General features: G+C 47.2%; 1 protein-coding gene and 1 long non-coding RNA gene across 3 annotated transcripts; one reads left to right on the top strand and one right to left on the bottom strand.

Annotated features, from left to right (window-relative positions):
- Positions 1 to 47,488: 47,488 nt before the first annotated feature.
- Positions 47,489 to 96,060, bottom strand: LOC130043455 (uncharacterized). Of its 2 annotated transcripts, none has more exons than XR_008795359.1 (3): positions 95,829 to 96,060; positions 59,378 to 59,493; positions 47,489 to 47,696 (listed from the first exon to the last, which is right to left on the bottom strand). It is a non-coding gene; the product is annotated as an uncharacterized LOC130043455 (long non-coding RNA). The 2 variants fall into 2 exon arrangements; XR_008795358.1 differs by lacking the exon at positions 95,829 to 96,060 and adding an exon at positions 60,215 to 60,343.
- Positions 96,061 to 96,309: 249 nt separating this feature from the next.
- SALL1 (spalt like transcription factor 1) lies at positions 96,310 to 112,048 on the top strand. Its single transcript, XM_056135753.1, has 3 exons — positions 96,310 to 96,848; positions 105,898 to 109,316; positions 110,442 to 112,048. The coding sequence occupies exons 1-3, from the start codon at positions 96,773 to 96,775 to the stop codon at positions 110,880 to 110,882; spliced, it is 3,936 nt and encodes a 1,311-aa protein (XP_055991728.1). The 5' UTR covers positions 96,310 to 96,772; the 3' UTR covers positions 110,883 to 112,048.
- The last annotated feature ends 32,131 nt before the right edge of the window (positions 112,049 to 144,179 follow it).

The raw sequence follows: 144,179 nt of genomic DNA, 5'->3' as shown, positions 1-144,179 counted from the left end.
AAGCCTAGTGCCCTAGTTCCTGGATTCTCTCTCCAGCCCCCAGTGCCTTTTGTTTCTCTGATGTGTGACCATATGGAAACTCCTGTAGCCTCTTAGCACCCAACAGGGCAATTGCCAGCATTAGATCCACAACACATACAGACACAAGCCATAGAGAAGGTCATAATGCTTGCTCAAGGTCACCCAACAGGAAAGTTCAGGAAATAGCCATAAGGTTACTCTATATTTCACAATGAGAGATCAGAGGGCAAATGTCTCTAGCAGGGAGATGAAACATTTAAATCCCCAGTGAGGCTGAGTGCATGGTGCAAGCTATGCCGGCGACTGGGATGGAAAATGGATATGACCAAAAGAAAGATGAAAAAAAAAAGGAAAAAAAAAAGAAGAAAACTAGGTGCATCTTTGGAGCTAAAGTGATAGCACAATAGGTACGGCATTTGCCTTGCATGCAGCTGACCCAGGTTCGGTTCCCATTATCTGATATGTTCCCCCAAGCACTGCCAGGAATAATTCTTCAGTGCATGAGCCAGGAATAATCTCTGAGCATCATCGGTGTGACCCAAAAAGAAAAAAAAAACCAAAAACAAACAAACAAAAAAACCTAGGTGTATCTTCACTTCAATATCACCTGAAAACACTTTACAGAGTTTTCAGAGGGGGATGCAAATCTTTCCATGAATACAATGACAAAGTGACACCAATCTGCCTTGTTTCCTGAACTGGAAAAGGGAAACAAAGCTGAAAGTCTGAATTAATGATCATGAGCCCAATCCCCAGTCTCCAGAGGGGGCAGTTAACAGACTCTTTGAAAGCTTTGAAAGGCTGCTGGCATCTTTGGCCCCACAAACTCTCACAGGTACCTGTGGATTTCAAGAATCCACTCATCTTCTGTGGCAGCTGTGGACAAAGGGAGACCCAGAAAAAGAAAGGCTTTGCATGCCCAGAGCCATAGACAAATCTGAGCCAAACCTGGCTTAAAACCAAGAGTCTTTCCTCCATTCATTCACTAAATTCCTCCGTTCACTCAACAAGTCCTGTGCTGACCACACGCCAAGCACTCTTCTAGATGCTGGAGACAAATAATGAATAAGACTTCATACTTGCCTCATTGGGGTTATAGTTTTGGCAGGAAGAAAAACACTAAACAATGGCCACAAACCAATAGATCCTTTAAATCTCTAATAAAGACTATAAAATTGTCCTGTGTCCCTCTGGTCTTGTGTTTCCCCCATAAACCCAGCAGCTTCCATTTCCTGAATGAACAACAAAAAAAATGTTTTCTGTGGTAGTGGTGGACATCTCTATGAACATCTCTAGGATACAGTCTATATAGTCCTATAACTTTTTATATCGAATGCTTCCTACTTCCATATCCCTAATGAGACTTAGCTGAGGCAAAGTCAAGGGCCCCTGTTATGGAGAGTAGCACCTTTACAGAGCTGGTGCAGGGAGAAGGGTATGGATCCTTTCTACTGAGGTTCTGGTTTCAAGAAGATTTTTCAGTATGATGGGAGGAGGGTAGAATTTGAATCAATTTGAATAAAGACCTCTAATAGTTTAGATGGATGAATACAGTCTTGGAGTGTAAGATAATGTTAGGAGCTGTCTATTAGTCAATTATTAGGATATTGCTATAATAAAAAATGACCTTGAACAGTCGAGTTATACTAATGAAGACAATGGAATAGTAAAGGCATATTACCAGAGATACTAAACTATGTGATCTCCCTACATGGTTTTGGTAATGCCTGTGTTTTTAAGCCAGGCAATAGAGGAAACAACCACAAAAGCAACAACAATAAAAATTTCTGCCTCTTCATGTTGATCCTGGAGTATTAGTAAGGTGTGAAAAGACCTATTTACAGATTTTTGACTCAAAGCTGAGAGGGGTAAAGATCTCCATCCCTAGGGTTGGAGAGATAGTATAGCAGGTCAGGAGCTTGACTGTATAAGGTTAACCTGGGTTTGACTCCCTGGATCCCTATAGGGTCCCGGAGCCCCATGAGAAATAATCCCTGAGCACAGGGCCAGAAATGAGCCCAGAGCACAGCCAGGTCTAACCCAACATTTTGTTTTGGTTTGGTTTGGTGGCTTTCTTGTTGTTTGTTTGTTTGTTTACTATCTTAAGCCCTCATGCTCTCTTTGACCCAGAGAACCAGGATTCAAATGCTGTATACTCACTGGATAGCGGCTTCCTGAGGCAGGGTTTAATTCTGGGCTCTCCTAGCATCTTGCACAGTGTAAGAACTCAGTGGCAGTGTACATTCACTGAGTGATGGAACATTCCGGTGAAACCCAGAATCCTATGCAGGAGTGGGAGGCAGGGTGCTTACCCTTACTCCTTACCCCTATCATGATGCTGTGGACACTGCTGATGACATCTACCACTTCATTCCAGTCATTAAAAAGGGGCTGAGGAACAAAGACTAAGAGAAGGCATGGTTCCACCCTGTGGGGACCTCATTCAGTAGACTGGAAGCTTCTCTGAGGCTTATGCCCACTCTAATTCTCTCACCACTTTGATTGAGTCATTGTCAGATTCCCTGAGTCTTACCAAACAGGAATCAGAAGTCAGTTAATATTTGTTAACCCAAATAAGTTTTATTTCCATTTATTTACTTTCTAGCCTCAGAATTAAATCCCCCCTATTTCAGTAGTTCTCATATTGCAGGGTAGACCAGAAATCCCCTGGAGGTCTTATTAAAACAGATTATTGGACCCTTGTGCGGAGTCAAACTCATAGGTCTGGTGTGGGTGAAATGATTTACATTTCACTTTGTTGTTCTTGGTGCGGGGGTGGGGGGGGAGGAGTGGGGGACTTCCCAAGCAGTACTCAAGGGTCCAGATATGCTGGGATAGGGGGAGAGGGTTCCCCATGATTCCCAACCAACTGGGCCAAGAGCCATAGCACAGCGGGTAGGGCGTTTGCCTTGCAAGTGGCCGACATGGCTGACCCGAGTTCAATTCCTCCGCCCCTCTCAGAGAGCCTGCCAAGCTACCGAGAATATCTCGCCTGCACAGCAAAGCCTGGCAAGCTACCTGTGACGTATTCGTTATGCCAAACACAGTAACAAGTCTCACAATATTACTAAGCCCACTCGAGCAAATCAATGAACAACGGGAGGACAGTGACAGTGACAGTGACAGTGACTACATTTCTAACCCCAGCCCCTCATTTCTAACAAATTTTCAGAAATGCTTACACTGCTAGTCCAGGGAATCCATGTGAAGAACTATCCACCAGCAGAAGCTAAGTTCAAGAAAGCACTGAGGTCAGCACACCCACCCCAAAGGAGCAGAAATCTCTGTTCTGTGTTCTCCTTTCCTTTATTCCCCATCTCACAAGACCTTCCGGGGTCATCAGGGCAAAGGTCAGAGGCTTCATCAGAGTCCAGCAGAGAATCTGGTGGGGTGGACCCACCTGGGGATGGGGAGAGGGGCCTCCTGTTTAGCCAACAAACAGAAGGGGCTAAATCTCCAAACAGACCTGCTTTTTTGAATAAACACGTTGCAGGCCGCCTGTGTAAACATGCATTGTCTACTGGAGGATTAAGAGCAAGCAGGGGCCCTGCTTTTTTTTTTCTTCTTTCCTTCTTTTTTGCCCTTTTTTTTTAAGCACTGAGAAAAGCCATTAAGGGATTAACACCCCGATTTATGAAAATGGAGGATGATAAAGGAACAATGGGGTGACAGCATTGTGTAAACGACATTGATTCATTTCAGAGACAGGACTGTTAACTGGGAGAAATGGAGAAATAAATGGAACAATGAGGAGATGCTTTTACCAGCTTGTCATTAATTAGCCGAGAGTACAATTGTTTTATTGTCCTTTTTGAAAAATACAAAATTGGGAGGAAAATACAAGCACTGAGCAGAGCGATTATTCCATGTCACCGACTGACATCTGCTTTTCCTTTTCTTCTGGAGCTCTCCTCCGGAAGTAGTTTCCCTGGGGAGGGAACAAACTTTTCCCCAGCAAAAGGTTCAGTGGGGCTTGGGGACAAAGTGACACCCCACCCAGTCAGGCTTCCAAGAGAGGTCTCTGAACCTGGTGCCACCTGGCCTTTGGGAGAGAGCGTCAAGGGGGAAGCAGGATGGCCTCTGAACCCAGCTCTCTGATAAGGGACGGTGAGGCTGGCCCAGGACTCCTCCCCACCCTGCTCCAGAGCTCCCACCAGTCCTTCCATTAGGCCAGAGGATGCTCCCTTCCTCATGAGGTGGGACAAGAGATGAAGTCAGGCAACTTGCTTATAAGTGAATGGTCATGGAGAGTGTCATGCTAAGCGAAATGAGCCAGAAAGAGAAGGACAGACATAGAAGGACTGCACTCATTTGTGGAATATAAAATAACATAATATGACACTGACACCCAAGGCCAGGTAGACACAAGGGCCAGGAAGATTGCCCCATAGTTGGAAGCCTGTCTCATGAACTGCGGGAGAAGGCAGCTGGCATAGAAAAGAGATCATTAAGAGAATGATGGTTGGAGGGATTGTTCGGGATGGGAGATGTGTGTGCTGAAAGTAGATAAAGGACCAAACGTGATAACCTCTCAGTAACTGTATTGCAAACCATAATGCCCCAAAGGGGGGGGGGGGGGAGAGAGAGAGAGAGAGAGAGAGAGAGAGAGAGAGAGTATGAGAGTATGCGGGAAATTGTCTGCCATAGAGGCAGGGGGAGGGTTGGGATAGGGGGGAGGGAGGATACTGGGGACATTGGTGTTGGAGAATGTGCACTGGTGGAGGGATGGGTGTTTGATCATTGTATGACTAAAACTCAAACATGTAAGCTTAGTAACTGTATTTCACTGTGATTCAATAAAAAAAAATTAAAACAAATTTTAAAAAAAGAGAGAGAAGCCCTGGGACAGTGAAAAGCTGCTTGAGATAAGGCTGCACCTTCAGAGCCTGTCAGCAGAGGCTTCTGTCACCGGCTGCGGTTAAAGTCAGACTGTTCTGGGTCCAGGGGGCTTTTGCCGGGATGGGCAGCAGTGAGACATTGGGGATGCGCTGAGGCCTGCTGGCTCGCAGGTCGCGGGAGCCCAGAGCGAGGATAGACACAGTGGGTCTGTGCAGCCTACTTTTCCACACCAGCTGCCCATGGCAGGGGGCAGCTTGAGACAGACACCAGGGCCTACCCACCCTCCGATGGAGCATCAGCACTCAGATTCCCTCCTGTCCCTACTCACATGGGCTCCGCTTTGAATGTACCCACATGGCAGTGGGTGAGAGCAACAGACATTCTGTGACACCAATTCAGCACTTTGAAATTTGAATTAACCTTTTTTTTTTTTGTCCAGCAAACAGAGTGTGACAGGAAACTCTGGAGATGTGGGGCAGCAGCAGAAAGTCAGCCCCCCATCAGCCACCCCAAAGGTCAAGACATTAAGCTACTGCACCCTTGTAGAGTCTACTTCCTATGCTCAGCCCCACAGCCCCAACTTATATCAGAGTCAGCACGTTAGAGAAAATAAATCCATGAGATTGTCCACCCGTAGACTCTTGTGTTGGCATTGAGATCACCTGCAAAGTTGGGATCTAAGTAACAGTATTTGGCAGGTCAGTAAAAGCATTTTCCACATAGGAGAGTTTTGGCAAACGATGGCTTTTGCCAGCAACATAGTCTCATTGTTCCTGGAGAAAGATCTGTATGAAAATGTTAGTTGACCGTGGCTATTTCTAGAAAGAGCCCAACAATCCCACAAGGGTTAATGGCACTTCTAAAGCAAAGGAGCTCACAGAAACAGTTTTTTTCTGGCAAGGGAACTGCAAACAGCTTTCTCATTGTTCTCCTCCTCTGTGACTACTGGTCATTGTTCGGCCTTTAATCTGGAAACACTATAGATATAAATATAGCTGTCTTTATCGCATTGTATCTTTACAGGCAGAAATGAAACAATGCATCTTTACATCGCCAAACTTTATACTTATATAAAGATAGCTCTATTTGGGAGGAGGAGTGTGTGTGTGTGTGTGTGTGTGTGTGTGTGTGTGTGTGTGTGTGTGTGAGACATGTCAATGTGGAGCCTCCTAGACTTCACCCCTTCAGAGGCTCATTCATTGTTTCTTGCATGGCAGGCTCTGCTCCAGAGAGCCTCCAGCAACGTGCAAGTAAGACCCCCACCTTCTACCCCATTCCCCCCTGAACAACATTGCTGGGTGTGAAAGCAGAAACTGTACGAACAGAAAAAGGTCACATAATAATCAGTGCTACGAGAAGAATGAAGCAAGAAAAATGAAGAATGAAGAAGAATGAAGCTCGGGGGACAGGGGGCAGCTGGGGAGGCTGGGAACGCCTCACTGAGATGGTGACAGCTTATCAGTGACCTGAGTTGGAAGCATATTGGGGGCAGAGGGTTCCAGGCAGAGGGCAAAGCAACTTCTGAGACCTGGAGGCAGGAAGTCACTTGGGTTTGAAGCGTGGAAAGATTCAAGAAGACTGGAGGAGTGAGCGTAAGTCTGAGACAGGTCCGTTCACAGGGGAAAGGGACCGCTAAGAGGCTGTGAGCTATAGATGACGTGATCTTCACCATGTGCTAATGGGTCACTCTGGCTTCAGCATGTCCCAAAGACCAAAGAATGTGTATATTTAACACTCTCAACTGGACCCCAGAGCTCAAGCACCAATAGGGTCCAAATACATGATAAAGGGACTAAACCATCACAAATGGGGGCAGTGTGGTATATAGGAAACTGACTACAACCCAACATGCAAGCACTCATGTGTCAGCATTCGGAAGAGCTATACACTTACAGCTCATCAGGGACTTAAATGGAAGCTGAGACCTTTAACTCCCATCAGCGACTTAAATGGAAACTGGAGGTTGAAGTGAACGCTGTTGATTTGAAACCTTTTGTAGTTACAGCAAACTTGAAGCCCAGACTCACCAGCAAGACCTGAGTCTCTTATCAAGTCAGGAGCAGGCATACAACACATCTTTCCCTTTGTTATCTGGCTGCCAGGAAACTCTTGGGTAAGCTGCATTTTGAAACATTTCAATTATACTGCATGAAACTCATGGCAAAAATATTTTTCCTTCTTCCATTCCCATAATTTAATATAATTTTAAGTGTCCAATTAAAGACTATGTGCTTTGTATTATAAACAACCTTAAATTATGGTAAATGAGGAATAAATTCTAACAAAAGTAGGCTGTAGGGAACTCACTATTATGATCACATTCTTTTCAGGGAGAGTATTGTGATAACCTACCTTATTCATTGATTATTCTTTGTTTGTAAAGCTGATGTTATCTGTAGGTCTTCCTACACCAACATTTTTCTGTAAATCCCTCCCTTGTGGATTATTGTACTCAAAATGTGGTCCTGTCTTGAACATTCACACTTGCAATACCCACTCAGCCTGTTCACTGCTGAGTTTCTCACTTATTCTCCACAAAGGCACCTCTGGCTCCTGCCACCCATGCAAACCCTTTATATCATTCAACGAAATTGTTTGCATCTCATGTGCCAATTCTGATCTGCATTAACACAAAACACTGTTAAGAAGGAATCTGAGGCCAGGCTCAGGTTACACAGGGAAATGCAGGCTGGTAGATTAAAGATGTCTGCATCATTAGTAATTAGACCTTCTTCTATGGAGCGAGGGGGGACAGGACAGAAGGTGTCCCACTCCCTCTAATAGAATTGCTTGTCAGAGCTCAAGTGAAATCCAGGCCACCAACCAACACTCAATCCTGTCTTCTGAGTCCAACAGTTAACAGCCTTCACTGGTGAGAGTTCTGGATTCAGACTCAGTCTTCCACACAATGCTTATGACATTGCTTTTAAAATGTTGAGCTGCTATCATCAACCTCTTAGGCCTTAGTTGCCCACTTTAAAATAGGGATTATAGTTGCGTCTTATTTCACAGGGAGAGCCCTTGTTTCAATCTGTGGACACGCGAGCACTCAAAAATGTTCTTTTTGCCCTGATCAGCATTCATTTTCAGAGACTCACTCTTGAATCTACCCAGAGTTCTGTCCATTTTCCTTGTTCCGCGTCTCACTAAACCCTCATCCTGTCCCTCCCATCAAGCCAGCCAGTCTCAGAATATGTCACTGCCTTTCTGGGACCCTGTACTGCCCTGGTCATCAGCCCATCAGCGGCCTTTACCTCACTGCTACCTATCCTTGGGTTTCCCACTCTCTCACTACCACAGGGTCAGTCATCTCTCTGGAAACCACACACTGCCCTGTTCCAATTGTGGCTTCCGTGCTGTAGGAAGGACCCGGGCCAATGTGCTGGCAGGAAGACTCCACAGATCCACACTAGCCTGGCAGAATCTGAGACTTCCAGGCTGAGGTTGCACCATCAATAACAAGTCCCCAGAGGCCACTGGCAGGTGACCAGCCTATAAACCTGTGGCTTTGACTGTGGGCTATACTGACCAGGAAGAGCCTCGGGGAATGAAAAGACGTAGGGGCATCAGGTGACCCCAGTTCTAACATCAGGCCCAGCCCAAAGGACCACAGGGCTTGATAGGTGACTGTAGGCCCTATTTGGATCCCAGTCCTCCTTTTTATTTTTTCCAGAGCAGAGTTAACATTTCAGGGCTGAGTCATGCTGACTCTATAGGTCTGAGTTCTTAAAGGTATAAAAACATATGACTGGGGCCAGAGAGATAGTACAGTGGGTAAGGTATTTGCCTTGCATGTGGCCCACCTAGGTTCCAAACCTGTTATCCCATATGGATCCCTGAGCCCTCCAGGAGTGATCTCTGAGTGCAGAGCAAGGAGTAAGCCCAGAGCACTGCCAGGTACAGCCCCCAAACAACTGTCCTCCCGTTGTTCATCGATTTGCTCGAGCGGGCCCACTAACATCTCCATTGTGAGACTTCTTGTTACTGTGTTTGGCATATTGAATACTCTGGGTAGCTTGCCAGGCTCTCCAAGAGGGGCGGAGGAATCGAACCCGGCTCGGCCAGGCTGGTTGCGTGCAAGGCAAACGCCCTACCGCTGTAAAAGCTAATAATGACTGGCTTGTGATAACAGGAAAAGAAGAATGTTTATGACATTGCTTTTAAAATGTTGAAAATGACTAATTTGGGGCTGGGGGCTGGAGTGATAGTACAGGGGGTAGGGCTTTTGACTTTCACACGACCAACCAGGGTTCCAACCCCAGCATCCCATGTGGTCTTCCCTCAAGCACAGCCAGGAGTAATTCCAGAGCACAGAGCCAGAAGTAACACCTGAACATTGCTGGGTGTGACCCAAAAGCAAAAATGAAAGAAAGAAAAAAGAAAAAGATTTGTATTAGTCAATAAAAACCAATAAGGAATTCAGGGAACTGAATATAAGAGTCAGAAAGGCTGATATTTTATTTGAGTGACAGCTCAGCTTGAACACTGGAACCAGATGTCCTGAGTTCAAAGCTTGGCTCTGGGCCACGACACAGTGACTGGCCTCTATTTCCTCATCTGTTGATAACAGTACCTTACCCGCCTGACAGATCTGCTGTGCTTGTTATAACCGCCCCAGGCACACAACAAGAGCTACTGTATTGTAGCTTTTATGAATATCATTTCACCTGGAATCAGATTGCTTATGCAGAAGGTCTTGAAGAAACCTTTGAATTTATATACTTCTAGCAAATCCTCAACAGATGCTCATATTATAAGAATCACTGACTTAGAATGACTCATAATTGTTTTTCATTTAAAAGGGGTGAGTGAGAGGGTCACAAGGTGGTTCTGAGGGCTGACTATGTTTCTGGATGTAGAAATGTACCAGATGAATTTGAGTTGTTCCTAACAACACTATTGAAAGTTCCCAGAGTTATGGTGGTAAATTATTAGGTACTTGTTAAGTAACTCATTTATCGAAGCTTATGAATGTTCTCAGCACTCCTGAACTGCTCAGAGTGCCAGGATCTGGAAAAGAGCTCTCCCATTCCTATCCATAGTGTTCACCATTTTCACACAAGAAAACCATTTTAGGACTAGAGAGATCGTGAAGGGGTTACAGGACAGGTCTTGCATGTAGTTGACCCTGGTTTGATCCCTGACACTACACTGATCACTTGATCACTTGATCACTTGACTTTCCATTAATCATTGATTGCTCAAGCGGGCGCCAGTAACGTCTCCATTTGTCCCTGTCGCGTGCTAATGTGGCCCAATGGCATCTGTTTGTTCTAGGAACACGAAGAGCCTCAAACCGATCGTTCATGGTCCTGATGAAGAAGTCTGACCATCTGGTAGGTGGGCGGCCACGCGGTCTTTTGACATCCCATGGAATCTAGTTGGTAACAGCTCTAGTCCAGCGGTCATCTCTAAATCTCATTATGTGACCAGCCCATCTGATTTTTGATGCCTTGGCAAATGAGACAGCCTCCCTGATTCTTGATCGTCCACGGAGGTCGGAACTCCGGATTCTTTCTCTCATTTGAGTGAAACGTAATATTCCAAGCATAGCTCTTTCAATTCCTCTTTGGGAGACTTGAATACTGTTCTCATCCTGTTTGCATAGGGCCCAGGTCTCTGAGGCATATGTTAATGCAGGAAGAACAGTGGAATCAAAGAGATGTGCCCGGAGCCGGAGGTTCTTCGTCCTTTTAGCTATTTCACTACATTGTTCCCCAATATAGAACTTCTCCAGCTCCATGTAGAGAAGTTCTATAAAGAAGACCACAACTTCTACAAGATCACTGTGAGTGATTTTAATGCCAAGATAGGACCGAGAAGATCAGCTGAAGAACTTCACATCGGGACCCATGGCCTAGAATGGAACGAACAGGGTGAGAGACTGTCTGAGTTCATCATGTCGACCAAGTAACTCACAGTTCCAGAAGGCAGAATCTAAACGTTGGACATGGGAGTCTCCCGGTGGATGATTCCACAACAAAATAGACCACATCATATTCAATCAACGGTTTTGCCTGACCATTGTCGCTGTTGTCCCAAAATTTCTAACGAGATCGGACCACCATCTCCTTCGTGTAAAATTCTACTTCATAGAGCAGGGAGAAAGGGCTGCAAAGTTTAAAAACAGAACTCCCAGAACGACCACCAACTGGGAACTCTTTGGCACTATTGCGGCAACATGGGAAGATGCCATTGTTGACAACATTGACGAGGAATACGATCGACTGGTTCAGCACCTCCATGAATGTGCGAGGAACGCCAAGAGATAGCCACAAAAAAACGTCTGTCTTCGAAAACTCTTCAGCTAATTTGCCAGAGTGGTTTGGTGCATGCCTCAGGCAACCGCAAGCTAATGTCCGAGCTCACAAAGCAGTGCAGAGATGCGATCAAGGAAGACCTCAAAGAGAGAAGAGCAGAAGTACTGGTAGATGCAGCAGAAGCCGGGAAAAGTATTCGTTACACCCGCCTGTCTTTCGCCAACTACAAGACCAAGATGACTGCCCTCCGACGTCCTGATGGATCCATCACATCCTCCAGAACGGCAATGGAGAAGATTATCCATGACTTCTACTCAAATCTCTTTGATAGCCATGTCCACTTGCCGACATACCAAATTCCACAGGATGGATATGTCGTTCCCAACGTTCTCCCTTCCGAAATCCGACACGCCATTTCGTCGGTGAGGAAACAAACAGCACCCGGCCCAGACAAGGTCAGACCTAACACCTGAAGAACCTGCCATCAGTACTCATCAATACACTGGCTCGGCTCTTCACTTGCTACCTGGCTGAATGCAAGGTTCCGTCCCAATGGAAAACCAGCAGGACCGTACTACTGTTCAAGAAGGGAGACATCCATGACATTGGCAACTATCGCCCGATCTGCCTATTGTCTGTCATCTACAAGTTGTTCACTCGAGTCATCCTAAATAGGATTGGCAGAACACTAGATGAAGGACAACCATGCGAGCAAGCCGGGTTCCGCAAAGGATTCAGCACCATCGACCATATCCACACAATAACCAAACTCATTGAGGTTTCTCGGGAGTTCAAGATGCCGCTCTGTTTAACGTTCATTGATTTAAAGAAGGCCTTTGATTCTGTTGAGACGGAAGCGGTCATTGAAGCCCTAGCCAATCAGGGCATTCAAGCCCAATACATCAAGATCCACCGTGAGCTATATTGCGGATTCACTACCAGGATCTCACCATTCTACAAAGAAGTGATCATTGATGTCAAGAGAGGGGTTCGGCAGGGTGATACCATTTCACCGAAACTCTTCAGTGCCACCCTCGAGAACATCATGCGACGACTGGAATGGGAAGGAATGGGAGTGAAGATAGATGGTCGGCAATTACACTACCTCCGCTTTGCTGATGACATTGTTTTAATAATACCAAACATCAGCCAGGCGGCACAAATGCTGGCCGACTTTGACCGTGAGTGTGGAAAGGTAGGACTACAGCTGAATCTTATGAAGACAATGTTTATGAGAAACAGCCTCGTTCCTGATGCCCCATTCGCTCTCAATGGAACGACCATCTCCGAATGCAACAGCTATGTGTACCTAGGTCGAGAAGTCAACATGACAAATGACCTGGCACCCGAGCTGCGCAGGAGGAAGAGAGTGGCTTGGAATGCCTTCAAGAACGTCGAAGAAATAGCTAAGAGGACGAAGAACCTCCGGTTCTGGGCGCATCTCTTTGATTCCACTGTTCTTCCTGCATTAACATATGCCTCAGAGACCTGGGCCCTACGCAAACAAGATGAGAACGCTATTCAGGTCTCCCAAAGAAGAATCGAAAGAGCTATGCTTGGAATATCACGTTTCACTCAAATGAGAGAAAAAATCCGGAGTTCTGACATCCATCGACGATCAAAAATCAGGGACACTGTCTCATTTGCCAAGGTGTCAAAAATCAGATGGGCTGGTCACGTAATGAGATTTAAAGACGACCACTGGACTAGAGCTGTTACTGACTGGATTCCACAGGATGTCAAAAGACTGCGTGGCCGCCCACCTACCAGATGGTCAGACTTCTTCGTCAAGATCATGAACGATTGGTTTGAGGCTCTTCATGTTCTCAGAGCGAACAGATGCCATTGGGCTACACTAGCACGCGACAGAGACAAATGGAGACGTTACTGGCGCCCGCTCAAGCAAATCGACGACTAACGGGAAGTTAAGTGATTAAGTGATTAAGTTCCCCAATATCATCAGGAATAGCTCTGGAGGTCTTGAAACACTGCCAGGGTGGCCCAGATAATTCCCAGCACTGCTAGGCCCAAAAAGCACCTCATCATTGAGCCTTGGCACTGAACCACCAGTCTTGTTGGCCACCAATCATCAGCAGAGGTCTCCGAAATCACCTGAGCACTGCTTAGGAGACCTCACTTGTGCAATATGTGGAACACACACACACACACACACACACACACACACACACACACACACGCTTCAGTTTTGCTTTCCCATGTTAAAAGAGGCTCCAAGATATGAAGAGACTTCTGAGAGGTCATTTGTAAAGGGCACTTTCTGGGATGCCTCAGTATCTCACAACAGCCCCTGTGTCTTCCTTTCAGAATAGCCATTTGGCATTTGAGGTTGACCAGATGTTTTCAGTCCTGGGGACCTTGCTATTCTGACTGGTGTCTTGAGTAGCCCTTCTAAGACTGTTTCTCCTAACCAATAGAACTGCTATGAGAGAGCAACTGAGGCAACATAGTATGATCAGAGGTTGCCAGTGGGATGCATGTGTGAGAGGAAAGAAAAGCCACTCTCAGTAAGGGCAACATGAGAACACACGTGCCCTGTAACATTTGTGTACTGGTTTCTAGTTATCTCCTCAGACCCTTTTGCATACCTGACCTAGATTCCAGGATGCACTGTAGCACTGTCCTCCTATTGTTCAGCAATTTGCTAGAGCGGGCACCAGTAGCATCTCAACAAATTGTGAGACTTGTTGTTACTATTTTTGGCATATCGAATATGTCATGGGGAGCTTGCCAGGCTCTGCCGTGTGGGCGAGATACTCTTAGTAGCTTGCCGGGCTCTCCAAGAGGGGCAGAGGAATTGAACCTGGGTTGGCCTCATGCAAGGCAAATGCCTTACCCACTGTGCTATCGCTCCAGCCCAGATTCCAGGATATATTCACAAAAAGAGAGAAGTTGGGCTTTTATTTTCTGTAAGTGAAAGAAAACTAGCAAACCACTATATATATATATATTTTAATTATATATAATTAAAATATTATTGGCTGTCTTCACCCCTTTTGAAGAGTACAGAGGTTATTCTGACTTTATTTGATACGGGTTTCTTTTCTTTTGATTCGTTTTGTGGGTTTTGTTTGTTTGTTTGGCTATTTCTGTTTGTTTTGTTTGGGGTTTCACACCTCACAGGGCTCAGGGCTTACTTCTGACTTTGTACTCAGGGTTCACTTCTGGCAGGCTCAGGGGAGCATATGGGAATGTCAGGGATTGAACTGGGTCAGCTGAGTGCAAAGCAAGAGTCTGACCCACCGTATTATCGCCACTAGCCCTTCATTCTGACTTTAAGTAGAGCTGATTTGGTAGCTGAAGTAGTATGATCAAGGGTAGAGAGTATCTTCAACACTAACCTTTTGCTTTTTGTGAGATAGATTTCCTCCTCAGGACCCCTAGAGTCGTTCACTTTTTGGGTTCTTTAGTAGTAGTGAACAGCTACAGTAGCTTCTGGAGCTCACAGCTCAGTCATGATTTCCAGAGGAAGAGAGAACCCTTCCAGTTAGGTCTGTACAAGTTCTTGATTCACTCTTATTGGTCCTAAGTAGGCCACATCCCAATCGCTGAACCAATCACTGTGGATAAGGAAATTAAGGGTAATTTTCTTTTTTAATTGAACCAATCAGGACTCTTCCTTGGAGCAAAGTCTATTATTTCCCATTCTGTATCATTGAACATAGCATAAAAAAGGAATTCCTAAAGGACAATCAGGCCTTTGGGGTGGAGACTGGACCAATGCTAGGAAAACAACCAATTATGCCCATGATGTCCTATAGCCTTAAGAAATTCATGTCTTTGTTTAATTTTTCTTAAGTTAATGGGTAACTTTTAACCTAGAAGGGTCTTAGCTAAATGAATCCATGTGATCTTCATCCTTTACTTTCACTAGCTTACACAGAATTACTCTGGAAAGCCCTGGGGGCATTCTTGTCCAGTGCAAATGAACAAAAAGAGAAAGAAATTAATTCTCAGTCATCAGGGGATAGGAGCTTAGTCAGATGAATGTTTTTTCATCTCTACAAAAATTTGAATGTTATTTATTGTGACTAGCAATATGAAAAAGAATGATATCATGTGAAATTATAAAGATTAATCCAAAAATGTTTAAATTAAAATTGTATATATTTTGTAATGCTTCATTAACTTGTAATAGTCTGCCTTAATCAAGATTTTGTTGCCTGATTTATATTGAAGGAATCTTAGCTTGAGCTTGAGTAGCAGTGATCTTTTTAAAGACTATTTTACTTTACTGTATTTCTAATATTTTCACAACATCCAGATGAATACTTGCAGTTAGAAAAACTTTTAAAATCTTACTCAGTGTGAATAACAAAATGTTCAATTATCACAAATGTTTAAGCCACAAATAATACTGCATAATTTGGAGGGATGTAATTTCCTGGGAAGAAAAATCCAGAACCAATAGCCAAGTACCCTTTCAGGAAATGCTGAATCACCAATGTACAGAAAGGCACAAAGGACAAGGTTGCATGGAGAACACAGATGCTAAAACTCAGAGACCAAGAGCAAATTAAGAGAGAGAAACTTTAAAGTGATGATGGTTTAGGATTATCAATGTATTTGTCTCCAAAATATTCAAAGAGTCTTTGAATAGATTTAATTCAAGAATTCTAATTTTAAGAAAATATTGTATCATATTCATTTATTTGCATGTCTTCTTTTTAATGGTTTATGAAATGACCCCCGAACCCTGATAACACACTAAGTTTGACAGAAATAAGTTGGTTGGACTCTAAAAGGTTTAGCTCAGTCACTAGAGAGGACATTATCTGTGGCTTTATCTGAAAAATCAATGCATTTTACACTTTCACAATAATAAATACCATTATATTAAAAACTTTCTGGAGCTCAAACATCCAATTTAACTCATATGCCTAAGAGTCTACAATAAAATATACTAAGCAAACTCAAATATATTACTGTTTTCTGACAGAGTCCAATGCAGATTTGAAAACAATTCAAATCAACACATGCTTAGGGGTATCCAATGATGTATAAGCAACTTTCTGCTTCTTCCCTGCTTCCATCTGGGTGGGATTCATCAGCCAATTTGCCTTAGATATCTGACTGGCTCTAGGAGAAAAAAAAATCAATGCAAGAATTAATGGTAGAACCATGCAAAAAACTTCATCGTGCCTCTTGCAAAGGTTTCTTCTCGTTCATGGCTGATCCTTCCATTACGTCATAATTATCATACAGCTATAGCGTAAATACATAGTTATTTCCATCTCTCCGTCCAGATGGTCGGTTACACGATAATTACAGTATGTTTGTACTTACTGGGTTTAATTGCCAGATAATCAGGAAGAACATGCAAATTGCTAGGTTGTTGTAACACAGTACATTGAACCAAGTAAAACCTGTGTATTGCCTATAAGTAAACAAGCTCTTACATGGGATTGTGCACTGTAACCTGTGACAACAGGAAGGCCTGAGGTTTGTTCGGGGGGCCATTGTGTGGGTTAGCATTACACTTGCTGAGCTTGGATTAATGTCCAGATTATAAGGAAATGTAATGTGAGAGACACTCAGGCTGCCACGCCTGCCACGGGGACAATGGGGAATTGGCCACAGGAGTGTCTGAATGGGGCGCCAGCTCTTGGCTCTGGGAGACCCGCTCTGTTCCGACCTAATGCATTCCAGAGTCACGTGCAGGTTTCTGTTCTCAAACCACCCTTCTACCTGCCCGAGTGCTGGCAGAGGGCAGTGCACACCCGCCCCCAAACAAACCTCTCCTGAGAACACAGGGTGGCTCCTGGCAGAATTCAGAGTCTCCCCGCCCCCTGTGTGCCTCTGTTGTCCCCCAGGTTCAAGTTAAGCATTTTCCATGTTTTGTCCCCTGCAGGGGAGCTGCCCAGATCAGCACAAGCAGAGGTCACGCTCAGACCCTTGGTGTGTATTCTGTGGTCGTCTCACAGGCATATTTTCCCGAGTGATAGCACAGAGGGTAGGGCGTTTTCCTTGTACGTGGCCGCCCCAGGTTCGATTCCTCAGTCCCTCTTGGAGAGCCCGGCAAGCTACCGAGAATATCACATGGCAGAGCTTGGCAAGCTCCCCATGACATATTCAATATGCCAAAAACAGGAACAAAAAGTCTGACAATGGAGACATTACTCGTGCCTGCTGGAGCAAATCCATGAGCAATGGGAGGGCAGTGCTACTACAGTGCACCTTCCCAACTTATAAATCCACATCATTAAAAAATAGTCAATTTCCTTGGGACGAGCCTCATCCATGATAATGAATCTGCTGAAAAACTCTGGTAAGCAGGTTTTGTCACGGAAATCTTCAGGGTCTCATGGAGTCAGGAATGAGTGACCAACCCCATCTCCCTCTTCTTTGGGGAGCCTGGCAGTCACATCCATGAACTGCCTCTGGAGCCATATAAGCTCATTAACGACCATGATCCAGAGACTCACAACAAAATCTCCAAAGAGAGCTACAAGCTGCAGAAATGCCTCCAGACCCCAAAGTCACCATCCAGTTAGAAATTTAACTCCAATTCTATCACCCTTATTTAAAATTCTAGAATTCCTGGAGTGCACGGCCACATCTCATACTCTATACCACTGATATAGCAAGAGTAGCACACCACATTTGATGGAGTGTAAAGTAGAAGAAAACTAATCTCATTCTGATTAAAAAAATATATATCACTGTATCACTGTATCGCTGTCATCCCATTGATCAAATTACTCGAGTGGGCCCCAGTAACATCTCTATTCCTTCCAGCCAGCCCTGAGATTTTAGCAGCCTCTTCTTGCTCATCTTTTCCCAATGATTGGAGGCTCTTTCAGGGTCAGGGGAATGAGACCTATTGTCGTTACTGTATTTGGCATATCAAATATGCCACAGGGAGTTTGCCAGGCTCTGCCCATGCAGTCGGGATACTCTCGGTAGCTTGCAGGGCTCTCTGAGTGGAATAAATGGGCAAGAAGTGTCTTATAATGTGTCTCGAGACCGCAAAGTGACCTCGCAGTCTGGAAAGTGCCTGGAGCGTGACGGTGGTTGGGCAATGGAGGATAGCTGCTGGGGCTGGGTCCCCTGGGGTTGGGAGGGCTCTCACCCACCCCACAGCCTGGCATAAAGTCTGGTGGCATGGTTCTGGGAGTCTCCTTTTATACTCCTGTCTGGGAGGAGCATCCATGAGTTCTGGAGGATGGCCAATGAGGAGATTATCTGGTGCCAGCAGGGTGTGGATTATGGGTGTGATCAATGAGTCAAATATATATATACGTATAATATATAATATATGTATATATAATATATATGTATGAATATGCACACAAAGGTTCAACCTGTAACATGTTAGTAATCTCTTATACAAGAGTTTAATGGCTTCAGGATGAGCTACTACAATCTTCACACACTTTCCTCTAAGAAAATTTTTTGAATCATTTTTAGCAGATTACACATAACAAGCAATACAAAATGAATTTTTTAGGACATGCTTTGGAGGCAGGCTTGGGTGTTGGTGGGAAAATTATAAATAATGGTGGTGGGAAGGTATAACAGCAGTGGGATTGGTGTTGGAATATTGAATGTAATAAATTATTGTGAACAACTTTTTTAAAATGTAAAAATTAAATAAATAAGCCAAATTCATCCCCACTTTCAGAGTGATACCTTTGAACCTCAGTTACCAGTAACTTCCCTCCCTGAAGTGATTGGTTAAAAGACAGGTCATAGACATCAAGCCACTAAAGCCAGAGAAATTTGTCTGGACCCAAAGATTCCCTCTTAAACATGAATGATGAAGTTGAAGCCTCAGGTGCTACTAAAATCTACCTTATAGCCAGAAGGAAGAAGCTGGGTCTTTAAGGCCCCAAGAGAGCCCCATGACTCCCACACTTGCATTTTCCAATTACATCAACAAAGAAAGTCCCTTGGTTGCTTATGTCACTTGGGTTTTCTGTGTTTTACCACTAGAAGCATAGTAACTTTTAAAGTTGCTGTGAACCACGTTCATGACTTGCCACAAAAAAATTTCTCCTAGTGGGCCAGAGTGATAATACAGCAGGTAGGGCATTTGCCTTGCACTCAGCCAACCTGGGTTTGATTCCCAGCATCCCATATGTTCTCCCAAGCACCGCCAGGAGTAATTCCTGAGCTTAGAGTCAAGAATAACTCCTGAGCATCGCTGGGTATTACCCAAAAAACAAACAAACAAACAAATAACAACAAAAAAAAAGAATGAAAATTTCTCCTAGGTTTTATCCATTGAATGCTTGAACCCAAGCCCAAACTTTGTATTCTGACATAGCAACTCTTTTTCCTCCTGAGATATAGCTCTGTGTTAGATATAAGTGATGATGATTTGATGATTTGATAAAAGTACATAATGTGAGGAAGATCTCTGTGATAACTTAGCTCACATTTGTTACTCACAGTTATAATTGGGTGGAGGTTGAGGCAAGGGTCTACATCTGGAAGTGGTCAGAGGCTACTGCCAGCTTGGAAATGGGTGGTTATTTCTGGCAATTCTTGGAGAATTGGTGCTGGGGGATTGAACCTGGGTCTCCTACGTGCATAGCATGTGCTCAGCTCTTTCAACGATGTCTCCACCCCTACAGAGATTTTATGTGCTGAGGATTTTTTAAGATCTATTGCCATAGGAATTTTTGGAATTTGGAAAAAAATCCTCCAAATTCCAGTAGGCGGGGGTCACACCCACCAACTGGCCCCCTGGTGCCGTGTAATCCCATCAGCGGCCAAGACTCAGAGACTATAAAAACCAGCTCCTGGAAGAGAACAGTGCAGTCTCCTGCCCCCGCACCTGGCTGTCCTCGCCAGGGCCCCTTGGAGGGGAGCGGGTTGAGCTTTCCTCCCCACCCCGACCAGGGCTCCGGCAGCCGAAGACCTCCAGGACCAGCCACCACCATGCTGAGACCATTCTCCGCACACGTGAAGGTACTGGCAGAGGGACAAAGCCACGCGGGTTCCCGGGCCGAGATCTCCAAGCCTACTGGGATTGGGGCCGAGCTTCCTCCAGCCAGATCCTCCAAATTCCAGTAGGTGGGGGTCACACCCACCAACTGGCCCCCTGGCACCGTGTAATCCCATCAGCGGCCAAGACTCAGAGACTATAAAAATCAGCTCCCGGAACTGCGTGGCTGCAAATGCGGCCGCGCGACATCTTATTTTGACATCTTATTCCTACTTTGGAAAAACTGGCAGGCTATCGAATGTAGCCTGCCCACAGGGCAGAGTCTGGCAAACTCCCCATGGCATACCAAATATGCCAAATACCAGTAACAATGACGGGTCTCATTCTCCTAAAGAGCCTTGAATATAATCTCAGGGCTAGGATGAAGGAGACGTTACTGGGGCCTGCTCGAGGCAATCAATGAATAACAGGATGATTTGTGATTGTGATTGTGTGATTGCCGTAGGGCCAAAAAGATAGGCCAGGAGATAAGGCAACTTCCTTGCCTGTTGCTGTGTTGATGCTAATCCTGATTTGAATCCCCAGCACTACGTGTGATCCTCTGAGCACTGAGTTAGGAAAGGGCCCTGATTACCAGGTATACAGCATGCCTGCCCCCGAAAAACATACCTCACTCAACCACTCTTAAATGCATTTTTTAAAATACTTAATTATGATTGAGGTAAATAAGTAATCATAGTGTTAATGTTAATGCCTTCGGTGTACAAAAATCACTGCACTTCTGCCACTGGTTAAGTGTCAAAGACCCTCTGCCACCAGCCTATGTCGCTTCTAGTTGACCTCATACAACCAGCAGTGCTGGCTCTAGTCTGCACACCAGGTACAGCATCACCTAGACTTACTTATTCCATAACTAGAAGTTTTCAGTTATTTACCCCTTATGCATTTTGCCCACTCTGAGCCCCTACTCTGTTAACGACCAATTTGTTTTCTGTATCTACACATCAGACTAGAGAGATAGCACAGCAGGTAGGGCGTTTGCCTCGAACGTAGCCGATCCAGGTTTGATTCCTCCGTACTTCTCAAAGAGCCCGCCAACCTACCGAGAGTATCTCGCCCACACAGCAGAGCCTGGCAAGCTCCCCGTGGCATGTTAGATATGCCAAAAAACAGTAACAACAAATCTCACAATGGAGACATTACTGGTGCACGCTCGAGCAAATCAATGAACAAAGGGACAACAGTGATTGTGACAGTGATCACAGTTCGATCACTGTGGGTTGGATTTTTAGGGGTGGAGAGTTGTTCAGATTCTACACATAAGTGGGATCATATACTATTTTCTTTGTTTGCTTGGGTCCACGCCTGGAGGTGCTTAGGCATCATTCCTGGTGAGTCTCAGAGGATCAGATGTGGTGTCAGGGATTGAACCTGGGTTGAACCACGTACAAAGCACTGGATGTATGAGGTCAACTAGAAGGGACATAGGCTGGTGGCAGAGGGTCTTTGCACTTGCACTACTCACTGTACTATTGTTCTGGCCCATTATGTGTTTTGGGCTGGAGCATTAGCACAGCAGTTAGGGGGGTTGCTTTGCACACAGCCAACATGGCCAACCCAAGTTCAATTCCACCACCCCTCTCAGAGAGCTCAGCAAGCTACCGAGAGTATCTTGCCCACACAGCAAAGCCTGGAAAGCTACGTATTCGATATGCCAAACACAGTAACAAGTCTCACAAGGCCAGCTTGAGCAAATCGATGAACAACGGGAGGACAATGACAATATGTGTCTTATGAGTCTGACTTATATCACTTGGCACAATGTTCTCAAAATCCATCCATGTTGTTACAAAATAATTATTTTTCAACAATTATTTTGTAATTATTATTATAAAATTATCATTATATTAATTATTATACTTATATTATAAGTATTATATTATTATATTGTTAAGAATAATTATATGATAATTATTCTTTTTCATCAGATGAATGATATTCCATTGTGTTTGTTGTGTATATATACACATTATATTAATTATTTTTATTTCTAGGCATTGACCATGTGTTGGATATTGTAAATCATTCAGCAATGAGTGTAGGAGTACCTATACCTTTTCAAGTTAGTGTTTTTGTTTCCTGAAAATAAATAGCCAGATTTCTGGGTTGTTTGTTGTGTTTTTAAGTTTATAAGGGAACAACATTTCACAGTGACTGCTTCAATACTTCATCTTATCAATAATGCACAAAAGGCCCCTTTTCTCTACACAACCTCTCATATTTTGACCCTTCTAGTTATGAAGGGCTTTCCCATGAGAAGTTGGATTTACATTTTGCAAATTAGTGGCGACGAGCATTTTCCATGTCTCTTTGGTGGTCTATATATATCTTCTCTGACATGCAGAAAAGTGTCAGCTTAGAGGCCTGGGGATAGCTCAGTGGTGACAAGCCTTGCAAGCAGAAAGCTGCAAGTTGGATCCCCAGTGCCCTCCCACCTGCTTGAGTACAGTTCTGTGGCACTGTTATTGGGGTGTCCAGCAACACCACCAAGCGTGTGACCTCCTCTCTGGCATCCCCCATGAAATGTGAATGAGCCCCACAGCCAAATAAATGCAATAAAAATTACTTAAAAAGAAGGAGGGGAAAGATCTATATGGTTTCTTGGCCAATCTATGGTCAAATTCTTTTTTCTTATTAAGTTGTATGAGTTCTCTATAGACTTTGGACATGATTCCCTTATGATGTATAGGATTAGCAAATATTTCTCCCTTTCCCTGGGTTTGCCTTTACCAGCAGACAGGGGTTGCCTCCTCTAGCCTCTGAGTCCTGGCAAGGAAGTGAGGTGGTCTACATCACTGGAGGTGCTAGGAAGGGGTCCTCTCTGTCCCTGACAGAAGCTGGGAAGAAGGACGCAAAAGCTGCTGGAGTGTGTGACTCAAGGACCCTGATCAGGAGTGGGGGAGGGGTGGGAGTGGGTGAAATCCATGGACACACCCAGGAAAACGATAGAGTGTGACCCCAGAGACAGAGGAAAGGCAGAAGCAGGAGTGGTGAGTTCTAGGCCCAAGGGCAGAGGAGGTGCACCGGGGCTGTGGGGAAGGGGCCGAGCATTTGTTAGCCACTCCAGGCAGGACTAGAGCTGCCAACATTCATGCCACAAATGGGCTCTGCCAGGCGGGCACAAAGGGCACCACTGTTCCCGACATGAAACGAAGATGCCTGTGGTCCTCAGCATCCTATTTCCTGCTGGCATCTCTCAAGCAAAACATGGAGTCAGTAGAGGCAGTAAGACATGGAGGCTGCCAATTTGAAGAAGACTGTAGGAAGGTGTAAGAAGAGAAACCAAGACCAACTGCCTGCCGGAAGTGCCATGAGCCCTAAGGGAGGAAGCTCCCTTATCCAAGGGTCAGCAGGAGGGAAAAAGGCTGACAGCAGAGGCAAAGCACTTTATCCAGGGGCTCATGGCCCACCAGAAGCAGAAAGGAGCCATGACAGCTGGGAGAAGGCACGGAGGGGAAGCAAGGCAGGGCACTTGGTGTGAGGCAGGTCGGGCCCCTGCTTTACTGGCCATGCAGCTGTTTTGAACTCACGGAGGTTTAGGGGCACAGTTTGAACCCTCAGAGTGATAGAAGCAGAGCTCTGCCCAGAGTTCTGCCCACAGCTGGTTTCAGTCAAGGCTCTGAATTCCTTTTCCAGGCCTTCTCTTGGGCACGAAGAGAAAGGAGCCCATGGTGGGGAGAAGCCCAAACCTCTTCCAGCAAGCAGCCCAGTGAGAAGCAGCCCTGGGCTGTCCACGCAACAAAGCCTGCCCTGTGCATGGCTGCTTGGTGTTCTACATGACCTGGAACTGTTTCGGTATGTCTTCTTAACCTTGTTTTCTCTGGAATAGGAAGCTCTGTCCACGTGATATGATTGCAGCAGTGTTTTCCCAGGCAGGGCAGAGCCACCACTCCTAACAAGCCCCCTGCTCCGTGCTGACCCGTGACCATCACCCCCCCATGACCGCAGCAGAACCTTGTTTCCAGGTGCCATAATGCTTCAGAGGGTCACTAACTCAGGATGTTATTCGGGACAAGAAGATGGGTCTGATCTGATGTCTGACCACTAGCCAGAACAACAAGAGGTAGGACGTTGGCTTTTATTTGCATGAGCTGCTCACCCTGACACTTGACCCCTTCCCTGCCCTCCTCATTTCTCTCCTCCCTTCCCCTCTCCTCCCTTCTCCTTCTTCCCCACTTCACCCCTCCCCTCCTTTCCTTTCTCTCCCTTCCTCTTGCCTCTCCTTTCCTTCCTTTCCTTTCCCTTCTCTCCCTTTCCCTTCCTTTTCTTCTCATTCCCTTTCTTTTCTTTCCTTTCTCTGCCCATTCCTCTCCTTTTCCCTCCTCTCCATTCCTTTCTGACAGTCAATTGTAAACTGTGCTGATCAATCTTGGGATTGGGGACAGAGATAGGATAGGATCTAGGGCTGAGCACAACAGGAGAGACCACCCCCTGGGTAGAATGAGGAGTAAGTCTCTGGGCACTACTGGGTAAGGTCCAAAACCTCAATCACCACCACCACCACCCTCTGCCCCCAGAAAAGTTAAACCTTGGGTTAGAAAGTGTTTTTCCTTTATTCCAGTGCTGGGAATCAAATGCAGGGCCTTGCACGCAGAAGGTATCTGCTCTAATTCATCCCAGCCCTATTTTCTTTTCATGCGACTAATCTTCATTCTCATCATGGGAAGCTATGAATACAAATAATAACAGTCTGGTAATCAGAACAATAATTAAGGATTGTTTAAGCATTTAGTTATAACAAGCAATATAAAATAAATTATTTTGTACCTGCCTTAGCAGGCTGGAGTGAGGTGAGTGTTAGGAAAACGGGGACAATGGTGGAAGGAAGGTCACACTGGTGGTGGGACTGGTGTTGGAATGTTGAATGCCTGTAACAAATATATCATGAACAACTTTGTAAACCATGGTGATTAAATGAAGGGAGGAAAGGTATTATTTGGGACCTTAGAGAGCACAGTGGGCAGAGAGCTTAATTTGTACATAGCCACCACATGTTCTATCCCTGGTAGCCCACATGGTCCCCTTGTAGTGATCCCTGAGCACAAAGTCAGGCTAGGCCCTGAGTACCACCAGGTGTGGCCCCCAAACAAAGCAAAATACAAATAAAATTAAAAGAATTATAATGATATTAACCAGATTAATGAAACATCCTGGAAGTGATAGCACAGCAGTAGGGGGTTTGCCTTGCACATAGCAGACCAGACCGACCCGGGTTCAATTCCTCCACCACTCTCGGAGAGCCCAGCAAGCTACCAAGAATATCTTACCTGCACAGCAAAGTCTGGCAAGCTACCCATGACGTATTTGGTTTGGTCAAACACAGTAACAACAAAGTCTCACAATGGAGACATTACTGGGCCCGCTTGAGTAAATCAATGAACAATGGGAGGACAGGGACAGTGACAGTGACAATGAAACATAGCAAAGGTGGCTGCCTCTCATCCAAGTTACAAAGCACCTGGCCCAGGGTTAAGCACTTTTCACTGCAAATCTCACATAATCCTTACCTGTGAGACAGATAATATGACTCACCCTGTTTCACAGATGAGAAACTTGGAATCCAGACAGAAGAGCTAGTGCTATTGGGAGGACTTGGTCTCCAGCCATCCATTTCCAAGGCTTGTAACATACTGGACCCATTCCTTAGGCCTTATCAGGAAAAGGGTCTCTGGTCTACCAGTTCCTTAGAACTCTACACTGCCCATCCTTGGGTACACATCTGTCTCTTCCCCATGCATCTCTAGCGCAGAACTCCCATCTAGAACCATAGCCCTGCGCCAAGAGAGACCCCATCACCTGGGCCAAGTTTTCATTTAAATATGTGCATGTTTGGGGGGCTTAATGATTATTTTCAGTCCGGTTTCCTGCTTATTTGGTTTGGGCTTTGCACGATTAATTAGGAGCCTAAATTAATGAGAAGGGAAACACGTGTCCAGCTGGTCCTCCCAGATGTTCCTGGAAACACGCTCTCCAATTTGCACAGCGTGACAGTGTAAACAGGACTTTGGGGGAGTCTCTCAGAGCTGGTTCAGTACCGAGCACTGCTGGCTGAAAGGAACGGGGGCATGGCCTGGAGGCCAGGAAGAAAGGCTGCCAGGTGCTTGGGAACCCGGTTCCCGTTGGTTCTACAACAGGTGAGACACTGTTGGCCTTCCTCCCCTGCACCTCTGAGAAGGGAGTCTACACTAATAAGAGATAGCAGGAAAAGAAGAGGAGGGAGAAGTCACCTCTGCCCATTAGAGGTGAGGAGGGGGAAAGTTCTCTGCAGTGCTGTGGTGATCCTAGACTCATTGATCCAGTTCCTGTCCTGTGGGCCTTCTGCCTTAATCACAGGAACAGACAGACCCATCTATTGCAGAGACACATGTAACAGAATGTGTCATGTAACATCTCATTCACATGTTACATGTAACATCAGGAGCCATTGGGCTCACCTCATGTGGACCCCCAGGATGGAGTCAAATGCTATCAGAGAGCTCTCCTCCATCTGTGCATCACGCCCAGGAAATGATGAAATGCACTGACATTGAAGTGGACGTTTGCTAGAAAGCTCACAGGTAATCAAGAAATTTTGCATTCTCTCTCTCTCTCTCTCTCTCTCTCTCTCTCTCTCTCTCTCTCTCTCTCTCTCTCTTTCTCTCTCTCTTTCTCTCTCAGTGTATAAAGTGCCTCCTCTTGGCAGGGGCTGGGCATGGGGGTTAGTTGGTGAATGAAATAAGCTTGACTTCTAATGTGAAAGAGTTTATGTTCTGGCTCTTCTAGCTTCCCTATCCCAAAGGAATTAAGGATACTGATAATCAAGAAGCTCTCTGAAGTACATATACAGTATATTTTATCTAGCCTTCAGAAATCATTTTAGTGAAGTTCCAATGAGGATCTAGAGAGAGAGTACAGGAACAAAACATTTTCTTGCATGTGTGCAATTCCAGTTTTATTCCTAACACCACATTTGACTCCCAGAGCACCATCAGGAGTGAACCCAGGTGTGTCCCAAGAAACAAAAATAAATAAGTAAAATTTAAAAAATAAAATAAACCCACAATGAATTATTACTACATACTACAATATAATATATACCTGTTGAAATGGTTTTGCTTAAATGAGACCAGGGAGATAGCACAGGGGGTAGGGTTCTTGCTTATATGGGGCCAACCTGGGTTTGATCTCCAGCCCTGGATATGGTCCCTGAAGTATCAGCAGGAGTGATCACTAATCACAGAGCCATGTGTAAACCCTGAGCACCCCCAGCCGTGACCCACCACACCCCTGAATGGTCCCATCCAAAAACATAAACCTTTGGAATCAGAGAGACAGCACAGGGGTTCAGGCACTTACCTTTCACATATGGTCAACCCTGGTTTGTTCCCTGGCACTCCAAGCATTGCCTGGAGCACACAGCCAAGGCGTAACCCCTGAGAATCACTGAGTGTGATCCCAACCCCACTCACCAAAATAAAAAGTAAGACTTTCTCCTCAAAAATTAAATCTTTGGGAGGTGGGGGGCAGAGAGAGTGCAGTGGGGAGAGCATTTGCTTGAATGTAGCTAATCAGAGTTTGATCCCAGATATCCCACTTGGTCCCCTGAGCACCTCCAGAAGTGATTCCTGAGTGTCGAGTCAGGGGGAGCCCACAAGCATCTTTGGGTATGGCTCAAAAGCAACCAACCAATCAATCAATCAATCAATCAATAAATGTTGTTAGCCTAAAAAATTATAAGCAAAAAATCAGGCAGGGCTGTATAGATAATGTAGTGGGTAAGGCACTTGTCTTGCACATAGCAGACCCAAGTTCAATCCTGGGCACCCCATACAGACCACAAGTGCCTTGAATGATTCCTGAGTGTAGAGCAAGGAGTTAACCCCAAGCATTGCTAGGTGTGCCTCTCCACCCCCAGAGAAATTGGAAACTCTAATCCGTATCGACGTGATGAATTCAGACAGTCTCTCACCCTGTTCGTTCCATTCTAGGCCATGGGTCCCGATGTGAAGTTCTTCAACTGATCTTCTATGTCATATCTTGGCATTAAAATCACCCACAATGATCTTGTAGAAGGTGTGGTCTTCTTTATAGAACTTCTCTAGCTCCATGTAGAACTTCTCGATTTCTCTTTCATCATAATAAGATGTTGGTGTGTAGACAACGAAGATAGAAACTGCAGGCAGTGAGCCACATCTATTCAAATGTAAACGTCCGATTCAGGTTGCTAGGCATTCGAATGAATCAATGCTCTTGGCCAAGTTTGTGTTGACAAGGACACCAACGCCTCCAACACCTCTTTTATCGCATGTTCCGAGGAACAATTCTTCTCCAGTGTTGCAAACGGCATGGTGAGATTCGTGCCTTCTTGTCTCAGTCAGACCAATGATGTCGTACTTGATCATTCGCACTTGTACTATCAGGTCCTCGATGGATGCATCTGATGCTAGCGTACGTGCATTGAAAGTACAGACAATCATTTTTGTCTTCCTTCGCTGTGGCAGCCTAGGTCGGCCTTGAGATTTTGTCGGCCTCTCCTTTCTCATCCTTCTCAGTGCTGCCATGTCGGTGAAGCCTTCAGGGTCAGGTGAATGAGACCAGTTGTAGTTACTGGTTTTGGCATATCGAATACACAACGGATAGCTTGCCAGGCTCTTCCGTGCGGGCGGAGTACTCTCGGTAGCTTGCCAGTCTTTCCGAGAGGGATAGAGGCTTTTGGGGTGACCTCTAATCACCCTTGTAGGTGTTACCATATTTGAACCCTATCAAATACGGTACGACAATTCCAGAAGATGGGTATTTAGTGTCTTATGATGTGCGGCCACGCGGGTCCGGAAAGCGTCCTGGAGTGTGGCGACGGCTGGGTAGTGGAAGTAGTGTTGATAATGGAAGTCGGCCAGTGGGGTGTTTATCTGGGTAGGGTGGGTCTCCTGTGCGCAATTCGATCTCTGGGTGGTTGATGGAAGCAGACAGGGCAGGGTAGGGTGGGGTAACTCACATGGTAACTCACAGTTCCAGAAGGCAGAATCTAAACGATGGACATGGGAGTCTCCCGGTGGACGATTCCACAACGAAATAGACCACATCATATTCAATCGACAGTTTTGCCTGACTGATGTCGCTGTTGTCCCAAAATTTTGAACTGGATGGGACCACCGTCTCCTTCGTGCAAAATTCTACTTCACAGAGCAGGGAGAAAGGGCTGCAAAGTTCAAAAAGAGAACTCCCAGAATGACCACCAACTGGGAACTCTTTGGTACTATTGTGGTAACATGGGAAGATGCCATTGTTGACAACATTGACGAGGAATACGATCGACTGGTTCAGCACCTCCATGAATGTGCGAGGGATGCCAAGAGAGAGATAACCACAAAAAATCGCCTATCTTTGAAAACTCTTGAGCTAATTTGCCAGCGTGGCTTGGCACATGCCTCAGGCAACCGCAAGCTAATGTCCGAGCTCGCAAAGCAGTGCAGAGATGCGATCAAGGAAGACCTCAAAGAGAGAAGAGCAGAAGTACTGGTAGATGCGGCAGAAGCTGGGAAAAGTATTCGTAACGCCCGCCTGTCCTTCTCCAACTACAAGACCAAGATGACTGCCCTCCAACATCCTGATGGATCCATCACATCCTCCAGAATGTCAGTGGAGAAGATTATCCATGACTTCTACTCACATCTCTTCGATAGCCATGTCCACTTGCTGACATACCAAATTCCACAGGATGGATATGTTGTTCCCAACGTTCTCCCTTCCGAAATCCGACATGCCATTTCGTCGGTAAAGAAACAAACAGCACCCGGGCCAGACAAGGTCAGACCTGAACACCTGAAAAACCTGCCAAACCTGCCGTCAGTCCTCATCAATACACTGGCTCGGCTTTTCACTCGCTACCTGTCTGAATGCAAGGTTCCGTCCCAATGGAAAACCAGCAGGACCGTACCAGCAGAGAAAGAATCCGGAGTTCTGACATCCGTCGACAATCAAGAATCAGGGACGCTGTCTCATTTGCCAAGGTGTCGAAAATAAGATGGGCTGGTCACGTAATGAGTTTTAAAGACGACCGCTGGACTAGAGCTATTACTGACTGGATTCCACGGGATGTCAAAAGACCGCGTGGCCGCCCACCTACCAGATGGTCAGACTTCTTCGTCAAGATAATGAACGATCGGTTTGAGGCCCTTCATGTTCCCGGAGCAAAGAGATGCCATTGGGCTACACTAGCACGCGACAGGGACAAATGGAGACGTTACTGGCGCCGGCTCGAGCAAATTGACGACTAACGGGAAGTTAAGTGATTCACTTAAGTGATTAAGTGAATCCGTATCATGGTATAGATGACCTCTCAAAACTTTATGCTGAGGGACATAATACTGACACAGAAGGAGGGGTAAGTATGATTCCACTCTAGGGAGGCCCAGAGCAATCACATTTGTGGAGAGAGAAAATAAAAGAGTGACTACAAAGAGCTTCAGGGAAAGAAGAAAGGGAGTTCAAAGTTGATGGGGACAGGAAGTCGTAAAAAGGTTCTGGAGACGGTAGTGGAAATAGTTGGGCAACATTGTGGATATACTTAATGCCCCAGAACTTTGCGTCAAAACTCCTAGAATTCTTAGTGTTGTGTGTATTTTACCACAACATAAAGAAGCAAAGAAGGTCTCTTGGGTCCTGCTGGACACAGGTATCCTGGCTTAGAGGCTGAAACCCCCTCTCCCCATGCCTTGCTGTTAGATCCTCAAGGAGGGCCTTGTTGCTTGGGTCAGTGCACCTCTTTTGATTCCCCCATACGCGACCTTTCATGGTTTAATGTTCCAGAATCCAATCCAGCCTTATCTCAGGCCTTAGATAGACGCTCATATGTGTTTCCCATAATCACTTGTCCCAGTCAATTGGGATACAAGTCTCTGCAATCTTCTCAGGGATATTGTCTGCTTTCCCTTACTCCCCACCCCCTGGATCGGTATGAGGCGCAAATGAGCATTGCAGGTTGGCACTGCTCTGCTCTTGCCATTTGAAGGGGGCTACTGCCTCTTCAATACCAAGACCATACTGACCTGAGCAAAGGTGCACGGAGCAAGCACAAGGGCCACACATGTTCCCACCATGTTCTCCGTGTGTGTGTGTGTGTGTGTGTGTGTTTGTGTGTGTGTAGGAGGTGGGGAGGGGGGCAGAGGAGTGGTGGGAGGGTTGTATGGGCCATATCTACCACAGTGCACCATGTGGTGCTGGGCATAAACCCCAAGGCCTCACACATGCAAGGCGAGTGCTCTACCAATGAACCATATCCCTGCTCCCACCCAAATCTCTGGATGGGTCTGTGTTGGATTCCTGTAGACCTCTGACTGTTTCCCAAATTCCCATGAGGTCACATAGCGAGTTTGTGGGTAGATTTTTTTTTAATGTCTCCCAGGGGAATGAGAATCTTTTGTGCTTTCTGTTTTGCTACTTTTCCCATATTCCACTCAGCACAAGGTTCTTGTGAACCAGTATTTCCTGAGAACCAACACAGCCTGGGAGGAAACTACCTGAAAGGCAGCCTGGATTGCTGAGAGTTGGCCCTGGTTAGACATCTCAGGACAAAATTTCCAAAACAGAGGGAAATTAGGAAGGCACAGGAAGGATTTATTATTTTTTTCACAGAAAATTGTTTGCTTCATGGACCATTAAAGTATTTTAAAATTGTTTTATTGAGTTATAATTGATTAGATTAATCCATATAGCTAACTGTATAGCTGACAAAGCAGTACAATTGGTAAAGCATACAGTTGATAAAACTGTACACTTAAGTGATCAGCTGACTTTGCCACATGAATACACCTGTGAGAGCATCACCTCCATCAGAATAATGATCATAATGATAATTGTGAGCCAAAGTCTCCTCTGACTGGCTCTTGGAAACCCTTCTCACTTCTTCCCACTCACACCTTGACCTAACCATTCCCAGACAATCATTGGTCTGCTTTCTCTCACAATAGAATGACTTGTTCTTTGTATAACGTCACAGAAATGAAATCAGATGGTCTATATTCCTTCTCTCTTCTTTAACTCAGTATGTGTACTTCAGGACCCTCTACAATGTAGTCTGCATCAGTAATCATTCTTGGTTCTCAGTGAGTGTTGTTCCACTGTAGAGAGATGCCACTATTTTTTCGTCTATTCATCTGTTAATCAACATTTAGTTGTATCTAATTGTGTTAGTTAACTGCAAAAAAAAAAGTGCTACAAAGAACATTTCGGTGCAAGTATTTGAATGGACATGAGCTTTTATTTCTCTTGGGAAAATAAGTAGAAATGAGATCACTGTGCAAAAATAGGAGTATCTGTTTAATTTTTTTATTTGTTTTTTGGGATCACACCCAGTGGTGCTCAGGGGTTATTCCTGGCTCTGTGCTCAGTAATTACTCCTGACCATGCTCAGGGGACCATATGGAAGCCGGAGATCGAACACAGGTTGGCAGCTTGCAAGGCAAATGCCCTACCCACTGTACTATTACCCCAGGCCCCCTGTTGAGTTTTTTAAGAGACTGCCAAATCATTGTTGAAAGTACTTGTACTAGTTTCTGCTCCTACCAACAGTGAATGAGCATCTAATTTCTCTGTATCCTACTAATATTTCATATATTTAACTTTTCCATGTTAGCCATTTTGATCAATGAGTAGTGGTATCTCACTGGGATATTAATTCACATTTTCCAAACACCTAATAGTGTGGAGCATGTATTTTTTATCTTCTTAACTTTAAGAATATGTGCATGCATGACTATATGTGCATGTGGTGTGTGTGTGTGTGTGTGTGTGTGTGTGCACGCGCGCATGTGTATTTGTGCACATGATAAAGTATGGAGGATAGCTCTTTATCAAATGTATAATTTCTAATACTTACACTTATTGTATGGTTAACGTTTTAATTCTCTTAGGAGTGTTCTTTAAAAAGCAGAAAATTTTTATCTTAATGAAATTCAACTTTGTATGTATACCTACATCTGGGCTGGAGCGATAGCACAGTGGGTAGGGCATTTGCCTTGCACATGGCTGACCTGGCCGACCCAGGTTTGATTCCTTCGCCCCTCTCAGATAGCCTGGCAAGCTACCAAGAGTATCTCACCTTCACGGCAAAGCTTAGCAAGCTACCCGTGATAGCCAAGCACAGTAACAAGTATCACAATGGAGACATTACAGGGCCCGCTTGAGCAAATCGATGAACAACAGGAGGACAGTGCTACAGTGCTACTTACAATTTGTTTTAACTTTTGCTCATTTAATATTGAACTATACACCAGAGTTCACTTATTTGCATATGACTGTTCTACACCACTTGTAAAAAAGACTTCTTTCTCTCTAAAATGACTTTTGTGGGACCCAAGAGATAGTATGACAGGTAGGACACTTGGTTTGCATATAGCCAACCTGGGTTCAATCCCTGGCACCCCACATGGTCCTCTATGCCCTGCCAGGAGGGATCTCTGAATTCAGAACCAAGAGTAGGCCCTGAGTACTTCCAGGTGTAACCCCAAACCAAAAAACAAACAAACAAACAAATAAATAAATGATTGTTGTCAAAAATCAGTTGTTATTTATGTGGGTCTTTTTCTGACCTCTTTTTTTCCTATTCCATCCTTTGTTCTATCTTTACAGTGAAACTACACTATCTTGATTGCTACATCTTTTTAAGGGACCTTGAAATCAAGTAATATCAGCTCTCCCATTTTGCTCTTTATAAAGTTGTTTACATTTGTGCTAGGTCCTTTACATTTCCATATGAATTTAAAATCAGCTTGTCAAGTTGTGGTATATATACACAACAGAATACTATGCAGCTCTTTAAAAGGACAAAACTGTGCAATTTTCTGTGACATGGAAGGAACTAGAGTGTGTCATGCTAATTGAAGTCAGTCTACAGAAAGGAATAGACGCAGAATGATCTCTTTCATATGTAGGATTAAGATACACAGTAAGGTGGTAACAAAGGGCCAAAAGCAACAGGAGAGCTGGCTCATAGATCTGAGCTTGCAGAAGGTGGGGGGAGGGCTATGGAAAGGGGGCCTTGGGGACCTTGGGGGTGGGGACGCCAGGTACTCTGATAATGGGTGTGGTGTCATCATTTATGCATGAAACCAACATTAGCAGAATTATAATAAACAACTAAAACAGCATAATACTTTTTAAAATAAAATCAAGCCAGAGCAATAGTATAAAGGTTGGATGCTTGCCTTGCCTTGCACATAGTTGACCAGGGTTCAATCCCCAGACCACATATGGTCCCTTGAAATCACCAGAAGAGATCTCTGAGCATAGACCCAGGAGTAAACCCTGAACACAGCCAACTGGCTCAAAAAAACAAAAAAAAATTTCAATTAAAAATCAAATCAGTTTGTCAATTACCACAAATTAAAAATTTGCTGTAGTTTTGATTGGGATTGCATGAAATCATATCTACAAATCTATAGCTCAACTTTAACAGAATACTGAGGTTTTTTTGACCCATGAATATGGTGTATCTCTCCATTTACTGTTTTAAATTTCTTCCAGTTTTGTAGTTTGCAGCCTAGTGGTCTTTTACATCAGAATTAACCTTGATATATTTTAATCAGAATCCTAAGGTGGTCTACTTTCTTTTTTCTCTTTAACCGAATGGATTGGGAACATGGATATCAGTTGAAAACTATGACATAATCTAAGTAATATGGAGGCTTGAACCAAGACTCTGGCAATGTTAATAGCACTATAGCACTGTCCTCCTGTTGTTCATCTATTTGCTCGAGCGGGCACCAGTAACGTCTTCATTGTGAGACTTGTTGTTACTGTTTTTGGCATATTGAATACATCACGGGGAGCTTGCCAGACTCTGCCTGCGGGCGGGATACTCTCGGTAACTTGCAGGCTCTCCAAGAGGAACAGAGGAATCGAACCCAAGTCGGCTGCGTGCAAGGCAAACTCCCTACCCGCTGTGCTATAGCCTGGGCCTGTGCCTAGCAGTCGACTTAGAACTGGTGCGAACCAGGGGAATCCGACTGCTTAATTAAAACAAAAATATCGGGAAGGCTCATGGCGGGTGTTGATGTGATGTGATTTCTGCCCAATGCTCTAAATGGCAACATTAATAGAAAAACTTAAAAAGTAGGTAATGTGAAATTTAATATAGAGTTGCCATTTTTATAAGTCAAAGGATCTGCCATATCGGCAGCTTCAGCTGGTTCCTTCTATTATTTTAGCAATAAGTCGGGACAGATTGTTTGATTAGATCCAAGGAACTGATGGAAGGAAGGACTCAAGGATGGCCCATTGGAGATTAACTCACACAAACAGATGATGAAGTTCTTTCCTCAAACTGCAAAGACTGGGGGAGAATGAAACCGGGAGGTTGTAGTCTCCCTGACTTTCTTGATCCCCTTTTCGTCTCTTTTTTCCCTTCTCTCCCTCATCTTTTGCTCTTCATGGAACACGATATTACAGGGATACATGTTTACTTTTAAACACGCATTCTTCCCACCCAGCTCCCGGTCTGACATTTTAATGACTTTTGCTGGCTTAGCTTTTCACGGGCAGGCATACAGAATGAACGTATTTTCTGTGCACAGTTTGAGGTTCGTGCATACTCCCTTGATTTTAATACCATAGCAACATGCCCTTAACTTTTTATTTCTCTGAGCTCGGCCTTCATCTGGAAGGGTTCTGGGTCACATTTTCAAGCAATTTGGTGCCGATCATCATGAGGCTCCCGAGTTTATAGAGGGGAGGCTAGGAACACATGCTTGAGTTTATACTCAAATTACTATCCTAAATGACTCCATGGGGGGTTACTTTTAGGGGTCACTGAGAGCCAGAGTGGAATGTTTTTCCTTCTTCACTATAGCCCAAGTCTTGGGGCATGAGCACCATAAATGCAGGTAATGTGTTTTATAGCCAGATTCTCCAGGTTCATTTTCCACCTCTCTCCCCCACCCCCAAAGATACCCATGAAACTCCAGAGCTGGCAGGAGACTCGCTTTGTGCAGCCCCCTTTCTGCAAAGACCAAGAGATTCTAGGAGCCAAGCAACATAGCCGCATGCACTGGAGCTCCTGGAACTTTGCCTCTCTCCACAGCTCTGGCGGATGCCCCTGCCTCCAACAGAATGGTCCCACCTGAGAGGGAATGCTCCCTGTAGTCAGCTCCCCACCTCTGGGGGTGTTAATCAGCGTCCAGACAACCTCTTGTCAATGGTGTGTCAATGGGAGATGCATGCATCTGGCAAGAATTTTGAATGATAAACCTCCCCCAGGTCATTGTACCATTGTGTAGACTTTCTAAGACTGAGCTCTCATGTTGCTTCAACAGATAGTGATGTGCCTGGTACTGGGAATCACTTCCTGAGGATTCAGCAGAAAATGACATGGATGGAAACGCTGGCCTATAGTGGCCTTCAATCTAATGAGAGTGGCAAGAAGGGGCTAGGGAGATAGTGCAGCAGGTAAGGTGCTCACCTTGAGCATGGGAAACCTGGATTTAATCCTTGCATCCCATATGGTCCCCCAAACACACCAGGAGTGATTCCTGTGTTTGGAGTAAGCCCTGAGTGCTACAGACTGTTGCCCAAAATGCACCCTCCCCCGGCACCAAAAATAAAGTGGCAAGAAATAAGTCATTTCCAAATAGGTGATGAGAGAAATTGACTTTCAGGGATTGGGCTGGGACCCTACTGGCATTGACATGGGTTGCCTCACAGATACTTCCTGACCTTGAAAGCCAAACTCCACTTTACAAATTGTGAAATGCAGGCTCCAAACACTTGCATAAATTGTCCAAGCTTGCACAACTGGGGCTTACTGAAGCTAGAGCAGCAGCCCAGACCTGTCAGTCTCTAGGGTCCACACACTTAACTAAAACTCTGCTTAAGATTCTTCCAAGACTACTAGAGCCCAGGCTCTGAGCAGCGCCCTGCCCCCTACTCTCACCTCAGAAAGGGAAACAGCACAGGACCACCCCTCCTCCATTCCCCATTCCCCTCCTGAAACAGATTCGTCCTCCGAGGTTTTCAAATAAAAACCATCTCTGCCCTACAATTAACTGAGAGAGAAAGAAGAAAGAGGAGAAAGAAAAAAAGAAAAAAAGAAAAAAGAGGAAGGAAGGAAGGAAGATAAAAAGAAAAAGAGAAAGAGAGAAAGAGAGAAAGAGAGAGAGAGAAAGAGAGAAAGAAAGAAAGAAAGAAAGAAAGAAAGAAAGAAAGAAAGAAAGAAAGAAAGAAAGGGGGAGGGAGGAAGAAAAAGATAGAAAAAAGAGAAAGAAAGAAAGAAAGAAAGAAAGAAAGAAAGAAAGAAAGAAAAAGAGAGAGAGAGAGGAGGAAGGGAGGGAGGGAGGGAGGGAGGGAGGGAGGGAGGGAGGGACGGGTGGGACGGAGGGAGGGAGGGACGGGTGGGAGGGAAGAAGGAAGGGAGAAAGGAAAGAAGGAAGGGAGGGAGGGAGGGAGGGAGGAAGGAAGGAAGGAAGGAAGGAAGGAAGGAAGGAAGGAAGGAAGGAAGGAAGGAAGGAAGGACAAGAATATATTTTTCCAGAAATGGGAGATCTGACCCTTTTCCGAAAAGCATTTCAAAGGTGATGTGCAGAAAGGATAAAAGAGCACTTATGAAGGACCCACTCCGTGGTTGGCCCTGAAAGGGGGTAGGACAGGGTACCTGGAAGGCCACAGAGATATCCACTTGTCTTGGATAAACATCCAAATCTCATCACAGAGACAAAAGTCGAGTTAAGAGTTGGACCTCAGAGAACTAGGAATGGTCTAAGATACAATGTGGGCGGTTGAGGGGCGGCGGCTGGAATCTCGTCTCACTGTGTGTCTTTGGACAAGTCCCTCAACTCTCCTGTCTCCAGTTCTTCATCCATAAAAGCGCTGTCCAGAAAACCTTCCCACAAGAAAGGAAAGTTCCAGAGCTTCAGTGTCCACTTTTGGGACTTTTGAGCTCTTGAAATATGGTTCATGGGACTGAGAACTGAATTTTCATTGCATGTAATCTCATTATTTCACCTTCAAATCCCCACACAGAGTTAGTGACTACCATCCTTAGTGGGGCACACAGGGAAAATCTGCAGTCCAGAGGATTCATTGCTTTCAAATGATGTGCTGAGAAAGAAACCAAAACGTGTATTTTTCCTCTGGAACTACATTGAAAAAATATATATTTTAGTGGAGGAATGGGTGAGATCAAACCTCTCTTTCTCTACCAACATCCTTTCAGTTTTTAGTGAGGTAACAATTCAAAACAATACAATATTATTGTTTTCTGCCGGTCCTGCTGCTACCCCCTGCCCACTACTAGCCTGTCCTCCACCATTGTCTCCACCTCACCCCTACTACCCTCAATTCAGTTATTTTAAGGAAATTGTGACATAGCACAGCGGTAGGGCGTTTGCCTTGCATGCAGCCAACATGGCAGACCCGAGTTCGATTCCTCCGCCCCTCTCGGAGAGCCCGGCAAGCTACCGAGAGTATCTCGCCCGCATGGCAGAGCCTGGCAAGCTCCCCGTGACGTATTCGATATGCCAAACACAGTAACAAAAAAAGTCTCCAATGGAGACGTTACTGGGCCCGCTCGAGCAAATCAAACAACGGGAGGGCCTTTACCTTTACCTTTACCTGTGACATTCTTGGATTCTGGAGACAGAATCCCAATTTGGGCATATCTTGTGATGAAAGCTAAGACAGACTCCTTAACATCTCAGCATCTCTGGGTTCCTTCATGTCTGGAATGGGGACAGCAATAGACTCAAGAGGAGGATCGAGAGTGAAACACGAAAAGAATCATGGTGCTCTCAGAGCTTAGCCTCAGCCCTGGTAAATGCTTAACATGTGTAGGGTTTTATAGATATTGACACGATGTTCTTTTTCTTACTGGAATTTGGCTGGAGCCTCAAGCATCACACACCCAGGCCCCAGCGACTCCTTTATCAGGAAAGCATCAAGAACCTCAAACACTCTTGTTGTTCTTTTCGTTTGGGGACCACATCCAGACACTCTCAAGGAACTTTGGGGTGGTGGGGGTTCAGCCTGGGTCTCCCATATGCAATCCACGCCCAGCCCTTTGAGCCATCTCCCCAACCCTGAAAGTCAACTTATCAACTTCAACTTCTTGATCTTTATTGAATAGATGAGGTGCAATGCGCACCTGGAGTCTCTGAGGTTCTGAGTGCGGAGTATGTCCTGCTCTGGAATTAATGTGCAAGTTCCCAGGCTGCCACGAAGAAGGTGAAGGGAGGGATCACGTTCTTCCTGGAGGCTGCACCTGAAAAATTTTGCCAAAAATGATTCAAATTGTCTTGAACTACTACATTAGGTATAAGTACAAATTAGTAAGATCAGGACGCAAATGAAAAGCCCGGAAGGTAATACCAAGGGTAAGGCACAGGCCTTGCACATGGCCAGCCGAGGTCCCAGTACCCCATGACTCCAGCCCCACTAGGAGTCATCCCTGAGCACAGAGTCAGTAGTAAGCCCTGAGCAGCATCAGATGTGGAGCCAAACAAAACAAACCAATCAGGATTCAAATGAGACATCCCAGTGTTTTTTTCTGAAGATTTTTTTTTAAGATGGTTCACAAAATTCAGGTGAACCTGATCAAGAATCCATGCTCCCCTTTGTCTTCCTTCACTTATTTTCAATGTATTTGAAAAGGAAAAAATAAAATTTTCTGAAGTACAATAACCTGTTCTAAATTACATTATATGTTGGGCTGGAGCCACAGCACAGCAGGTAGGGCATTTGCCTTGCGCCCTGCTGACCCAGGCTCAATTCCCAGCACCCCATGTGGTCCCCCAACCATGACCAGGAGTGATTCCTGAGTGCATGAGCCAGGAGTAACCCCTGTGCATCGCCACGTGTGACCCAAAAAGCAATAAAATAAAATTAAATAAATTATATTATATGTAATATGGCAGCATTGGGAAAGATGAGTAAGGAGAAGCTGCTAAAATCTCAGGGCTGGGGCTGGAGAGATAGCACAGCAGGTAGGGTGTTTGCCTTGCACGTGGCTGCCCCAGGTTCGATTCCCAGCATCCCATATGGTCCCCTGAGCACCGCCAGGAGTAACTCCTGAGTGCAGAGCCAGAAGTAACCCCTGTGCATCGCCAGGTGTGACCCAAAAAGCAAAAAAATAAAATAAAATGAAATAAAATAAAATCTCAGGGCTGGAATGTGTGGAGACGTTATTGGCGTCTGCTCGAGTAAATAGATGAACAATGGGATGACAGTGACAGTGACATATAAGGTGATATATGTAATTCAAAGTTCTGATTGCCAGCAGGGTTACCATGTCTGGGTGATTCCTTGTGCCACCAATGTTACCCACACTACTCAGTGAGTGCCTACAAGTGGGCCTACTGTGAGCTTTGCTTTCTGCACAAACACAGCAGGGCTTTGAGTTGGGACTGGGGAGTAGTTACTTTCCAGCACTAAGTCTAAAGTTCAGCCGTGATCCTTTTCTCGTTGACAACATGACAGGGTAAAGAGGATTTATCGCTAAACCACATTTCTGCATTGCATGTCCAGAAAGGCACTATCTAGATTCACAATCTCTGACACCACCACCAGGGTGTCAGAGTGGACAGGCAGCTCCCAGAAACCAGCACCCTCGCTGAATGGGACATGGGGTGGGCATGTGGGGAAAGGTGTCTGCTTTCTCTAGGTTAGGAACCTGAAGAAAATGTGAGCATTGCTGGAACCATCTTCAGCTTTTCCAAGAAATAACAAAAACTGCATTTAATTTCATTCATTTTGGTTTGGGGGTCACACCCAGCAATGCTCAAAGGTTACGCCAGGCTCTGCACTCTGAAATTACTCCTGGAGGTGCACAAAGGAGCATATGGGATGCTTAAGATCAAACCTAGGTTGACCATGGTGCAAGGCGAGTGACCTACCTGCTATACTGCATTTTCAGCCCCAGAAATCTGCATTTTAAAGTAAAACACAGTAATGTTTAATATTGGCCTGTAAAAGAAAAGAAAAAAACTTTATCATCAGACCCAAAAATGTGTGGGATGAACTGTTTCATCTCTCCTCTCCAAAACCAGGTGGAGAGTTGAAGCAGGAGGCCGTGGGTCCAAGACAGGCCTTGGAAGTGGCTGTTAAACGAAACCCAGATATCAGGCCAGTTCTTTTCATCTGATTCTTTCTGTAAAAAGTCAACACGATGACCTTTGATCAAAATCAGTAAAGTCCAACCGAAACTAAAAAAAAAAAAAAATTGCAAACAAAGTTTCTGCCAATTTCCAAGCGGGGCCTGGGGCTGGCTTTCAGAACCCCAGATTGCTCTCCATCCACTATCTAGGTATCTGAGCCCAATATTTCCTGGATTATCTTTAATTCCTGGGTAGCAAAGCAATCAAGAAGCTCCCATGGCTGAGTCAGAGCCTCACTTTCCTGAAATTGTTAGACGCCAACAGCCAAGGTGCTATCCAATTCCATTCTAAACCCTCTGAGAAAGGATGGAAGTTAAACCCCTCTGATTGCCAAAGCAGCCGGTCTCTGTTCATCATAATGTAATGCTGGTTTGCTTGCCAATATGTTTATGGTGTGTTTCCCCCACCCAAATGTGACACTGGGCCCCAGCCTGCTTTTCCGTAGCTGTTTTCTCTTCCTCATAGAACAGAACCTAGAACACAAGGTACCAAATATATAGCATACTTCAGCAGTCAATAAATGAATGACCAATAAATTAATGAATGACCATCATGGTTACATTTTAGAGTCCTGAGTGCAAGGAATTTATTTCTTCCCAGTACTCTGACCATTATTTTTTTGGACACTGGCTGAATGGGAAATTTTTCTAAAACAGGTCTGAATCCATACAATCTCCAATAAGCCCAGATTTTTCTTTTCTTTTTGTTTTTTTCTTTTTTCATTTTCTTTTTCAGCTTTTTGGGTCACACCCTGCGATGATGCTCAAGGGTTACTCCTGGCTCTGCATTCAGTGATCACTCCTACAGGTGCTCAGGGGATCATATGAGATGCTGGGAATAGAAGCTGGGTTGGCTGTGTGAAAGGCAAATGCCAAATGCACTGTACTAACACTCTGGCCCCTAGCTCTGATATTTCATCTTTTAGGAGCATCATAATCTAAATGTGCTCCTGGGACCAAACAGAGCATAGCTGGTAGGCCCTTGCCTTGCATACAGCTGACCTAGGGCTCAATCCCCATCACCTCACATGGTCCCCTAAGTCCTACAAAAAGTGACTCCTGAGCACAGAGCCAGGAGTAAGCCCTGAGCACAGATATGTGTGACATAAAAACAAAACTAAAACAAAATAAAACAAATCCAAATCACAGAGTCCAAAATATCAGAAGATAAGCTCCATATGTCTTTCGACTTTTGTTTTCTATTCAGGCAAAACATGTTCATTCCTCATCTTGTTGCTAAAGAGAGTAGGAGAAAGGCTGCCAGAGGATCTGGGAGCAGCAACCAGCGGTTCTGACAGGCTCGGTGGCACTCTCACTGTGGATGTGCATTTTAAACTCAGATAATCCAGCTTTTCAAAATGTTCGCTTCACCGTCATATTTGGATACCTACCAAAATAAGTCTGTATCTTTGGACCAATCACATTCCTATGTCAATGTAATGAAGAGTCCTTTAGCTGTGTTATGAAAAACTATCTTGGGCCTGCTAATCTTGAAATACTATGAGTCCATGAAGCATACTAAGACTGGGGTGTGCGTGTGGTGTGTGTGTATGTGTAGGTGTCAATGTGTTTGTGTGTGTGTGTGTGTGTGTGTGTGTTTGAGAGAGAGAGGAGAGAGATGGGCTTTTCTCCTAAGCAAATGAATTTGGGAATCCTTTTCAAAGGGTGGTCCAAAGAGCAAGGAAACAGGAGCTCAGAGAGGGCAATGTTGACTTTGAATGTCCCACACCTTTTTTGGTGTCCTGTAGAAAATCATTCTTTATGGAAAACAAGGCTATGCTTCTCTTGTTTCCCAAGCTTCCTGCTTACCTCATCAAGCATATTAGTTATCTGATAGTTCTTTGCAAAGGGGAGCCAGTCAAGATGCTCTTGGGGCCTGGACATCAAGCTGCCTGACTAGCTGGAACCCAGAACTGCTCTTCAAAATTTGTATTGGTAAGGTCCTATGCCCTGGGAGGGGCAACTTCCAAGTCTTGAAAGCCATGGGGAAAAGAATAATTAGGATAGGGTCCATGACCAGCTGGGCTTACATCTGAAGGGCAACAAAAACAATAGCAAATACAATAGCAAAAACAAATCTGTCTGAATATTAGGCTAACTTCTTTTTCCCTGAATTTTTATTGAATAAGAGGGAATTGAATTATATTTAAATCTGCTTGAAGTCTCTCATGTTGTAAAAGTCTCTCTCAGATACTTTATTTCGAACAAACAGTACTATTTCAGGAAAAACAAGCTAGCCTCAAATAACCTCAGCCAGCTGGTTTGGGACATTAAGAGCAGCCACCTGACAGAATCAATAAAGGAAGAGGACAAATACATTTAAAACAAATTTAATCATTCTTCCTGGGAGATTGACTTTACAAGAGCAAGTTTTAAATGTTGCTGTATACAAGTCTTGAAACGAGTGGTATGAAAAGCAATGTACTAGGTTATTAGCATCAGAGATCATGAAACAAAAACCTTGTGCAGTGGGATAAAATTTCAATGACAGCATCATTCAAAGAGTTCATAAGTATAAGATCTAGAGACAAGGAAGGATATTGTGTAACAGCATCAGGGTCAAACCAACCATAAGATGTATGTTTATCAACTATAAATATATATAACAACAGAAACCCAAAATTGATGGAGCCCAAACTGACAGAACTGAAAGAAAAAAATAGGCAAAATGTAATTGCTGTGGACTTCGACACCGCATTTCACTAATGAATAGAACAATTAGAACATCAACAAGGAACTAGAAGAATTAAATAGCAATATAAACTCTTAGACCACATAGACCCCAAAACAATAGAATACACATTCTTCTCAAGTGCTTAGGAAACAGTCTCCAGGACACACCATATGTTACATGCTAAGAAAAGTCTCAATAAGTTTAAAATAATTGAAATTTTAAAAGTGTCATATGGTTCCATAGAAAAGCTACAGTGCCTGCCTTGAAAGCATGAGGCATGAGTTTGATCCCAAATACTGCCACATGAGAGTGCAATCCTGGAAGATTAATAGTGTCCGTAAACTCTTCTATTTGAGATACCGGGGCTGCAAGTGATCTCTGGCTGCACTGCAATCAGAAGTGTGTGAGCACCACAACTAGAGGGCACAACCCTCAGCAAGCATGGCGAGTACAGAACATATGACAGAAGTATGGCCAAGAGTTCATATGTGTGACCATCACAGTGAGGCCCAGCAAGAACTACTAGAACCTTCACAAATAGCAACCAAAACATGCACAAGGACACTAAATAGTGCACCAGGGGGCTGGTGTGATAGCACAGCGAGTAGGGCATTTGCCTTACACACGGCCGACCCTGGTTCAATTCCCAGCATCCCATATGGTCCCTCGAGAACCACCAGGAGTAATTCCTGAGTGCATGAGCCAGGAGTATCCCCTGTGCAATGCTGGTGTGACCCTCCCACAAAAGCAATAAATAAATAAATAAATAGTGCATCATCCACTGAGCATATATGTAAGAATTGCAACTAAAAGTATGAAAAACACATGTCAGTTGGGTGTGTGTACACTCTACAACCTGATGTGTAATCCCCCTCCCTCTCCAATTAGGTCCACAAAATAAGTGACCACCATAACAAAGCATGTGCAGCTGCTAGTCATCACAACAACATCAACAGACAGAGGAAAGGGAATGGGCAGGGCAGGGTGGGGGCAAAAGAATTGAAATGCTGCCACTGAAATCCAGGCTCTTTAACCATGATGAAATGAAACTAGAAATGAGTAACCAAAGAAAATTTGCAAAACACAAATATGTTGGTTAAATGATGCCCTCCTACCTTGACAAGATGGTCAACACACAAATCACAGTGAAAATTAGTAAACGATTTGACATCAATGAAAGTGAAAGCAAAACGCAATAAAACCTATGGGGTAAAAATAAAGCAGCACATAGAGAGAAAAACGAAGCTTAGAGTTGCAAATGTCTAACTTTAAAGAGATCTCAAGTAATAAAGCAAAGTTTTGTCTGAGAAGGTATAAAAAGAAGACTACACACAAAGTAAATGAAAGAAAATAATAAAGACTAGAGTGGAGACAAATGAAATAGGTAACGGGAAATAATAAAATCGAAAAAGATTAGTTCTTTGGAAATATCAATAAAATGATAAGCAGATTCTGACCCTATGAAGAGGCGAGGGAGATATCAAACAGTAGGATGTATGCTTTTTTTTTTTTTTTTTTTGCTTTTTGAGTCATACCTGGTGATGCACAGGGCGGTGCTCTGGGGACCATATGGGATGCTGGGAATCAAACCTGGGTTGGCCGTGTTCAAGGCAAATGCCCTACCAGCTGTGCTATACTCCAGCCCCCAAACAGTAGGATATATGTCTTGCATGCAGAGGCTTCATGCATCCTGAGCACTTCCAGATATGGCCCTGGCATCCCCACAAACAACAATGGGACGCTGGATCAAGCAGCATCACATCACTGGATCTGAACATTAAACTAGTTAGGCCAAGTATTGTTAAACGTGGTTCCTGGACCCCTGAGCACTGGTTGGATGCCCCTGTCGAAAGAAACTTAAAATATATGTGAAAAGGCGAAGGAATTCTAATAATCTAAGAACTTTTGAGAAAGAAGAACAAAAAATGGAACTTTCAAAACTCCCTGATCTCCCAGATTCACCATGGGTATTCATATTCAGTTCAGCCATCTTTGATTCCCTCCAATCACATTTCAACACATCTCCTCTTTGTTTCCATAGGAAACTGTATAAATGGTTAGCCGGGTACTGAATTTTATGACCTGCAAATGATATCTTTCCTTCCTGCACCCCTGGATCCATCCGAATAGCAAAAATGGAAAATATGGTTAAAATGTCGTTATGCATGGATGGGTGGTTGATGATTTTTAACACCCCGTGCATAAATAAATTATGCAATGTGATTTCTTAGATTGTTGTCACTCTAATCCAGCAGAACTGAGAACCATTTTTTCCTAACGCAAATCAAGTCATTTCCTCTTTCTGGTCCCTAGTGTCATCTGGAAAGTGTATGAGGTCTCGTCATCTTCAAATGTCATCTAGATTTAGATTCTATCAGCATATTTATGTTTGATGGAACTGACCTGTCAAAAGTCAAATTTAGTGAACATATTCATTAAATGTTTCAAAGTGGTCAAACCTGCTGAGTGACTTTAACCTAATTTTCTCTCTTTCTCTCTCTCTCTCTCTCTCTCTCTCTCTCTCTCTCTCTCTCTCTCTCTCTCTCTCCCTCCCTTTAGCATAACTTGATAACTTGAACTCGGTTCCCTTTGAGTACCTTTTGTAGGAAGTGTACTTGGCACTCAATCAGCATTCACAGCAGAATTTTGGCATGGATAATTTGTCAACTACAATATCACCCTATAAACTGCCCCCAAATTTCATTTCTATTACTGATGGGAAAGACCATGAGATAGAAATTTATGAGGTGCCTCAGGTTTGACAGATAGTCATGTGGATCAAAGGGCAAAGGAGCTCTTCTGTATTTAGAATCATAGAATCCCTGTAAAACCTGGAGTCATTTTTGAATATAGTATAGCAAAGAACTGCTCAGTACTTTCTTTGCTTCTCAATTTCAAAGTCATTCTAGTTCAAAACTATATTAATTCTGGAATTCTCTTTTAAAAAAAAAAGAAAATGACTTGACCTCATTTCAGAATTTTAATTTTTAAAAAATTTTTACCAGACACCCACTCAATCTCTCATTCTGACTCTAATCACAAGAGATTTGACCGGCACTTAATTTTCAACATCCTTGCTTAGGCCAACATAGTGGTTTAAAGCTAATATTTGGATGCAGACTCTTGAAATTACTTAATTACCCCATCATTGCAGCAACATTAGTTGATTTTGCATTGTAACATTTTCCAGGGGTGCTGAGATGCCCTCCGGGGTGCTCATTTTGCCCTCCTCAAAGAGCTCAGCCCTTCTTAGCAAAAGGATAAAGGTCATCCTCTAAAGAGTCAAGAGTGGGCCATTTTTCCATTGGCTTTCCAGAACTCACTGTTCTTCCTCAAGAACTGGCAGAGTTATGAACCACCCAGAGCTAGAATCCAATTTTTATGAAGCACCATTTTATACTAACCTCACAAAATGTATTATTATAATCACTCTCAGAAATTCTTAGACATCATTGAAAAAGTCCCCTCTGATTTTTACACAAAAATAAAACTCTAGCTCATCGTTTTCATAATTAGGTTTCTCACAGGAGAAAGACAAAACTGGTCACTAGGTTAAAAGAGAACACATATGTCTCTGACTTAAGGGAGTTTATTCATAGGCTCTTACAAACCAGTAGAATTGCAGGTGGTAGAAGAATCCAGGCCCACTTTAGAATGTCCATGTCCACATGTGGCTGGTAACCTTGGGGCACAGTTTCAGAATCTTCACTGAAGCATACATCCGTGCCAACAGCCTGAGAACTTCCCCAGTGAGAACGAGGCGGGGGTCCTGATACATTCACACTCCAGTGCTCTCCAGGACCAACTGCGTGCCTGTGTACAAATTAAATGGGAGTGTTGAATGTTGGCTTCATGGGAAACCAAAGGTCAGAGGGTTTATTGGCACCATCAAGCCTTGACTTCCCAGCTCCTCAGAGAACAGCAGAGGCCTGCACCCAAGCGGCACTGCCACCTTGGAGGAGCGAGGGGAGTCTCCCAGACCCATTTATTCCCTCCTGGAAAGGAGTTTGTGAGTCGTAAGAATGATTCCAAAGAATTATTCTCATTTTGAAGAGCCCTCTGGGAGGAAACCAGACGTGGTTCAATGGTGAGAGGAATGAATTACACACACACCACACACACGCGCGCACGCGCACACACGCACACACATACACACAAGAACAAGTTGCTCCCACTGTCTAGAGAGATTGGGGATGAGGGAGAAACAAAAGGAAGAAAAGTAGAGGGATAAAGCTCGATCTTGGACCCCTTAATCTCTCAACAGTTATCCTTCTGCAAGTACCTTCTGCAAGTATCCTTCTGCAGGGAAAAGAAAGGGAGATGAAGTCCCTCATCTCTGCCTTGGTTTCCTAAAGGAGGTCCGGTCATTTCTCACCTTCTGGACCCAAATATTGAGGACATCTCACCCAATGCTAGAAAATGATATTATCCCGGAAGGTAGAACAAAACAGTGCTTCATACTAGATAATGATGATGACAATGACAATGAATAGATGATAGATAATAGATAATTAAATGAGGGAGGGATGGAGAGAGAGGGGGAGAGGGTTGGAGGGAGAGAGGGAGGAAAGAAGGAAGGAAGGAAGAAAAAAAGGAAGGAAGGAATGAAGGAAGGAAGGAAGAAAAAAAGGAAGGAAGGAAGGAAGGAAGGAAGGAAGGAAGGAAGGAAGGAAGGAAGAAAGGAAGGAGAAAGACTGATGTTATTAATCATCTAGTGTCTTTAGAAATAGAATTTTTAAGGACCCATTCCTGAGCTCCTGGGTCTAAAGATCGAGGTGAGGGCAAGCATCTGCTCTCTCTTTCTCTCCCCACATCCATCCCACCTTCTATCCTTTCCACCTTCCCTCAATTGCTGGATCATTGTTTTACTTATTCTGGTCATTTGAAAACCTCTGCAATAGGTCATGCAAAGCCAAGTCAAGCCATGAGGACTCTGTCCAAGAGAAATGAGCAGGACAGGATTTTCATCCTAACCCCAGTGGCACAGGGAAAACATAGGTACATCCATTTTCTTGTCATACTCTTGCTCTTTTGAAAGTCTATTTTTTTTCCAGGAACTTTTTAAGGAACATTGTGAATGTGCACAGGTTCATTTCAAAATAATGGGGCTGGAGAGATAGCACAGCGGGTAGGGCATTTGCCTTGCATGTGGTCGACCCCGGTTCAATTCCCAGCATCCCATATGGTCCCCTGAGCACCGCCAAGAGTAACTCCTGAGTGCAGAGCCAGGAGTAACCCCCTGTGCATCGCCGGGTGTGACCCAAAAAGCAAAAAAAAAAAAGAAAAAGAAAAAAAGAAAAGTTGGAGGGAAGAAAGGAGGACATGGTTTCATCTTTTCTTATTCCTATGTTACAAAACAGAACCGTGAATGACAGTGTATGTTGTCTTGCCACCATCAGCTTTGTATTCCTCCCCTCCTTTTCTGGTTATATAATGTCTGACCTTCTTTGAAGGAAGGGACAGTTTTTCAGATTTCCCATCAGTCTCAGCCAGAGTGGGAACAGACTGCCGTTCCTGCTGGGCACTTGATTCTTGAGTAGAGAGGTTCATGAGAACTTGTGTTCACAGAGGAGATATCGGCTATCTGTCAAAAGGAAGGGGCATGACAGAGTTGCCCAGAGAGGCTCTGGTGTCTCTAGTATCCCTCCCACAATGCCTTTAACTTGCTGGAGTCCATGAAGCTCAATCCATGCCATCTGCAAGCAAAGAACCACGCCGTTTTTAGAACTCCATGAATGACACCGATCAAGCTTCCTGTAACAGGAGCTTTTAGAAATTAATTTCTTTTCAGCCAACTAGTAATATGTTAAGGTCAACAACAGATTCAACGGAAGTAAGTTTATTAATTTGCTAAATTGCAGGGAGAATTATGGTGAGGAGAGACAGGTTGTTTAAATGCAAAAGAGGGAAACTTAAATCAGTATAGTCAGCCCCGGACAACTGTGGTCTGTCTCCAACACTATTAAATAACTGTTAGCAGAGCATTCCAAGGGCTTGAGTAGATGGGATCTGATGGTGTTGTTACTTTAGGAAGCAGAGTTTGTAAATATGCAGAAGCAGATGCATCGTATTGTTCAAAAACTGGCTGTGCTCAAAGTCAGCAAACCAATTCTAGTAGAAATAGAAGAAAATGAACAAGAAATCTAAATGGAAGTGCTGCCCCAGCAATCGCATAAAGTGGAGTTCATGAATTGATGGATCTCGATTTCTTGTTGCCTCTTGCACCTGGATCTAGTGAGGAGAGCACATGTGGCCCCTAAACCTGTTCATCCAATGCTCCAACAACTGTTTGTTTTCAATACTCGAGGACATCCTAACACTTGCTGAGAAGATGGTCAGAGTTAACAGAAATGCTTTCGTCTGAATTCATTTGTTTGAATGACGATGATGATGATATCAGTACTCTGCAGTCTTGGTCAGCCCACGTGTCCTGATAGAACTGTCTGTACCCTGGCCAGTTGAGGTTTACTCGGCTGCCTTGGCACCCTCTTTTTCATTCTTAGAGTGGGGAGTAGTGAGCCAAGCACAAAGCAGCCCTCCACCAGTAGCAGATAGGATGTGGATGGATACTGGCTTCCTCACCGCATGTGACTCCAAAATGCCTGCGACTCTCTGACTCTGGTTCTAATTCTCAGGGAGACTGAGAACCCATGAACCACAGTAACAAGTCGCTTTTGATTGGTTTGACTTCCCTGTTTCCTTTCTTGCTCCCAAATTCTTATCTTTGGATCAACTTCTGAGGGTACCCCAACCACAGCTCCAGCATTATATATATTTATTTGTTTATCTTTTGGGGTCACACCCAGCAATGCACAGGGGTTACTCCTGGTTCATGCACTCAGGAATTACTCCTGGCGGTTCTCGGAGGACCATATGGGATGCTGGGAATCGAACCCAGGTCGGCTGCTTGCAAGGCAAACACCCTACCCACTGTACTATTGCTCCAGTCCCAGCTCCTGCATTTTTAATGTCTATTATCCTCACTTGACTCTCCTCCCAAAACAGCAGCAAAAGGGCCCAGGAGGTGGCTCAATGGAATAGAGCACATTCTTTGCATGCCAGAATCCTGGGTTTGATCCTTCACATTTGAATGTTCCCTGAGCACCACCAGGAACCACGAAGCATTTATAAAACCTCATAGCTGAGGGGCTGGAGCAATAGCACAGCGGGTAGGGCGTTTGCCTTGCATGCGGCCAACCCGGGTTCAATTCCCAGCATCCCATATGGTCCCCTGAGCACCGCCAGGGGTGATTCCTGAGTGCAGAGCCAGAAGTAACCTCTGTGCATCGCTGGGTGTGACCCAAAAAGCAAAAAAAAAAAAAAAAAAAAAAAAACCACCTCATAGCTGGGACAGAGAGACAGCTCAAAGGGCTGAGTAATGCTTTGCATTCAGGAGGACTGAATTCAGTCCTTGGCATCACATACTTTTCTGAGTACTGCTGAGCACAGAGCCAGGAGTACACCTTGAGCATTGCTAGGGATGGCCCCAAAACAAAACAAAAAGCAAAACAACTCAGACTATATTAAAAGTGGAAATCCAGTATCGTCTACACTCCATTTTCTCAAATAAGGAATAGAAACGTAGTACAACAGGTAGGGCACTTGCTTTGCATACAGTCAACTCAGGTTCAGTCGCCAGCTCTGCACATGATTCCCCAAGTATTTCCAGGAGTAAGCCCTAAGCACCACCAAGTATAGACACACCTTCCAAAAAAATAAAGCCAAACAAACCAGGTTAGAACAATAGTACAGCTATTAGGATGCTTGCCTTGCACATAACTGATCTGGGTTTGATTCTCAGCACCCCATGTGGTTCCCTCCACACTATCAGGGGTGATCCCTTGAGTGTAGAGCCAGGAATAAACCCTGAGCACTGCCAGGTGTGTGTGGTCCCCAAGCCCAAACAAACAAAAAACATGTTCTCAAAGAGTAGCATTGATGTGTTTACAGTCTGGGACTTAGTCAAAGACCCTCCAAATATTTGAGACCTGAGACAAAAGGTACTGATGGCGCCAGAATAGCAGAAGATGCCAATGTAATATATGCAAATACATACACGAAGATATATCCACAGAGTGTGTGTGAGCCCACGGAGACAAATACAGCCCCCATGGATTTGGTACATCTGGCTAGGAATTATATAACTCGAGTGGCTGTGGTTATTTATTTGTTTGTTTGGGAGCGGCCACACCCAGCAGTGCTCACTTACTCCCTGCTTGGTGCTCCGGAAGCATGAGGTCCTGGGAATGGAACTCGGGCTTTCTGCAGACAGACTTCCTGCTAGTTCAAGCCCTGGAGCCAGGTCTCTGGACGCACACAGGGCTATACCACACCTCGATAAACAGCGGTGCAGCGCATGAAAAGTGCATCGAGAGCGTATAAACGTGCTAAAACCATCCTGGGACATAAGGCTGGAATCAGTGCGTCCAAGTCAGCACCTGGATCCTTCCATTTCCACGGTAAAATGTTCTTTTTCCTGCTCCCTCTCCTCCCCACGAACCGGTGATCACTAACTGCAGACAGAAATCTTTTCTGGGGAGATGCCACCAAGGTTTAGAATCCAATATTCTGGCTTTGTTCTGCCTGAGCGGGGAATTCATGCTTGGGCCCTGCTGCGTGCAGCTTGTCCCGCCAGCCCCGCACTGACTCCTCGGCCCCTCCCCCGCAGGTGCTTCCCCTCCGCCTGCGACTTGGGAGGCTGCCGGGGGCTCCAGTGATCAATGGCAGCTCCAATCAAAGGCACCCAGATAGGCCAGGCACTCCCCACTCCTTGATATAAAAGGTGTTTTATTTCTCATCCCTTTATTTTTGTCACTGAAAGAATGCTTCCCATGTGTGGATTAATTAAAGTGTAAACATTAAATATTGATTGATGCATTATCAGCATGGAGCAGTGGCCTCCCGTCTGATTGATTCCTGCGGTGATTTATTGTCATATTTGGGGAGTCATTTCACTTGATAACCAAGAGGGATGGCCTGCCTGCCCCCCCATCCCCCACGATGTGGGTTCCACTCCCTTCTCCCCACCCCACTCCTGCCTCCTAACTCCTCTTATTCTTCTAGGTGACATCTGAGTCCAATAACTAAAACATCTTCATTTCATTGTCGAGAGAGGAGAGAGAAGTGTGTGGCCTGACATTTGTTTTGCATGTGTGTATGTCTGTGTGTCTCCCAGGCAATTATCAAATCAATTAGCAACTTAACACAAAAATATAACCAATCTACTGGCTTCCGAAGGGATATTTCTGATTACCAGAGCTGGCCACTCCCTCCCCTCTGACCCCCACAGAGCCCTCTGAGATATAATTAGGAGCAAGTTGAGAGAAGAGTGGGAAGATGAATAAAACGAAACAAAGAGAGAGTGGAAGAAACCGAGTCTGATCTTGTCATATCTCTGTGCAACCAGCAGGCAGAGAAAGAGCAACAATCCACGCACCTAATTCGTCCGAAGTCTCTATTTTCAAACCCCCATCAGAGGTAGAATAGGATGGCTATTGTTAATCCAAATTTTTCAATGAGGACATGAACACAAAAGCAGGGAGTCCCAGGGAGCTACCACACAGTGTGAGTTGGAGCATAAACCTCAGTGGAAATGTTTTATACAAACTTCTCCTGGCCAACTAGCTCCAGCCAGTGAGCCGCCCCATCATCTGAATGTGTGTGTCCACCCCAAGGCAGGAGATAGAATCCTACTTCCCAGCTGATGTGTTAACTGAAACAGCCAAGGTGGGACCCTCTTGAATGGAATTTGTGTTCATCCAAAGCAAGCTTCAGGGACATCCTTATGGTCTTCCCTCTCCCCTCTCTCCTCTTAGGAGGGGAGAAATCCAGCTCTGATGGGGCAATCTCTGTGACTCTGTGAGTACACAGGCACTCAGATCTCAGGACACCCCACCTCCATCTGAGAAGGAAATGGCCTTGTGCTAGGAGCTCAGTGCTGCCAGGGCAGCGGACTTGGACCTACAGGCACCATCATGTTAGCCACTTCACAAACAAAGTCACAGCAAAATAAAAGCAGGTTCCATGAGTGGAGACTTCGTTCAACACTTCATCTAAAGATGCCTAGAAAAAGGTCCAGTTCAAAGCATTTACTGGTCGAGGGGAGATTTCCAGAGGCCCTAATTCCAGCCAGTAGCCAGGTATGAGTGGTCCAGGGGCCTGGGAAATGCACACTAGTGGGGAGATGGGTGTTGGAACATTCTAAGACCGAAACTCAATCAAGAACAACTTTGTAACAGTGTATCTCACTGTAATTTAATTTTTAAAAAATAATATTTTTAAGGGGCTGGAGCTATAGTACAGCAGGTAGGGCGTTTGCTTTGCACGCGGCTGACCTGGGTTTGATCCCCAGTATCCCATATAGTCCCCCAAGTACTCCCAGGAGTAATTCCTGAGTGCAGAGCCAGGAGTAACCCTGTGCATGGCCAGGTGTGACCCAAAACGCAAAAGAAAAAAATATATATGTAAAAAAAATTTTTTGAATTATTTTTAAAAAACACCAAAACCAAAATGAGTTGCAGACTTTGGTTTTGTAGGTGCCAATTTCTTTTCTCAGGGTAGGAGAGAACAGGCAGGCATTTTTCAGACCCCAGGAGAGAGAGAAAGCACAAAGCCGGAGCCAGTGCTCCAAGTTGCATTCTTTTTTTTTTTAAAGGTTTTGCTTTTATATTTTTATTTTTTATTTTTGGGTCATGCCCAGCGATGCACAGGGGTTACTCCTGGCTCTGTACTCAGGAATTACCCCTGGCAGTGCTCAAGGGACCATATGGGATGCTGGGAATCGAACCTGGGCCGGCTGCGTGCAAGGCAAACACCCTACCCGTTGTGCTTTTGCTCCAGCCCCTCCAAGTTGCATTCTGACCTGGAAGCCACAGTCAGGTTCTGCTTGAAGAAGGGTGTGTGTGAGTCGTGCACTGCTCAGCCTGGAGCCCAGAGAGCATCTCAGGACAGGTGCAGTATCCCGTCTGCGCTGAGAGCCCACTGCTCCATTAGTGATCAGCTCATTACCAAACGCAACTAGAAAAGGGAGCCGGCACGTTCTCTCCTGCACATTCTGGCTTGGGGTTGAGGTTCTTTGTCCCTGGGCCCTGCCCTTTATACCCAGGTCCCTCCTAGCCACCATCCTCCATGCCTCTGCCACCCTAGTCTGTGCTGTGCCTCTGCTCCATCCAAGGTCAAAGTTAGCCCTGTGCTGTGCTCTCTCTCTGCAGACCTGGCCATGTCCCAAACCCCACTGGTATGTCCCATAGAAGCTCTACAGTAAATAAAGTGTGGTTGGCTATTAACCTCTATCCCTTATACTCTAAGTGAGGGTAATATAGAACCATCAGGCCAGAGAGAGAATTCAGCAGGTAAAGGAGTACTTGCTTTGCATGCAACCAACCTGGGCTTGATCCCCAGCATGACGTGTGATACGTTGAGTCCCCTTTGGAGGAATTTCCTGAGCAGGGAGCCAGGAGTGGGCCCTGAGCAGTGCTGTGCTTGGCTCCCAAACACACACACATTAATATACATATATATATAAACACAAAATGATCAATTTTTGGTTGGCAGAAAATGTATCCAAAAATTGCTTTCAGAAAATCTGGTACAAACACATCCCACGATCCTCTGACAATGGGCCACTGTATTATTTTTATTCCCCTCCTTGTTTCAGTGATTGAAATGAGCAGGGTCACGTGCTCTGGTCACAGCACTTGCACGCACACTCACGGGGGGTTGTGCTCTATGGCTTGGGGCTCACGTACTTTGGTTTCAATGCTCACCCCACAACTTGGTTGCAGTGATCACACATATTTAGTGTCTGTGCACTGGACATGAGACACTTAGGGTTTTCAGGGAGTGGGGGGAGGGGGTAGGTGGAGGAGGAGGCAGGGCTCGACCAGGTGACGCTCAGGAATTACTCCTGGTGGTGTACAGGGTACCATATGGGATGCCCAGGATTGAACCCAGGTTGATCGTATGTAAGGCAAATGCCCTACCTGCTATACTATCACTCCGACCCTGGTCTTCAAGTTCTTGAGTTTAATGTTTACTTGGAGCATTTTCAAATTTAAGTGTTGATAAATCCAGTTAAGGCTATAAAATGTTTTCTGAGTAAAATCCTAGCCATTTCCCATAAGTTCTGGTATGTGGCACCGTTAATTTTTAAATATTTCTGAACTATTTCTAAATAGTTATTTCGGTTTGACTTCTTAACCCAAGAGCTTATTTGGAAAGGTGATATTTTGAGAAGAGAAAATTTGCGGCATTTCTAGAAATGGCATCTACTACAAACTCTGGGACTAGCTAAGTGACCTAAAATTGTCCCTTTTTGATCAATTTCATAGCTGCTAGACTCAAAGAGCCAGTCAGATTTAATTGATCTATTCCAACGCTAAAAAGGTAGAGCTAAGTCATTTCATGAAGTCAAGAAGGGTTTATGCCAAAATCTTCCAGCAGTGAAGGGACATACTTTGAGACCTCTTGGCTTCCAGTGAAATGTCTGTTGCTGCCACACTTAGACCTGGATCTTAAGACAACTCCTCTCAATGGTATTTATGTCTAGTCTACACTCTGGTACCATTCTAGGAATACAATCCAAACCAAAATCTCAGCTCTCTTGGGCTTTTGCACGGGGAGTTTACTTTCAATTAAGGGAGCCAAAACGTGTGAAAATAGGCCCATTGGAGTGCTGGAGCGATAGTACAGCAGCAGGTAGGGCGTTTGCCTTGCACGCGGCTAACCTGGGTTCGATTCCCAGCATCCCATATGGTCCCCCGAGCACTGCCAGGAATAATTCCTGAGTGCAAAGCCAGGAGTAACTCCTGAGCATCACCAGATGTGACCCCCCCCCAAAAAAAGAAAGAAAGAAAGAAAGAAAATAACCCCATGGAGATAGCAAAGGACCCTCAAGTGCAACCAAGCCAGAGAGGCTCTAGGGTCTTCTCACAGAGTCTTCTGGGCTCTCTAAGTATTTGGCTGTTTTAGTTTGGGGACCATACCATTAGTGGAGAGTGTTACGCCCAATTCTGCCCAGGTGTCTCTCCTGGTAGTGCTCAGGGGGCCAACCACATGGTGCTGGGAATGAAACTCTAGCTCTCTCATGCCAAGCACATGCTCCAACCCTTTGAGCCCTCTCCTGACCCCTTGGGTCCTCTGATTCTTGCTAGCTGTTTACACTGTTGTCTTTTCCCCCTGCTCTTCAAGTGGAAGGCAAAACAACTATGCATTGCTTCTCTTGAGTCACCATCTCTCCCTATACCTGGTCTCCTAACCAGCAGACATCAGCTCAGCACCTCCTATGTGTAAGCCTAAGCACAGCAGCACAGAGCATTTCTCTTTTCTTGTGATCCTCACTTAACTGCCCATCCTATAGCTGAACACATCAAGATTCATACCAATGAAGTCACCAAAAGTGAGTACCCAACTCTAAGGACCTTCACCTTCCAAGTCCTCGAGGTGTTGCTTGCTTTTTTTGGCTTATCTCAAGGGCGGGGTGGGGGTAGCTTTGGAGAAAAGCTGGTAGAAGTCCCACCGGCTTTGCCTTCTGTTATCAACATGAGTGAATCTACCTGATCGCATCATATTCTCTTTGGCATCTCATCAAAAAATGAGCATTTCCATAGCCACCAATTGATGAGCTGCCTGAACAGTATGGGGGAAGGAAACCTTTGTACCCTGGAGAGAGTAAAGGTAAAAGCAAGCTGTGGAGTGGAGCTCCGACTCTACTGCTCACCAGCAGGGCAGAGCGGGAGGGCAGAGACAGCGGACTTAGCCTCCTGTCCAGCATCGCCCAGAGCACATAAGGGAGTCTGGACTAAGCCCAGGTCTGCCAGGCTACATAACTCATCTTCTCCTGCCTCCCAGAGGCTGCACAGAGCCTTCAAACCTAGTCCCTGAGCAAGAACTGTGACATCCTCGGACAAGCACAGGATTCTGTCACCTCCAGCCCCTTGGATAACATCTGGAATACCCCTGACAAGTCTGGAGTAAAAGTTAAGGCAGAGAAAGCATTGAACCCCCTAGAGACTTTGCCCTCACAAGCACCCTGCAGAAAAGCCAGGGGCTGAGGATGGCAGTCAAAGATTTTGTTCCAGACTGCAAGTCAGACGACTGAAGGGTGTTGCCTAGAAGCACAGGCGGAGCCTGGCACCTGTACACAAGGGACACCGTGGAGAGAAGAGGTGAGAGAAGGGCACAGGCAGAGCAAGGCTGCAGGCCCCCAGAAGGAAGGGCTCTAAAACACAAGCTGTGTGCTGGAGCTATAGGACAGTGTGTAGGGCCTTGCCTTATACGACCCCCAGCATCCCATATGGTCCCCCAAACCCAGTCAGGAGTGATCCCTGTGCAAAAACAGGAGTAATCCCTGAGCAGAGCCAGGTGTAGCCCCCCCCCCCCCCACAAAAAATTTTTTTTAATAAAGGACAAGTTGTCCCTTAGGGGCAGCTGCGGTGAGCAGGAGGAGTAAGCACTGGACATCTCCTGGGACAGACAAGCTGTCATCTCCCCAGTTGCTAGTGCTCAGCCACTGGCACCCCAAATGGTCTAGCAAACATCATGCATTGCTGGAGGGATAAAGAGGAGAGCACTTTTCAGTTGCTTTGCAATTCTGGTTTATTTGGGGGTCACCCCTACCCATGTTCAGGGCTTACTCCTGGCTCGGTGCTCAGGGATTACTCCTGGCGAACTCAGAGGACCATGTGGGTTGATGTGGATGAAACCTGGAGTCAAGTTCCTCAACCCCTGGACTCTCTGGCCCTGCTCGGAATTTTCATTCCATTCATGCTTCCCTTTTAGCCATTCCGGTTGCATCCACACTGTCTTTCTACCCCATTTCTCCCCAGGCCTTGCTCCCATACAAGACTGTGGGCTGGGGAGCCCCTAAGAAAGGACTGGTGATGTTCACCTCTCTTCCGGTGCTGAAGGACTCTTTGTTTTAAGACAATACCCAGCAATGCTCAGGGTTTACTCCTGGCTCTGCACTTTTAATGGTGATTACTCTGGCTCTGCACTTCTGGTGGGGCTCAGGGGATCATTCAGGATGCCGGGATCAAACCCATGTCAGTCATGTGCAAGACAAGGGCACTACCCTCTCTACTCTGACCCCTGGAGGACACATCTGATGACCTTCAGGCAGATGGCCAAGGGCTGGAGGCTTCCTCTGCAAACTGGACCCAGGGTCATTTCACACAGACCTTTAGGTAGAGACAAAGGGACACCAGAATGGCACCCCTGTGTGTCTGAGTGGTAACAACAAGATCAATTAGTGGGCCCCCATCCGTAAATAGGCTTTGGGAAAAGGCCTGGCAATCTCTTTCCCAGTGGAAGCTAAATCTGGGTGGAAGCCCAGCTCTCTTCCTCACGAAGCAGAAAATATGATTCTCAGATAGGAAAAGCATCTCACTCCCCCTACCCCCCCACCCCAACAAACCCCACACACAGAAGATCCACCCTCTCCTCTCACTGGCCCGGAACTTCGCTGGAATTTGCACCCTCTTATCCTGAGAGCTTACCTCATGCCCTACAAAGGAGCGTCTGGGAGAGAAAACAGCATCATTTCTTCTGAAAATGGCTTTCTTAGTTTTTAATCAACTCGGACCCGCCATCTCCTCATGTAATGTGTTATTTCCTGAAATTGTATATAATGGGTCTTGAAAGAAAATTTTTTGGGGGAAAAAAAACAGTTTTGAAGTCCACTAAATGCCCACCATCTCCATAACCACTCAAATCAGGCTTTTTTTTTTTTGGTAATTCCTTTAAATTAAATATCTTTGATAATAAATGCAAATTAGGGAACAATAAATTATAACTTCTAGCTGACCAGTGACTAATTATATATATTATAATTAACTCCAGTTTCCAACACAAGGTATTTATCTTAATAATCAGCCCACAGACATTAGCATATCTTAAAGGGATTTGTAAAATGGGCTTCACCATTTGAAGGACCATCCAAACTTCCTCCCCTGGACTATGTGAGGCTACACAATCAAAAGAGATGGAATTCCTCTATAAAAGACGTTTGGGCTAAATATAAGTTGAGAAACTCAGATTATAGGCATAAAACCCTGATTTAAAAATATTTATCCTAAATACCCCCTCTGTCCATTTCTGAAAAGCCTTTGGGGGACTAAACATCTACAATTTCCTCAGCTGTGTTCAAAATATTTTTAACCCTACCTAGGGTTTGTGATTGCAGCCAGACAGAGAGCATGCACAATGTGCTGAGCACAGGCTTCACATGCAAGAGCCCCGGGTTCCATCCCCAGCACCACATGGTCCCTGCCAGGAGCCACCCCTGAGTGACGGGAGTAGATCTGGAGCATCTACAGGTATGACAAAAAACTCACTAACCAAATTAAACAAAACTTGAGTTTAGGATTAGGATTTTCCCAAAGGAGATGGAAGTTCTTTCCAGAAGGTTCTGAGGGTGTTTGCTGAGAATCAGAAAGGACAGTCAGTGGTACCAGGCAAAACAGCTGCCACCAATATCCTTCCTATTCAGTCCGACCTTCTGGTCATTTTAGAAACCTTATTGTTCTATGATCAGCTGAGCTCTTGAGCTTATAAAGAAGGTGAGGGGGTCTGCGTGGACTTTTTTTGGTCCACTTTTCTGCATTATATTTACATCTACGTGTGTATGTGTGTGTGTGCGCGTGCGCGCGTGCGTGTGTGTGTGTGTGTGTGTGTGTGTGTATGTGTAAGATGCTAAATTTTGCTTTTCAGATTTGCTATGGAGTTCAGCAGAGTTGACCAAGGGTATAAGAAACAGACAGCAGGTCACTCCCTCCTCTGCCCGCCACCTGATTGTCTTAATGATCCTGCGAGCTTGATCTCTACCTCTCTGGGCTTTTTCTGGGGCGCTCAGGCATCTGTGGGGTGAGCAGTTAAGCCTTTTGATTCAGCTGGTAATCCCAGCTCCGGCCATTATCGCTGAATTTCCCAGCTGTCCCTGGGTAATTGTCCAAGGGACTTAGACGAGACAGACCAGCCAAAGGCACCCCGAAGGTCAAACCACAATAGAGCGTGGCCTGATTTTATCCGGGAGATTGATGCACAAATCACCTTGATTTCGATTTGGCACCGGGGTTATAAACCGCACTTGCAATCACCGATAAAGTGGGAGATCAGGCCCCAGTGTGGACATTGTATTTTACACCCTCCGTGGACTTTTCCCTAATTCAACCATAAATCAGACCCCAAAGCAGGGCGTTGGGTCCATGTTAATAGAGACACGGCAGGGAGAGAGTCAGGAAGTTGTGAGATGGAGACCGTTCTCGAACTTGGAAGAGCTGGAGGTCTTCAGTTTGTCATTGGGATGTGACTTTGCTAAGAACCATGTCCAGTGGGGACATGGAGGAATGACTCCAAGGGAAACCAAGGGAAACTGAGAATCATGATCTCAATCTCAGGTGGGTGAGAATGAAGTACAGAAACAAAGCCAAAGCTTCCACATCGTAAAAAAAAAAAAAAAAAAAGAATGTTAAAAAAGAGTCAAGTATTGTAAGAAAGAAAGAAAGAAAAAAAGAAAGAAAGAAAGAAAGAAAGAAAGAAAGAAAGAAAGAAAAGGAGGAGAGGATGCCACAGGGAAGATCCACCCCAATCAGAAGACCAGAACTAAGCACAACAATGTGATTGTCCAATGCCCAATCCCCTGATCGCCTCTAGGAGAGGCTCGTGTCAGGTTTATTTTGAAGCAAGGACTACATTTTTTCTTACAACACACAGTTAACAGTTTCACTGGTTAACTTAAGCAGTTCATACAGTGAGAACTGACACCGATCTATGGTCATAGAGTCAGTTCCAGAACCAAGGAAAAATGGCCCTTGGCTTAAATTTTGCCCCCAATTCTGCTCCCCTAATCTTCCTTCTCTCCCTAATACTTGTCCCCAATTCACATGTGGGCCTCCCAGCACAGCAGGCCTCTTGACCTAGGATGGTGTTGGAGGAGCAGGCAAGTACCAACAAGCCAATGTAGAGCTATCGAGGATGAACAAGACCAGGGAAAACTATACAGTCAAGTAGTTACTTGCGTTAATTTTCCCCGCCCCCTCCCCCCCACACCCCCCAGTTTTCTTCTTGAGCTTCAAACTTCTTCCTTCATCAAAGCAAGCAGGAAACATTTCACGAGAGCTGGTCCCCCTGCTTGGGTTTACATATAAAACCCTTCTCAACCAAGGGAAACAGAAACGAATAGGCTGACTCCATAAGAAAAAAAAATGTATTCTGCTTAAGTAGCTACACTTTGTTCAACGTAAGGAGGAAAGGCTCCAAATCCTACACAATGTACACATTCCATAAAAATGTATCTGAACCACAGAACTGACAAAGCTGGAAGCATGAGATCCAAACGACAATAATCAAACTTAAAATGGGGCCTGTCAGGAAGGTCAGTTGGGGAATGAGAGGGAGCCTGTGACACTAGTGGAGGGAAGGTGATACTGATAACGGCACTGGTGTTGGACTATTATATGCCTAAACTCAACTATAAATAACTTTATACATCTCCATGCCTCAATTAGAAAAAAAAATTTAATTTTCACACTTGGAGTCGGATAGTACAGCGGGTAAAGCCCTTGCTTTGCATGCATCCAAGCTGGTTCAATTCCCAGAACCTCATATGGTTCCCAGAGCCTGCCAGTAGTGACCCCTGAGAGCAGAGCCAGAAGAAAGTTCTGAGCACAGTTGGGTGTGGCCCCAAAACTAAAAACTAAAAAACAAATAGATCTCACACTGGTGTTTCTGAGTGCCATTTGAGAGAGCATGATTGGGTTTGGAATAAATACTGTTCTGGTACTTACTCAACAATAAATAAGTCTAAAGGGCAGCATTTGCCAAGTAGGAAGGCTGCTTCTTAGAAAACTGTCTTGCCATGTTTTGCTTTTTCTTTGAATTAAAGTTTGGAAAGCACAAACTTCATTTTGTGCGCACCCTTTCCCTATCTTATCAAGGCAGGAAAATAAGTCACTAACACACACAAAGGACCCCGCTCCCCCTAAACCAAAAACATCTTTCACTGCACTTAGAAAGGGGGAGGAATTCTACCTGTGCTTCAAAAACTCAGTCTTGCAGGGAATTTATATTTTTGATATCTGACTTCATTGTATCCAAATGAAACTCTCTAACATTTGTATACAAAACAAAACAAAAAGATAAGAATAAAAGGAGGGTTCCCTCCTGCACTTTGCCTGAGGTCATCTGTCAACTTGAAGTAACAAAAAAAGAGCAAAGTAGAAATCACATTCTCTTTCCAGCCTGCAGGGCTGAGCCTGTAATTAGAGAGAAGACCCCCAACCGCTGGTGTGGACCCCCTCCTCAGTGCCCACCACTCTCCAGCTATAGAGCAGCAGGTAAAGGCTGGGAGTCCCCGCCCCCCCCATCCAGCCTTGAGGGCATACAGAGGGCTTCCCCTGGGGCTAGATAGTAAAATAGGGCACTTGCCTTGCACTGGCCGACCCACGTTTCAATCCCTGTATCCCATATCACATATGGTCCCTGGAGCACTGCCAGAAGTGATTCCTGAGCACAGAGTCAGGAGTAAGTCCTGCTGGACAGGTATGGCCCAAAACAAACAAACAAAAAGTGTGTGTGTGTGTGTGTGTGTGTGTGTGTGTGTGTGTGTGTTCAGCGGAGGCAGGGAGAGGGAGGGGGAATCCTTCTACTTCCTGGCATTGGGGACCTTTCTGGATGGTGGTACCCCATTCAGAAAAAGGCAGATAAAGGCAAAACCAGAGGGAAACCCAGTGTGGGGCTGCTAGGTGCTTATGAAGTGTATCACTTAGGGTGGACTGTGCCTCCTGGGAGTGGGTGAGCAGAGGGTGGGAGTGGATACTCCCAGGGCAGGCTGCATTTCACTGGGTATCCGTGTCTTCTCCTCAGCTTCTCAGGGTACAGGGGGCTCCCACTGACCCCAGGCTGCCCACTTGCTACACAGGACTGGAGGTCAACTTGGCAGCGCCTTAGTCCACCCTGGGAAAGATGTGGAGGAAGCCTGTTTCTCAAGGCCGTGGGCTATGTGCCCAGCCACTAGTGAGCTCGGATATAGGGAGGTGATGCCTCCAGCGAGCACCCCCACTCCCATGAAAAATAGGGGACACGGCTCATGCTTTCCACCTCTCTTGAGATTAGACCAGCTGACTGAGATGCTTGCAAAACTCCTGGTCCAGTGTCCACACATAAGGAAGCCCACTGCAACGGGAAACAAGACCATTTGCACTTGGGCTTACTTGCAAAACCACTATCTTTTTCTAAAGAGGATACCCCTCAACTGGAAAGTCATCAAATTCCCAGGAGGGTCTCTACTACATTGAGGAGCTATGTCAACCCCCAAATGACCTCTACCAGGGCCCTCTGTGCCAGGAAAGGTCCTGAACCCATGGGGGCCCAGCAAGTCAGGAACCATGCACAGACTACTGACATTGAGCTGGGGGTGATGCTTCTAGCAGGAAGGTCTCAGGGAGCACAGACAAGGCATTTGAAAGAAGATACTAAAGACAACTTGGGAAGGGGCAGCTCCTCTGAGATGACCACAAGCAGAGGAGGGGTTGGGGGAGGGGTGCCCCATCAAGTCAGCCTGTGTCCAACAGAGATGGGCCCCCAACCCAAACCTGAGTGAGACAGCTGTGATGTGAGCCAGGGAGGTGCCAGGAATTTGGGGACAGCGAGGAGCCTGCACATGCAGAAGCAGTCACCTCTTGACAATCCACACGGGTTCAGCTCAGACAACCAAGGCCACACGGGCAGGGCATGGGGCCCAGCCTCCCAGCAGGGCAGCTTTGCACAGAGCCAGCCCCGGGCCGCTTCTGCTAGATACTCAGCCCGGGCTCTTAAATTGTTGCTTCAAAGCGCTCAGGAATTCCAAGAGCTGCTCATCTGCAAGTTGGCCAGGACAGCAGGGCAGCAGCGTCCACTCTTACTCCACACCTGCCGGGGTAGGCAGGTCCACCCCACTCCTAGGCATTTCAAGGGGTTGAGGGGAGCGGGGGCGGGGCACGTGGTGACAGCCCCTCTCTGAATCCTTCACCAGCCTCCTGGGCACATCTTCTGCAGCTCGGGGCGACCTGGGTGTCTTGCTCTCCTTCCCTATCCCGTCTTCCTGGCCGGCCCCACCTCTTCGTCTTTTCCTGCCTGCAGGACTCCCCACCAGCCCGCAGACCCTGCTCTGATAATTATAGTTTATTGATCTCCTGTTGTTGGCTGCGGCAGTGGGGGGTGGGGAGGATGGGTAGGGAAGGGGTGGGGGGCCTTATTCTTCATCCTAACCAGCACCTTCTCTGAACACTCTGCTCCAGGCTGGAGATAGCTGCCCTGAGACCCCACTGGACACAGGACGGGGAGGGGGGGGAGGGGGGAGGGGCTGAGCTGCCCCACCCCCATCCCAGCCTTCCGCCTGCCTCCTCCCAGGGCTGTGGCTCATCTAAGCACAGTGGACAGACACTTACCACCTGGCAGCATGTCTCGGGTCCCCCAGCGCCCCTCCCGGTCCCTACAGAGGGAGAAGGTACAAGCAAGCGCTCCTGGGGGTCCCGCAGCTGCTGGATGTCACCAGGGGAGACTGGAGCCTCCAACCTGCACACGCAGATGCCCCAAGAGGAGCAGGGTCAGAGAAAGAGAATGAAGAGGAGGCTGTACAGGGACAAAGACAGTTTCTAGACTTCCAGGAGGGATAACAGAGTGCCCGACACCGCACCCCCCACCCCGCACCCCCTCCCCGTCACCCGGAAACACAGGGACCCCGGGCGGGTCCCAGGCAGCCACCGCCCAGCTGCTGCCCGAGACACCCCGGCTCCCGAGCTGTTTACTTCTCAGCCATAAACAGGAAAGCCGTTAAAAGGGGCCCCTTTTGGTCAGCCACACAGGGACGCCTCGCTCCCCTCCCCCTCCCCACGGGCCGCCGGCGGGCCGGCACCGGCTCTTTGAGAAAGGCCCTACCTCCCGCCCCCCGACCTCCCCGCCGCTGTCCCTTTGCTGCAGAGAGCCCACCCCTCTGCGGCTGGAAATTCCAACGGCAAGAGTCACTCCCCGGGTGGAAAACTAGGGGCAGTGCCCACGCCCACCTCCACACACCCACCCGCAGTACCATGCAGATACAAGGCCCCTAAGGGATCACGTAATGGTGCTACACTCATGGACACTGAGGAATGATACAGTTCCTAGATAGGGGGAAAAAAAAACTGCAGTTCTAAAAGATGTCTGGAAAGAAACTAACATGTTGAGAGAGGAGGAGAAAGGTCACAGATAAAAGATTAAATGCCTGTCTCAAAGAAAGGTTTTTGAGAAAAGGAAGGGAAGGGAGGGAGGGAGGGAGGAAGGAAGGAAGGAAGGAAGGAAGGAAGGAAGGAAGGAAGGAAGGAAGGAAGGGAGGGAGGGAGGGAGGATGAAGGAAGGAAAGAAGGGAGGGAGTGAGGGAGTGAGGGAGGGAGGGAGGGAATAAATGAGGAAGGAGGGGAGGGAGGGAGGAGGGGAGGAAGGAAGGGAATAAAGGAGGAAGGAGGGGAGGGAGGGAGAGAGGGAGGGAGGATGAAGGAAGGAAGGGGGAAGGATGAAGAAAGGGAGGAGGGGAGGGAGGGAGGAAATAAAGGTGGAAGGAGGGGAGGGAGGGAGGGAGGGAGGGAGGGAGGGAGGATGAAGGAAGGAAGGGGGGAGGATGAAGAAAGGGAGGAGGGGAGGGAGGGAGGAAATAAAGGTGGAAGGAGGGGAGGGAGGGAGGGAAGAAGGAAGGAAGGAAGGAAGGAAGGAAGGAAGGAAGGAAGGAAGGAAGGAAGGAAAGAAGGAGCTTTCAAAACCGAACAGGATGACAGCTACCCTCGGAGAGCTGCACAGCGCTGGTGGTCAGTTAAAGGCTCTGAAACGTCCTGAAGCCAAAGTCAGCCTTGCTTTGTTGTGATTTTTCTGGATGTTTTCACCTCCAAGATTCTTTCCAGGATGGCCCGTGCCCCCCTTTGCTCAGGGCCCTCTGGGTTAGCAGCTGGGGATCAGTCTCTGCACATGTTTAGACTCCCACACACCGTGACTTTCCCTGGCCTGCGGGAATCCCGTGGACAGACCTGTTTCCTCGCCCCAGGGCGGGAGCTGAGCCTGCAGCAGGAGCTCAGAGGGCACCCTTCTCAGGAACCTGGAACGGGTTCCTCTAGGTGCAAGTAGGCACCCTATCCCTAGGAATGCCATTGTTGGGGCCAGTTCATGAGGGGTGGTCGACTCCGGACTCCAACACCATTCAGTGCCAATCTGACTCCTTTTGCTAGTGACTCTTGACCTGGCTTGCTTAGAGCCTCACAGGGACTATTCCAGAACTGCTCATGGGCCTGGAGTCTCCATGTGAGGAAGGTAGCCTCAAGGGAACAATGAGGAACTCCAAGATGGAATCCTCAGCAGTGTGTGTGACTGACTCCCCGTAGCCTCAAGCCCTGGTACCCTTTGACATGAGCGCTCTCTGGACACCCAACTTACGATGGTGGTGCTCCTGTGAAGTCTTCCACCCCCAGGAAGTCTTCTCAGATTCCCCACCCCCGCCCATCCAGTCCCACAGACACTGGCCTCCGTTTTTTCAGCTTTTTCTCTTTTGTTTTCTTTTTACTAAGATGTTGTAAGGTCTCAAGCTGGTGAACCAGATCAAGCCCCTTGGTATCTTGGCCTCTCAATATTCACAAAGAGAAAGAAGAAAAAAAAAAAACCTCAATAAAAAAAAAGGAAAAAGACTTCAATCAGTTGCCCTATGTATAATAATCAGGATTGCACATTAAGACTCTGGATTTATGGCCTCTCTTTTAAAAAATCAGAAGATCTGGCAGCAATTGGCCCACATTCCTCTTTTACAACCATCAGCTGCAGCTGAGTAGAAGCCTTTAGATGGGACAAATATCTTTCGTTTACAATGTCCCCTCCATTCCCTGATGTCCCTGGGAAAGTAGAACCCTGAGCCATTATCTCAGGCCACAGCTAACTAGATGAGCCGAGCAAGCTACAAAGTAAGCCTCTCGGTGACTTGATTTTTCAAATGAAAATTTGGAAAAATAAAAGTACTACGTGTAACAGTTAGGTCAGAGTAAGTCCTGAGCCCTGTTAGGTGTGGCGGTGGTTTAAAAAAGAAAAGAAAAAAACTCCAAAATATGAATAAATTACTGGAATCGTAGCTGGTCTCTGGGGTTCACTGGTTACTGGGTTGGGTGGTGAGAAATGGTGCTGGTCGTTGCAGTGACTTTAGGTCCCAGGGCAATAGAGGTTCCTGAGCCTTCGGTAGTCTGGGGTCTCTGACATCAGGGTTGGGGAGGAAAATGGGGAATCGCCCAATTAACCTTAGCACTTCCACTCAGAGGTGAAACCCTTCTATTTTACTCATATGTGGTTATTCTTTGTAGCTGGGCACGTGGTCATGTGAGAGATCCTTCCCTGAGGCCGGTGGCCACCATCTGTGAGTCAGGAAACAGGAATAGACTCAAACCATGCTCAGGCCTAGCACACATTGAATGCTGAGGCTCCTTTACCCTCAATGGCACACTCCTGGGGTTGGAGAAATGGTATGACAGAGGGTAGGCTGCTTGTCTTGCAAGAGGCTGAGTCCAGTGCCATCCCAGGTACCCCATATGGTCCCTGAGTCTCACCAGGAGTGATCCCTGAGCACAGAGCCAGGAGTAAGTCCTGAACCCTAGGTGTGGTCCAAAAAGCTATACAAATAAACAAATTCAATTATAAATAGATAAAAATATACTCCCCCCTGCAAATTGCACATGTTTCAGAACTGGCTCTGCCTCTGGCCAGAAGCAAGTGTTTGAACCCAAGATTCCCTGGAGACCTGTCGGTTCCTGTTCAAATTTGGGCCTAACTCGGGATATTTTACAGGCAGTGGCCCCACTGGTCTGTACTCCGCAGGCCGACGTCATATTCTTAGAAGTATAAACTCTCATGTGGTTCTGACTCATTGGACAGAGCACGTGTGCACGCTCATACACACACACACACACACACACACACACACACACACACACACACACTGAAGGGGCTCAAAGGAGAAAGCCTGACTCATCATTACAACCAACATGGAAGACTGCTATGATACCCAGTGTGTGTGGGGGGGGGGGGGAAGAGGGGAGAGGGAGGAGAGAGTGAGAGGGAGAGAGAGAAGGGGAGAGAGAGAGAGAGAAGGAGAGAGAGAGAAGGAGAGAGAGAGGTGAAATTCTTTTATTATTATTATTATTATTATTATTATTATTATTATGTAGGAGTACTGCTATTTATTCAGCCACTGATTAGGCTGATTGAATTGGGCATGAACTCCATCTTACACTTTTTTTTCTTCATTTTTTTATAATTTTATTTATTGAATCACCATGAAAGCAGTTACAAAGCTTTCGGGTTTAAGTCTCAGTCATACAATAAAACACCCGTACCTTCACCAGTGCCCATTCTCCACCAACAAAGCCCCCAGTATACCCCCCATCCCACACCCTCCCCCTACCTGTGGGGCAGAGAGAGAGAGGTGAAATTCTTGAGGGGTACCTTGGATTTAAGGTGCCTTTTTCTCAGTCTCCTCTTGCATCACTGGGGCTGGTCCAACTTGAATTATCTGCTCCATAATGGCGAGTTTGGGGTCTCTTGAAGGGGATGTAGCCACAAGGGTAGAAATATTCGCTGTGTCCATCAAGCCAACTGGATTTGCCTGCAGTCCCCACCTTTGCACAGGCCCCACAGGCACAGCTTTTAGGAGATTGGCAGCCTGAGTGCTGTTGCTCTTCTTGCCTTCATCCTCCTACTGCAACATCCCAGCAGTGCACTTCCAGCAGCCTCCCAACCCTCCCCCGTACACTGTCACAAATCACTGCGGTGGATTCTTTATTCTGATAAGCTTTTCGCTTTTCTGGTTGGCCAAGAGTGAAAGAAGAGCTCTCAGCTAATGCAGGAAAATCTTTCGCTCAAAGAAACTTTTTTTGTTCCCCCCCCCGCCCCCCCCCCCACCACTCCAACCTCCCCAGGGGGACGTCTCTACCTGTTCCTATTAATATTTGAGAACTACAAAGTAAAGGACACCACAACACACACACACACACACACTCACACACACACAGTACTCTAAGGCATGTCCCTCACCTCCGTTCATGGTTGAGTGTCTAAGTTCCTTGCTCTTCCTGAGCATTCCCTCCCTCCCCTGCAAAGAGCAGAGCCCTGCTGCTTCTCAGCCCTAATCTGAGCCCTGGAGGTGGGAGGCAGTAGTAGACAGAAGGAGTCAGTGACATTTTGAATACTTTATGAATGCCATGGGCAGGGAAGAATGGGCCACCATGCATTTTTTGGTGGGGTATCTCCAGATCAGCCTTCACCAGATCTTCATCAAATGAAGAGCTGCTGCTTCACGTACTGCAGAAAACAAGTCCCAGACCCAGAGAGAGAGAGAGAGAGAGAGAGAGAGAGAGAGAGAGAGAGAGCACTCAACAGCCTCAGCATATGCTTTGCACGCAGGAGACCTGGGTTCAATTCCCAGCATCACATGGTCCCTTGAGCACCACTGGGCATAAGTTCTGAGCACTGAGATGAGAGCCACCCCTGGACATGAGTGTGGTCCAGAACAAAGTGAACAAACAAGAACATTTATTATCTCAGCTTGAGGGCAGGGTTGGGAAGTGGGGTGTAGAAGATGGGTTTGTTTACTTGGGTTTTCTGTACAGCATCTTATGAGATGGGAACCAAAGCGTCCATCAAAGCTGGGCTCTTACCTAAGACTCTGGCTCACTACACCTCCAGACTCATTCAAGTCCTTGGTACAGTGCTGCTCTTGGTCTGTCTGAGTGCCACTGCCTTGCTGGCCACCAGAAGTGGGCAGGATCTGTGCTTGTCCTGGTCACTCACATTCCTTCTCATGGGTCTCTTCTGCCTTCTGAGCTGGCGAGGGCACTGGTAACCCTTTTCACTCTTTCCATCAAGGGATCAATGGATCGAGGCAGATCCATCCAAGTTTATTTATTTAGGACTTTAATTCCTTCAGCAAGAGCCACTCATCAAAGTACTTGCATTAGAGTTTGCTAGCAAATATTCAGAGGAGGTGGATCTGGAAGATCTGCACGTTTAGAATTCTGCCTACCTCATATTTCAACTGCATTTCACTGGGTTGAGATGATGGTAGATGTTCTGTGAAGAAATAGTTGTGAGCGACCTGAGGTTAAGAAGAATGAAACCAGTTTTGATGGCCAGACCGATGCTTCACAGAGCCAGGAATATGCTACTCTGGAACTGCTTTTCCTTGGAACTAGTGTGGGGAGAGTCATACAATGGTCTGAGGGAACACTGGTGCTTTGTAGAACACATCCAGGATGAACAGGGCAACCTCTCTGACTCTCTGTCTCCCGGAGACTCTGGATCTGATGACTTCCTGGTGGTCCAGCTGCCACACACGGTCTTAGCTGACTGGATACAAGAGAGAGTCCATTGCCAAAGGGAAGAGACAAAGGAACTGAACCTATGAGGGCAACCCAAGAGCTGCACTTGTCATCCTCTAACAGTGCTCACTCCTTGGGCAGCAGCCCCCTGCCCCAGCACTCACTTTGTCTTTAGTTAAATCTGAAGGCCAAAATGAGACCCACACCAAGGGAGTAGGGACATGGAGGCAACAGCTGCTAACCACTGGGCCACTAAGCATCTGCTCAGGGCCCTTCTGGGCTGGGCTGTTCTGACCTGAAGCAGAAAACTATGCCCCTTTTTGGCATGCCATTATGCCACTGCTGCCCTCCTCTCCCTTCCATGCTGCAGGGGTGGCTGCCCTTTCACCAACTGTCCCAGGCAGTCCCACTCTGTTCCTACCCGTTCCCCTTCTGTGATGACACCCTGAGCACACAGAAGAAGGTGCAAGCTCCACTTTATCTTCCCCCTTGACATCATCACCAAATGGATTTTTGTTTTGAATCTGTTCACGTGATGTGACTCCATGTTGGATTTCATATTGTGACTCATTTTCCCTCTCATGATCTTCTGGCTATCTCTGGGGTACTTGAGCCGGTATGTTCCAGGAACTCTCATAAATTGCAACTACAGCTGGAAGGTTGTGCTTGCTGGAGGCGAGTGATTAAACATTTTAATAGCCCAGCAAACTTATCAACAGGCTGACCAAAAAAAAAAAAAAAAAAAAGGAAGCAATTTTATTTTCCCAGCTTGTGTTTCAGAGTATTTTACTACTGGGGTCAAATGTCTGTCTAAGATTTTTGAAGCCCCAAATTGACTTTGAACCGCCTCAAAGGTTCCTGTAATACACACTGCGTCTTGCCCCATAAAGAGCCTGAGTCTGGACTTGCACGCATCTAACTATCCCCCTCACTATCACCATGGCGCCTAAAAGGTTTTTAATATAGATATTAAATATATCCATATCATCGCTTCAGCGAGAGCAGGGGCTGTGCTTTCTCTCCTCTGGGGTCTTCGAGCTATTTGCTGCTGACATACACTATTAAAAATAAACCTACCCCCAGGAACTAGTCATTTTACACGGGATTAGGACTAATGTTATCATCTACAGAGCGGCAGAGGTTTGCCAACAGCAGAGGCCCCCGAGAACGGTGGAAACATGATCGTGTGCGATAATCTTCAGTGAGGAAATGACTTTCATCATCTGTAATATGTCATTTAGATGCTTATTTAAGACTTATGCTATTGAACAAATATTGATGCCTTCAACACAATAAAAAAAAACATCAATGCCACAAATAGATAGAGAGTCAGATTCACGTTGGGGGCCTGGATTGGAGTGGGTAGGACAGATCCCAGGAATCCTCATAATGAGCAACTGGAGGAGAAGGGAGGAGAAGGGAGGAGGAGGGAGGAGAAGGGAGGAGAAGGAAGGAGAGGCCCTTCTGTTTCAGTTCCTTCCACTAAGAATGTCTATCTTGGCAGGGCTGGAGTAATAGCACAGTGGGTAGGGCGTTTGCCTTGCACCCGGCCGACCCGGGTTCGATTCCCAGCATCCCATATGGTCCCCTGAGCTCCGCCAGGAGTAATTCCTGAGTGTAGAGCCAGGAGTAACCCCTGAGCATCGCTGGGTTTGAACCAAAAAGAAAAAAAAAAGAGTATCTTGGTGCTGGTCAGTACAAGCCCAAGAGTTACATCCTGTCTTATCAAATAATTAGCTTTGCTTTGTTTCGTTTTGTTTGACCAGAGGTGGGAGGGCACACCCAGCAGTGCTCAGAGCTTACTTCAGGCTCTGCACTCAGGGATCACTCCTGGCAGGCTCAGGGTGGCAGGGATCAAACCTAGGTCAGTCCCATGCAAGGCAATTGCCCTACCCTCTTTATTATCTCTCTGGCCCCAGAAGGATGTACTTCTACTCCTGTTTCTATAGACAAAGCACACCAAAGTTCAACCAGTTTTTCATTGGGGGAGGGAGGCCTTTGGGAAACACCCAGCAGTGCTCAGGGGAGCAGGTACAAGTGCTGGTGGGTGCAAGGCTAGCACCTTATCCCCTGTACTATATCTTTGGTCCCTCAACCATTTTCTTATCAGGTCCCTGCTAGTAGACCATGTCATGAGATTTGAACATGAATTCTTGTGCCAAGTCTACCTGCCCTAAGGCTTATTGCTCCAGGTGTCGAGTCTTCCCTGGGTGGGGATGCCAAGGAGCAGTATGGGCAGTCCTTGCCCAAACGCCCACCGCCTGCAAGAAGCAAATGCACAACTTTGGGGTAAGCTCCTGGCCCTCACCCCAAACATTCAGGAGAAAACAAGCAACATGAGCTTCTTAGGATTTTCCAGGTCCACCCAGGGCATAACGCTGTCACTCTGGAGACAGAGCCCTTTGTAGCGGCCAACCACTGATGACTACTCTCTCTCCTTGTCTCTTGTCCCTCCTTCGATCTCAGATGCTAGAACATCTGCAGCCCCCCTGGGAGCTGGGAAGGAGACTCCTTGGAAAATTGCGGGCATCTATTTTTATATTAAAGGTAAAGGCCCTCCCGTTGATCGTCGATTTGCTCGAGCGGGCCCAGTAACGTCTCCATTGGAGACTTTGTTGTTACTGTGTCTGGCATATCGAATACTCTCGGTAGCTTGCCGGGCTCTCCGAGAGGGGCGGAGGAATCGAACTCGGGTTGGCCATGTTGGCCGCGTGCAAGGCAGACGCCCTACCCGCTGTGCTATCGTAAAAGAGGGAAAAAATCATGGAGACTTGGGGATGGCTCAGAAGCTAAAAGCACCTGCCTTCCAAGCATGAGGCCATGAGTTTGAATCCCGAAACTGCCCATGAGTGCTGGGTATGGTGACCCCAGTGCCACCATGGAGCACAGGTGTGGTGAACACAGCAATGTAGAAACACGCAGGCCCTGGGGACCACCAAGGCTGAGCACTGCAGCTCTGCATCCAATGTATCCCCGCGCCCCCCCCCCCACCATCCAGGGAAACAACAGCAAAAAAGAGGAAGGAATGGGAGGGGGTGGGCTAGATAGAAAAAAATGTGCCCAGGGGTCCAGCCTAGAGGACGAAGGGGGTAAAGGAAGGACTTTCATGCCTGTTCTGGGGAAGCATGGAAGTAGGCTGTGGGTGTCTGGTGAAGCACACAGCTGGGTGGATGGGATTTGGCAAACTCCAGCCCTGTCTCACTGCAAGTCATTTTTACCTGCTGCATTTGCATATGCATATGATATCTGTTATCCTAATTATATCTATTTTCCCAGGTACAGACAGACATACCCCAGAGTTGGGGTGCCCATTAGCAGATCACACAGGCCTCTGCAGCTGTGTTTTGATTAGCAGAAAAGGTTCTTTGGCATCGGAGAACTGAAATCACCTTTTAGGGTATGACAAGCGCAGCCAAGCGTCGCACAAGTGAAAATCAGAGGTTTCTCTGAGGAAGGAGTGAGAACGACCACAAAGAATTAAAAGGAGAATAACCTTTAATGGCTTCAACTGTGAAAGCTCAGTCAAACTTAAAGCCTGCCATCTATCAGGCGGGTGGTACTGGGCTGGCTCTCCTGGTGCCTGGAAGAAGGAGACCCTCAGGGGGATCCCCGAGGGGGAGCCCAACCCACCATTTTTCCAGGCTGGGCTCCAGCAGGGAGGACTTGAAGGTGAAGAGGCCAAGGATGATAGGAAAAGGATCCTGGTGGGTTCCCACCTGCCTCAAAGGACTTGCAAAGTAGATGCAAATCATTATGCAAATCACCACCAGCCCCCCTTTAGACCCAGTGACTCAGGGATCCCTTTTAGAAGACAAGGTTGTATTTTCCTGTTCACCAGCTCCCACCGTGGTGGGCTTAACACCCAGCTTCCTGGGAAGGGCAGTGCCCCAGTGCTTATTTCTGTTTTAGGCGTGAACCATGCGAATGTATGTTCCTAGGTTCTCTCCCATTTGCCCCTCACTGTCTCTGTAAGGAAACCTGGGCAGGTGTGATCCCAATTGTTGTAAGCCAAACCGCATTTATGAACTTGCTCAGTCAATGAGCCAGGTTGTGCTGGAAACTTGCCCCTAAACCCCAACGTTCTAACATTGAGTTCAGTGGGATTTTTAGTCCACACAGATTAAGTGGGAGGACTAGGGAATCAAAGAACAGTAAGATTTAGAAATTTCGTAGCTCCCTCCCTTACAAAATATAGCCAGCCTCTGACTTAGGATTTTTTCAACTTCATACTAATTTTCAACATCAAGATGGGGCAATAGTAATTCCCATGTGCAGTGGAAACTCAACTTTTTATTTTGATCTTTTTTCCAGGCTAACATTATTCCCTAGGATCCCCTGTCTCCTGTGATGAGGGCCAGTGGCAGCAACTGTTGGCTCCTGGTCCACCAAAGGTCAGCAGGGCAAACAGCCTCTCTTCCCCCTCACTGTCCATCACATCCATCCCAGCATCCTAGAGCATATGTGAGTGAGTCAACACTTTGGATAAAGCAGGTTCTGTGTTAGGTGACTTTGTCCAGTTACAGGATAATGAAAGTATGTGGAGCACACAGCAAGGTAGGCAAACTGAGTTATGATTTTTCATAGGTGTATTAAACAGTTTTTGAGTTAGAGGTTTTCAACTTCCAATGAATTTTGTGGAATATAGCCACCCCTTGGTCAGTCAGAGAAGGTGTTTCATTGCAGGGCTACCCGCGAAAAGAAGAGCCCTTGTTGGAGAGGTGAGGGGTTACTTGTGGATTGAAAATGTTCAAGTGGATGTGACCCATTCCCAGGTGTGGCAGGTTAGAAGATACTCATTAATTCCTTTATCAAGTGTTTATTGAGAACCTATTAGGTGCTGGGCATTGTCTGATGCAGCTAACATAGAGCTGGTGGCTGACAAGAGTCAACAGTGCTAAGGGCAGTGACAAATAGAAACTCGCCATGAGGCCAGTGTGCCTGCCCACAGGATTTCGGGGGTTCCATTCATGAACCAGAGAGGTGACCTGGCAAGGTTGACAAGAGCAAGTAAAACATGGATGCCAAGGTCAGCTGGGCAAGAAGAGTTTGGAAAGGAATCCCTGGCAGGAGCAAGTGCCACAGAAATTTGGGTAACGTGGTCTTTGAACAAGTCCCAAAGACATGACTAGAGAATGATGGGTCTATAAACTAGATGAGACACGTCTAGTATAGATAATGCAGTTGCTCTCAAACTTGAGCATGAGTCAGAATCACTGGGATGACCTGTCAGTTCCTAGAACTTTTGATACTGCATTGAGAAGGCAGACTGGATAATACGCATGTTAAACAAGCTCTCAGGTGACACTATTGCTATTGGGTCAGAACCACACTCCACTTCTCTTTGTATAAAGGGAGCTAGGGTCCCTGGAAGGCACTCACCTGGCCTATTGGGGTATGCTATTGACTCAACTGGAAGTCCCTCTGGGTTTCCTTACCCTCCTACCCACCAACTGTTCCTCCTTCTCTCCCACTCCTCTGGGGCAGTCTACGGGTGAGTAAGTGATGTCCAGATGGGAATACATGGAGAACCCAAAGGGCATTCATACCAAAGGTAAAGGTAAAGGTAAAGGCCCTCCCGTTGATCGTCGATTTGCTCGAGCGGGCCCAGTAACGTCTCCATTGGAGACTTTGTTGTTACTGTGTCTGGCATATCCAATACTCTCGGTAGCTTGCCGGGCTCTCCGAGAGGGGCGGAGGAATCGAACTCGGGTCGGCCATGTTGGCCGCGTGTAAGGCGAACGCCCTACCCGCTGTGCTATCGCTCCAAGTCGTTGTTTATTTCTTAGAGTAACTTAGGTTTCCTGGTTGCAATTTAGGTATTCTAAGGAGTACTTATTTGAGGTGTCAGATCCCAGACCAAAGCACCAAGGTACCTCCAATACCATCCAGAGAGAGTTAGTTGTCCCCCCCCCCCACAACTCCTTCTTTCCTATTTACTGAGTCTTCAGGACTCACTGGGTACCCATCTGGGATACCTTCCCCTTCCCACCATGCTGAAAGCTCCAACTTCTTCCCCCTGCAAGCACCCAACTTGCTTGGGTCAGAGCACCTCTTCCACTCTGCCTGGGACCAGCAGAAGCCTGGAGTGGCAGCAGAGACATTGGGTCTGGTGCCCAGAGGAGAGACAGATACAGCCTAGGAGGCATGAGGCCCTGTGCGCTGCACACTCCACCTCTTAGGATCCCCACAAAGGTTCCTGCACACCCACTCTAGTCCTTCCAACCAGTCTGGAGTCTTCTGATTCACGGTGGGCATTGGGTCCCGCCCACTTGCCCATCTCTGCTAGCCACCATCTCCTGAAAGATGCAGCCGCTTCTTGGAGAATCCTCAGGAGGAAGAAATGAACTCACAGGGGCACTGAGCTTCTAAGAAAGTGGCAGGCAGGGCTGTTTTCATGAAAGTTGGGGACTCCCTGCCTGCTCTCCTGCCTCCCCCGCTTCCCTCACACACATACTAGATGATAAGGCTTGGGAATCCATGGAATTAGGATCTCCTAACTTTCTCTTTAGAAACTGTTCTGCTCTCCATCTTCACCCTTCGCATAGTCATTTAGGCGTCACCCAGGAAGTTAGTGTGACAGTCCCAGGACCAGTCTCGAGCCTTACTGAACCCTTAGGATAACTTTCAGGGTCACACAAATTCTGGAGGGAGATCAGGTCCGGCAGGCAGCACCATTTTCTTCCAGGAGGCCGTCGATGGAAGTAGAAACACTCGGAGAGAGGCAAACAAGAGAGGGAACTCTAAGCCCCTCCTTTCCATAGTGTCTGAACCCTGCTGAGTCCAGCCTAGGTTTTCTCAACCACCACTTTCAGAAATCAGTGCACTAGAGATTATGCAAATCAGATCATCCTGACCAATGGTACCTAATCTCTCTGGGCATGCTCTCCACTTGGAAAATGGCTCACTTCTGGTGGAATTCCCCACTGACCTTCCCTTGTCACTGTCCCAAGTTAAACCACCCAAGAACTATGTTGATCATAGAGGGAGACCAAGTCACAGGCCCTGTATAAAACAATGAAAATCAACAGGGCCCTTCATGGTACTGGAAGGAGGTTATTGAGACTCTAGGGCAAGCATCTGCTGGTGTGTTCTAGCCACAGATTCTAAAGTCCTGCATGGGAAGAAGGGACAAATTACATACCTGCCGTTCTGTTGATACTGCTACTGGCGAAAGAGCTGGAGTGGATGATGGATATCTAGAGGTGAGTATATCGGCTGCTTTGGATCCTTGTTTCAGTTAAAAGTGAGTTCAACTTATATTTATGATTACTTAAATGTATTCTGATTCCCTGTAGTGAATCAAATCGGCTCCTTCCACGTGTCCCTGTCCCCACCACCCTATATTTTCATTTTTCCTGTCATCTTGGATCATAACATGGTCAATCATACAAGCACATTTCTAATTGTGGTCATGTGGCCCAATTCTGGTTTTTTAAAAAATTTTATTTATTTATTTAGGTTTGGGGGCCACACCCAGTGATGCTCAAGGGTTACTCCTGGCTCTGTACTTAGGAATTACTCCTGATGGTAATTACTCCTGACAGCGGACCACATAGGATGAAGGGTATCAAACCTGGGTCAGCTGCCCACAAGGCAAATTACTTATCCACTGTACTATCCCTCTAGCTTGATGTGGCCAATTTTTTTTGACCAATGATACTCCAGGAGAGGGTTGCAGAGGCTTCTGAGAAATTTCTCTAATGAACTAGAGAGGAAAAAGAGAAGTGGGGGAAGAGGCAAGCAGGAAGGAAAAGAAAAAATGAGAAGGAGAAAGGGAGAGAACAAAAGTCTACTCTCTTTCCCCTGAGAACAGGCTCCTAATGCCATGGTGGAGGGCCAGAAAAAAAACAACATGCTAGCTGGCAGCTGACTAACTCTCTTCCTCTCAAATCAATCTGAGTCTAGTGTGACCCTCTACAGAGCTCATCCAAGCATCAGCAGTCCAGAGGAGAGGGAGAGATTGTAAGTGTCCAGAGAATTCTGACAGTAACACTTAGCTTTGCCATGGAAGACCCTGTGATACTGGGCAATTTGTTCAACCTTTCTGGACCCCAGTTTATCCATCTATACAATGGGCCATGAATATCACTGTGGTGGGAATTTATCAATTTGGGCTATCTAAAACCTAGCTGCTACCCGCAGTTCGAGACCCCTTTGGTGCATAGTTTTGATAGAAGATAGAAGAGCCTACTTAGAATTATTGATGTTTCACAAACAAGAGTTTTTCTGTCTTGTCCTCACCAATTGGAAATTCTGTTGACAGCTCAGTCAGTACAGACTGGCCCTACCCAGTGCTGGAAGAGGTGGGCAGAGCTGTTGACTTGGGGTAGCAGAGATAGTACATGGCGGAGCCCTCGTCAGCCTCTCCATCTTTCTGGGAGTTACCAGGTTCTAACCCCTTCTCATAGCCTTGTGTTTCAGTCTCCTGGCAATGTTGGCTTTCGCAAATCTCTCCTACAAACTTCCTCTTGGTTTAGCAAGTTGGCCTCAGTTGCTTACAGCCAAGAACGCTGCCAGATAAAAGGGCCTTCTTTGTGAGGCTGTTGAGAAGCTGAGCTGAAATCGCACTTGTCAAGCATTTCATTGAACGCCTGGCTCTCAACATGTCAGCTATTGAGATTATTATGGGCTCAGATGGCCCCCATGATGGGATGATCTGAGTTAAACACAAGGTTTTAATTGACCTTTAAAAAAAGAGTACACAGAATCCTAGTGGTCAAATTGGCAACTTTCCCTCTCCACTCAGACTCTGGCTGTCTGGGGTTTTCCAAAAGCCAAATTCACCAAATTGGCAACATGGTGGAATGATCCTCCGAGAATGATCCCAAAATTGAAAATTTTAGAGTAAAGGAACAGAGAGAGAGTGGGAGAGAGGGAGAGAGGGGGCGGGGGGTGAAGAGAGAGAGAGGAGAGTAGGAACAGAGAGAGAGAAAGAGAGAGAGTACAGTAGTTAAGGGAGGTGTTTGCTTGCTTGCCTGAGCTAGAAAGATAGTACAGCAGGTAGGCACCTATCTTGCAAACAGATGACCCCGGCTTAGATTCCAAATATCCCAAATGATCTCTCTCGCCTGCAAGGAGTGAGCTCTGAGTACAGATCCAGGGCTGAACACTCCAATTGTGGCCTCAAACAAAGAAAGGAGCTTACCTTGCACACAGTGGGCCCAGGTTTGATTCCAGCACCACATATGGTCCAAAAGTGATTCCTAAAGGCAGAGCCAGGAGTAAGCATTGAATACTCCTTGTTATGCCCATCCTGTTCCCCCACCCCCCCTACACACACACACACACACACACACACACACACACACACACAACGAGTGTAGAGTATCAGTACCAAGAGATATTATAGGGGTATTAAAACGCTTACCTTGTATGAGGCTGATCTCAGTTCAATCCCCAGAACACCAATGGGTGTGACATCCAAGCATGAAACCTTATCTGAGCACTGGTGGGATTGCTAGGTGTGCCCCCCACCCCAGAAAACAATTTAAAAAGTAGGTAGAGTATCCTTGTTGTCAAGAGTTCCCTTGTCAGACATACTTTCTAGCCCTAAGGTTAAAGTCACCTTATGGTCTCAGGGACACACAGCCTGTGGACAGCAGGAGCAGAGGTTAAGCACAGCTCTGGAGTTCAAACAGTCACACACACACACACACACACACACACACACACACACACACAGGCCATGTTCTGAAAGTGCCCAGCCTGGTCTTCCTGCACCAAGTTCCCTCTACAACAGGTTTCTGGCCTGACACAGATACAGACCAAATACCAAATGTTCCTCATGATCCAGTACCTTTGACACCTGATGGCCAGGCTCCATCAAGGAGTGAGGTGAGGCCAGGCCCATGGTGGGTGCTGTGTCCACCTCCAGGAGACTATTCCTCTAGGGCTAGGTGTCATCGGAGCCGGTTGGTGGGGAGAGACCATGCCTGCTGGATTTGCTGTATTCCGGTCTTCCGGGAGGAGACCTGCAGGTCCACACCTTGCTCCTTATCCGTCATCAAGCCATCAACACCTTCCCCAGCAGCAGCTTGCTCTTATCAGTATTGATGGCAGTATGTTGATCACAGTTGGGCACAATGACTCTAGGGTTCAACTCCAGGCCCAGTTTGCAATTTCCATAATGCCATCCATTTGGTCCTGCAAAAGCCTGGAGAGGCCAGGAAGACTCATGTCGCAAGAGATGAATAGAACTTAAGTGACTTCCCACAAACAGGTCGGGTTTTTAAGTGGTTGGAGCCATGAACCCATCTCCCCTGGTCCCCAGCACTAAGCAGGTCCCTACCTCTGGGCTGGATGGGCCACGGCTGGGTCAGCAGGGCCACAGCATGATGATGGATAGGGAGCAAGGTGTGGACTTGCAGGTCTCCTCCTGGAAGACCGGAATACAGCAAATCCAGCAGGCATGACCTCTCCCCACCAACCGGCCCCAATGATACCTAGCCCTAGAGGAATAGTCTCCTGGAGCTGGACACAGCACCCACCAAGGGCCTGGCCTCACCTCACTCCTTGGCAAATGGTCCAGGAACCATTTCCAGTGGCCATGGCAACCTCCCACTTCTCATTTTCAATTTCCATGTGTTGCTCAATAGTTCTTGCTGGTCCTGGTGAGCATTAGAGCCCATCTCCCAGGGAATACCACAGGAGGCTTGGCCTCGGCTCCCAGCAGAGATGGTGGCAGGGCTTCATGTGTTACCCAGAGATGTTCCCAACTAAATGACTCCAGAGGACACCCCAGGGTGTCCCTCCTGCCTCATCTTCTGGAGAAAAAATGGCCTTATCCTTCCAACCTGGCTCCCTAACTTTTATGTTTTCCTTTTTCTGTCTTAAATAAAATAAAAGCGAGTCTAGGGGAGGCAGCCTCAGGAGGTCTAAGCCCTCACTTCCTGTCTCCAGAGAGGCAGACCTTGCTGCTGGCCACCACCGAGGCCCACAATGACCAGTGAGCTCTGGGGCCTCATTGTGGAACAGACAGGAAAGGCCCAGCCCCACTTGGGTCCTCTTTTCCTCTCTGTCTCCCTCTTCATCCTAAAGGCACAAACAAAATCCTTCCACCTACAATGTTCCTGTTGGTAAGAAGGGGCAAAGAAGGGTCAGAGAGCCTTCCAAAGAGGCTTTTGTTTGAGTCTGCAGCAATAACAGAATGAGACTTTCCCCACTCTGAATCACCTTAGGCATATGCAGAATACTTGCAGGTAGAAACAGGGAAAATGCTCTAGGAAAGGAGTCATCCACGTCAGAGTTTCTCCAGTCCCACTCTCAGCCTTTTTGAGCCAGCAAGGATTTGCTGAGTGGGGAGGGGCAGGTGCTCTGCACTGCAGGCTAAGTAACACGTGATCTTCACCCATTAGGCACCAGTAACACTTCCCAATGTTGCCATCAAATATGTCCAGGGGGTGGGGCAGAGAGATAGTATAGCCGTTAAGGCACTTGCTTTGCTTGCAGTCAACTTGGTATGCTCCTGGCACAGTGTGGTCCTCTGAGCACCACTGGTTCAGTCCTGGAGGCTCCTAAGCATCACCTAGGTGACCCAGGGGATCCTCAGCACCTAAGCAACAGCGCATCCCCAGTTTCTTGCATTGAACCAGTAGCCCAGTTGGCCAACATTCACCACAAGGAGCCCCTGGTCTCCTGAACGCTGCTGGGGAGACTCTCCAATCTGGAGGCGGGTGGTGAAACAGAGGACAGAGGGAAAGTTTCCAGACACTGACAATTATCCCTGGAGATGGAGAGAGTACCAGGAAAAAGCCCACAGCTCCAAGTAAAGGTAGGGAGGTAAGAACAAGATCCCTTTCTCCAGGATAAGGAGACACGTTTTCCTGCACCTAAACACCTGTCCGCATCCTGAGGTGTCTGAAGTGAGAGGTGAAAAGGTTTTCAAAAGCATCTCCTCCTCCTCCTCCTCCTCCTCCTCTTCCTCCTCTTCCTCCTTTCTCTCCTCCTTCCTATTGCTCCTTCCCTTTCTCCTGTTCGTCATCCTCATGCTCCTTCTTCTCCTGCTCTTCCTCCTCCTCCTTCTCCTGCTCCTCCTCCTCTACTACCTCACCCTCCTCTACCACGTCCTCCTCTTCCTCCTCCTCCTCAGCTACCTTTTCTGAAGTGTCTATTACCTGGTAAATACATGCCAACTGTTGGATACCACAAATACCTGGCAAGCATTAGTGGTTATTCGTGCTGGGGTCTCTTTCGGGCAACTCAGCCATTCTTGCATCAAAAATAAGGCCGAACAGATGTGCCCCTTTGTCAGGCTGGTTCTCTGTAGACCAAGGGAGTGGTCCCTGCATCAAGCACAATGTCAGACCAGGGCCTTCCTGCACATAGATCCAGCTGGAGCACTGAGTCCTGTTCCTGATGCAAAGTTCTTTGCAGTGGCCACCTCCCAGCACCCCCACCCTGCATTCCTCATCATTCCATTCCCACTAACCCCAGTATGCCCCAGGAACAGCTGAGACACCCAGATCTTGTTGGAGAATCAGGCCCGTCTTAAACTTGCAACTAACATCTCCATCCCACTTAGCACCAATCAGATTGTACCTGAGGGCTGAGCTCTCTAAGCTACCAGCAACCATCTAGAATACGCAGAAGCTCCCCAACAGTTGGGTCCTCCCTTGAGGGGTGGATGATATGCACCTCTTCTCCATATCCCCTGACTCCTGACTATACAGGTAATCTTCATTTACACAGGAAAAGAGGCTCCACTAGCTTAAAAAATTGGGGGGCCAGTATCCAGCTACAAATAGCCAGATCAAGAATTTTAATCCAGACATCCATTGCCCAAATCTCTCATTCTACCTCTTTCTATTACACACTTGTTGCCTTTTAACTCCAACCATCAGAGCAAAGAGAAGGAGCAGAAATATCCTCCTGCCTTAACTAGTGAGTCAGATGTCAGGCAGGATTGATGGTGAGGGCCAGTGAGACTGGTCGCTGCTTCAGTCATAAACTCATCTGGAATCAGAGACCAGAGAAGTCACAAAATCTGCTGAGCTGCTCCTGGAACTCTGTCCACTCCAAGGCTACTCAAACTGTGGTCTGTGGACAGGTGCCTGGTGTGGCCTGTTGTTGACCTGCCCTGGAAGAAATAGACACATTTTAATGCTTCACTGGGACATGAGTCAGGCCATGATCCACAGCCCTCGCATGCTGGCTGACACTATAGTATAATTTAGAGTTTGGAGTTTCTATGACTTCATTTTCTACCTTATTTTCCCCCCCTAGTTAATACATTTTCATTATATTCTCAAAACCATAGCTCCATGACAGATTGGGGAGGGGCAAAAAGGAGAATTCTTTTCCCAAAATTGGCCTTTCATCATAACTGGCCCCCAGAATTTCAAAACAGCCAACTGGAGAATAAACCAGGGGTAAGCCTGGGGGTTCGGAATTGTGTTGGTCAGCTTCAGACCCTAACTTTCTTCTGGATGTGTCAAAGCTGTGATCCTCTCTCTAACCACAGCCAAGGCTGGATTTAAATTCCATATATATGGAACATCCATTTTCAACATTCACTGAAATGAGAAACCTAATTTTCAACTCGATTGAAGCAAGATTGAAATGCGTTCAGAACCACATCTGCATAAAGTATACCATTAGGTCAATTTTAACAAGTGGCTGTAACTATGGCACTACCACATAATTAAGTTACCTCCAATACCAAATGCTCCTTCTCTTCCCCTGGGTCAACCACGTGCCAGGCAAGCACCCTTTTGGATGTACTAGAGCTCCTCCCCACAACGCAACTTTTATTTTTTTAATTAACCTCCATCATTGTACATATCAGTCACGTGTGTTCCTGTGGCCCTTGTTTGGCCTCTTGGCTCATACCTGCTGATACTCAGGGGTTACTTCTGTCTCCTCACTCAGGAATTATTCCTGACAGTGCAGGGAGGGGTGGGGGAGATATGGGATTCCAGAGATGGAACCCAGGTCACCACATGCAAGGCAAATGCCCTACCTGCTGTACTATTGATCCGAACCGCCCCCCCCCCTTTTTTGATGTTTAAAAATTAATTTTTTTTTAAATTTAAAAGCGGCCAACATGGCCGACCCGAGTTCGATTCCTCCACCCATCTCGGAGAGCCCGGCAAGCTACCGAGAGTATTCGATATGCCAGACACAGTAACAACAGAGTCTCCAATGGAGACGTTACTGGGCCCGCTCAAGCAAATCGACGATCAACGGGAGGGCCTTTACCTTTATTACATGGAAAGTCTGGAACAATTGCACAAGCTAGAGCAATAGCACAGCAGGTAGGGTGTTTGCCTTGCACCTGGCCAACCCAGGTTCAATTCCTCCATCCCTCTCAGAGAGCCCGGCAAGCTACCGAGAGTGTCCCACCCACACAGCAGAGCCTGGCAAGCTCCCCATGGCGTATTCGATATGCCAGACACAGTAACAACAAGTCTCACAATGGAGACATTACTGGGCCCGCTTGAGCAAATCAATGAACGACGGGAGGACAGTGTTTCATGGAAAGTCCACAATTTGTTTTATCTGTGCAACTGGAAAGACTCATTTTTCTTCAAAATTAAAAATATTTCCTTCATCCTCCCCAAAGTATAACAGGGAAGAGGAAGGGTAAAGGGTAAAGGCCCTCCCGTTGATCGTCGATTTGCTCGAGCGGACCCAGTAACATCTCCATTGGAGACTTTGTTGTTACTGTGTCTGGCATATCGAATACTCTCGGTAGCTTGCCGGGCTCTCTGAGAGGGGCGGAGGAATCGAACTCGGGTCGGCCGTGTTGGCCGCTTGTAAGGCGAAAGCCCTACCCGCTGTGCTATCGCTCCAGAGACAAAAAAAAAAAAAAAAGAACAAAAAGCAAATTTGCCAAACTCATCTGCTCCCAGTGCCCTGTGCACTAACTGCACTAGAGTGTCTATGTTTCCAAAACTAACCCCTTCTCCTAAAGGTCATTGCCCACCAGGACCTGCCATGATCCCCCCAAGGTTCTCACCCATGCCTCCATCCAAATCATTTTCCATCACTTCAAAAATTTTATGTTATCAATTAATAGCACAGTGGATAGGGCGCTAGCATGCAGTTGACCCAGACCGACCCCGGTTCAATTCCTCCGTCCCTCTCAGAGAGCCCAGCAAGCTACTGAGAGTATTGTGCCTGCACGACAAAACCTGGCAAGCTAACCGTGACATATTTGATATACCAAACACAGTAACAAGTCTCACAATGGAGACGTTACTGGTGCCCACTTGTGCAAATCAATGAACAATGGGAGGACAGTGCTACAATGCTAAAATAACACTTACCATTCTGTGAATGATTTGTTGAATCTTGCTATTTTTTAAAAGCTTTTTTTTTTAAAGTCATTCTCCTTCCTTTCATTTTTGCTTGCTCTATTTGTTCATTTGTTTTTGTTTTAGGGGCCAAATCCAGCTGTGCTCAAGGATCACTTCTGGCAAAACTCGGGGAACCATATGGGTTTGAGCAAGGGTTTGAACCCAGATCAACTGCATTCAAGCGAGTGCCTTACCTGCTGCCCTATGGCTCTAGCCCTTTTGTTTGTTTTTAATAGATCCTCTGTGGAGTACTTTCATTTGTTAATTAAATACTTTTAGGGTTTGGGGCCACACCCCAGCAAAGCTCAGGAGCTATTCTCTGTTCTGTACTCAGGGCACTGCATGGTGTGGGGGGCTCAAGCCCAGGGTGCACCCAGCCTGTTGAGCTTCTCTCCAGCCCCACTGTTGATTCTGTTCCTGAGACTAGTACACATACACACACCAGACTGGGTGACTCAAACATTGGGTCGCAGCTGATAGCTGCACACCAAGTTGCGTTGTCATACTCTGAGCAGTGATCTTTGCTGAGGGCCACATTCTTTGGCTGTGATGATCGCACACATTCTAATTATAGTGCTCATTGGGGGTTGGGGACCACATTGTTTTGGGGTTATACCAAATGTGCCTGCTAAGTGTTGCACTTCTTGGCCATAAGGCTTGCCTAACTTCTTTTGCTCATCACACTCACAGAGGGTTCCCGCCTTTTGTTCAGACATTTATACTCTCCTGGCTGTTGTGTGGCTGGAAATCAATTATGGTGCTCAGCAAGATCACAGCCAGGATTGGACATGGAGCATGGTCTAGCCCCAGCAATTGAACGCTTGACCTTACTCTTACCACACAAGTGTTCTAAGCCGTGAAGTTCTCCCTCTAGTTCCTGAATCTCTTTTTTTCCCAAACATCGACCCCCTTTCGTAAATTCCAGAAGACCAAAGATCTTATCCATCTTGTTCTCCATTATATTCTTCGTACCTCAAACACAGACTGACATGTACTGATACTTAACAAATGTGAATTAACAGGATATATAATGAAGGGAGTGAATAAATCTGAAAGTGCAAGGACACACTATAGCTGGAATTGTATTTTTTTCCAAGTTATAAACCTTTGGTTTTGAAAAAAAAAATCTCAGAACTCCCTCACATAGGGAGACAGTTAGGGGGCCACCTACCACCCCTGGGAACTCTCTACAGATCGAGTGTAAGGTCAGGAGAACTGACAGTGCAGCCCAGACATGGAAACCAATTTAATTCAATGGCGAGAAAGCCAGCCCGGGCTGTCCCCACCGCGCTGGCTGGCTCCAACACTCCTACAAATCATCTGAAATGCTAAATCATGTTTAAATCGCTCTGATTGTGACCAGCGGGAACTATGAAGGACACTCACACATAATTTACATACTGCCAAGCCCTAAGAGCCTCTAAATAAAACCCCCCAGGGCCCCCCGGCTCTATTTTTGAGGAAGGACATCAAGTGACAGATTAAATCGAGTCTGCTCCCTCAGCACTAGGGGAAGAGACATCCCCGTCCACTCACATCTGCGCGCGTCTTAAACCGCATGTGCTGACAGACGCAGCCGGGGAAGCGGTTATTACCCACAGCCTCTGCGCAGGTGCTGTCCGCTCTCCGGCTCACACAAACGCTCCGCTGCCAACAGCTATTTTTTGCTCAAACTTTCATTCTTTTTCCAGATCCTACCCATAAAAAAAATTTAAAAAAAAAAAGTGTTTCGATCTCAAAGCACAGGGGAGAGAGAGGCTCCCAAGAGCACTTTGCTTCTGCCAGTAAATTTCCAATTGCATTCCGGTCGCCACATGCTCACGGTTGTGTTCCTAATTCTGACACAGTCCGGGTGGATCTGAACTCAGACAGACAGACCCGAGCCGGGAAGGCAGGAAAGGCTGCTAAGAGCATCCTTCACATCTCATCCATTACATTTGGCTACCGAATGCTTCCCACCCTGTCATGAACATAATTGATTTTTATGATTTGAACTCGGCTTTTATTCCATTGTAAAAGCCTCATTCGATAATTAATTTCCATTTGAAAAATGAGAGCAAAAAGGCCAAAAAAAAAAAGGAGGCTCAGGTAAATAAGCAGTGTTTCTGGCTTAACCCTGAGAAAGGGCCCAAAGGAAAATAGAATTCTGCTTTATTATTTTTGTTTTCTGTGCAACTCTTGAGTTGATACCACCAAGGAGACAAATCATATGAGCCAAATAGTAACGCAAAGTGAATTGTAGGCTGACACCTAAGCAACAGGCCACGGACAGATCAATCAATGCTCAGGAACCTTCCAGAAGCATGAAGGCGGTGTGTCCTTGACCCAAGTGGTCTACTTGCACAACTGGATCTAGCTCATGCACAATCAAACTTCCTGCCTGTTTCCCCTGTGAGTTAAGACTTCCTAATGGAATGTAAGAAATTCCCTGAGATCCACCACTGCATTTGCCCTTGCTCAGATACTCTTCCTCATGCCTCCTGATCCAAGCAATGGAAACACTCAAACGTTTGATTACCCACAAACAGGGAAAGGATTGCCAGGCCTTCTTTCATGGTTCTATCCTCCAGGCACTTTGTACCATAGAGCAAATGAATAAATGAATGAATGGATGGAAAGATGAAAGAGCAGCGGGCTTGATGGATGGGTGAAGGGATAAATGGATGAATAGATAATGAATATATTTTAACCATATTATATCATTTGATCCTTACAACAATCCTGTGAGGTAATAAAATAATGTTTACACTTGTACTGTTAATTATATGCCAGTCACTATTGTAAATTCTTTATACATACCAATTCTTTTAACCCCTGAAGCCCAGTGCAATCAGGACTCTGATGATCTCCAATTAATAGACAAAGAAACTGGTGGAGGTACATAGGGGCTAAGAGGAGGCAGCGCTGAGTGTCCGCTGGACCATCTTAAGCTTCCTCTCCATTAACAACATTTTATGGGGCAGCAACCAGAGGGTACTGGTGGTAATCTGACTAAAGTTCCCCTCTATGTGGGGCCACTCTTAAGAATGTATTCCCTGGGCACTGTTAAATGACAGTGCCAACATGAAGCCCGAGGAGGCTGACTCCAATCCCAGAGTAGGACGTATGGGAAAACCTGGTCCATAACAAACATCTAGAATCAGTAGGAGAGAGATCGGTAAGGGGGCTAGGGAGGAGATGGAGATAAAAGACAGGTTGTCTCTGCTGTACTCTCCCAAACTGAAGGTCCTGGCAGGGCCCAGGAGAGAAAAAGGAAATGAAAACAAAGCTGGGAAACCTGGGCTTGACCCCAACTCTCCTGTTGGGGAAGGAAAGAATCAGGAGTCCTCTTGTTTGCATTCCCCAGGCGAAAGCCACAGCCTGTCCTGAGCCAAGTTACAAACCCAAGTTGCCTCTCTTACAGCCCCAGCCAAGTTGTGAGCAAGACTCTCTCACAAATTGGATATTAACACAAAATATGTTGGCGGAAGTGGGGGGGGGGAAGTGTTGGAAGGTGGAGCACAGAGACTAGGACAGAATGAAAAGTATAAAGGGAAAAAGGAAAAAAAAATGGTAGCACTCCTTCCTGACACTGGTGTGTAGGAGTTGATGCTTTCAGGATTATGACTTAAAAGAGAATTGCTTCTGTTTTGAGAAGACACGTGAAAGCTGGGATATGCAGAATGGGGAGATGTTAGTCTCTGAAAGTTAAAACCCCACGTTAAACTGGAATATTAACTTGAAGAACACAGTGTGATTATTAAAGTGACTGGCGGAATTACGACGACAATGAGAATGGAGAGGATGAAATCAGGATGCAATAATCAAGAAAACACTTGTGGGCTGGAGCCGTAGTATAGCGGATAGGGGTTTGCCTTGTATGCGGCCAACCAGGGTTTGATCCCCAGCACCCCATATGGTCCCCAGAGCTTGCCAAGAGTGACTCCTGAATGCAGAGTCAGAAGTAAGCCCTGAGCACTGCTGAGTGTGACCCCAAAACAAAAGAGAGAAAGAAAGTGAGCAAAAGAGAAAGAAAGAGAAAGGAAGGAAGGAAGGAAGGAAGAAAGAAAGAAAGAAAGAAAGAAAGAAAGAAAGAAAGAAAGAAGCTGATTATTTTGACTCTTGGACACCATTGAACTGAAGAAGAAAGGAGAGGACAGGACAATTCAGCTGCCCTTTTCCAACCCTTTCTAACTGATCATTCTTGTGGAGCTGAAAAAGACACGCCTTTAGCCGCTTGGTTGTGTGGACTGGCAAGAAGCTGGAGTTTCCCCATGCAGGGGAACTTCTCTGTGAAAGTCAGACTCCACTGAGACCTGAGGGGTTGGTAAATTACTACTAAGGTGAGTGACAGAGACCCAGATTGGCCTTGCTTAGGTCTGCACTGCAGGGCAGAGGAGAGCCAGGAAGCCAGGGCACGCTGCAGTCTAAGCTGGCCACCTGATTTCTACCAAACAGAAACCAAAGGACGCTTCCTGCAGGAACCCAGCCCAGGGAGAACCCACCCCAGACCAGCGCTCCTGGTGAATAAGCAAGCCGGTTGTCTGACCCTTGATGACCATTCCTTAAGACTTTCTTTTCAACCTGTTCTGTTTTTTAAAAGGACGCTTTTCTGGGGAAAGTGGTAAGGTATTCTTGAGGTTCGTCGCCAGGGATTTGCTAAATTAGTTCATCTAGGAGTCCCACCGGGAGGTCTTTTATAAGTGAAAATGAGTTTCCTGGCAGACCCCACTCACACCCCTCCAAACGCGCGAGCCCTCCACTCCACACACTCCACACCTCCACTCCCCACAGATGACTGTAAGAACTAATCACTTTCCACGGGACCCCAAAGCCCTGCCGCTTGAGCTGCAGGATTGGCAGCTGTGAAGCTGGTGGGTTTTCTGAACATCCCCACTGTCAGGTTCCAGGAATTAGCTGCACTCCTAGTGCATGAGGATGATTCCACCCCTCGGCCCCTTCCCCCGCCCCACCCCACCCCCAAAAAAACCCGCAAAGGGATTTTAACCAAAAGGAAACCAAGGCTTTCCTTTTTTTTTTCCCTTCATAAATTCGATTAGTCTTTTCCACTTTCTTGACTCCGAGACATTTCCTGGGGAGGAATTTTATACCCTTCTACCCAGAGATTCCCTCCGCGGGGTTACTCTTGCATGCGGGGCGCCGGGCATTTGAAGTGCAAGTTACTCGGGGGTGCACGCAAAGTGCAAAAATCGCAAGCACTTGCCAGTCGCCCGCGAAGGCAGTTTCTAAATGCCAGCGTGGAGATGGCCCGGCGGCGAGAGAAGCAAGACGAGGTCCGGCGCGGGCGCGCGGCGTGGGGCCCTTGCTTGGGTGGCGCGCGGGTGGTTCCCCAGATCGCCCTCGACTCGCCACGGTTCGATCTCCAGCCAGTTGCCGGCGCCGGGACGCCCTTTCCCCCACGCAGCCCCCAGGCGCCCGTCTAGAGATAGCCCTTGGCTGCGGGCGGGCGGCAGGGAGTGTGTCCCCCCCCCCCCACCCCACCCCCCTCCCGAAAGTGCGCCTTGACGCCGCCCGGGCTTGGCTGGCTGGGGAGCGAGCGCTTCCGAGTGCGCAGCGCCGAGACTCCGACCCGAGCCGCCCTCTGCAGGCCTCCGGTTCGAAGCCTTTCCAGGGGCCCGGGAGAAGTTAAGGATTCGAACGGCAGCCTGTTGGTGAAGGAAGGAGTTTCTGAAAGTCCCGGGGAAACAGCCAACCGGGGACTGCAGTTGTCCCTCCTAGCACTCTAGCCCCAGCCCTCGGAGGGAAGAGCGCCCCGAGCTCGGCCACTCGCACCTCAATCCCTTCCCACAAACTTCCAGACTAAAGACAAAAACACCCCGGAATGGTTAAAGCGGGTGCATTCAGCACCCCACGCTACACACCCCCACCCCTGCCGCCGCCGCGGCCTCCACCCCGTCCCTCCCACCCCGGGTAGGGAGGGGAGGGACCGGGAACCTGATCTCCGGGCTTCTGCCCCGCACGTTCCCATCAATAATGCGGATACCCTCGGTGCGCCTCCACCCCCGCCCCCGGGGCGCCGCTGCCGCCTTTTCGCTGCTTTTTTTTTTTTAACTCCGCACCAGAAAAAAAATGAAAGCGCCTCGACCGCCCTTCGAGCCTCGGTCAGGGGGCAGCGGGGCCTGGGGGCCACAGGTTGAGGAAAACAGGGGCGCGGGCATGGCACGTGGGGGCGTTCTTGGGTCCTGCGATGCAGTTCCCACCGAGCACCGACGGGAAAGGTGGTCCCGGCCCAGGCCAGGCCTCATTCCAGGGCCCTGGTCAGAGCCAGACTGGGCCCAAATGAAATATATTTGCAAGGGGTGTAGGGGGAGCACCGGACCTCGGAGCCGGGAGGCTCCATCTCCCCTTCTCCGGATCGAGGGTGCTGAGAAGAAGCCCGGAACGCTGGCGTTGGGTCAGTGGTGGCCTTGGGGCACAACCCTTTGACCTGCGAACCCGCCAACGACACTCCTGCAGGCAGGATCTACGGGGCTCTGGGCGCGCCCTCCTTCAAGAATACCCTGGGCCCGAGCAAAACCGAAGAAACACACTAGTGGGTAGGAATGCAGGCATGGACCCCCGAAATGGGATTTTGCGCACGACCCGCTAAGCGCTCTTCTCGGGTGCGGTTCTGGGTGCCCACGAGGTCACCACCTGGAGCAGCCCCGGTTTCTGCCGGGGGTGGCGGCCACCCCCAAAAGTGACTCATACTCCAAGGGCCCAGTCCTCTCGCGGAAACTACGAGTCCGGACCCCGACACCCCCCTTCTGCCAGCAGCGGTCCCACGCAAGGCTGGGAGCGCGCGAACCCCTTTAGCCGCACTTGGGGAAGCCGGGTGCGGGCCTGGGCGGTGACACTTTCCCGGGCTGCCTTCTCCCCACTCGTTCAGAAGTAAAGATCCACTTCCACCCTCCGGTTTTTATCAATTTAATAACTTGTCCCGCGGCACGCGAAACCGTACCCGCACCCCAACGCAACGGGCGACCGCGTCAGCGAGCCGCCGAACCCGGGCCCGAAACAATGGCCCATAATTGATGTATTGCCATCAACAATAAAGACCAATTCTCCTCTCCCCGCCATTCCGACCATCCCCCTCCTCCCCTCCCCCCTCCCCCCCCGCCTCCCCTCTCCTCTCTTCATGGCCACAGAGGGAAGGAAAACAAACAAGAAATTAGCGGGGGGACGCCGCGCGCCGTGCGAGGCGCCAGCCTCCACGCCGTCGAGGACGCACTTGGAACGAAAAAAAGTTAGGAAAGTTTGCATCCCCCAATTGATTTATTTCTGCTCGCCCATTTTTTAATTAAATCTACGCGAAGCTGCTTTGGCGTGTGCCTTTCGTTTAGTTGTTTGTCTGGGTATTGGTGGCGTGGGGGCGGACAAAGTTTCTTTCCACCCCCCCCATCCCCATCCTTAATCTTAATCACACGTAGGGCAAGTAACGAACACGTGTGAAGCGATTCCCGGGAACTTCCCGCAGCGCACGCCCCGAGAAGCAGCGTTCGCAAGACCGCCAGCTCCCGCGCCGAGCCTGGCAGCATGCGGTGGCCCGGAGGCCCGGACTTTTCAAGAAGCCCAGATTGTTGGGGACGGGATGCGAACAGCTCTAAGCGCGGGCGCCGAAGAAACGGGCACGCACGTGCCTTGAGATGCGTTCGTGTGCCCGGGAGAGTGCGGAGGGGGTGTTTGTAGGGACCAGTGCTCGCGGGGCAGAGGGTGGGTGCAGGATTTTTCACGTGCTCGCGTACACTTTCCTGGGGGTCTCGGGAAAGCGGGCGGCTCGCACCCCAGTAGCACGCAGATCCATCTTTGCCTCGGGATCTCTTTAAATATTCAGTGAGAAATAATGGCATTTGAAGCACCACCTATGGAAACATTATTATCTTCATTCTTCAACATCAGCCACACTGATAGCTTCGTTTGTCTTTTTATCAAAATCTACTGTAACAAACAGGACCTGGGGAGAAAGTGGGAGCGAGGCGGAGAGGGTACGTGTGAGTGTGCGCGCGCGCACGTGCGTGTGTGAGAAAAGGCGAGCGCAAAAAAAAAAGTGGGGGAAGAGGTAGAAGAGAGAAGGTGAAGAAGAAAGGAGAAATTATAGCAAGGGGGGGGTGGGGGCGAGTTGGCTGGAAGAAAAACTCACCGGTACTCAGAAGATTGAGATGTAAAGAGAGAGCAAAGAAGCTGGAGGGGGAAACGAAAAAAAAGTCATTTGGGGGAGCACCATAGGGGTGCAGCGTGTCTGACGCTTTACTCGGATGATCGGTGCCCACTTCGCGCGAACCGACCGCGGTGCTATCCAGACACACAGGCGCTCCCGAATTGGGGCGTCCTTATGAGCCCTCTCCTTTCCCGATCGTGAGATAGGGCAGGGATTGTGTATCTGCACCCCCCCCCTCCACCCCTCCTCCCCGATTACTCAGCCGAAGTTTAGTTTGTCCTTTGGGCGCAGCACTTCGGGAACCTCGGAGAGAGGAGACCCCGAGACGAGAGGGGCAAGAGCTAAGCCGAAGACCGAGTCTCAGGTTCGCAGGCGCCCGAGCCTAGCGGAGGAGGGAACGCGGGGCCCGGCCTCCCAATTCCGGGTTCGGGGGGCTAGGGGGACGGGAGGCAAGCTGCACCCCAGTCTGGGGGAGATGCAGACAGAGCGGAAAGTTGGGTGCCGCGCTCGGCAAGTGTCCGAGAGGTGGAGGCGAGCTTCCGCGGGGCCAGACAGCTTATAGAGGACCCCCCCCCCCACTCAATCCCGGATCAGCGCCACCACCTCGTCGGCCCGAGCCTGGGGCGCTGCCCCCTCCTCCAGGGCGGGGAGCCCAGGGGTCCTAAGGAGTGACCCGGTCCAGCCGGGCTGGGCCGCCCCTCCCGAAGCTGGGGGCGGGGGGTGGTGGTCTGCAGCTTGCAGGGTAAGCAGCGCCCCCTCCCATCCTCGCCCCCCCCTCCCTCTCACCTCCCCCGGCGGGAGCTGAACTCGGAGCCCCGGGCCGGTCCCGGCTCTCCGCCCGCCCCGGGCTCGGCGGCGCCACCGCGGCCGCCGCCTCCCCGCGGAGTGACGCGCCCTGCAGCCAACCGGGGCAGGCGGGGGGAAGGTCCGGGAGGGGTCCTGGGCGGAGCCGGGCCGCCCCTTATCCCACGGGCTCGGGGCTGCATCTCCCGAAAACTTCAGCCCTAATTGTCCTGGGAATGTCCGAGGTAGAGAAAGGGGGCGAGGGAGCCAGAGAGAGACTGCGGGATCTGGGCCCTTGGAGGAAGATCGGGGTGGCGGGAGAGCTGCCCCTCCCCACCCCCCAAGACCTCCCCCCTCCCCCAAACCCATCACGTTCCCAAACCTTTCCTCGGTCCTCTTCTCCGCGCCCCCGCGAGCCCGGGATCCAGGGGATGGAGAACTCCGGGCGATGGAGAGCCGAGCCAGGCGGCGAGCGGGAGGGAGGCCGGGCTGCGGGCGGGAGGCGGACCGGCGTGGGGCTGGCTCTTCCCCACTCGTTTTTTTTCTTTTTTTTTTTTAATGGGAGTGGGGGTGGGCTGCTTTCTGGTAGCTCTTAAAGAAACGAAGAAACACTCACGAACCGGGACTTCCCTCCCCCCCCCACCCCCTCCAGATTCCGCCACGGGACTCCCTGCCCCCCTCCCCCATCGCGGGCCCGCGCGCCTAGCGCCGGAGTTGGGAAGTTCGCGGCGCGCCCGCCGCCTGGGTCTCCAGCCCGGCCGCCCGCCGGCCCCACCCCCCACCCGGGCGGCTTCATTCCGGGGAGGGCATGCTAATTTGGGTCGGCCCAGCCCGAGATGTGGGGGCGGGGGGGTCGGGGAGGGAGGGGGCGCAGGCCCGGGCGCCGGTGCGCAGAGGCGGGGAGCAGGGCCCCCGGCGGCCGGGCCGCGGAGTCCCGGGCGGTCGCGAAGAGGGTTAACCCAGTGTCGGGCGGCGCGGCGCGCAGAGCCAGCCCCGCGGCCGGCTTATTGGGCCAGCGCGCGGAGAGACAGGGGTCTGCAGCAAATCACGAACTAATTGATTAAGGCGAGCGGGTTTGAATAGCGCTGGCCCGGTGCCAATCGCCTTTCAAAGAGCCCCTCTATGATTAATCGCAATGCATTATTGATAATCATAATTATAGCAGGACACATGCGCGCTGCGCCCGGGGCCGGGGAGCCGGGGAGGGGGCGGGCGGGCCGGCGGGCGGGGGGAGCCGCCGCCGCCGCCGCCGCTCGATTTCCGTAATTTTGAGAAGATTTTTTTTTAGTAATTTTTTATTCTGCCCCAGCTGATGTTTGAGCCAGCATGTCGCGGAGGAAGCAAGCGAAGCCTCAACATTTCCAATCCGACCCCGAAGTGGCCTCGCTCCCCCGGCGAGATGGTGAGTGCTCCGGCCCGCGCCCGCGGACACACACAAACGCACACACACGCACTCGCACTCACACTCACGCACCCTCGGACCCACGCACACGCGGCGGCCCAGCGCCCGCTGCCCGGCCGCCGCCACCGCGTCCCCGCTCGCCGTCTCCGTTCGGCGCGGTGGCTTTTTTTTTCTTTTGGTTTTTTTCCCCCCCTCTTTCTTTTTAATTTTCCAGTGGCCTTTGCTGGACTTCCCCCGGCCGCCGAGAAAGCAAACACTCCTCCCTGCGGGATCTTTCCGGAGTTGTTGGGTCTTCTGGGTGGGGGGAGGAGAGGGGACACGCCGGCCTTTCCGGACAGCGGAGCGGGGACCCGCCGAGCCGCGGTCCGGGCGCGGGTGCGGGCAGAGGCCCGTGCACGCCTGCTCGGGGCCCCTCATGCTCCCCGCGGCGCTCCCGGGGGCCCCCAGCGGCTCCTCGGCCACCCCGGCTCTGTGGCTGTCCTGGGGAAGGAAGTTTACTTGATACTCGGGGCCGAACTCCGAGCGTCCGGGGCTCCCCGCGCCGCGCCCCCAGCCCCCGACTCCCTCGCTCGCGCTCCACCTGGGCCGGCTCCGCGGAACCCCGGGTGCCTTTGGGGTTCGGAGCAGCGAAGATACATGGAGACTCGTGTCGGGGCGCCGACGCCTGCCACGCTGGGGTCGCGGTCAGGGGGCAGAGCGCTCTTAGATGCTGCCCCTTGTCCGAGACGGAGTGCAGAGGGAATGCGGGGGGGGGGGGGGGAGAGAACGTGTCGGGGTTCGGCTCCCCAAGTTTTATTATCCCCCCCGATCTTTCCTACTAGCACATGTGCCCCCGCCCCCCCCTTCCCCTCCGAGATCCTTAGATTCGGAGTGCACGAGGTTGAGGATCGCGGTACCCCGCATTTCCCGGAGTCTTGAGGGTCATTTACTGGGTCTGGGGGGTTGGGTGAGGGGCGCTTTTTAGCCCAGAAGAGAGCCCCCTAAAACCAGCTCTGCCTTTCTCCCGTGGAGGCGACCACTGCGGAGCCCCAAAGGGAATGAACAAGTCCGGAACAAAGTTTCTGTGGGGTGCTTGATAGGATCTGGAGGGCAGGGAGCTGGGGGTACGGACGGAGGACACGGTTCTTGCCCTCGAGGGGAACTGACTTTAGGGGACTCCGCGCTGGAGGCGATGGTGCGGTGCAGGGGACTCACTTGCCTGGTCCCCTGCTCACGCCCCGGGCGCGGGAAGACTTGGGACTAGCGACCCTGGAGTGTCTCAGCGACTCTGGACGCCTCCAGCTTTAGGGGTTCTGCAGGAGAGGGCTGGGAACCTAGCAGGGCTCCGAAGCGTGTCCCGAGGTCAGCGCTGGACTCTGCGGCCGGCCGGGCCCCGCAGTGCCTGGGCTGCTTCCCCAGAGGCCTGCTTCTCCGCAGAGTTGGGCTCGGGGACCCACCGGACCCCACCAGCCAGGCTCGCCCCTGCCGTCAGAAAGGAAAGGGGAGGATTTCCGTAAAATATTAGGGAGAACTGAGACTGATTTTCAAAAGTGTTTACGGCATTTGTTCCACCTCTTCCCGCGGCTCTTTCTTAAGATTCATTCCATCGCCCTGCGGAGTCCCTGTGAATTCTCCGTCTGCGGAGAGGAGCCCCTGGACCCCACTTTCCACTCTAGATGAAACTGGCTCTGCTGTAGTAAAGGAGGCTAAATTATCCAAGGCCTCCGCAGCAACCCCCAGTAATTTTTTTTCTGGATTTTCTCAGCTAGCAGCTTCTGTTCCTCACCCCACACCCATCTTTTCCTAAAGTTTCTGGTGAGACTTTGGCTTGCCGAGCTCAGGGCTCAAGGCTACGCTTTGTATGAGACCAACTAAACGAGAGAAGGCAAAGTGCCTTAGTTTGTTTTGTAAATTTGTACCGATTTTATACGTTTTCCCAAAAATCTCACAATAAAGGCTCCGGCTTGGGGATCCGTGGTGTCTTGTAAGCTGTGCGTTTTCCTTGCCTGGCTTCTGACTTCAGAAAGGGTTTCTCAAAGAATAGCAAAAGGGAGGCCCCTCTTCCCTTCATTATTTATCAGACCTTTTTTCAAAGTTTATTTGAGCTTTGAGGTAAGTTAATTAAGTGAATCAAGTTTCTTTCCCTCTTTTGCCTCTCTTCTTTCCTTCCTCCCTTCTTCTTTTCTTACTTTTTCATCCCAAAAGCTGGTTCATTGTCTTAAGAACAGCAAACTGTTAGGGGGCTTACTGAGCACCCACGTCCAACCCCCCCCCCCCCCCACACACACACCTCTTCTCTTTCTCTTCAGTATTAATGGTTTTAGGTTATGACTTTTTTATGTGGAGGAACAATAAGTTTGGGTTCTCCTGCTTAGAGTGTAGATTTTGTAATAGGTTTACAGGATTTAGTATGTTGTAATAATATTAGGACACAACTAATCCTCCTCTCCGGCTCCCTTACAGGAGGGTCCTACTCTCCTTTTTATTTGGAGAGATTGGGGAGTGAAATGGAACCCGGAGTTTATGACATAGCTCAGAGTTCCCTTTGAAAAAGTCACCCACTATTCCGTAGTAATTTTACCAACCTCTATTCCTTCTCCAAATAAATAAATACATACTTTAAGGAGTTAATGGACTTTTGATTTGTGTGTATATATATGTATATATATATATATAGAGAGAGAGAGAGAGAGAGAATGATAAATTTTTAGAAGACAAATACATGGCTACTTTTTCTTGATCCTGAAATAGACTTAAAATATGACAGATAAAATATCAAACATACAAAGTTCTATCTGGTCACTGCTTTTTATCCTCTAAGAACCCCTCAGCCCAGAGTGGAACCTAGAAAAGTTTGTAGACCCCAGTAACAGTCATCCTGAAAGGGGACTCCCAAAGCTATGGGCTGCATGTCATGCATGTGTGTGTGTGTATGTGTGTGTGTGTGTGTGCGTGAACTCGTGTGTGCGCGTGTGTGTGTGTGTGTATACGCTCGTGTGTGCTCATACAAAGAACACCAGGGCCCTGCTAAACAGCCACACCACTAACCTCACTTCAACCATTTCAAGAAAACAGGCTCGTCTGGTCAGCTTTAAAATGTGTCTTTTAATTCTATTTGATAAAGCTGTAAGACCAGCAAGACACCCTAAAATAAGCTTGGAATTTTTGACTCCTTATGAAACTAGGATTCTGGTAGATGCGACTTGCCTCTTAATATTCAACAAGTCTCAGATTACTTGTAGAAAAATAACTGCCATTGGAAAAATTATTTACTGAGATAATTCTGAGGAAAGTTAACTATTAGAATCTAATGGTTTGCATGTGAATTTGAATTTCAAGAAAAAGTGTGTGTGTGTGTGTGTGTGTGTGTGTGTGTGTGTGTGTATCTTTGAGGTTTTTCTTCCATGGATGATGTTTTTAAAATGAATGTAACTACATGGATTATCCATTCATTTATTTTGGCACTCAGCATTTTTCACAGAAAATATAATATTGGGACAGAGATTTTAAAAAAAAAGCATCATTAACTGCCTATAAAGCATTGACTCGTGTGAAGTATCTTAAAATTTCATCTTATTTCTATTAATAATGAAATTCTATTATTTACCAAAGTAATTTACTCCATGTGGGCAGCTTAATGGCAATACATTGATTTCTGGGCCCAAAAGGTTACTGAGAACTATAATTAATTGCTTTTTTTGAAAAACCGACACCTGCAAGATAAGGCAGTTGGAAAGAATTCATGTTTAGTCAGGCCTATGTTAAGTCTGTGCCATAATGGGAGATCCTGGAAGAGAAAATAAAATGCGAATAGTTGTTGGGGATTTGCTTGGTGCTGGTCATACTTCTTAAACTGTTAAAAACAAAAACACAGGCAAGCCAAGAGTTAGCTGGTAAGAGAGACTGTGTGTGGAAAGGATTTTTGCGATACTAATCATTTTGTGGTTCATTTTATGTCCAGTTTCACCTACGGTATATAGGCAGAAGTAGCAATTGATAGGTGATTCTTTGGGGGTTTGATTTCGCATCTTTCCACTTTTGAAGCCTGTTGTCATTTCTCACAATCCTTGAGGAGGCAGAGATCCTCATTTGTAATTTGCGGGTCTTCCTGGGAGCCTGGGAAGTAGGGAGACTCCTAGTGCCCCAAGTTTTCCGAGATGGCAGGGTTGTAAGCAGAACAAATCCCTTCTGCAGTCTTAATTCAGTTTTTTTCTAAGACCTATCCTGGCCCTGCTGGCTATATCTTCCCAAATATTCTTAGATTACCCCAACCGAAGCTGTTTAGCTGTTCAGTAAAGGAGATGGCAGATGATCCCCGAGAGGCAGCGCCCCTCCCCCCAGGAGAGGAAAGTTTGTGTGCCAGGCTTTAGAAAACCTCCATGTGTCCAGCTGTTTTAACCTTTGCTAGCCTCCTCCCATGCAAAGGTGACAAGGTCCAGATCATAATATGTCCTTCAGTATCTCCCCAGTGACCCCCAAATTGAGTCTTGCTAGTCACTTAGCAGGAAGTTCGTAGTTTATTTTAGTTTCACCTTATCAGCTTGGCTTCTTTTCCTAACCTTACTCCCCTGTCACCCTCAGATGCCAGACCCCCAAAGGGGAAGATTGACAGGTCCTTCCCATCGCTCCGGTTTACCCTCAAACAACAGGGATTTAGTTTCTTGTGCCTTTGCCAATGTTTATGTAGTCAAAGTTTAGATCGCGCCTTAAGGAGTCTCTCTTTTCCGCGTCACTGGAAGAGGAAAGCCACAAAGAAGTTTTTGAACAAACCCTTGCAACTGGAACCCCATCTAGTGTTCAGTTTGATTCATCCAAGGGGTAGACATTTTCCCCTTTCATTTATTGTGTACACGAGGTGGGCTCAAAGCAAGACTTGAAAAGCAGTGAGTGTCTTGTCGGGCTTGCTGTTTTTCCCAGAGATTTCACTTGTATTCTTTCACTAGAAAATACACAAATCCTGGTGAGACACTGAGGAAACTCCAGGGCTGACATAAATATATCTCGAGGCTGTGTTTCACAGAGAGGAACCATAAGACAACACAGAAAATATGCACAGCATATGTTGTAGTGTTTACAGTTTCTCCAGCATCTGAAGCTGGACATTCAGATTCAGGCTTTTTCCAGGTCTGTGAAAAAAAAAAAAGGATAAAAGACTGATTATCAAGGATTGTGACAGTCATCTTAAATTGGTCTGTGAAAGAGGAGCTGTCTGCTAAAAGTATAAGTAAAATCATAATCTTAAGAGATTCTTTTTCAAAAATGCTAATATGATTTTAAGGTCCTGGGAAGGAAAGTGAAAGATTTTTTTGAGGATTTCCAAAAAAGAAAACTCAGTGTGGTAGGGGAGGGTTGTTGGTGTTTTGTTTTGTTTCTTCCTGGCTGACTAAACCTTTCTGTGTGGGGTATGGTTTTATTTTTATTTTCTTAGTAGACAAACACTGGGACACTCCAGTTTTTCTGCTTCTGCAATGTTAGGTTCAGATGATGAAAAACTGGCAAATTTGCATTGGGCATCAAGTACTTAAGTAGTACAACAAGAACTAAAACATCTGGGATTTCAGTCGAAATTGTGTGGATCTATCAAACCACCCCAAGCAAATAGAAACGTAAAATTCCAATTATCTTTTTGTGTGTATATATTCTTAGAAAACCACTACTTCTTACATTTTCTTATTGGCCAGGGTTACAAAATTAATTTGTATTCAAAATCCCTAGAAAAGAAACCAAATGTTATTTTCACCAAGTACAGGAACAAGGCAACTGTATTTACTATAATGGGATCACCAGTTGCAATCCTGTGCAATAGATTATTGAGAAAGATACAAGATAGCAGAGCCTGGAAAAATGAATTAGAACAAGCTAGTATACATGTGTGTATCTTATTATAACTTAAAATATTCCCTTTGTAGTTAAAGAATCAAATTTATTCTTGTGTTTTGTGTGTGTTTAAGTTGTTTCGTTGAAATTCTGTTCAGAATGCAGAAGATAGATTTAAAGTTAAAAACTATTAACAGTATAGTTAATCAAAAGAGATAACAGAATTCTTTCTCCCTCCTTCTTCTTTCTTCTTCTTCTTCTTCTTCTTCTTCTTCTTCTTCTTCTTCTTCTTCTTCTTCTTCTTCTTCTTCTTCTTCTTCCTCTTCTTCTTTTTCTTCTTCTTCATCTTCTCCTCCTCCTTTTCCTTCTTCTTCTTCTTCTTCTTGTATTCATAAACATCAGGAAATTAAATTAGTTGACTCTACAGTGAGATCAGATGTCAGCTTATTAAAATGTGAAAAACTAAGCTAAAATATAGGCAGTTTTTTTCTTTAAAAAAAGTCTCTTTCTTACAAGCAACTAGGCATTTATTTTTAAGCATCTATATTTTCCCGTCCAGTTAGCACAATCCTAAATATAAAAATGTTCAGGTTGCAAAACTTGAAAATTCTCAAGTGAGTCTTGGAAAAGTACAAATGCAGAATTCAAGCACAGGAAAATAATAATCCGCTAAATCCTATGAAGTAAACTTCTTTTAATTTTCTCTGTATATTATGAGAATATCAGATGTTTGGAAGTTAAAAAGAATTAAAATGCCCTTTAATCGTGAGCACAGATGTGCTAAATATTTGAAGCAACTACATTGTAATGTGTACAATTGATGAAGTCAGTTTTCTGATTTCCCTTGCTAGTTATTTAGTTCTGAATCTGTCATTATTTGTCTAAGCCCAGCTGACCAAGCAAAACTGTGTTTTAAAGTGGCTTTATGTTTTGATAAATGTGAGCTGGTTGAAAAGTATTTTCCACTGAATGCAGAGCTTAATAGAACATGCTGACATAATAGTTTTAATGCATTTTGTTGAAAATGTGTGAACAAACAGAATAGCTTTTGTTCCTTCATAATTGGCTGTAAAAGTAGATGGAAACATAACCATTACATATGGAAATGTGCAAAGAGAAAGAAATAACATTTCTGTTGAATATATTAGGAATTGCATTTCCTAGTTTAAAATAAGCATCCGAAATGGATGCATCATTTAAAATTGGTTGTCAAAATAAGAAGCTTTAAACAGAATTTTTGTCACATTATTTTTGTCCCAAGTTAAGCAACATAACTTTAGCGAATTTTGTTTAATATTTTGTTTATATTATTTTAAGGCAGGGAGAGCGACAGAAAGTGCTTAAAACAGCACCTAGATTGTGCATAGGAATCCAGCGCCAATTAGGATGATTAAACATTAAATTAAAACTGAATCATTACTGGTATTTTCTGCTACAACTAAGATTTGTTTGGTATTGTTAATGCATTTTGCACTATACCCTTGTGGAGATTAAAAGATGGGTCTTAAGAAAGCTAGCTTGTTAAGTACAACTTAGCTTCTCAATAACACTCCTAGTGAATACGAGTGTGCATACATTTGGCATACTTTACCAAGGGCTTCTAATCAACTTCGGCATCACTCAAGGCAAAGAGAGTTAAGGAATTTTCAGAAGTTAGTGTTTAGGTATTAATTCTCTTTTTGGGAATGTAAAACTACTCAAATCTTCTTTGATGTTTACTACCAAAACGGCAAAATACTGGCTTCTTTGAGTTGACTCGAAGTTTACCAAATTTTTTTTTAACCCAGCATTTTGATTTTGTATTTATTCTTTATTCATATTTGCAATTAGTTTTTTTTTCCCCCCCTGCAAGTTTTCTGGGAGATTCAATTTGGAAGTCATGGAAACTAACTATTATCTGATTCAGTTCTGCAGAAAAGCATGCAGGGAGGTAATCCTTGAATTAAACAGTTTTTTTTTTTTCACAGCCTTCAGAGATGACCACACACCATTTGTACAACAGAAGTTGCTGTTCCCCATGCTGGGCAAACAATGGGACGCCATCCTGTCTTTGAATAGGATGTTAGCCTGGAGTTGGAGATTTTTATGTTTAATTTACAAATGGATCTTAGTGAGAAGAAATCTGAGCAACCAGTGGAAACAAACATGAAATAAAGGGATTTTTATAATGAAAGGTTCAGGACAATCTGTTAAACAATTGATAGCAGTTAAGAGCAAACTGTTTTTAAAGACATTCAGACAGGAGAATTGCAAGGCATTTCCAAACTCTAAACCAAGAATTATTTCTTTTCTTTCCCTGAACTGCACATCTTTCTTCAACTTGATGTCTAATCAGAAATGTAAATCTTATGCTGGTTCTTTTCTTTTTCTTTTTCTTTTTTTTTTTTAGATAAAAAGAGTACTTTTGACGAGATTTTTAGAGCCATTAATGTTGCCATTTGGAACATTGTGGCATATATTCCCTGATTAGCAGAATTGTAGCAGGGCTGCATACTTTAATTTAAAAAATAAACATGCCATGGCATGATATAGGGGTACCAGGCGTGCCTTGTAATGGATTATGATCATTGTGTTTCTCTTCTGTGTATGTTTTACTTTCTCTTTTGTGTTCAACCGAGTCTGGAGTAGCAGTCTGGGAGCATTTCGTACTGATGAGACAGCAGAGCGCGTCACTGATCAGACTCAGGTTGTAGGTTGGGCCTCCTGAAGATGATTTTCAAGTTGTCAGTCTTCAGCTTGGGGCTATGCATTTCCCCCCCCTCTTGTCAACAACTGATTGGAACCTGAATGACTACAAATTAGTTCAGTGACAGAACAAACTGTCACAGATATCTTTGAATCCATTGAAAATGAATAAGGTTGACAGAAACTCAAGAGCCTAATAAGTCCTCAGAATGGTTGCTGGCCCCTCTATGGATGAGTAGACAATAAGGTATATAAAAATATTGGAAATCAATGCTTTGCTATAGAATTTCACTATGCACCGATGTCTTCGGTTCATAGTATTTTATATTTTGATGGATTATCTGAAGGCCATGGCTGTCCTCAGATAGCCAGTTGTTAGAAGTGTCTCCAACTCCCTTAACATTTAATTATGAACATTCGTAGGTGATATTGATTGGCCCTCAGCATCTGTAGTTGTGAGTTTTGTGCGTCGAATACAGTGGATCCCACTCTTCCCGGTTTTTGAAGGTGTGGGTGACCCCATGTGTCCCGGCCCCCCTTCTCACCCTGCACCTTTTGTTCTTGGCAGGCAACACCGAGAAGGGTCAGCCCAGTCGCCCTGCTAAGAGCAAGGATGCCCACGTCTGTGGCCGGTGCTGTGCCGAGTTCTTTGAATTATCTGATCTTCTGCTCCACAAGAAGAACTGTACTAAAAATCAATTAGTTCTCATCGTCAATGAAAGCCCGGCCTCCCCACCCGAAACCTTCGCCCCCAGCCCTGCTCCAGAGAATCCTGATGAGCGAACGAATGACACCGTGAACAAAGCAGAGCAGGTGGACTGCAGTGACCTCTCGGAACACAGCGCACTGGACAGGGAAGAGTCCATGGAGGTGGAGGCCTCGGCCACGGGCCAAGGTGGCGGCAGCGGTGGCGGCCAGCCACCTAGCCACAGCAGCAGCTCCTCCACAGGTACCTCAGCGATCACAACCTCTCTACCTCAGCTCGGGGACCTGACGACACTGGGCAGCTTCTCCGTCATCAACAGCAACGTCATCATCGAGAACCTGCAGAGCACCAAGGTGGCGGTGGCCCAGTTCTCCCAGGAAGCGAGGTGCGGCGGGGCCTCGGGGGGCAAGCTGGCTGTCCCGGCCCTCATGGAGCAGCTCCTAGCGCTGCAGCAGCAACAGATCCACCAGCTGCAACTGATCGAGCAGATTCGTCACCAAATATTGCTGTTGGCGTCTCAGAACGCAGACTTGCCAACATCTTCTAGTCCTTCTCAAGGTCCTTTACGAACATCTGCCAACCCCTTGTCCACACTAAGTTCCCATTTATCTCAGCAGCTGGCAGCAGCAGCTGGATTAGCACAGAGCCTCGCGAGCCAATCTGCCAGCATCAGCGGTGTGAAACAGCTCCCCCCAATCCAGCTACCTCAGAGCAGTTCTGGCCACACCATCATCCCATCCCACAGCGGCTCTTCCCCCAACGTCAACATCCTGGCGGCAGCAGTTACCACCCCATCTTCAGAAAAAGTGGCTTCGAGCGCTGGTGCCTCACATGCCAGCAATGCAACAGCCTCGGCATCATCCTCACCAGCTTTTGCAATAAGCAGTTTGTTAAGTCCTGCATCTAATCCACTTCTACCTCAGCCGGCCCCTGCTAACTCGGTCTTCCCCAGCCCTTTGCCCAACATTGGAACAACTGCAGAGGATTTGAACTCCTTGTCCGCCTTGGCCCAGCAAAGAAAAAGCAAGCCACCAAATGTCACTGCCTTCGAAACCAAGAGTTCCTCCGACGAGGCGTTCTTCAAACACAAGTGCAGGTTCTGCGCCAAGGTCTTCGGGAGCGACAGTGCCTTGCAGATCCACCTGCGCTCCCACACGGGCGAGAGGCCGTTCAAGTGCAACATCTGCGGGAACCGCTTCTCCACCAAGGGGAACCTCAAAGTCCACTTCCAGCGCCACAAGGAGAAATACCCGCATATCCAGATGAACCCCTACCCCGTGCCTGAGCATTTGGACAATATCCCCACGAGTACCGGCATCCCCTATGGCATGTCCATTCCTCCGGAAAAGCCAGTCACCAGCTGGCTCGACACCAAACCAGTCCTGCCCACTCTGACCACCTCAGTGGGCCTGCCGCTGCCCCCGACCCTGCCGAACCTCACCCCCTTCATCAAGACGGAAGAGCCAGCCCCCATCCCCATCAGTCATTCCTCTTCCAGCCCCCCAGGCTCCGTCAAAAGTGACTCCGGGGCCCCCGACCCCACCACCAGAAACCTGGGTGGACCCCCTGAGGAGGGTGAAGGGTCTGCTGCGCCACCCCCTGGAGGCAAAAGCGAGGAGAGCAGCACTGGTGTGGTCACCAACTCGGCCCCAGGGACGGCCAGTGGTGGACCCCTGAACTCCCCGGTGGCTGACAGTGGTTCGGGCAACACCACCACGCTCACCAACCCACTGCTGCCACTCATGTCTGAGCAATTCAAGGCGAAGTTTCCCTTCGGGGGCCTCTTGGACTCTTCCCAAGCCTCAGAGACGTCCAAGCTCCAGCAGTTGGTGGAGAACATTGACAAGAAGGCCACCGACCCCAATGAGTGTATCATCTGTCACCGCGTACTCAGCTGCCAGAGCGCCTTGAAGATGCACTACCGCACGCACACGGGCGAGAGGCCCTTCAAGTGCAAGATCTGCGGCCGGGCCTTCACCACCAAAGGGAACCTAAAGACCCACTACAGCGTGCACCGGGCCATGCCCCCGCTCCGAGTCCAGCATTCCTGCCCCATCTGCCAGAAGAAGTTCACCAACGCCGTGGTCCTGCAGCAACACATCCGCATGCACATGGGGGGGCAGATTCCCAACACCCCCGTCCCCGACAGCTACCCCGAGTCCATGGAGTCGGACACGGGCTCCTTCGATGAGAAAAATTTTGATGATCTAGACAACTTCTCTGATGAAAACATGGAAGACTGTCCTGAGGGCAGCATCCCGGACACGCCCAAGTCCGCAGACGCGTCCCAAGACAGCCTGTCGTCTTCGCCTCTGCCCCTAGAGATGTCAAGCATCGCTGCTTTGGAGAACCAGATGAAGATGATCAATGCCGGCCTGGCCGAGCAGCTGCAGGCCAGTCTGAAGTCAGTGGAGAATGGGTCGGTCGAGGGGGACGTGCTGACCAACGATTCGTCCTCGGTGGGGGGTGACATGGAGAGCCAGAGTGCTGGCAGCCCCGCCATCTCAGAGTCTACCTCTTCCATGCAGGCTCTGTCCCCATCCAACAGCACCCAGGAGTTCCACAAGTCACCCGGCGTCGAGGAGAAGCCACAGAAAGCAGGGCCAAGTGAGTTTGCCAATGGTTTGTCCCCCACCCCAGTGAACGGTGGGGCTTTGGATTTGACCTCTAGCCATGCCGAGAAAATCATCAAAGAAGATTCTTTGGGGATCCTCTTCCCTTTTCGAGACCGGGGTAAATTTAAAAATACTGCTTGCGACATTTGTGGCAAAACCTTTGCTTGTCAGAGTGCCTTGGACATTCACTATAGAAGTCATACCAAAGAGAGACCGTTTATTTGCACAGTTTGCAATCGTGGCTTTTCCACAAAGGGTAATTTGAAGCAGCACATGTTGACACATCAGATGCGAGATCTACCATCACAGCTCTTTGAGCCCAGTTCCAACCTTGGCCCCAATCAGAACTCGGCGGTGATTCCCGCCAACTCGTTGTCAACTCTCATCAAAACAGAGGTCAACGGCTTCGTGCATTTTACTCCTCAGGACAGCAAGGACACCCCCACCAGTCAAGTCCCTTCTGGGCCTCTGTCATCCTCTGCCACGTCCCCAGTCCTGCTCCCAGCCCTGCCCAGGAGAACACCCAAACAGCACTACTGCAACACTTGTGGCAAGACCTTCTCCTCATCGAGTGCCCTGCAGATTCACGAGCGAACTCACACTGGAGAGAAACCCTTTGCTTGCACTATTTGTGGAAGAGCGTTCACAACAAAAGGCAATCTTAAGGTACCTCACCCCATCTGTCCTCCCATCCCCGCCCCATGGCCCTGTGGTCAGTGATTCCATAAGACTTCTCTCCTCCGCCCGCCCCACCCCCCCCACACACACACACACACTCAGGCGGAGAGAGTTCTCCCCAGGGAAGGGGGCCTGTCTTGGGGGCTAAGGAGCTGAGTGGAGGAACTGGGAGGTCAGGACCACAGCAGGAACCAGGGCAGCCTGCAGCCCACCCAGTGAATAATCTGGTACCTAAGCGAGACAGCAGCCGCCTAACTCTGGTGTCTCGCTAAGTGCCCCAAATGAATTGCTTTACCTACCAAGTAAGACAGCCTGGCGTGGCCGTGGGGTATTGATTGAAGGCCTCCGTGTGGCCTGCGTGCTGCCCGGATCACTTAATAATTACAGTTCTCCTCGGCGTAGGCATCTATTTTTCATAACCCTGCAGTCCAGCCGGGTTTGTTTTTCTGAAAAACAATAACGTCACTGCTCTGCTAATGGGTATTATGATAATTGATTATACAACACTTCCTACTGATAGGTGTTGGGAATAAAGCAAATATGCTTAAGTTCTAGAGCAACAGTTGAGGCCTCGGATTGTGTACATTTTTCTGTTGACAGAGTATTTCTCCAGAGATTGCCGCCAGTAATGTGAGATGCATAATTACTTTCTGGTTTTTCTCTCTCCATGCACGGGGCCCTCCTCTGGGCAATCAGTGAGGGGTGCTCTCTTCCCATCTGAAAAGGACATTTATAGGGTAAAGGGTGTCAGATACAATACTTACCATGGCAATGAGAGTGGACATAACAATTCTTCCCCTGCAAGGAGCTATCTGCGACTGACTGGCTTGCTGGAGGCCATTATAAGCTAAGTACGCGTAATAAAAAAGGAGTAAGTAAGGCATCCTGGCCAGGGAGAGGAGAGGGAGCAGGCTGCAGAGAGTCCGTGTGCTATTACAAGTCACTGGAGTGGACGCCACGATGCCCTTTCTGCTGTCAGGCGCCTAATGAGAGTAGACGTTTAGGCCACTTGCTTTGTCCAGTGTTAGGATATGAGTTGAGACAGATGCAACTATTAAGCTTCTCCGTCCTCTCTCCACTCTCTCCCTCTCCCCCTCTCCCCCCTACTCCCAGGTACACATGGGCACACACATGTGGAACAGCACCCCTGCACGCCGGGGCCGGCGGCTCTCCGTGGATGGCCCCATGACATTTCTAGGAGGCAATCCCGTCAAGTTCCCAGAAATGTTCCAGAAGGATTTGGCGGCCAGGTCAGGAAGCGGAGATCCTTCCAGTTTCTGGAATCAGTATGCAGCAGCGCTCTCCAACGGGCTGGCGATGAAGGCCAATGAGATCTCCGTCATTCAGAATGGTGGCATCCCTCCAATTCCTGGAAGCCTCGGCAGCGGGAGCAGCTCACCTATTAGTGGGCTGACAGGAAACCTGGAGAAGCTCCAGAACTCAGAGCCTGGCGCTCCTCTGGCCGGCCTGGAGAAAATGGCAAGCAGTGAGAACGGAACCAACTTCCGCTTCACCCGCTTCGTGGAGGACAGCAAAGAGATAGTCACAAGTTAAAGCGGCTCTGGCTGGGGGGAAGAGCCTTCCTGTTCACAACAAGACACCCCCCCCCCCCTGCCGTGGCCTCCTTCTCCTTGCCCCTTCCTCCCCGCCCCCCCCCCAACACCCTCCTGGTTCCCCCAGGTCTATGAACTACAACATTATGAAGACGTTCTTTTGTATCTCGTTCAACTTCTAGAGTTCTAAAAAAGCTTATTTATTAGTGATATAACCTTGCTTTGCAAACAGAATGCAAGCGTTAACTTTGGTCTTCTGTATTTTGGACTAAATACTAATTGACTAGAGTGCTGTAAACTTGCTGTCACATTTATGGCCATTGCAAGTTGCCCTGCTAGGCGGTCTTAATCTGGCATTAACTTATTTTCTATATCCAGTTTAATATGAATCTGGTGTTGATGCAATGCCTCAGTGATGCATTAGATCTCTAATAAAGTCTGTATATAAATGTTCACTTTGATCCTGCTGGGAAGTTTTATCAGCAAACACATTGTCTAATCTTTCGAAACAGAATTAAGGAGAGGACTGAAAGTACAGACTGAACAGTGTGGTTCTTTGAAAGGTTTAGTTTTTTTTTTTTTGATTTTTATTCTAAAATTCAACCTGCTTTTTTTTTTGTTTGTTTTTGGTAGATTTAACCATTTCCGTTTTGAACTGCTATTTGTATTGTGCTTTTTACTTGAGTCGTCCTCAATGTTAATAAGTTTCTGTACAGTAATAAGCACGCAGAATTCTTTAGAGAAAATACAAGTGTTGTTTTGGTAGTTGAAACTGAGACGTAACATTTTGCCTTGTAGGTATATTCACAATAGAAAGTGTGTGCTGGGATTTCACAATGCTGCTAAGTATAGCATCTTGAACAACCTTCAGTGGAGAAAATGTAGATGCTCTTGTATATACAGTAAGAAATATCACTTTCATGAAAATGTACATATGTTCCTTACAAGAGCAAATGCTTCTTCTTGATTCAGAGAGCAGGTATAGTGTTTGTTTATTTTGTATTAGGTATGGAAGGAAAAAAATTGGACTGTTACATGCACTTTCTTGGAAAGTTGAAAGGAAAGGGGGGTCCAATTTCTTTAACATTTAATACTTACTAACAACAGAGATACTGTAATTTTACTCAAGTAATCAAATACATTTTTTTGGCAACAGATAAAACAAAATACTGTGTCTGTGTTTTCAGAGTGCATTTCTATTTAGCCAGACCCCCAAATGTCCCTTATTACTGTGTCCCCAGGCATCAGTAAAAGGTGTGTGCAAAAGTGTGTATCTCTCTCAATAAGGAATTGTAAAAGTGTTACAGAAACAGGTTTGCATGGACCTCTGTTTTCTTTCTTCCCCTTAAATTTGGATGCACTTCTATATATTTTCCCAGTATTAATGACCTGTTTGGCCATTCCTCTCCTCACAACACCCCTCCCCTACACACACACACACACACACACACACACACACACACACGGGAAAGGAAATAGAAGATGGTTAGAGGTTTCATTATGCTAGGTAAGTAGGTAAATCATCTTCAGCAGGATGGTGTGCTCATTTTGACTTGGGTTTTATGCAGCAGTGGTTTCACTTCACTGAATTCTGTTGCGTTTTCTTTTCTGTCTTTTTTCTTTTCTTTTTCTTTTCCCCAGGCAGCTGAGAGCAGCATGGCTGAAGAACTCCTGATGCAGCTGGGGTTATATAATCTGAATCTGAAACTGGGCCTCCACCCAGAGAGGTCAATGTGTTCTTTATTTGATTAGTCTTTTTAGGCTCTCACACACATCCATATTTGAAAGAAAAAGTCAATTTAAAAAAGGATGCAGCGTAGAGTCAATTCGAGGGTTTCATCTTCCAATTTCAATCGGATTCTTCCTCTCACGCTTTGGCTTGAGGGAAAACATGCTTTTTTCCTGAGCACTGTTTCGGGGGTGAACAAATAGGGTAGGGGGTTAATGTCTAGAAGAGTCCGGTGAGTTTCTTTTTTCTCCCCGGGAGATGGTGAACGACCCGCAGTCGGTGACCCTCGCCCAGGTACAGAAGAAACAGCGGGACCAGCTTGCAGCAGAAGTTTCTCGGTACACAGGCCACTGCGGTCACTCGCGGTTGCGCCTCCAAACAGTGTGGTCTGGGCGCCCAAATGCTGCCTCAGTCACACGGGGCCCGGGCCCGCGCCCCGGGAGTAGGGAGCTGGCCCCGGGCCGCGACAAATCGCGGGTGGGCGCCCCCAGATCAGCAGAGGGCTGGGCTGGGGCGCACGCGGCGTCATGACGCACAGACCCTCCCAGCATCACGGCGCGCCAACATTTGCACGGTGCTAAGTCTCGGCTCGGGAGAGTCCCGCCTGGCCGATCCCGGGAGACGGACGCCCCTTCTCCCCCGCCCCCTCCCCCCCACGAGGGGACAGGAGCAAAGGGCCGTTTTTTCTGGCCCGGAGCGCCAGTTCTCCGCCGGCCCTGGAGACGTTTGCGTCGCCAAAGGGGCGTGCGACTCCTCCCCAGGGCTGGGCGCCGGGAGGAGGTGTCCGGGCCTGCGTGGTCAAGTGGTACTGGGGAGGTCGGAGCTTCTCCCGGAAGCGGCCCCCGCGCCCCGGGTCGGAGCCTGGGGACCCGGTGGGGTGGGGTGCGGGGGGGACCCCAGGGCCGCCGGGCTCCCGCGGATCGCGCGCTCCGCACGTCCCCGCGCCTCGGCGCCTCGCCCGTCTCTCCTAAGGGGCGCGATCGGCCGAGCCCCGACGCCGTCTCCGGAGCCAGCGCTCAGCCGCGGGAGCCGCGGTCCCGGAGCCCCCCCGGGGCCGGCTGGCAGCGCCCCCCGGCCCAGCCCCGTTTCCGCCGGCGAGCGGTGCCGGCGAGTCTTTCTTTGCGCTCGCCCCGCCGGCCGCCTCCCTGGCAGCGTCCTCTGAAAAGTGAGTGAAGGGGAGCAAAAGCCGCTTTTCGTTCGGACAGATTTATTTCCCGAGGCGATCGGAGCCCGTAGGAAATGGTCGGAGCCTCGGGGTCTGGGCAAGCCCACCCCCCTCCTCATGCCCACCCACCCCCTCCCTCGGTCTCCGCTTTGTCCCTGCCTATCCATCTATCGATCGACGATCCTTTCTAATCTATTGATCATTACCTGCCCATTCCCCTTTCCATTCATTTCCAAAACAAGAAATCGCCCTCAGCCCAGCGGCCCCTCACAGTGTGATAAATGCACTTAGCCTCTCGGTTCAGCCCCGCCAAAGAGAAAAGGAATTATATTTATAAAGCAACAGGGTTTATTTTTAGGCAGAAGATGTGCGCGCGCGCCTCCCCCAGTCTCTTCCCCACCCCCTCTTGCCGGGTCTCCAGCTTCGCTTTTTCAAAGTTTGTCTGTTTCCCTTGCTGAAACTCGAAGTGCGTCGAGTTAGTTTTAGTATCACAGAGAACCCAGAATTTTCGGAGTTGTTACTGCCTGGACTGGAATGATGACAGCTAAATTCATCCTTTTTTCTTTTTCTTTTTTTTTTTAACCAAACTTACTCATTTTGGTGACATCACCCTAGTTCCTTTTTTTTTTTTTTTTAAAGATCCGAGTTATCAAAATACGGAACAGTGCAGCAGCAAATTCCAAAACCTCCTGGGTTTACTAGCCACCTGGGTTGTTCTGTTTTTGTTTTGGTGACTTTTTTTTCTTTTTGTCTGTGTCACTGTCATCCTCCCTCTTCTCTTGTTCCCTTTCTTTTCCCTGTATTCCTTTGTGTTTTGTCTGTTTTTTCTCTTCCATCTCCACTGCTCCTCAACCCCACACCTCAGAACACGAACACACAGACACACACACATACACACACACGAGGACTTCCTACTTTCTGAACATATACTTGGAGGAGCATTTCAGTGATTTTCAGGGACCTTGCTGGAGGTGGGAGGGAGAAGGTGGGGAGACGGATTTTGTGTGGGCAGATGATTTTGTAAATCATACCTGAAAGGAGTTTTGAGCTTTCACTTCTCAATCCTCACTAGGCCAGGTTTATTCAATTGATTGGGGAGTGAGAAAGAATCCTTTCGACTTGGTGGGGGAATGGGGAAGGCACTTGGGAGAGCAGTGTACTTCATGTAGAAAATTCTAAATGATTTGCAGTTGACATAAATTTCTAGCGGTCGATTATTTGCTTATTGTTTTTGGCATGTCGTGAATGTCGAGAAGAGAGGACTTTAAAAAAAGGGGGGGGGGGAACCTCACTCTGTTAAAACTTAGCAGTCCTGTTAGAAAAACAAAGCACCAGCGTCTTCATGAGGAGTTCCACAAGCTCCCCCAAATAAAACAAATGGGAAAAAAATGTAAAGTGAATTTCAAAGGGCTCCACAGTACTGGGCAATCTGAGATTCACAGAAATCTGTGAGACGATAAGACAGGAATTAGGTCATCTGGTCCAGACCCCAGGAAATATGTTTAGATCAAAGCCTGCCCCGTTAGAATAAACAAAACAGCACCCACTGGGCCCTACCAATATTTTCATCTCAGTGCTAAGAACTGCTAATCTCTCCAGCCCCATTTGATGAAAGGGGGTAAAAATTACAACTGTGCAAATGACAGTTAAAAAAATGTCCTCTCAACTCTAATAGGAAGATAAAAACTTAGATTGGAGCTAAAAAGTAACAAGATCCAGGCCCAGAGCAACACAAACTTCCTGGAATTTTAGCACTAAGTCAATTATCTAATCCCAGCCCATTGTTCCCTCCTGGTGTCCCCCCCCCCCCCACCAACCCCACCACCACCCCAGAGGGGACCAGATGATTTACATGAGAAAAAAAAAAGGTTAAATTTTAACTGCAGTCTAAGAACCTTGCAGGAGGCAAACTTTTGGGTTCACTTACTTTACATTCCTTGATGTAAAAATCTACCACCCCCAAACCCCACGTTGCCAGCCCCACTCGCTCCCCCCCCCCCCCCCCCCCCCGTTGCCCCCAGGCAGTGGTTGGGGTGGTCTGCTGGTCTGTATTGGTAGGGATACAGTTTCAGGCTAACCTGAAATCTGGGATGTCCACCCCAGCAGATGAACTGAGGCCCTGGACCACACTGGTGGCAGCTGTTGGTACTTTAGCAACTCAGGCCCCCAAGACTTGCTTTCATTGCAGAGCGGATGGCCTTAAACCCTGCCAGGGAACGTTTGCTAGATAGAAACATCCAGAAAAGGGACAGGAAATCCCAGCGAAGGAAAATTCACCCAGGCTCAATCCAAGGTTGTAGCTCCTTACTGAGCCGGTTTCCTCTTAACTGTTTAAACATATGATTTGGCGCCTCTTGTGTTTCTAGGACCATCTGAGCTCGGGTTTAACAAAGACCCAGGGACGCCTGTCAGCTGCTCTCCAGCCAGGGCCGACGGGGGCGGGGAAGGTGCGGGGGGGTGGGGGGGGGCTCTATAAACACCACCAGGAACAGGCCATCTTCTGTGTGGGCCTTTGGCTGCGCACCTCGGGGAGGCCAATCCAGGATCGGCGTTTCACTGGCGCGAGGTTCCAGTGCTTTGAAGACAAGTGCACTGTGTGGAGGCCGCACAAGTCGTGCTGCCTTCTGACAGCCAGGGTGGGACCCGGTCCAGGCCATGGGGCGCCATGAAATCGCGACCCAGTGGTGCCTGGAAGGAACCTGGTAGGGTCGTCGGGGGTCCAGTTCCCTTGCCTTCTCAGAGAGTCCGTGTCAGTCACCCGAGAACTTGGGTCCCTAGCAGCGGACCCTCTTTTGCTGGTGCCTGGGGATCCAAGCCAGCTGTGTTCAGAATTTGGGTCCGTGCTCATGCCTCAGCGCAGCTCCGTGGGACAGGCAGGATCCCCGCTGCTGACTACCTGCCGGGATGGGCCCCGGGAGCAGAGAAGAGAGGTGAGCGTCTGGAGACCCAGGGCCACTGCCTCCGAGAGCCACCCACGGGTGCTATGTTTCTGCACTGACATGGTTGCACCATCTGCTCTCCCAGGGGTTCTCTTGCCATCACCCCTGCCCTGTGGCTCTCACTGGACTCTATGGCACCACGGTTCCCTAGGAGCCGAGTCTACCTACAACCAGTGGTTTTCAAACGCTGACCCCAGAAACAGTGCCCATGCTGGTGAACAAGAGGACAACGCCCTCCCACTAAGCGATTCCGCATTGGATCACTTCATTGATGTTATTATCGCCATACTTGCTGTGAGAGATGCCAAGAATCAAACCCAGGTCTCAGCAGGCTAGGCAGGAGCTTTTCCACCGAACTACATCTTTGCTCAAACTTGCTATTTTTATAAAAGCACACATATTTCTGGTGTTTTTTTTTTAATTATAATTTTGTTTATTTGGAGGCAGGGACACCTGTGGCTGTGCTCAGGCTGACTCTTGACTCTGCACTTAAAGGTCACTCCTGGTTCTGCTCAGGATGCTGGGGATCAAGCCTTGGTTGGGCAGAACAAAACAAAACACTTAAAGGGGTCAGAGAGATGTCATGGCAGGAAGGACACTCGCCTTGCATGCAGCTGACCCAGGTCCAATCCTCAGCGTCCCATAGAATCATCTGAGCACTGCCAGGAGTAATTGTTGACTGAAGAGTTCTTCAGTGAAAAGCCCATAACTCAACTCTGAGCACTGCCGCGTGTGACCCCCCAAACCAAAATCAAAACAAAACAAACCCGGGTGGGTCATGTGCAAGGCAAATGCCAGATCTGCTGTACTATCTCTCCAGCCCCAAAGGACATGTATATTTTATTAGAAGGAATAGCGAGTGCTGGGTTGGCATCCCCCGCATCCCCCAGCCAGCAATACACACACACACACACACACACACACACACACACCACACACACACTCTGATCTAGTTCTAGGCAAGAGACATCCTTGCTGTCCGCACCCAAAATAAAAATAATCTGAGCACACCCCCACAGCTGCATTTAGCTACATCTTCTTGGACTTTTTCTCTAATAATCAAGGGCCTCTTGTTTTAGGCACATGTGAGGTCAGACCTCAGGTCTCCTGACCTCCACCCACCTGTCAGCCCTTCAGCACAGGCCTTGTCACTGCCTGAGTTTTGCTAAGGGTGGTTTGGAACCCATTGGAGCTTTATGAGGCCAGTCTAGTCGCCACCAGCATTATTTAATTGAATGGAAAATACCAGAGGAGTAAGGGTGGGGAGAGTCTGGGGAAGCTCGTGTTTTGGGGTGACTGTGTACACACATGAGTTTTAGGTCACCTTGTTAGATAGACTTTTCATGTTTAGGGGTTTTTGTTTTGGGGCCACACCTGGTGGCACTTGGGGGGACTATGCAGTGCTCCTGCGTGCATATTGGACTTCCTCTGTCTAGCCCTGTGCTTTGTACTTCTTAACACACATCGCAACACACACACACACACACACACACACACAATCACACACATAATGTTTAAAAGGGGCTGGGAATGTAACAGCAGTGAGCACTTGCAAGTGAGAGTCCATAAGTTTGACCTCCAGCATTGCAAAATAGAAAAATAAATTAATTAATAGTTTGAAAGCCTTGATAAAGGACGGGGGCGGGGGGGGGAGGATGGTGGAGGAGAAATTGCTTCTTACCTCTGCTTCCCAGCTGGGTTTGTAGAAGCAGGGGCTCTGGAGAGGGACTGGCAGTGAGATTTGGGGACAGGAGAGCAGGGACCAACGCACAGGCAGGTAACAGGGTCCTGGCGTCCTGACCAGCCTCTCATCCATTATGCAGAGGTTACGAGCTGCAGCTTCTCCAAGGAAAGAGAAGCCGCTGACTTGGCTCAGGGAGCTGGTGGGTTTGTGCTCTCTTCTCTGGAGCGCTTCCACAAGGAGGGTTTTAACAGCATTTTGCCCTAAAAGGGGATTTCTCCTCCAACAGACCCAGGAGTGCTGAAGAGAAAATGAAACCAGGAGTAGAAAAATCCATCACCATAACAAGCTGCACTATCCCTTTAAGATCCCTCCCCCCCAGTGGAAAGTGGGCCCCAGCTCTTAGGTAACCAAGCTTACATCCTTGCCAAATCCTACCATTTCGAAGCACCCTTAGTCACTGTGCTGAAGATGGGACTTACTGTAGCTTAAGTCTGTGTAGTCCTGAGTCATCATTCCTAGAAGGGTTCTTTTAGAAACACTGCTCGGTGTCTGCAGACTTGACTGAAGATTAGATCTTTACTGTTCTTCATGGCCAAGCACAAGCACATGAGCATGAATACACACGTGCACGCACGGACACACACACATACAAAAGAACACCACCACATACATCTCTACTGGAAGTGACACAAGGAAACTCCTTTGCTGCAGAGAAGTTGGTCTTAGAGATAGGGACCCAGGTTATTTCAATGTACCCCTCTTAGTCTGGGCTCAGGCATAACCACCCAAGGTCCACTGAAGATCAGCACTTTGTATTTTGACCTTGATTTTCAGTCACATACATCTGCTGTCAATTATAATAAAGAGTCACCGTGTTCATTCACTTGATCTGCCACACACACACACACACACACACACACACACACACACCCCAAAACAGATTGCACTTCTCTGCCCCTTTGGGTTTAGCCTTGTCATGTGTTCTATCTGGAAGAATGAGGCAGGTATGATTGTGAGTCAGTTCCCAGCCTGAACATTAATCTCTCCTCCTGTTGCTCATATCTTTGCTGTGCCCTTGCGCCCCTGATACCTCCAGGAGGAAAATGGGTCCAAAGATCTCAGAACAAGTGTGAGAACCAAGTGGAGAGGAACCACTCAGCTGATACTAGCTACATAAAGCCCACCTTGCTCCAGGCTTCTGAGCAGAGCCCATCCCCGGGTCTGGGGGCTGGAGTACAAGGGTGGGTTGCAGGGTATCCTTTTAAACTCACAACTTTTCAGATGACTTCCTTTTTTTTTTCCTTTTTCTTTTTGGGTCACACCTGGCGAGGCACAGTGGTTACTCCTGGCTCTGCACTCAGAAATCACCCCTAGTGGTGCTTGGGGGGGGACCGTATGGGATGCCGTGAATCGAACCCGGGTTGGCTGCATGCAAGGCAAACGCCCTACCCGCTATGCTATCATTCCAGCCCCCAGGTAACTTCTTACATAGCAATATATGAGAGCAGAGAACTGTTGCAATAAGAAATTACTTTATGAGCCGGTCATGACGGGGCGACTGAAACCTCATGGGAAGGGGGGGGCGGTCCGGGCTCGTCCTTCACACCCTACCGAGGTCACGAGTTGCCCCCCCCCCCCCACGAGCCGATCTCCAGCACGTCCATGGCTCTAGAGCCACAGAAACCAATCTCATAATTATCTGACTCTCGGCAGAAATACTTCCAGGCTTAATAAGTAAAATATCAGAAATCCAAAATCACGCAGCCACAATTGCGGCCATGCAACATCATTTGATTCTTGTAACCAGCTGTAGAAACAAATTATTTCACAATGCCTTTTCAACAGGTATGATTTGGGAGGTATAAACTCTAAATAATATTGGTGCATTTTTTGTTGAAACAATGAATCTAATCAAAGTGGATAGAGTGTTAACTAGAATTCATCTGCCTAACCGGCATTGGGGGGGTTGGAAGGGTGGGTATATTGGGGTTCTTGGTGGTGAAAAAATAAGTACTGGTGAAGGGAAATCTATTTGATGATTGCACGATTGAGACTTAAACCTGAAAGCTTTGTAACTTTTCCCACAGTGATAAAGGTAAAGGCCCTCCCGTTGATCGTCGATTTGCTTGAGCAGGCCCAGTAACGTCTCCATTGGAGACTTTGTTGTTACTGTGTTTGGCATATCAAATACGTCACGGGGAGCTTGCCAGGCTCTGCCGTGCGGGCGAGATACTCTCGGTAGCTTGCCAGGCTCTCGGAGAGGGGCAGAGGAATCGAACTCCGGTCGGACATGTTGGCCGCTTGTAAGGCGAACACCCTACCACTGTGCTATCGCTCCAGCCCTCCCACAGTGATTCAATAAATAAATAAATTAATTAAAAATTACTTCATGAAATATTTCAATAAGAAATACTCAATAAGAAATTATTTTGTGCTAAGTGTCCAAGGTGCCTTTAATGTGTTCTCTGACTTACCTCATGTAATCCCTGTACATGAGGTACGTGAGGTGGGTGGTATTGCTGCACCCATTTTATGGATGCAGTGACACAGAGGGGTTGATGACATATCCTAAACCACCAACCTCCAGACCATTGTGTTATCTCTTTGGTCCTGCCACACACTATCTTGAAAAACCCACCACTGACCCTGCCATTGTTAACTTCAGGACGAGACTTACAGAATAAATAAATAATCGAGAATGCCTTCACCTTTCCAGGCCCTATTTCTTGCTTTCCAGCGCAAAATCCTCTGGGATACACCAACAAGGGTCCAGTTCTCTAAACACTTCCTGACCTGAGTCTTTTATACCCAGCTGGCTGTGTAGACAGCCAGAGCAGGCAACCATGATAGCTCTGAACCCACATAATCTCCAAGTGAGCGAGGCACACTTTCTGCATGTGATTGTCATGACCTTTCTGGCAAGAGAGCTGGCATCTCATCAGATCTTACTTTTTTGTATCTTGTCCATCGAGGTAATGACCTATCCACATGGCCACTTCTGGGCTTTCTCCTCTCCCCCTCAACCCTGTTCCCTCTGTCCTGGGAAAATAAATCAGCTCCTCTTTTTTTGCAGCCTGTAAGCCAGGCGCTCTTCTCACTGAGAGGGGAAATGTTGTGTCTGAATTCTCACAGTGAAGAAATCGTTAGCAAGCACGAGCAGCTGGTATATTTTTGTCTCCTTGTGAAGAGGATCAATGAGATTCACATCTTCTTTCGCGCACCAGGCTAGATTGGAAAATTCCTGGAAAATCAAGGAAACACTTAGGGAAGTAGTTCAGCAGTGGCAAATGAAAGAGACGGGGCTGGAAGAGGATGGGAAGGTTGAGATCAGGGTGTTTCCTCCCTCTTCTGGGTGTCTACTCCCGATCGCTCAATATATCCGTTTTCTTCAGCTGCTGGAACCATGAAGATGACGGGATCTCAATCTCTGTATGAGGAGTCTGGATAGAAGTTGCTGCTGCCCTCTGAGCAGCACACCCTCTGCAGGCATCCGAAACTGGGTCAGGCCCTTCTTGTGACTTGTGGGGCTGCCACTACCCTTGGCTTGTAGCCACTCTAGTCTGCTTCAAACATCATTCTTCCTTTATACCCGCTCCCTGGGGGCCTACCTGTCTCTGTCTCTGTCTCCTATTATTTTCTTCTGAACACATGGGTCAGGCTGAAGTTCTGGGATGATCCTTAGACCCTCTAAAAGCAACAAGGCCTGGTTCCATCCACAAAGACCGTCTTGCCTAATAAGGTCATCCATGCAGGTGCTCAGGGCTAGGTTGGGGGGATCATTGGGACTGCTCTGGTCAAATACACACAGGATCTGAAAAGAGAAGGAAGTAGGGGAGTGGGACAGCTTTAGGTATGCTGGACCAAATTTTGCAGCCCCCCCCAAGGTACAGTCCTTAGAGCGAACAGGATTCTCAAGGCCCCCACTCACAGCTCACATGCTGGCGACTCAGCTGAGTTCAGTCGACACATGTGTTTTATTTGGCTCACAGACATATTTTAACAAATTTTGAAAGTGTTGCCAACATTTGAGAGCCAGGAGATCTCATATAAAAGTTTAAATTTCCAGATTTGGGGGAAGGTAGATGACCTAGCATTTTGCTTCCCTGCATTTTCTCGACTGGTGGGCACGAAGAAAGCTGGGCCCTTTTTCGATGGAACAAACCCACTCTAGGTTTTCACTGGTTTCTCTCTCCACACCTCCCTGACCATCTTTACTCACCCACCAGCCTGCTGGTCTCTCGAAATATGTGCCTTTCCTCCCTTGGTATGGCCCTCAGCTCATTTAAGAAGCAAGGAAGGACGGGCCAAGAGTCAGATATATGTCGTTAGCCATCAGACAAGGATGGCTTGAGGGGCCATTGGGGTAGGAGGGGCAATGCCCAGTGCCAAAACATTCAGGACAGGAAGAAAGATAGTACCAGGAGTAAGGTGCTTGCTTTGCATACACTCATCCTAGTTTTACTTCTGGCAATACAGACGGTCCTTGTAGCACTACCAGGTGTGATCCAAATTCCCCACCCCCAAATTAAAAGAAAGCATAGCCTGATGGTGCCTTCAGGCTTCCTGATACCCCAAAATTGCCACTGTGCCTTTGGCTGGACACCAACAACTTGGGGCCAAATTTGGCAAAGAAGTAAACAGCTAAAAGTTAGGTATATGGGAGCCACGCCTACAAACCACCTCCAAGCTATACAAGTTCATTTATTGTCCTTATTTCAGAGACCCATAAATTAATCTCGAAAGAGATCAAAAGCTGGAGTTCATCTCAGACCCACGCACGGCTGAACAGACATGGGTAAATTGGAGGGGGGGCAGGCTAGTCTGGCACCCACACAAGCAAAGTCCCTGGCAGCCACTTGCTTCCACAATCCAAAATAGCCACCATACTCCTGGCCTGACTCCACCGTCTCAGGGCAGAACTCACCAAGATATAATCTGCTGAAAATTCAGGTGTGCAGGGTTTGCGACTGAAATCTCCAGGCTTCTCGGAGTTGGGATGGGTTCCCTTCCCCCACTTCCCTGAACTTCTAGAAGCCTCGGCAGTCACATCCACACCCCAAAGTGGCCACCCAATTGAAAAACTACTCCAGCCTTACCGTCCCAATAAAAATGCTGGATGCCCTGAACAAACAAACTGACCTCTTAGCACCTGTATTGCAAACCATAATGCACAAAATGAAAAGAAAAGAGAGAGCAAGAAGGAAAGTGCCTCCTATAGAGGGAGGCTGGGGGTGAGGGGAGGGGAGTTTGGGGGATGGTGGTAGGGAAATAGGTGACATTGGTGGTGGGAAATGTACACTGGCGGAGGGATGGGTGCTGGACCATTGTATTACTGAAACCCAATTATGAACAGTTTTGTAATTGTCTATCTCACGGATATTCAATTAAAAATTATTTTAAAACTTTTTTTAAAAAAGAATGTGGAGTTCATGCCCAATTCAATCAGCATGATTAATTACTGAATAAAAAAGCAGTACCCCTACATTTAAAACATACATAAATCCACTTCAAGAGAAGAGATCCCTTAGGAGCAGACTTGAGGGTTCAGACAAAACTCTGAATTTTCCTGCAGGCATCCTGGCTGGAGATGCCAGAGAAAGAATATGATGACCTTGCACTGGGCCTGAAGTAGGGTAGAGGGAGTTTCCAGTTCATCCTTTGCTTGCTAGCAACTTGACTCTTGAAGTTCCTTCACATTCTCTGTGACCTGTAACCTGGCTGTACACAAGAGATGGCCACACTGTTGCTTGCAGCCAGATGAGGAAACTGAGACCAAGAGAATTTCACTAGAGATTGGGAGAGAAAGGGATTTCCATAGGGTGCTTCCTCTCTACAAGCCAGTCTTCTTTCTAAGGCGCTCTATCCATTGCATTCAGAATCAATCACTGCCAAGACTCAAAAAGAGTGTAGCTTCTACGTAGATATTACCTTCTTCCTAGGAATTATCTGGATACATTAATCTCTTGCTATGACCCCTCTTCCTACCCCAGGGAAACTTCCTCTGACTCAGGCCTCTTCTGACCTAGGGACCTTGCTCGGCAGAGTTTGTTCATTCAATTGATTCATTCATTCAATTGCATCTGCTCTGTGTTAGAGACTATTCATGATCCTGGGACATGTCAGTGACCAAAAGGGAGTGAACTACCTCTCTGCCCGCCTGTTGCTGCTTCTCTCCTCTTCTTCTTTTTTTTTTTTCTTTTTTTGGGTCCTCCAGCATTGCACAGGGTTTACTCCTGGCTCATGCACTCAGGAATTACTTCTGGCGGTCCGCAGGGGACCATATGGTATGCTGGGAATCGAACCTGGGTCAGCCGCATGCAAGGCAAATACCCTAACTGCTGTGTGAGAGGAAGAGTTGGTAAAGTGGTTGCTCATACTCTTGGAAACGGTTGGGCGTCCACCTCAGTGGCTTGAGATGACACTGACAGGGCATTGGGCAAGGTCACACCTCATGAGAAGGCAGGACATGAAATGGAGCCACAGAAAGCACGTTTCTGCATACCCTGAGACAGGAAGTCTTGAGGACAGCCTGTGATGAAGGATTTAGATGCAAGAACCAGCCTTTTTCACAAAACCTTGACAAAGCTTCACCCAGAAACTCAGGGCAAACAGCACTTACTGAGCATAGGTGGCTCAAAGGGCTACAGGCCAGGCCTGGATCTGACTCCTTCCTCTGCCAGGAAGACCCTGGTGGCCACCAGCACCACTGGACCTGAGCTGCACTGCATTGCTGGGGTCTTAGTACTGAACCATCCACCCTGCATAGCCAGGCGGAGTGTCACCAGGATTGGTCCCCAGACCCCCGAGCCCAGCTTGAGAGGTCCATTCAAAGAAAATAGAACACTGGGACTGGAAAGAAGGTTTCACACTTCTCTTGCATATGGCCAACGGCGGTTCTGTCCCTGGCATTCCATTTGGTCCCCTCAGCCTCACCCGAAAGGATCCCTGAGCACAGAGCCAGGAGTAAGCCCTGAGCGTGGCTGGCTATAGCCCAGAAACAAAACAAAAGAGAAAGAAATTACTAGCCAGGTAGCGTTCCTCTCTCCAGTCCAAATCCCCTCCAACTGGGAGTGGGACAAAGGTCAGATCTGCTCCCTAAGAAACACTTTATGACTGATGCAGGCAGAGAAAAGACAGCCACAGCCCTTGTCCTCAAAGAAATAAAGAGGAAAGTGTGTTCCTCACCTGAGGGTCCTCACCCCTGCCAGAGAAGGCACTGGTGCTGCGGCTCCCCACCCTGGCACCCCACTTTAGCCTCCTTTATAATACAGTGTGAAGAGGGATTGAGTCCTTTCTGCTTCCCTTTCCTGTAACAGAACGTAGCACTTTTGGGGAAAATAGAGTGTTTATTCTTGAATTAGTGATGGTTACTAGAAATAATAGTTTTCGACTTCAAAGGGCAAAGAGATAAAGTTAGGAGCTGTGGTTTGTGGAAAGAAACACTTCTTGATTAGAGAGAGTCACAGAGTAAACACAGGCCCCTACCAATGTGGTCTTGCCCTGAGCACTGCAGGAAGAGAGGAAGACCTGTCCTAGAATTAGCCAAGGCTGCTGCAGTGAAGCATCTCAACTGCATGTTCATTAGAACAGAGAGACAAAATTCTCTGGGAAGATATGGATGCTTTCCTCATCTCCTCAGGCCCAAGGAGATGAGGAAAGCATCCCAAAGCAGCCTGGGTCAGAGGAAGAGGGAACATGAGTGAGAGTCCTGATTCTGGAGGATTTATCTCTTCTATTCTTCTTCCTCCGCCCCTCTCGGAGAGCCCGGCAAGCTACCGAGAATATTCAACATGCCAAACACAGCCTTGCACGCGGCCAACCTGGTCAACTCGAATTCGATTCTTCTACCCCTCTCGGAGAGCCTGGCAAGCTACCGAGAGTATCTCGCCCGCACAGCAAAGCCTGGCAAGCTCCCCATGTTGTATTCGATATGCCAAACACAGTAACAACAGGTCTCACAATGTTACTGGGCCCGCTCAAGCAAATCGATAAACAACAGGAGGACAGTGACAGTGACAGTGACAGATATAAAGTTCAGAATATAACATACAAGTGTAGCATAGCAAGCACTTTGTTCCTTTAATAATTTGCAGTTCCTTAAAAACAAACAAAAGTAAGGACCAGAGAGATAGTACAGTGGGTAAGGCACTTGCCTTGCATGCAGCTGACCTGGGTTTGATCCCTGACATCCCATATGGTCCCCTGAGTACTGCCAGGAGTGGTTCCTGAGTTCAGAGCCAGGACCAACCCCCGAGAGTCACTGGGTATGGTGCCAAAACAAAGAAAACTAACAAAAACAAGCCTGAATGGTAAAATGAGTACCAGTGTCCCATAAACCTTTATTAAACCAGCACATTGGAAGGCAAATATTGTCTCCAAAAATGCTTTAGCATGGATAGAACTTAGAATGGTTTTAGACCATTTATTTATACCCTGATATCAGAGAAAAATGATGACCTCTATTCTTTTGCTATCAAATATTCTCCCACTAAAAATATTTGTTTCCATTTTCTTCTGGAAGTTGTATTAGTATATTGGTGTGAATCAGTGCTTCTAAAGTTGCCATGCGTATTTCAGGTGGTTGGACTATCCTTAAAGATTCAGATTTAAAAGAAATGCTGAGGGGCCTGAAACTCAGGGAATGTAGGGGCTGTTGGCTCCCGGACCCCACCCTGAGCAGCATGGCTTGAGTTTGTTCAGTCACCTCACCTTCTTTCTACTACACTCACACGCTTGAGTATGATGATTTCTGGGTTCTCTAAATGATCAAAATCACGTTGGAGGAATGTTTTAAGTTGCCAGTTCCTCCCCCCTCCCCCCCACCGTCACCAGCTCTCCATCTGCTTAGACCTGAGCTGTCATCAGGGTCTGCCAGCCTGCCAACACTGTCTCCAGCTTCTTGTTCCAAAGTAGTCACCTTTCCGTCGATTGCCTTGAGCAGGCCCCAGTAACGTCTCCTTCGTCCTAGCCCTGAGATTTTTTAAAAAGTGCCAAATTCAAGGCTCTTTCAGAGTTAGGAGAATGAGACCCATTATTGTTACTGGTATTTGGCATATTGGGTACGCCACGGGGAGTTTGCCAGACTCTGCCGTGTGGGCAGGTTACATTCGGTAGCCTGCCAGTTTGTCCAAAGTAAGAAGGAGATAATAAGATGTCGTGCAGCGCTTCCGGGAGTTGGGTTTTATAGTCTCTGAGTCTTGGCCATTGATGGGATTACACAGCGCCAGGGGGCCAGTTCGTGGGTGTGACCCCCACCTACTGGAATTTGGAGGATCTGGGTGGAGGATGCTCAGCCCTGATCCGAGTAGACTTGGAGATCTCAGCCCTGGGACCCACATGCCTGTGTTCCTCTGCCGGTACCTTCATGTGTGCGGAGAGTGGTCTCAGCATGGTGGTGGCTGGTTCTGGAGGTCTTCGACTGCCGGAGCCCTGGTCGGGGTGGGGAGAAAAACTCAACCGGCTCCGCTCCAAGGGGCCCCGGCGAGGACCATCAGAGACTATAAAACCCAACTCCCGGAAGAGAACAGCGCAGAGTCTCCTGCCCCCGCGCCTGGCTCAACCAACAGTTACGCTTCAGAAATTGCCCCTTGAGAGTCCCAGTTTCCCATGAAGCTATTCTCTTGTTTAGTTCTAATTCAAATGTCGCATCCTACAAGAAGCTCCCCCTCCACTGCCTCCCAATTTGAAGTAGTGCCTCTTCCCATCTTCTCTCTGTGTGTGTGTTTTCTCTCTCACTTTTGGGATGGAGGGGTTCAGGCCATAGCCCATTATGTTCAACTCTTACTCCTGTGTCTGTGCTCAGGAGTCACTTCTGCCAATGCTTGGGGATCATACGTGTCTGGAATGCTCATGTCCATGTGTGTATTTGCTGGTTCCTTGATCATAAAATCATATAAGTAAGGAGTAAAGCAAAATAGGCCAAATGTGGTAATGGTGTGATGGTGCGGCAGGAAGGGCATTTGCCTTGCAAGCAGGTGACCAGAGTTCAATCCCTGATGCTCCACAAGGACTCCCAATGCCATGCCTGTGAGCGGAGCCAGGAATAAGTCTTGAGCACAGCCTGGTATGACCCAAAGCTCTCTAATCCCTAAAGATATAGACAAAGTGGTGGATTCTGACCTAACAAACTGAAGACTGTGGTGTGAAACGAATGTGAGTGAAAGATCCAAAGACCTGGAAAGGAATTGATGTGCTTCCTTTGGGGTCTGGGAGAAGATTACCTTTGGAGATGTTTAAGTTTGTAGTTGAATGTTTTGGGGGCCATTACTAAGTGGTGCTCAGGGCTTATTCCTGGCTTTGTGCTCAGAGATCAGTCCTAGAAGATTCAGGGGACCATATGGGCTGCCAGGGATCTAACTTGAGTTGGCCACATGCAAGGCAAACACCCTACCCCTCTGTACTATTATCATCCCAGTCCTGGTTTGTAGTCTTTTTGTTCACATGCTTCCAATAGAAGATGCCTGTGTTTGCTTTAAAATGATAAAAATGTATATTCATGGGAGATAATTTCACAAAAACAAAAATTAGAGTAAAGGAATATATACATTATTCCACCAGCCATAAATAGTAATAATTTGTTTTCTGGTTTTTCTCCTCTTAGAATATTTTCAATAGCTTCAAAGACACATATCTTACAGAACTCATGCATTGTAATATATTTTCATGTTCTGTCCTGTTACTCTTTAACATTGCAAGATGAATATATTCTCATGACTATAAAGTAGCGTAAGAACTTTGGAATGGTTGTTTGGTATTATATTATTGTATGGGCAGAAATATATAATTTATTTTCCTTGTTTTTTCATACTTCTGGATAGAAATACCACAATACCACTTAACCACTTTTTTTCTACTTCTCAGTCTCTCTCTCTCTCTCTTTCTCTTTCTCTCACTCTCACTCTCTCTCTCTCCTTCTCTCTTCCCTCCTCTTTCATTCTCTCTTTTGTTTTTTTTTCCCTTGAATGTGGTCAAACCATCAGTGTTTCAGGACTACTTTTGGCTCAGTATTTGGGTTTTGCTTTTGGTGGTGGTCAGGGAACAAAGCATTGCTGGGAATCAAACTTTGGCCTTTGCACGAACTCAGTCTGTTGAGCTCTCTGACTCCAGCCCCTCTCAACTTCATTTTTAATTGGAAAAATTGTTTTTTCCCTTGATGAGAGTTTTGGGGAACAGCCAGCGCACCCTTTGAGGGAATGATTTTTTTTAAGCCCAAGAGACTTTTAGGTGCGGGAGGAGACACACTTAGTTGTCTCACCTGGGGTGAGCAGGGGAAGGACCTGTGATCTGCATCAAGCTGGTGGGGGACAGGGTTGCTGCCAGCATTCTCCAGTGCTCATGACAGTCACTTCACAAGCAGAGAAATCTCTGGCCCAAATGTCAATAATGCTGAGGTTGGGAAACTTGCTATCCAGGGCGGTGTGAGGGTTAATATTCAACATTCACTTAACATTCAAATTAGCATTCTACCACTAAAGTACAGAACTTTGCCCTGGGATTCAGTTTTAGAATAAATTCAAACTCCAGTTACTAGAATCTAGAATGCCTGAGATTTCACTTTCAAACTTGAAATTTTTATTAGAACATATTCAATCACTGATGGAGAAGGGAAAGCTAGACATGGCAGTATTTTACACATTATGTTTCAGGGAGTTAGGATTCATCTCCCTTGGGGCACAGATGTCCCTTGGACACCCAGAAAGGCCAGTGTGTCTGTCCTAGGCTGTTAGTCTGATTCAGTAGAAAACACCTTTGGAGGCAGAAAAGTGAGTGGGCTGATAGGAAAACAGCTTCCAAATTCCAAAGGGAGGTTTGATGAGCACTTCATTAAATTCAGATATCTGGAATCCTCTTTTCTACAGATTCGTTTGAATGGAGACTTTGCTGATTTTCAGCTTTAGCAATTTGTGTGTGTGTGTGTGGGGGGGGTGAATTCCACAGTTAGTAAGCAAAGCCAGGCTGGTATGTGACTCGGCGGTAAAGCAATTTTTGCTGCGAATATATGAGGTCCTGGGCTCCAGCTCCAGCTCCCACTCCCGCCCCCCCCCAAAAAAAAGATGTAAGCAAAGTCATTGCAACCACCCCCCTTCTCTTCTGTTGAGAAATGTGCACTTCTCTTTTATCCCAATTTCTAATCGTTGGGACTTTACCCAGCCTTTGTGGAGACAATCGGTGTAGGGACAACTTGTTATGAAACAGCCCCACAGATGAGCCATTGGTTCAGAGCAGAACAAAGGGCGTTTGCTGCTCCTTTTTGTTCTCCCACATTCTTTCTGGGGTTTATTGTGAATGGGAGTGGAGTATCTCTTGGAAATGTTTGGAATTGTGTTGTAGATATTCAAGAGATTAAACAGAGCCTTCCCAAGGAGGTGCTGGGTCCGAGATAAACCTGAATAGAATTCAGAATCACTTTCTGAGCTATAACAATGGAAATACAGTTTTTAGTTTTTAGTACTTGCTCAGAATTTCTAGTGGGCCAGTGTGACCTTTACACCTCAGGGTCCATGAGTACCCGTCAGAATTTTACACCTCAGGATCCATGCATGTAGTTGTCCTGGATCATTCTGGTGCCCTACACTCTGGGCAACTTTTGCTTCTCCAGTATTTTCTGTGGTTAATCTGTGAAGTCTCTGACCTGCAGGGAGAGGTCAGCATAGTCTCGGCTGCATTGAAGCATCTTCTAGGAGGAAAACATCTTTCCTTCTCATTTCCTCTCCCCAGAGTTGACTAAAGACTAGAAGCATCTCTGGGCTATAATCGGCTACATCAGCTAATGGCACAGACTGTATCATCTGGGAGGCCTGGGAGAAGGGGGAGGCGGAGGGGGACAGGGAAGACAGAGCCAGGGGACTGGAAGACAATTTAAAATAAGCAATCATGGGCTGAAAGAGAATATGTTGGCTATAAAATAAGTACAGGAATAAAAGAGATGGATGGGAAGTCAATTCTCAGGTCTATCTCTTCTAGGTGATGAGCAGTCTTTTATTTTTCTGCTCTTAGTCGGCAAGAGAATGCTCATTTTCTTTTGTAATTTTCCATTAAAACATTGATTCCACTGCTGAAAATGATGCAGCCAATGCTTTCAAGACTTGCAAGATTGTAGAAAGGCAGGCCCATTCCTTCCTGGCAAGGGACTGCACACCTGCCATCACAAATGCACCCAAACATGCAGGTGACAGCATAGGACACAACATCCTCCCACCACACACACACACACACACACACACACGCATGCACGCACACACACACACATACATATCCACACATGCGCACACATGCACATGCACGGGAGGCTGCTGGGAACTTAGATGGTGTGGCAAATGGGATTAGTTCATATTTAACTAAATCCAAGATTTAAATCGATTAAACAGGCATCGGGGGAGGGGTTGCAGGTGGTAAGAATGAGCAAAGGAAGGGAATTGACTTCAGAAAATAGATAAGCACACTTTCCGCTACGGAATTTCTCAAAATAGTGCCTCCAACTTACATCCCAAGGTGTGGCTTTGATCTATGGTTTCAGTCAACTTTACCTTTGATTGAACAAATGCTCAGGCAACACCTACCAGCTGTCAGACACCACAGTGATGCCCAAGAAATATGATGTCACCTTGAGAGTCAGAATCTAGGCTGGGGGGTAAGAGCATTTTACAAATGGAGGCGGAGTGATCTCATCCCTACTGCAGCCAATAGTCTTTAGAGGTATGCAACTTGTACTATTTATTTACTCATCCATTTAGTTTCTCCTTGTCTTTTCCCCCTGTTGTTGTGATGGCAAGGGGTACACTTTGGGTTGTGGTGCGCACACATGTGCTTTCAGGCGGTCACTCTCCTCATCATAATGATCCAGATATCATATACTCTGTTGTGGCACCAGTACAACAGAGGCTCGAGGACCGTGTTTGATGTATGTGGGTAGCACTGAGGATCAAACCCAAATCCTAGCACTTGCAAGTTAGGTAGTTCGGCTCTGAGGCCTGATACTGACTTTTCTATTCTAAGTGAACGTACTAGAAATGGCACCTAAGATTTCTTCCAAACAATTACAGTCAGTGCCACTGGACTTCCCAGTGAATCCAGCCTGTTCATAGGCCTGGTTGTGGATGATGATCTTCCACTTTCCTTCTCTTTCCCTTTCTGTTACTGTAATGAAGAGAGGTCAGATACTTTGTGCATGAAAGAGCTACAGGGACCATACTGGTCTGTGGATTGGTGCGAGGGACTGACCACATCAGCATTGGTTTCTCAAGGCAGACAACTGACACCAAGCCACGGTGGCCCTGGATGACACATTTTTTGGTCACCTATAAATAAGGGTATATACTAGTTTGTGTACTCTTTGTAAATCAAGGGAGCTTCCTTATCAGAAAAGGTCATAGGACTGTAATTACTGCAGTTTCACAATTGCAGAACAATTTTGCCCGCCACTCAGGGAAACAGACTCTGGAAGGATGAAGAACCCAACAAGGCCATACATTGCTGGCTATTTGCTAGAAGTGGAAAAATAGCACCAAGTGGCAGGTTTTCTGGCTTCCATCCGCCCCCAAACTCTTCCTGAAGCGTCGGAATCAAGCAGGCTGGAATATGGGCTGAAGTAGGAATCATATGATGTCACCCGGAAAGTCAGAATCTAAGTTGGGGTGTAAGAGCATTTTACAAATGGTGGCAGAGTGATCTCATCCCTGCTCTGGCCAATTGTCTTTAGAGGTAAGCAACTTGTTTCATTTACTTATTGTCCATTTAGATTTTCCTATTTCTACCTTTTGTTGTTGTTGTGGGAGAAATCCTAATCCAGGAAGGAGAGCTGGAAGGCAATGCCATGCTGTTGGGCTAAAACATGCAAAGTACATGTCAAAATATAACAGAACTCACTGCATATGAATGACCTGGTTTATTTCCTGCTTTTTTTTTTGCTTGTTTGTGGTGTTTTGTTATGTTTTATTGTTGTTGTTTCCTTGTTTTGCAGGGGGAGGGCACAGCAGGGGTGCTCAGGGGATTTTCCTGGTTCTGTACTCAGGGTCCACACCTGGTGTTGCTCTGGAAACTAGAGCAAGGTGCCAGGATTTGAACCAGTGTTGTGGCTGCAGCCACATGCTAGGCAGGTGCGTTGACTTCAGTACTTAAACTTAATTGATCCAGTCCCCCTGACTGGTCTTTAAAGGAAATGCAATGCAGCCAAATCTCTGAATGTAAAAAATTGGCTTCTCAAAAAGATTCCTCACCTTATATTTATTCATTTAAATTTTGATCTAAAAATTGTACACAAATGGGCTACATGATGAAGAGGAAGACACTTTTATTGTCAAGTTGAGTATCTATTTAAGATAGATAATAAATGAGATTTATATATAATACAAGTAAAGGAGATTTTCCCGTGTGCTGTCTACATGACAGTGATTGAAACAATGTCCATGAAATCTGGAACTATAGATATTATTCATTGTTTTTAAGATTGAAGATGTTCCTGACCACATTATTTATATTTTCTGTGTCTCAGTCTTTATGGACATCCTGTAGAACATAAACATAGTAAACAAGATAAATTGCTCGCTATTTTGGAGGAATTCCTAATATTTGCATGCTTTGGTTTAAAAAAAACCATATTTTATGATGGAATCTTTGTGTTTATAAACAGCATCCCCCTGTCCAGAGTTTACAAAAAAAAAAAGTCATTTTGGCTTTCTTACTTAATATTGGGTCCATAAACTACAACCAAGTTATGGCAATTCTAACTGAAAGTATTATTGAGTTATCTTGTTTTAGTTAGTTTATATGCTCAAAACTAACTAACTGCTTTTTAATTTCTTCAAGTTTGTCCTCTGGGGTTTTATCCAACTCTCTGGCGGTCTAATTTTTCTTGACAATTTCAAACTTTCCAAAATGGGAAATTGTGTTCGTATTTTTCTTTTAGTTTTCTTTCCTGGGTATATACTGGAAGGAAAAACTAATAGAAATAGAGAGAAAACGTAGACCTAAAAACTATGTAATAGATCACTTCTTAGTTAATTTACCAAAATGATCAGGAAATTATCTATAGGTATTAGGTCAGTAGGAAATAGGAGGCTACCTCCTGGTTTTCAGTGCCCAAATTAAACAAGTTTGCTGGGTCTGCAGTGACTGAGTTCTAGCCTGGGTGACCATCTGCTTGGTCAATAAATGGCCAGTGCTGGCCTGAGTCGGCTAATTGTTCATAATTGGGATTGTGGAGCAGGGAATGACTTGCTCTGCTCCAAACAAAGAAAATCACATTTGTGCTGATTCATGTAACCATTGATCTTTACTGGACAGCAAAAGCAGAAACTACCATCTCAAAAATGGCCAAGAAGGTAGAAATAATCAGCTCAAGGATAAGCGTGAGAAAATAGTCAATTGGGGGAGTGAGGAAATGATTTTCACCCAGCTTTTAGATTCTGAAAGATAAAAAGTAAAGTAAAAGATGATGGTATTTAATTTGTGTCTTTGTGGGTTGACACTGTCATCCAAGAGACTTCAGAAAACCTCTGTGGGGTATCAGGTGAGGGAAGGGAGGGCGTTTGTGAGTGTCATCTGTGGTGGGGGCATTAGGGCTGTATGTGAGGAGGGAATTGGATGCATGGTGCAGGAGGTTGTGGAAAGCAGACATTGGAGAATTTACTTCCCCAAAGCTCCTCTGACGAGTTAGATAACTCAAAGGTGAAATGCCAGCCTCAGCAAGTAGGTACTGGCCAGTCCAACAGCTCTGCAAGGGAATGTTCTGGACCAAGATGAAGCTGGCAGGACCCATACTGCATGCCAAGGTTCTCGGGTAACCAGAGGACAATTGCACTGAAGCCTGCTTTACCTAGCATTGTATTGACACGAGGGCATGGGGTTCCCACCCCTCTTTCCTAGGGTATGTCAGAAGCACCATGATTTCATTGGCTGGAACATGATGATTGCTGTTGCCTCAGACTGTGTCATTGTCTGCTCACTTGGAGTAGGCTGGTTCTGTAGTGTGGGGCTGTGCCGTGCTTGACGGACAGTCAGCCAAAGCCTTGACACTTATCCCCCAAATGCTGATTGGACCACATTCCCCCATTTTCAAAATGTCAGTCATGTCCAGACTTTGTCATATGTCCCCTGAAGGGCAAGGGGCTGAGGCAGAGATTTCTGTGGGGAGGATAGTGAGGACCTCTGTTCAGGGTCCTCTAACAAGGCAGAAAATCTGTCTCCAAATTTGGATTACCTGGGTAGTCACACCCTCCTTGAGGGTGTATGTGTGTGTGTGTGTGTGTGTGTGTGTGTGTGTGCCTGTGCATGTGCTTTTGTTCAGGTGTGAGGAGGCTCATTGTGTGGGTAGGTAAGTTGACCAAAAGCTGTTTTGTTTTGTTCACCGCACTGAGAGTTGTCAGGGTCGACCAGCTCTTCGTCCTATGCAGATAAATTTCAAATCCATGGAGCAGAGACACAGGGTGAATAAGAGAACCAAGTGGTTGCACAACTCACACACACCTCTACCGTGGTCCTGACAGCAGAGAGTAGCCCTAGATTCCCCATTCACTGTCCACCTACCACATGACAGGCTTTGCTGGGGACACAGAGGGAGAAAGCCGACCAAGGCCTTAGCCCTGAGGTTTGGGCTTCCAAGGCAGAGTTAGGGTGGAAATATGGGTGTGGAGGGATTTCCGGGGACTAGATTCTCTGGGGCACAGTCCCAGCAGCTGTGAGGTTCCAGCTCAAGGACACCTTCGGCCAACACATCACTACCACTAAGGGGCAGGAGGGGCTTAGCAACCCCTTCACTTTTTTTTTTAAATTTTTTTAATTTAAACATCTTAGGATGTTTATCATGAGGTACAGTTGTAGAATTACAAATTTTTGTGCTTGGGTTTCAATTATACAATGATCAAATACCCATCCCTCCACCAGTGCCCATTTCTCACCATCACAGATCCCAGTATCCCTCCCAACCCCCAGCCCTTCACTTTTTTTGTCTGTCTGGGGGGTCATACAATGCATGACCAGGCGCTGCTCCAAGCTTAGTGCTCAGGTTACTCTTGGTAGTGCTGAGGAGGGGACTGGGTCTCCCTAATGCAAAGTATGTGCTCCAACCCTCTGAGCCAACTTGCCTTCTAGCCTCATTGTTTTTATGAAAGCTCTCTGAGTAATATGGTTTTCCTCTCCCAGCCCCTCCCACCACCACCCCCCCCCCCGCGCCCCCCCCCAAAAAAACTACCGGTAAACTTCAGCAACTCGGAAATCTGGATCAACTCCCTGTTTTTAACTTTCTGCACAACACAGAATCTGGTCCTGCTTGGAAACTTATCAGGGAAGCAAAAGGGTGGGAAGAGTCAGCATCCTTGATCACAACGAAAGGAATGAGAAAATAAGGTGTACTGCAGGTAGCGGACAGCTTCTCCGGGGGGTCGGGGTCGGGCTCAGAGCCGGTGTCTACTCACCTGCGCGCACACACACTCACACATCAGGAAATGGGCTCTGCCCCCTGAGGCCCAAGAAGGGCGGCTGTGTCCTGGGATGAACATGGGGCCAGCTGCTGGCCCCTTGGCAGCGGGAGGGAGGCTCAGTCCCAGCTCAGGGCCTGCCGCCTGCCCCCCGGCTTTCTCAGGGCCATTGTGCTCGGGTATTGATCAGGCCGGGAAGCAATCGGGCAGGCGGCAGCTGAAGCCGCAGGGTGGGCAGCATTGATCCGGGGGGGTCGGGAGCGGGGGAGGTGGGGGGCTCCCGGGTTATTTATAGGATGCGCCGGCCTGGCGAGTAAGCGGGGGCCAGCTTGTTTAACGAGGGTTCAGGGCGCTCTTCGCTAGCTGGTTAACTTTAAGTATTGGAAATGGAATTGATGCGCACATAATAATATTATGATTCATACAAACCACTTCGCAGGCAACTCAATATATTTCATTACCTCCTTCCTAGCAAATGTATTGATTTCTGTTTTGCGGTTTTATAACACAATTTCAAGGCTGTTGTGGGCTTAATGAGCCGTGTTCTTATGATGTTTAAAAAGATTTGAAGCTATTGTTGAAATAAATATTATGGATCAACCCCCTCCCAACACACACACATACACACACACACACACACACACACACACACACACACACACACACTCCCCACCCCATCCCGAGCCCTCCACCCCGCCCCCGCCTCGCCGCTCCCCCGCCCCCGCTGCCCGCCCGCCCGGCCTCCCTCCGCGCCGCCCCCCACCCGCGCCCCCTTCGGCGGCGGCGGCCGGGCGGGCGGAGCCGCTGCAGAAAGCCGGGGGGCTGCTGCGGCGCGGCGGCCCTTTGTGGCCGGATCAAAGGACCCGAGCGCCACAAAGGCGGCCCCACTCGGCCGCGCGGCCACACACAGCCGCACCTGCAGAGCGGCCGAATGTCATTGTCGCCTGCGCGGGGCGCGGGGACGCACCTCCGAGACGGCGGCGCAGATGACGCTAATAACGCTTGATGGGAATTGATGGGGAAGGAGGCGCGCGGTGCCCAGGGCTTTTTATTAGCTGCCCCGACTCTCCAGGCTGCGCCCGCGCCTGCACCTGTGCGCCCCCTTCCTCTTAAGCCTTTATGGAAGTTGACAGATTTTATTAACTTTAAGGAAGAACTTTCCAGCGTGCCGAGGGCCGCAGTTTATTTTGTATTCATGCGAAACGGAAACCGAAAAAGCCATGTTTACATATTTACCGGCCCCAGTGACCTCCCTCTGGGGCTCCCTAAGTCACGCTCCAGATTAATTTTGTCATAAAATTGACTAGTGTGCTAAGGGATCTTGGGAGTGTAGGGACTGTCGTTGGATGTGTGATTCTTTTTTTCCCCCCCCCCCCCAATGGGAGAAAACTATATTCAATTATCTAATATCTCAGAGGAAGCCCCAAAGACTTGAAATGGTGCAGAAATTGGAATTCTTTTTAGAAGCTTGGCTCCTGGGGAGAGAACATTTGCAAGTCACCGCCTCCCCCCCCCCCCCCCACAAGGCCCCCCTTCTGGGTGAGGCTTCTTGGATCTGGTACCCTGGAGGAGAAACAAAGGCCACCCCAGCAGAAGCTTTCTAACTTTGGGAGAGGAATTCTCCTCAGGTTTGGGGGTGAGGGGTACCCACATGGCTGTTACTTTCACATTCCTTCAAGGTAGAAACCCAAGACATTTGGAAGAGCTGGTTGCTTTCTCAGGAGAGGATGTGCTTGGTGTCAGTACTAGTACGCCACCCAGCAGGGTTTTAATTGTCTTTTCTAAACTCTCACCCTTAGCATAAAACTGGGGACCAAGTAAGAAGATAGCGGGCTGTTATTTCTAGTTGCCCATGACACTCCCGGTAATTTTAGGCGTGTGGTCTCATAACAAATGGACGTCGGGACTATGAAAATTCATGTTGTATTAATGACCAAGTGTTGAAAATTCAGCCACAGAGTCAGCTGGGTATATTGCTTATTAGCTTAAAAGCATAAAGCTCTCTGGAGCTTCCTTTTGTGTGCCAAATAAACTTCAAATGAACCGAGGATCATTTTGCAGGAAACTCTTAAGTTGAGCGATAATAGAAAGTAGTTAGTAGAATATTACACTTTTCATTTGGGCAAACAGATGGGATGCCTGCTTTTAGATTTAATCAGGGGCTGACAGACAGGTAGGACGCCAGCGTATTTTAGTTGGAGTCTTTTTCTTTTCAGGAAAGAATGAGACTACTTAATATTCAGTATATCCTCCACCTCCTCCCCCCATCCTTTCCACTCTGCCTTGCGATCTCTAATGCCTAACTTTTTCTCATTTCTGATGACATTACAAAGTACGAAGGTCATCTAACTGTGAGCGAATCCATTTACTAACACATCTTTTGCTCTTTCTTGTAAAAAAAAAGTTATTTTTGAATGCCTGTATGTGTGCATAGAGAGACGTACTTTAGTTCATATCTATATACATGGTTTTAAAAAAATGAAACAAAAGCTGCTTAAAACCCGGAGCACACCCCAATCTCCATTTACATAGACAGACGTAAATAAATGATTGAACAATTTGGGAGTCATGAGTCTCTGACCTCATGGGTTCTCAACTAACCTTCTAAAAAGATTTTGATATCAATTGTTTCTCTTTTTTCCCCAGAAGCATAATACTCGGTAACCTTAGCATGCACAATCTGTTTCAACAGAGGAATACAGACAAGTGCAGTCACCGGTGGATTTTAATATCTTGGTGGAGCTTATATTACCTTGCTGGAAACAAAATCTTCACCACCCCCTTCAAGTGCAAGTCCCTTGACACCCCCATTGGAGATCATTTGTTATGCAGAGTTGTGTGAGGCAATCAAAATTAATTCACAGTGATCTTTTCACCCAGAACCTCCAGCTTCTAATAATGGCCTTTCTCAACAGGTGTTCATTGTGGCAGTCTGACTTCAAATTGCCAGACTAAAGGTTTTATTCTTTAGTCATTTCTTTTTTAATCTCAAACTTGTAATTTACTAATCTGTAGCAGCTGCCATGAAGGGCCCAGCTGCTCACCAAGAGGGGAAGGGTACCTCAGGGAGGCGGGGCGGTAGCCGGCCACCTCTGCACGACCAGTGGGAAGAAATGGCAGGGTTTGGCCTGGAGAGAAGGCACAGCCCTGCTCCAGGGGGCGTGCACTAGCTCCCCTTGATTCCTGCCTAGGAGAACAGCCTTAAACTGGGGCTATCAGGCAAGGTCAGGCCCCATGTATCCTGGCTTTTGACCACATGAGCAGAGAAGGGATTTTATTTTTTTTTAATTTAATTTGCTTTTGGGGTCACACCTGGTGATGCTCAGGGGTTACTCCTAGCTCTGCACTCAGGAATTACTCCTGGTGGTTCTCAGGGTACCATATGGGATGCTGGGAATCAAGCCCCAACCCAGGTTGGCTGCATGCAAAGCAAATGCCCTCCTGCTGTGCTATCACTCCAGCCCAGTGAAGGGATTTTAAAATGACAGCAATGCCCCACCAGAAAAATACCAGGAAAGAGAAACAGTATCTCTATTTATTATTATTATTTTATTATTATTTTGGGGGGCCTCACCCAGCAATGCACAAGGGTTACTCCTGGCTCATGCACTGAGGAATTACTCCTGGCAGTGCTCGGGGGACCATATGGGATGCTGGGAATAGAAGCGGGGTCAGCCACATGCAAGGCAAACGCCCTACCCACTGTGCTATTGCTCCAGCTCTGTATCTCTATTCTTAGAAATTTGATTCAGGGGAGGGGGTTTAGGGTCATATCTGGTAGTGCTCAGGGATCACACCTCATGGTGCTCTGGATACCTTATGCCATGCCAGAAATCAAACCTGGGTGGTTGCTTGTCAGACAAGCACCTTCACCCCCATACTATCTCTCCAGCTGCGAGAAAAGATTTTTAAAACTTGCTGCTTCCCAACCGGGCCAGTTTAACTAGCCCAGGCTAACAAGGCTGTGTTTGTTCACTTTCAAACCTGCCTCCTTTCAGGGTCACTTTCAAGCCAGATGGGAGGAAATTAATTTTATTGCAGGTTCTTGGACTTGGTTACTCGTTAGAATCAAGTCTGAGTTGTGAGACTCTAGTGTGCACAGAGCAAGGAGAGTTGGTGCCCCGAGACTGACAGTGCAGGTGGTGGGGGCTGGCATGTGGCATCTGGGTATGGTTCTGGTGTGCAGGCATCACAATCAGCAGCTCCACACACCATCATCCTACCACTGTTTCAGTTCCCTCAACCACAGGAAACCAATCTGTGAGCAGATCCTTCTGCAAAGGTCACCATTTGTCCATGGGTTGGGTTCCTCCGTAGGAAGATGCCAGTCATGTGCTAGCAAGGAGAGAAGCTCCTTAAGAAGGCACCACCACACCACTGCTGTTTGGCCCACCTTTTGCAAACAGTCTCTGCAGCTTGTAGAAGACCTCTGAGACTGAGGCTGAGCAGAGGTGGGTGCCTGATACAAAGACTGGAATTAAAGGCAATGGTTGGCGCAAAGGGACCGAGTATGCTTCTAGTTGGCAGAACGCTCAAAAGCATGAGCTACAGCCTTAGTCTTGCCCTAGCTAGAAAGGAGCTTGCGCAAGCGTTAAGGCATTTGCAGGGAACCCTCTGCTTCCGGTCTGCCCCAGACATACAGAGAGGGCATTTGGGATTCTTTGCGTATGTACTGGAAGGAGTGGATTCAGCAGTGTCAGGGAGTCATGCCAGACCCCTTGGGAGTTTCTGAAGGTGACAGGCAGTTTGGAAACCCTGTACCACAAGACTACAGTGAGACCTCCCAAGTCTGAGCCTTTCTGTGTGGTCACAGGGCCGTTTGAGAGGCAGATTCTCTTCCCGTTCAGGAGACACTTGCTGCTGAACCCTGTAAACTTAGTCACTCCCCATGAAAGTTTCCCTAGAGCTTCTGGAAATCCTGGCTGTCACCCTGGAATCCTGGCTTTGCAAGGAACCCATGTGGATGGAGACATGGGTTTTGGCACATATGTCCACACGGTGAGGTGCAGATGGTTGCTCTGAGCGCTGATGGTGTCCGTTTTCTCAATCACGAGCACTTCCATTTGTTCTTCTCTCTTTGGGGAGTCTCTTACAATTTGTGGGGGATGGAAAAGATTCCTGGACCCCAAGCCCTAGAAAGACATCTTCCTTCACAAGCAGTGTTTGAATAAGAAATCTCATTTCCTAGACTCACACTTGGACTGGACACAACAGCGCTTGCATCCTTTAAGGGGGAGAAGATGGTCATCTCAGAGACAAGGGGTATTTCTCACTAGTCTCGTGGGGGGTGCCTGTGCTGGGCATGGAGGGAGAGCACCTCAAGGAGCTTTCTAAGTGATGGAAACCACATGATGGAGGTGGGGAGTCTCCCCAGGAGTGGACCCTGCATTCCCTCTGAGCACTGCTTCCGAGTTCCCTGTGAAAAGAGGAGGAATCTGGGAAGGAGAGCATCAGGGAGAAGGAGCCTTGAGGAAGGGAAGGGTGGGAACATAAGTGTGGCCCCCAAAGTGGGAAGACTCAAGGCCTCTTTGAGCAGCAACCAACAGGCCAGAGTTGCTGAAACCCCGAGAGAGAGAAGGGAATGGGTTGTAGAAGCCAGAGGAAGGGGCATGACCAAGTTGTGTTCACTTGGGACCCCCAGTGTACAGGAAGAAGGGAGGAAGGGTTTCAAGGATGAAACCCTCCATCTCCTGCCAATTCTAATGAAGGAGCTGGGGGTCGAAATATGGGCAGCCCTAGGAAGAGCCAGAGCCAGACTCAAAACCTCAAAACCTTTGTTTAACAGCTCCAGGGTGAGCTACAACAACCTTCACACACTTTCTCTAAGGAAACTCTTTTGGATCATTTTTAGTGGATTCTTCGTAACAAGCAATGCAAAATGAATTATTTAGGTCCTGCTTTTTGGGAGTGGTGGGAAAATTTGAAATAATGGTGGTGGGAAGGTGTGATGGTAGTAGAATTGGTGTCAGAATATTGAACGTAATAAATTATTGTGAACAACTTTAAAAATAAAATTTAAAAATACTAAAAAAAACCTCACTCTTGGACTCAGTGGGTGCCTGGTCCCCACTGCCTGATGGTGCCTCCCCATGTCTTCCTCTTCTTCTTTCTCCCTTGGCACCTCAGTATGCAGTGCTGCGGCAGCCACATTTGCAAGGCCACGTGAAGGAAGCTCTGTCGTGTGTCTTCCCGGTTTTCAGGACCTCCTCTGTGTCATGTTTCTCCGAAGTCCCCAGAGATGACATTTGTATATCTGCAAGGGTAAAGGGTTGGGGTGCCAATGTGAGGTTTCAGAGCTGGCTGCTGGGAAAAGCAGGGAAACCTTTCACTGCCTGAGCCCCCACCTCCCAATTAGCATGCAAAAACATTTTTAAAGGAATAACCTTTACTAATAAAATGCTATAATCTCAATAAGACAGTTCAGCAGGGGAATTATTAGATATTAATTCATGCCTAGTTGCACTGACAGCTCTCGCGATCAACGTTAGCCTAATAGCACACTAGGTGAGAATTAATATGCCATAATTCACGCTCTGTCATGCATTATTGCTTAAATAAGATACATGAAGAATAACCTATTCTGGCGAAATAACGGATTCTCAGAGTTCTCCTGGCCAAGTTATAAATAGTTATGTTAGGATCCAGAATTTTTTTGTATTACTAAATTTGAAATAAATTGCATATATGTATCCTCATCTGTAATTACTGTGAACATTTTCCTTAAGTACTAACATTAAGTTCAGTCATATTCCATGTTTTAAAATTGAACTTAAGCAAAATCACATAATTTTCTTGAGACCAAAATAGAAATTTCTTTTCTCCATATATAATTGTATCGGGTGCATGATATAGCTGATACAGACAATGGTTTAGAGGGACACAAAATAGAAAGAGTGGGCCGGAAGGGTCAAGAGGATGTTCCATTTGTGTTTATAGGAAGGTTGAGCTTCTCTGGACAGCTAGAGCTACGTAGGAGTGCCTGTTTACCTGGCAAAGGAGTGAGCCAGGGAATCTGTGCCCTCCAGAAGCTTAGGGTCTCCTGGAAGATGGTACTCATCAAGGTCATAAGAAATCTTGACCTTGAGAATTAGAGTAAGGGTATGGAAATGGGAAGGTTTAAAGAGGAGAATAATGATGCTGATTAGAACTGTAAAGGCAGAGTAGGTGACTTAAAGGCTTAGGAGAAAATCGCTACTACATCCTAGGTGTGTTTGCCACACATTGATTGATCACCTTCACCAACTCTACCTTATCTGGTGATTGGCTCTGAGCATAGGAAGAAGTTGGCAGGTAGCTAAGGAAGACAGATACACATATACAAAGAAAGCCACAGTGCCACGTGGTTCATAGCCAGAAGAGCCAGAAGAG

This window comes from Sorex fumeus, unplaced genomic scaffold, assembly GCF_029834395.1.
Source record: "Sorex fumeus unplaced genomic scaffold, SorFum_2.1 ptg000122l, whole genome shotgun sequence".
Taxonomy (NCBI): Eukaryota; Metazoa; Chordata; class Mammalia; order Eulipotyphla; family Soricidae; genus Sorex; species Sorex fumeus.
The sequence above is the reverse complement of the archived record's forward strand: the minus strand, read 5'-3'. Positions and strand labels throughout refer to the sequence as shown.

Excerpts from the sequence above, each read along its gene's own strand:
- SALL1 (XM_056135753.1), top strand. The coding sequence starts at position 96,773 with ATGTCGCGGAGGAAGCAAGCGAAGCCTCAACATTTCCAATCCGACCCC. Across the intron at positions 96,849-105,897 it reads CTCGCTCCCCCGGCGAGATG|GCAACACCGAGAAGGGTCAG; the intron begins GTGAGTGCTCCG and ends TGTTCTTGGCAG. Across the intron at positions 109,317-110,441 it reads CAACAAAAGGCAATCTTAAG|GTACACATGGGCACACACAT; the intron begins GTACCTCACCCC and ends CCCTACTCCCAG.